This window comes from Artibeus jamaicensis, unplaced genomic scaffold (assembly GCF_021234435.1).
Source record: "Artibeus jamaicensis isolate MK-2021 breed Jamaican fruit bat unplaced genomic scaffold, CSHL_Jam_final scaffold_1689, whole genome shotgun sequence".
In the NCBI taxonomy this organism is placed as follows: Eukaryota; Metazoa; Chordata; class Mammalia; order Chiroptera; family Phyllostomidae; genus Artibeus; species Artibeus jamaicensis.
Genome location: NW_026522029.1, coordinates 12,860,603 through 12,970,441, shown reverse-complemented (window position 1 = coordinate 12,970,441; position 109,839 = coordinate 12,860,603). Strand labels below are relative to the sequence as shown.

Here is a 109,839-nt window from a genome sequence, read left to right as displayed (position 1 = left end):
AGTAAACGTGCCTACTGTTGGTGAGGCTCGGTCCCAGGCTTTGGACCCACAGTGATGAGAAAGACCCAACACACGCCTCCGCCCTGCAGACGCGAGTCCTAGTTCTTGTGATCGTGCACAGTGATGTCCTGTTCCTTGTAGGGTTGTGTTTGAACACCGAGTACGTGATAGTAATGGAATGTTCGCTGAGTTTGGGAAATAGATACGTTCCCGACGGTGAGTGGAGTCGGAGGCGTTGGGTCCCGCACGTTACATTGCACATGCGGACTTTATCTTTCGGGTAGTGGCCCTAAAGTGAGTGCCACACACACAAAAACCCCGACGTGTGAAGAATCCTAACTGAAACAAGAGATGTGAGCACATCTGCAAATACAAACCTCAGCCCTTTCCTTCAACACCGGCCTGTGGGATGGTCAGATTGTTCCGACTCTGGCTTCCTTTTCTGTGTCTGCTGGCAGCTGGAAGCCTCGCCTCCCCCTTCCCTCCTGCCCACATGGGGCAACTGCTAGGACAGCCAGAGGGCGCCCTTGTGCGGCCCCGGGAGGCAGTTCAAACTCTACAAGCCGTCAGTGTGGAATTTTTCATCACCTACCTTTTGGCTGTCGCTCCCCACCCTGCCCCCACTTCTTCAACCGAAGGAGTCACGACTTTGCTTTTTCTGTCTATTTGCTCAGCTAGATTGACCTATTCTAGGTATTTCATATTAATGGTATCATATAATATGTGACCTTTGTCACCAGCTTCCTTAACATGACATTTTCAAGGTTCATTCATGTTGCAGCATTTGCGAATACTCTAGGAGTAAAATTAGGGGGTCGTACCACGGTCCCCCAGTTTCCGGAGCCATGAGTGTTTCTGAGGGGGCCGCACCATTCTCCATTCCCACCAGCCTGTGAGAGGCTCTGACCCCCCCACCCACCCAGTCACACCTGCTGTTTTCTGCTCTTTTGTCATCAATAGCTTAGTGGCGGGCGGGTGTCTTGCTGCTGTTCGAATTGCACTTCCTGTTCTATCTTTTCACGTGCTTGTTGGCCGTTCTGTGCACTCTCTGGAGAAATGGCAGATCTTTTGTCCATTTTTAGAGCTGTGTCTTTTTATTATTGAGTTGTAAGTTATTCATATATTCTAGATCTGAATCCCTTATCCGATTATTATTTGCAAGTAGTTCTTTTCAGTTTCCGGATAGTGTGCTTTGACACACAGACGTTTTTAATTTTGACAAAGTTCAGTGTATTTAGTGTTTCCCTCGTTGCCTACGCCTTTGGCATCGTGTCTAGCAGTCCACCGCCAAGTGCAAGGTTATTCAGATGTACCCAGTGCTTTCTCCTCAGAGCCTCCATGTTCAGGTTCGGGACTTGGACCCACGTGGGGTTAGTGATGCAGGATGTGAGAGAAGGGTGGGCTTTCATCCCTTTGTGTGTGGACACCCACCTGTCCCAGTGCTGTCTGCTGGGGAGACCACCTGTGATCCTTGCAGTACGGGGACAGGTCCCTGCAGCGCCCGGCCTGGGTCTCCTGAACCGGTTGTGACGTGGGCTGCGATGGCCTTGTCAGTAACACAAAATATGATTACCGGGCACCTCAGCATCGAAATCTGTTCTGTTGTGACCACAACAAAGTAATCCACTTGCTTTTACTTAGAAGAAAGAGCAGCCCTCAAGATGATGTGCACCTTTTGTTCAACACGTGCCTTCCCAAAACACAGATCCCGTTCTGTCCCATTCCTTTCCCCCTAGAGGAGCAGTCAACTGATCAGGGAGAAGGTCCTGATGTCTCGCTTTTTAAAAACCAGGTGCAGGGCGACAGGCTGCTTTCAGAGAGAAATGGGAGCTGCCTGGATGCAGAGTCTTTCCGGCAGCAGGATTCTGATATCCTGCTCACAAACGTGGAGATAATGGTCCCGGGTGTTTAATAACAGCTCTGGATAGACGGGCGGAGTCATTGAGGTAGAATTAAGTTCTGAGCGTACTGTAAAAAGGACATAAAGGCAGTTTAGCATTTGAAGTTCTGAGCCCCGATTTCCCATCTGTGGAAAGGGGGAATTAATCTGCCAGATGTACGTTGCTGGAAAGTGTGAGAATACATTATACACAGCTGACTTAGGCTGTTCTCTCTGACTCCCCCTCCAAAAAGTATTACATTCTGCATCGGCTTTTCCCCTTGTACCCCTCCCCGCCCACACCCCAGTGCCCACCTATGAGTTCAAGCTGAGATAAAGCAGACTAATGGTCATCGTTAACAAAGGTGTATTTAAAAAAGTTTCCACGTAGAATGCGTATGTGCGACTATAAATAGACATGGACACATATGTGAGTTCCTATTTATGTACACGGGTGTGTGTGTGTGCACATGTAGTGTGTGGTGATTCTTGGAAAGACCCTGTGAATGAGAAATCGCTGGAGCAGGAATGTGGGGGCGACTTTGCCCGCAAGTCCCCCCATCTGCCACCGATGAAAGTAACACTACCAAGACATGATCTGCTTGGGGAGGAGAGGTGGCCAGTTTCTCAGAGGAAAAAGGCCAGGAGCCCCTTACTCTGGGGGCTTTTATTGGGTTGTAATACACAGGAATACAGGGCGGCAAGGGTCAAACAGTAGATGATATTTCAAAGAAATCTGAGGGCTTAGTCTGAGTCAGTGTCTGTCAGGTAAGGGGGCTGTAGAAACTTTAGGAGACATACTCATTTCCTCTTGGACCCTTATCATATGAATGAAAATACTCTTAGCAAAGCAGGTTTCACAGGATTTTTTAGGAAGTCTTTCTTATGCCAGATTTTCCCAGATCCTCTCTAGCAAGGCAAGGAGCTGCACCCCTCCACATCAGGTTTTCAGGCTTAAGTGGATCAGAGCCAGGAAGAGCTTCTCCCAGAGAACGTGGGGACTTGGGCTATGTCACATAGCTGGGGGGCAAGGGTCCATCACTCCCTCTTTGTTGCAGCCCCCCGAGTCCTTCCATGATGGCCTCCCAAGTGATTGTGTCTGGCTTAGGTTGCCCCCTTTCTGAGGGGTCTTACCTGTCATGGACTAACCCACCAAGCTTTGGGGGCAGGGGAGGAAGCTGAGGCAGCGTTTGCTACCAAGCCTTGTCTCCTGTGGCTCCCATTCCAGAGGTCGCTCTCTCATCCTTGGCCATGGGGGGCAATTACAGTTCCTGAAACCAGGCAGAGTGGTCCCCAACACAGGAAGCCAGCGGCAAGCACACTGCTTCTTACAGTCCCGCCTCCTTTTGGTGTATCACAGCTCCGCAGGGTTTGACGATGCATCATTGTTCCTCGTCATCAGGTTACTGAGCAACAAGATCCTTTCAAACAGGACAGTTGTGTGTGTGCACTCGCCAGCCTCAGCAAGTGTAACTGCTTTTTTTTCATTATTTACTGATTTTTTTGGAGAAAAAAAAACTATGCATCAATTTGTTGTTCCACTTACTGACCCATTCGTCGGCTGAATCTTGTATGTGCCCTGACTGGGCGTGGAACATGCAACCTTGACCTCTCGGGACTCTCATTACATACGTTCCAGGTCAAAACTGAGCTTCCGCAGCTCCTGCTTATACTTCTCTTAATGTAGGCCGTGGAGATTGAAGAGATTGTTTGTATTTTTTATTCTAAAACATAACAGGGTAATTTTTGGGTAAGATCAGAAGAACAATGCTTCCTCATTTTGGGGGGAGTCCTCCCGGAACGTGCAATTCAAAGAGCTCATCAGAGCTGGTTAAATGAGGCATCTGGTAATTATGCACAAAAGATGTTCTCTTTCTAGTTGAAGTATTATGATTACTGATTTTAAGATTAAATTATCACTTTTAAGTGGTACATTTGAACCTTCTGAGATTGCAAAATCATTTTGGCCTCTTTGCATGGAAAGTCCCCATTCATGCATCCATTCATGTGCTAATCCACGTACCCGGCCACTGATAGGGGTCAGACACGGCCACCTGGGCAGTGAGAACAGTATCAGTAAATGAGCTCACAGTGCCATGAAAACACCAGCCTTGTCCATAAATAATAAATACGTCTCAGTGGCCGCACCATTCATCTCTAGGGCGGCCATTGTCAAGTGCCCAAACCCAGGGGGCTTAAACAACAGAAATGTCCTGTCTCACAGTCCCGGAGGGGGGACGTCTGAGGTCAGAGTGTCGGCAGCAGCACCTTCTCTGTGGGGGCTGTAAGGGAGAGGCCCCCCTCGCCTCTCCCGGCCTCTGGTGTTGGCTGGCAGTCCCTGGTGTCCCTTGGATGGAGGAGTCACCCCGGACACGGGGCCAGCTCCTTCCTCTGCATGTTCACATCTTCTTCCTGTTGAGTGTCTGTCCCTGTGTCCAAATTTGCTCTGTGCACAGGACACCAGTCATAATGGATGAGGGCCCACCCTGAGGCCCTCATTTTAATTGGACCACCTCTGCAAAGACCCTGTTTTAGAAATAAGGGCACATTCGGAGGTGCTGGGGGTTAGGACTTCAGCATGTCCTCTCTGAGGGACACCCCCGTAACAATGCAAAACTGCAAACTGGCAAGTGTTACGATGTAGAGACCACTAAGAGAATAATGTGGAGCCTCAATGTTTTTAAATCCTCACCCAAGGATATGTTGGTTGATTTTTTAGAGAGAGAAAAGGAGGAGGGAGAGAGAGAGATAAATACTGATGTGAAACATCTGTCCGTTGTTTCCTGTATGGACCCCAACAAGGGGTCAAACCCTCACCCTAGGTGTGTGCTCTGGCCACGGATCGAACCCACTGCCTTTTGGTGAACAGGACAACGCTCCGGCCACCTTTGCCACCTGGCCAGGGATGGAGCCTTGATTTCAAGCTGAATAAACAGGAAGGACAACCAATCACCCAGGAAATAAGAAGTAACCAAATGAGCAAAGGGGGCGCTTTGGGGCTGTGTGAAACAGCACATGCAAAGGTCCTGGGGTGGGGAACAGCCTGATGCACCCAAAACGTGAAAGGCAGGTGTGGGGAGTGCAATGAAGGAGAGGGAAGGGGTCTCAAGATAAGACTTCACCAGAATTTTTTACAGAATTGTGAGCAATTAGCAGAACTCGGCTGAGAGTAGGTAGATAGTATGAGTTGCTCATACATTTTGGATAGTCACCCCTTATCAGATATGTGGTTTGCAGATAATCCCACTTGTTTATTTTTGCTTTCATCCAAAAGAAAATCATGGCCAGACCCAGTATCAGGGAACTTACCCCAGTTCTTCTTCCAGGAGTTTTAGAATTGCAGCCTTCAATCCGTTTGGAGTGGACCTTTGTGTAGGTGTACAGCAGGGTCCGATTCCGTCCTTTTGCCTGTGGCTGGCCGGCCAGTTGAAGACACTGTCCTTTCCCCGTTGTGTGTTCTTGGCTCCTTTGTCAAAAATCCATTGGCCATATGATACATGGGTTATGTCGTATCCCACGGTTCTGGAGTTCTGGTGTCTACAACTGGGAATGACACAGTCACGGTAATAATAATGATTCTTTAACTCTGCCTCCCATGCTCTTACTCTGTGCTAGTCTGAAGCAATCAGGGAGAATACGGTGATTCTGTGTGTGGAAAACTGAAAAGTTACATCTGAGTCAGCGGCTGGAGATTGAGGATATGCTGCTACGGCACAGATTAGAGATTACTGAGATTTCAACTAAAGCAGCGGCAGCAGAAATTGGAAAGAAGCTGCTAAAATGTAAGGGGGGGGACAGAATTTTGAAGGCTAAGAAAGCCAGAGATGCAGGGGAAATAAAACAAATAAAGCACATTGCTTCAGAGCTAACGTACAGGAAATGGACCTACTCCACTGGGCCGATGGGAAACCTGTGCCAACGGGAATGTATAGTTGTGCTTGGAACTCAATGGCCAGGCCCCTGCTGGACCTTCCAGGGAGACTGCAGGGGTTCGCATTTATTGGTGTACACAGCTCCCAACGAGTAAAATCAGGGACGAAGGCCAAGGGAAAGCTGGGATGGGCGGATAACTCAGCCATCCGCAGTGAGTCAGAGCCGTGGGTGGCAGAAAGGAAATCCCATTTCCCCCCGCTCCCCGGAGTCTACCACGGGGACTCGCAGACCGAACAGCTGAGTGTCCCGAGGTGTCGTCGGCTTGGTCTGAGACTTCACGCCCTGCCCAGAGCCACTCCTGCAGGGCCCACAGGTATCTTCCCCCATTATTTGTGTCTCCAAAGGTATCACTGCAGTTGCTTAATTTAGCTTTTGGAAGTTCTTCCTTCTAAAATAAGGCTTCCTTCTAAAGTGACATTGCTGTAACTCACATGTCCCCCTTTCTGTCCCCCTGATTCTCACTCGTCCTGCACCCTGGTGTTCCAAACCTCTGCACACCTCTGTCGTGCTGAAACACCTCCCAATGTAAGGGCGTTGGATTCTGACATTCCGAGAAAGGGGAAAATGGGCTTCACTCAATCCTTTCATAGAGGAAACACTTCTCTGTTTAATTATTACATCACAAAACCCCAAAGAACCCAAGGTGGCTTGATGGCATAATTGGAGTGGTTTAGTGCACTCTCATGTACTAAAATGCAGCGTGGAAGCAAAAGAACCGCAATTGTCCACTCATCAGCCTGAAGGTCGGAAAGACGGCAGCCACCTTTTCTTCTTTCTTCTCTGTGTGCGGGTCCTACGCTGTCCCTTCTCTCTGACAGGTGGGATTCCTGGAGTGTTCCTTCAGGAACCTGGGATGAATGAGAGTCATGATGAATCTCATTTAGGGCTCAGGGTTTTTTCCTCTAAGTCAAGGCTATGAATAATAGAAAACATTTTGGTAGGTAATTCCAATGAGAGAAAAAAGTTCACAACATTCTGCTACATCAAGTAAACATTATAATCTTTTTATCTGAGAAGCATAAAGTATTTTAGAGTCATAAGAGAACCCTAAAAACTGTAAGGGACCCTGGAGATCAGCTGACTCAGTCCCTGAGTTTATGAAGAAACCACGAGCTGGGGTCTCAGTTAGAACTGGCCTCACGGCCTGGGGTCTGGATGGTCCTGGGCTTCATGGGCCCGGCACTTGGTTTAATGACCTCTGTCACTGGCTTGAAGTCGATCATCTTTCAACAATAACGGCCTCAGGTGAGAATATATATATGCATACATATTGTTCAAGAGAGGGAGATAAATGAAGAAACTAATTTATCCGAATATCCTAAGAGAAGGTTTGGGGAATGACGTTAAAAAATTAGTCTCACACACGTACACCTGCATGTGTTGTATGTGGTGCGCACAGATGTGTGTGTGTGTGTGCAGGACATGCTCCTGGCATCCTGGAAGGGACCCACCCAGGTCACTTGCCTCTCTCGGTGGCACTTTCCGACTTCAACAATGACTGAAACTCACGGCTGGTGAGAGGCTGTCAGCCAGGGGGAGCAGAGCTCTGCGTTTCATGGAGATAATTTTCTAAACATGGACAGGCAGAGAGGCACAGGCCTCTGGTGCCAGTGTACCTCTAAGCAGAACTGCGCTTGCTTGGCACATAGTAGGCTCTCAGTAAATGTGTATCGGTGTGATGTCTCCATTCCTTGCTTTGGGCAAGTCTTAACCATTGTTCTTTTGGAGAAAGAAGTACACAAGGACGCATGTGCAATGTATCATTCACACACCGTAAACCCGCAGCCCTTGAAACACGCGCTGCTTTTGTTTTCACGGAACCTGCTTCAGGGAGAACAATGGTTTCCAAGGCCCTCCCCTGGCACTGACCTTCCCAGTGCGAGAGGTTTCTCCCTCGATCGACCTGAGAGGCGGCATCCTGGGGGCCACCAACCCCTCAGGTTGGTGTCTTGCTTTTTAAGTGCCGATTACATCATCCACCCAAGTGCATGTGCATTTTAAAAACGGGAGAATGAACTCGAGGCTAAAAATCACTTGCAATTTGGAAAGATTGGCTTTGATAGCTCTTAAGTGCACAATATAGAATTGATGTACACACTGAGTCATTCTTTAAAAAGCCCAGAGCCACAAGATTCCTTCACCCAGCGTCAAATGGGTCCCCGGAAGAAGGGTCAGGAGGCCTCAGGGGCCCAAGGCTGTCATTGCTACTGTTCCAAAAGCCGGAGCTTGTGAACGTTGCCAGATCACCAGCATTTCTGGTGCTTTCTGCTCAGCACTAAATTGTCTCCAACCACATGAACGACAACTTGTACCTAATTCCGGGAGAACATGTTCCGACACCTCGTCTGGGGGCTCCGCCGCTGCCCTCCTGCAGAATCAGGCAGGAGCGGGACTCAGCTACAGGGCAGATGGACCAGCTCTGGTAGAGGTTGTTGGGGAGCCGCCCTGTTCCTGAGCAGGAGGCGATCCGTCGGAGCTGGTCTGACAGATGTCTGAGATCGTGGTCTTGTTAACAGCTCTGGAAACAGCCACTGTTTCCGGACAGCCAACCCCTGGCATTAGCACACAACCTAAGCATCAACCCTGCAAGGCATCAGGGTTGGAGGATGGAGTATCTCTCCCTCTTGAACTATTTATTAGCTGTGTGTCCAGAAGCACTCTGTTCTTACAAGAGGAAGCCGGTCATTACCGGGAATGCATCGGAATGTGGCGCATCAGAAGGGAAGGGGGAGGGAAATTTCCACCATGCCAGGCAACTGTGTCATCAGCGGGGATAAGAAGCGTGGGTGTGTATTGCCAAGCAGAGCAAGGAAGAGACTGAACAACACAGCTCCCGGCGTCTCAGCTCCACCTCTGCCGAACCAATCCAGGGGCAAATTGTATCATTTTCATCTGCTTGATCCTCATCCCCAGTGGCTAACGCACCCCAGTGGCGACAAGATGTCAGATGTCTAACGAGGCCTCTGGGCTCAGGATGGGCGTGAGTGCAGGTGTTTTTCAGGCGGAAGCCGCAGCTGGTGCTGCTTGGAGTCCTGGGTTCCCAGTGCTGACACCCAGCAGTGAGTGTGAGTGGCCACTAGGAGGAGCTGTAGGCCACTCCATCCACCTGCTGGTCTCCACCCAGGATTCTGGTCCCAGGTAAGAGCCAAAGGCTTCAGGTACTAGGGCCCTAAAGAGTTCGCATCACAAAAGGTGACATTAAAGCTCTCCCCCTGGAGAGATGTGACCTGAAGTGAAATGATGGAGAAGGCCTGATTCCAAGGCTTGGCTTTTCAGTCCTGGGAAATCACTGATTCCCTCCAAGTCTGCTTTAACATCAGGATGAAAGTCAGTCCCTCTGCCCTGGACTGGGTGGAAGCAAGAACCACAGTCATCGGGAAAAAGCATTGAGCTCCATGTGTTGCTCAGTGTCAACACTGCCCCCTCAACGTCACTTACGATGACACGATTGTCCAGTCCTGGGGGGTACACAGCATCTGGGGACTCTCTTCTGAGGAGCTGGGCTTCGGGCTGAGGTGGGTGACGCCTCACCTGGGCACAGGTCCCCCTTCACAAGGAGGGCTAGCGTGGCCATTTGCAGCACCAGGGGATTTGCAGATGAACAGACTTGAGTTCAGAAGGTGAGCTGTTCATCGTCTCAGGCTGAGACGCCTCCGTCTCTCAGCCAGACGGGCCTGACTTGGACGACCAGAGAGATGGGATGTTTTGAGAAGAACCCGGCTTTGCCTTGGTTTCCTAATTCTTAAAGTAGGAATGAAAACACCTAGTTCAGGGCCTTGGGTTTTAAAATAAGCTTCGACAAATAAAGCAGCGTGTGCATGTGGCCCCTGGGGGACTGGTTCTCAGTGGATGAGCCAGGCTGCTGGGGGGGAGGGGGCACAGGGCTGCGGACAGCCCCCTGTGTGTGGGCTCCAGGGCCCAGAACTCAGCTCATCAAAGGGCAGTTCCACACACCCACCTGAATGTGACCCTCTCCCCTCCCCCTGGCGCGGACCCTTTTTCCTTCATCCATCCACGTTCATTCCCTTTCACGCCACTGGACCCAAGCCCCATGTCTACCCGCCCCGAAGTGTGAGAATGTAACTGTATTGGCTAGTGCATAGGTCTCTTCACCGCTGACGGGGAAGGGTCAACGTGGTGAAACGTGTTGCTCAGGTTCTGGAGAAGTGTGCTGTCAGGCTCGGAGGGTCGCCTGTGGACCCTTTGGGGCGGGAAAGGGCCAGGTGGGGAGGTGCCGGGCGCATCAGTGTACAGGGGCCCTGAACCACCTACACAGGGTCAAAGACAAGGTGCCATTGAGTCAGGTTTCGACACGCGAGCATTGCTGTGGTCGGCTCGTTTCAGAGTTTGGTTTCTGCGCAAGCGGAGTGCACCGTGGGGTAAAGACAAAAACAGAACAAGCCCTCTTGGCCTCTGCTGATGGATCTCAGTCGGAGGGGTTACAACAGGTGACAGCCACCTGCGGACAGCCCATGACAGCCGCCTCCGTCGGCAGGCGGAGCTAACAGTGCTGCCTCCGGAGCGTGAGGTGTTCCACTCCCCTAAACCTGGAACCTGTCCTGTACCTGCCAGGTGTCTTCTCAATCACAAAAATTATGATAAAAACTTTTAAAAAGGCAAAACGACTCAGAAGGTAAAATATTTTTGCTGACATAACAGACTGTAAAAAAGAACTTGTGATGCTATTGTGAATGGGACCTTCTAAGGTACTTCCGTGGTCGTGCCCGGGGCGGGGGCTGAATGAGGAAGATGGGAGAGGCCCCAGGTGGTCAGAATATACACTCAGCTCACGGGGCTGAATCCTCTTCCACGTAGGGGGAGTGGTCTCCAAATGCACGTTTCTCTCTCCTCACTAAACAATTACCGGGCAGATGTCTCTTGAAATGTTGGCGTGAGTGTGCAAGAACTCACGAGTTGGCCCAGTCCGTCCCCATGTCCAGGTGCGGGCCCCTGCAGGGAGCTCAGGGCGTCCCCCTGGGGAGCTGGACACCCCTTGCTTTTCTCCTCGGGTCTGAGAAGAAGGAAACCAGTTAAGGTGTCTTGTGTCGCTAATGCTGACCGTCTGTGAAAGGTGAGTGGAAATGTGTGAGCAACATCACACTCCACAGAGTTCATTTTGTTATGACACCTTCCAAAGGTGTCAGTCCATAGTCTCTAAATTTGGTGAAAATCCCTGGGTCTGCTTTGAGCAGTGTGACCACAGGCAGAAGTTTCTATCACATATCTGGTGTAATTACAGGTGGACACTGAGTAGCTACACGCGTGTGGATTCAGAGGGCGACTGGAGTGGATACTTGTGTCCAATCAGGCAGCAAGGAGGTGACATTTGGGCCAGGCTGTGACAGGTAAGAAAGACCCCCCAGGGGACGCCACACATGGACCAGAGGAGATGGCTGGTACAGGGCCCTGAGGGCAGGAGTGAACTTGACCTCTGAGTGCACTGGAACAGAAAAGCACTTCCCTCTGAGATGGCTGAACCACAAGCTTGGGTTCGGACCATGGGACTCTCTTGTGTGGTCCCCAAATATGATCCCTAAGAATCATTCTCCAGTGGCCACAGTTGGTGGTGTCCCAGCACCCCACAGAGGTAAGCACCCCTTCTCCCCAAGCAGAAAGGCCTCCAGGTCCCTGTCACTGTCAAGTTCCCCCAAACGCACAGGGAACCAGCCACCACAGAGATTGGAGTCTGCAGAAGGGAAGGCCCGAAGGCGCTAACGGCTAGAATGCTGGGAATCGAGTTTTAAATGAGCCTGCTGAATGTGTTTAGAGAAACGAGAGTGTTGCAGTCTCCTTTTGCCAACAGGCGTGTCCAGGCAGCTCAGGTCCCAGGCCCCGCCCTCCGCACAGACCCCAGACTCCTGAGAAGGACGGGGCCGCAGCCACAGGGCCTCGGCTTTCTGAGAGCCGGTGATGTGGTCCAGATCTTAAACTCAGTTGCGCGCTTCAGTACCTGTGGGGAATGTGTAAAGGGGCCCGCCTCTGAGCCAGGCTTTGGCCGAGAGTTTTCTGCCTAAACGCCACCTCTTTGATTAAAACAGAGAAGAGAATTGGGAAAGAAAAGACGGGTTCACTCTCGAAACAGAGGCGAGAATTCTGACAACAGGAAGGAGCAAAGTGGAACAGAAAATCTCTTTCTTCCTCTCTCCCTCTCTTTCCTGGGATGACCAGCTCCGGGACAATGCTGTTGAAAAATCCACGTGGCCCAACGTGGACTGAGCCTCCGCACATTCAGCTTTACCTTTGTTTCATTGAATTTGTTGGGTGACATTCGTTACATAAGTTTCAGGGGTACAATTCTATAACACATGATCTGGATATGGTGTGTGTGCTCAGCACCCCAAGTCAAGTCTCCTTTCCCCCTTTAGCCCCTTCGACCTCCCGCACCCCCTTTTTCCCTCTGCTAATCACCACACTGTTGTCTGCGTCTATTGGTATTTTTTTAAAGATTTATTTATTTATCTTTAGAGGGGAAGGGAAGGAGAGAGGGAGAGAAACATCAGTGTGTGGTTGCCTCTTGTGAGTCCCCCGCTGGGAACTGGCCTGCAACCCAGGCATGTGCCCTGACTGGGAATCAAACTGTGAGCCTTTGGTTCAAAAGCCCGCATTCAATCCACTGAGCTACACCAGCCAGGGCTCTATCGGTATTTTTTTTGTGAATCCCTCCACCTTTTTCACCAGACTCCCAGCCCACCTCCCCCCTGACAGCTGCCAGTCCACTCTCTGTATCTATGAGTCTGTTTCTATTTCCTTTGTTAGTTTATTTTGTTTATTAGATTCCACATGTAACACCTTTCTGTTTAATGTCCCCTGAACCTCTCCAGACCGTGACATACTTGTGGTTGATTAATTGTTGCTTATCATTAGTATCTCTGCGGCCCCTAAGAACGGGTGTCCTCCCGGCAGGAGCTGCAAGCTGCCACGGGCTGATTACCATTCCTCACCGATCTCCCAGTGAATGATAATAGAATTAACAAGCCTAGAGAGTAAAGTAAAATGTCAGCTTTGATTACATAGTTTTCTTCCATCTGCCGGAGTGGTTTTAAATGCCAGTTGTACGAAGAGAACACACGGCCCCGCCCCCCTGCCTCCAGCCCTCGGGTGGGCGTGTGTGTGGCTGCCTGTGGCCTGTGCGCTGTGGCCTCCTGCACTTGGGTCCGGGCACCGCGCACCGGCCTGGCGGTGGCCTCCACCATGCATGGCAGTAATCTCTGCTCCATCTGTGTTCTTCTCACCATTGGCCATTATGGTCGAACAGCTCTGTGTTCTTCGCTCATTTCTGAGTTTGGAGTCGCGGCCGTGGCATTGGCAAAAATCCCGCTTTCCCCTTTCAAGAGCCCTGCTGCCTCTTGTCTTCCACCCCAGACTGCCGGCCTCCTTGCTGTGAGCCAGCAACATGCCCTGGCGTTGGGGGTTTTGGTGAGGAATGTCTGATGAACCGCAGCCCCTTGTGAGATAGACTGCAGACCGACGCTGTCAGCCAGGTGGGAAGACCACAGAGGGGGATAAACAGTGTGCAGAGACCTGCCAACTGCCAGACTTCGTTTCTGCTGGAGGGTGGGCACTCAGGGGGAGTGGGCAGGGAGGGCCTGAGAGGCAGGCGGCGACCAGACCAGCACAGCTGGGAAGCTCACTCATGGCTTTGCCTTTACTGCCTGCCACAGCAGTGGGATTTGGGGGCATCTGTAAGCGGGGAGCATTGGCAAGAATCAGACATGTTTTAGAAAGATTGTTTGGGCTTCAGGGTGGAGAGGTCAGGTTCGGCCCAAAATGGGGCAAATTAGAGGCAGAAAGAGCAGGTGGTGGCTAAGGTGTTAATTGCAACGGCAGTGATCATGTTCAGTGACAGGGTGACCCCAGACAGCAGAAGTCTCAGCAGATGGGTTTCCAAGTGTGTCCCACCTGCCCAGCACAGGTCTCCACTGAATGTTCTGACTCAGACAAAGGAACCACGTCCACCCAGGTGTCCCCAGCCCACCCAAGCTGCCAACGTCCAAACTTCCAGGTGGGTCTGTAAGTAGGACACCTGCGTAGGTATATAGATGTGCTCATCTCAGCTAAAATTTGAGCTTTCTTGGGAGAACTGCATTTTATACTTCATTTATTTCTGTCTGGAGTTCTAGATATACAACAGATACTTGCATGAAAAACCAAGTGCAGCATGACATAAAAGGTGAAAAATAGATGAATTCGTTAGTGGAACAAGCACATCAACCGTCTCAGATATATTCTATCCAGTAATAGCCGCCCCCCGAAACGTACGGTGCTGCTTTGTATTATATTCACAGCTGAACGCCTTTATTTACCAGGAGGAGGAAATGTAACAAAGAGCGGGGTTCAGTGGATGAGGGGTGTCCCCTAAACTGATCTTCTTGGAGGAAGATAGGTGTGTGATTGTCTCCCTCGGCTACTCATCTGGTAAGAAAAACACGTGGAGCATAATTAGCTTCATCCCTTGAAGAGGGATTAACGCACGTGGAAGTAAGTGGGGCACATTTGTCACAGGAAGCACTGCAAACAGAACAGTGTCTTCTTGACCTGAGTAGGCAAATGAAACAAAGGTGCACTTGGGTCCCCAGACCTCAAGGCTTAAGGTGGCTGCATCTACAGAGATTATCGCTGTCCCCACCCTTGGCGTGAACCTGGAGCTTCCTGGGTCAGAGCCAAATGCCGGTGTGGATACAGACGTGGAAGAATACTTGTTAAAATGGCAAAGCACGCCTGTGGCATGTTAGCAAAGCAGCCTCTGTGCACACACCCCTCAGACCGGGCACCTCCGCCACCTGCCTGCAAAGGAGCAGCACTGTGCTCACGTGGTTGGAGCTGAACGTCGGCAGCGAGCGTTCTCTGCAGGAGCCGAGCGTGGCCACACAGTGGAAATTCTTGGCAAATTGAGATTATGCATCCCCCCGGAGCAGCATGACCTATGCAAAAAATTTACATATTTGCACCCGGAGCTCTTCATTTCATTTTCCTGACAGGCCTTCATAGAAGAACTGCGCTTGGTACAAGTAAATAAGAATTAAATATTTATTATATTCTTTTCTTTGTGCCCACCTAAATCCTGTCATACATAACAGAAATGCAGAAATGCAGAAAATTGCTACCGTTCCTAACAGGCTTTGATTCCCAGAGTTTCACTTGGAATATTTAAGCTCCACGAGGACAAGGATTTGGACAGTTTGGAAGTTGTTACAGACTCTCTGCACACACAGGACATGCTCCTGGAGTGAGAGAGGAATGATGGGTTAACGTCGACCTCCCTTTATTGCTTCCCAGACTGCTCTACCCCTAAAGAGCTCGTGTCATGATGCTTTCATTCCAGGGAGGACTAGGGTGATGGAGCCAACATTGTGCCTCATAATCAATAGAGCACAGCAATTATTTTAATTTTGAAATATATTAATAAAGTCAGCTACAAAAATATATTTTTGTATGGATAAATTTTTAAAATAATTTTTAGATTGTATTTATTTATTTTTAGAGAGAGTGGGAAGGAGAGAGAAAGGAAGGGAGAGAAACATCGATGTTTGACAGATACCTTGATTGGCTGCCTCTCACATGCCCCCTACTGGGGACCTGGCCCACAACCCAGGCATATGCCCTGACTGAGAATCGAACCGGGGACCTTTAGGTTCACAGGCCAATGTTCAATCTACTGCGCCACACCAGCCAGGGCTGGATGGTAAATTTTGAATAGTGCTGAAACAGTGAGTCTTCACTTGATGTTTTAAGGAAACATAGTCAAGGAAAATATGACTCATTTCTTTGTCACTGATTTATATTTTGGATATTGACAAAATAATAATCCTAACAGTCATCCTCATAGTTCAAAATGTATTTAAAACATTTTCATAGATTTTTAAAGATTACAGAGAGACTTGGGTAATAGAATCTCCTTCCCAGGGTCTGGGCTTACAAGACAATATTTACTTTTAGTGACCTGAGCGGACAGGAAGGTGGCATTTGTAGTTATGGGTATCGATTGGAGAAAAGTCCCACTTCAGCACAGATGACTCAGCATTCTAATCTGTCTGCCTAAATCTTCATCTCCCCGGCAGCTCTGCATAAGTGATTTAGTATCTAATTGGCATAAACTTTGTACCTTTCTCCTGTTTTAAGTATAAAGAAACACAAAGCTCTTAGCTATCAAAATAGCCGGTTTCCTTTGAAAATGACATGACTCCCACGGACATGACAATGACAGGAATTACTCAGAAATGACAGAGATTACTCAGAAACACAGGGAAGTGGACAGGACAGCTTGTCAGTGGAATCTGTGTGATGTGAAAGTACAGATGCCAGTAGACAGACACAGACGGGAAGCTAACATGTGACCCTTGGAATACCTAGTTAGGGTTCCGGGGAACTAGTTTTCCTTTTACCCAATTATATTTAAAATTGTTGTGGCAGTTCAGTGTGTTTTTTTAAACTGGTGAGGCAATCGGGTCAGGTATTATTTGATGTGGACACCAGTGAGCAGTGTCCCCATCATTAGGGATGAAATGAGACATTCACAGGGACGACCGAGTCGGGTGGAGGAAAAGGGACAAGATGGCTTTTCTCTCAAGGGGAGTGAAAGCCACTGCCCTGGCCCTGACCGGCCTTTATGGGTTTCTCGGCACATTAGATGATGGTCCTCATTTACTACGCACAGGTTGTTTTAGGTGATTAGCTTTTACCGAAAACAAAGGAGCCCAAGCCCCCTGAAGAGGGATATTTGCAAATGAAAAGGGAAAAGTGGTTGAACTGGTTACACTGGTCCTTGGAAGGTTTAGCATGGATTTTAGGAAGTTACTCTGCAGTAAATGTTTGCCACTGGGGGCTGGGCCCACGCCAGGCAGAATGGTCTACAATTATGATAACACTGAAAAAACATCATCCTGAAAACGTGAACACAGCTGAGGTCACCGTACGAGAATGGATATGATGTTAGGGGCCAGGGGTAGGGCCAGGGGTGGGAATTCCAATACCATTTTCTGTGTTCCTAGTATAAGCCTTACCTTCTTGGTAAGATGGGAAGAGTCTTCATTTATGTGATGACAAACTGTCAAATCCTGGCACGTGTGACTTTTAATAATTATAAACAAAAATAAACTATGGATCCCAGATATTTGGATCTGCTATAGGACTGGAATTATTGATGAAAAAGAAAGAAAAACAGTGTCAGATCTATTATCCCAAGTAACTATTGACCCGTGTTTCAAAACCATTTCAAAAATTATTCTCATCACCTTTTCATTTTAAAATCTTGCATTTTAGCACATCATCGCTCACGACATACTAATTAACTTGTGGCATGGACGTTACTCATGTTCTGTGAGGACACACCTTGAACTCATGCCTCCTGCTTTTTTTTTTTTTTGCAACAGAGGGGAAAAACAGTGGCTACATGATTCATTTCATCCGTGGAATAAACAATATTTATTGCAGTGATATTTTCTAGAATCATATGAAATAGTCATGAAGGGAAAGTAAACAGAAGCCTTCCCCAGAACAGTGACTGGGTGGTTTGTGTTCTCCTTTCTCCCCCAGCCCAACCCTGTCTCACTGAAAGCACAAGGGGGCCCAGGACTTCCACTCTTGAGAAAATCAGTGAGGGCGCCCCACCCACCAGCGCTGAAAACTTGCTCCTTCCACCCCACACCACTGTGAGAATGTCGTGCATTGAATTATCCTCGTCGGCAATGAAACAAGGGTTAAATGGTCACTTCATGGCTATATGAGAACGAGAGAGAAAAGACCATCGAGTTTGAGGCGTGACTGTTAAACCTGGAGAAAACAGGCCCTGCCGAGGGAAGCTCACTTGTGAGACACACGCGTGTACACACGCAAACAGGAGGAAGTGTTGACGTTGTTTTCATGGCCACCAGGGCGCCAGTTTTGCTCCTGTTCACTTGGCACCGAAATAACACTCTGAGCATAAAACGTTTCAAAGGGCCGAGGACCCTGGCTCTCGCAGGAGCAGTTAATAATATGGCAACTACAAGAGGCTTATTCTGGACGTCAGAGGCCAAGAAGGAGCCGTGGTCTTTCCTCCGTTAGGAGTGGGACCCAGACTTCGTCCTTCCTTGTGCCAGCACTCAGCTGTGCGTCTTAGATCTTCCCAGCAGAAGGCCTGCCGGAGCCCGGTCGGGGCCTGGCCACCTGCCAGGGATGGAAACCCTCCTCCGAAGCCCAGCGAGTGTCCCTCCCTGTTCCGAAGCCGGGCTGTCACTCACGGCCCGCCCTGGCCATCCCCGAGAGGCTAATGAGTAAAAAGCCAAAGTACACAAAAGAATCATCATCCCAGTTTAGAAGGAAAAAAAAGTAGTCTACGTCAGAAAATTAATGACCGCCTGTCGAAAGTGACCTTCCTGGGTGTTAAACAAAGCCTGTCTCGCTCCTCCCGTCCGCCAGCAGGAAGGCCTGTCCCCAGGGAGGCTGCAGTGTGTCTTTCACAGCCCTGCTCCCCTGCAGCCCCTCCGCACGTTCTCATTGCCGTTCCATTTTCGGGGAGCAGTTGAAGGCTCCGTGACGCAGATGACAGTGGGTGAGCCCACCTAGTAACAAGCGCTACAAAGGAGAGAGTCGTCTTTTCTTTTTTCCTACCTTTGCTTCTTTCTTTTTAGACCTCCTGCTGATTGATTTTTAATTGTTCTCTCATCCAGTGTCTTGTGTGGTTTTTTCCACATTAAAGAAAAAAGACAGACAGGATGCCCCCTGGAGCAAATAGAAATCAACCTTTCTGACCCTGAGGTGGGTACTTTGCAGGAAAATGCTAGAAATAAATGCATGGGCAGCCCAGCAGTGAGAGAGACCCAAGTCTGGCCTTGGAGAGCCTGTGTGACAGCTGCCACTCAGACGAGCACGTCTGTGGTGACGATGACACCTGCGTGGTGCCTGCACTGTGAGCCGACGTTGGCCTGGAGAACCGGGGCATCTTCCTAGAGAAAGTGACGATTCAACGGAAGAAGCAGCGGCAGATGCCCACTGCTTGGGCCGCCCTGTGATTATACTATTGTCCTTCTGCTCATGACGTTGTGGGTCAGGGGTTTGTGGAAGCCTCGTCTAGACAGTTCTTGCTCGGGGCGTCTGGAGTGGTTGGCCTCGGGTGTGTGGTCTGGGACTGCTCCCAGAGGGAGCAGCCCCCAGGATGCCTTCATTCAAGATGAATTTCGTAGTCGAATAGCAGTTGGTCAGTGTTGCTCTCCTGGCTCCCACACCATAATGCATTTGGTAAACAGGAAGCTCCAGGTCTGTATTATGGGAGGAAAAATTGGTATCACCTCAAAGGCTGCTTCTCAGATTCAAACAGGCCTCCTGGCTTGTTAGAAACGAACATCTCACCCACTGGCCACGCGTAGAGAAACGTTCTTCACGGTCGCATGCGAAGTCTATGAGTGTCAGGTGAGCCTGTCCCTCGGTTCGGTCAGTGCCGTCTGTTCTCAGTAACGAACGGTTAGTTTTTCTTGCTGTGATCGAAAACGCCTTCCTGGAATCCAAACTACAGAATCATCTACAGGACCAGCAGCCACTTACAAGAGTGTCGCCCTGCTGCTCCGTCTGCTTTTGAAGTTGAGTGTGGGGCATTATATGCTTTTGCAAGGCCCTGCCTCTGAGGTGGCAGATTCTTCTTCTCCTTCCTTTTTGGACCATAAACGTGGAGTGCCTGGGGAACCCCAGATGGCTGGACCAGCCCGACCTTGAAGGAGGCGCCACGTTCCTCTTTCACGTTGGACCAGGGCCCCAGCACTAGGCTGATGAAATAAAGAGGCTCAGAATAGTGGAGCTAAAGAGTGATTAGAGCCCTGGCTGAAGGTCATCCCTATACGCCAAGGTTGCAGGTTCAATCCGTGGTTAGGGCACATATAAGAATCAGCCAATGAGTGCATAAATACATGGAACAACTAATTGATCTCTCTCTATCACCCCCTCTTCCCCTCTCTCTAAAATCAATTTTAAAACATTTTAAGAAATATTAGAACCATTCAACTTAAGCCCCTGTGGTACCTCTCAGGCAGGCCATAGATGCCCAGAATATGTAAGCGATTTTCCCGAAGTCACAGTTGAATGTCCCCACACTTGGTGGCAAACAACCCCTTCTCCCCTAGGCTTCTGTCCTATAAAAATCACAGCATTTGGAAAAGTCAGCACTATACAGTGTGAAGACCACAGAACTATGAATATCATGCCCGTCTCTGCATTACTTGTAGCTCCTCACCCGAGGGCTGAACTTCCTAAGGACTTGGAGCTCCTGGGGTAAAGCTGCAGCCCAAAGCCCTCCAGACGGCGACTCTGGCTTCACTCTGCTTCCCGTTGCTGCCGAGTGAGGACTCCTTCCTCCTGGTGATGTTTAAACACCACGTGCGTAGAAGGCCTTCCTCCTGCCCTGGAAAGGGTAGCCAGCCTTTCCCCAAATGTGCGCACCCCACTCAGCAGGCTCCTTCTTTATCACCCACATCCGTGTCTCCCGAAACACATCAGCCTTTCACGTTCTAGGAGGCCAGCAGCATTAAAGAATTCACGCTCATCTCCTTTGACGTAACACAAGAGCCAGCGGTTCGATGGGACGTCTGGGACCCCATCTTTGATCAGCAACCGTCTCGCTGCCGTTACGTTGGACGCACCAACTCATGTGGATGACCGGCTGCCTTCTCGTTCTAAATTCCAGCGCTCATACGTTACTGTCATGAACTTGAATGGAATAGTTAACTCACTTTAGGACTTGAATTAATTCTGCGCGTTTTAAGGAGGCCCTCCTGTTACGTAAGAAGATGTTTGGTAATGCAAAAGCAGCACATAGCAGTTTCCTGTTTTCTTTTGTTATCATTTGACCTCCACGCCTCAGTGTTTGCCGATAAAGTTCCCAAGGTCCTTCTTAAATCCCCACCCACAAAACACTGACACTTTAAAGCATACAAGTGAGGAATCATTTCAGCCACAGCCGGGGTTTGCTGCCCCTAGATTTCCTCACTCCTTATTGACGTCTAGAAAGAATCAACACCACCTTGCAAAACGACGTAATTTTGAAAATGGATGTGTGTGATCATAGCCCTTCTGCGATGAGGTAACTTTTAATAAGAAGTGAATACAATGAGCTATTTTCCAATCAAGTCCAAGTCTGAGCCTCTAGCCAGCACTTCCTTTGACCCCCTTTGTCTAGATCAGCTGTCTGACAGATGAATTAATGTTAGTCGGGCACATTTCCCTCCGGATAGCTATTCCCCGCCCCCGCCGGAGACTGCCCACAAGGCATTTGGCTGAGTTTGTTCGCAGAACACGCCTTCAGAAACCAGCGTGTCCCGTGCACGTCTGCACTCCGTGCATCTCAGGAAGCGGCATTCCCCGCCGTGGGATTCGGAAGCTTATTGCTGTACGGCCGCAGCCGGCAGCACCGCTGACCCGGCCGGTTTCAGGGAAGGCCCTCCGAGAAGCTGAGAGCTGCTCACTGAGCACAGCTTTGCTCTTAACCATGTTCTTTTCAGCAAAATGGCAAAAAGGAGAAAGCTCGGTCATCCCTCCTCCAATCAGAACAGCATGCCCCGGGATCCACAGGCATGGGGTGAAGACTTCTGAGGAATTCCCCTTGGTCTAGGGTGGCCTCAATGGTCAGGGACAGGGGGACACAAGAGGATGTCAAAACTCATGAACCACAGGCTTGAGCTCCTGCTGCGGGGTGCCACTCTGCAGTCCTGTCCCACAGTTATGTTACTGAAATAGGTTTAGTGCCCTGCCCCCCGATTTCTCTCCTGCCCTCTGCTTTCCAGTAGGACCCCTCCTGGTCGTCCAACGACAGGGAGCAGGTCTGGAAGTGGCTCGGACCCCCAGGGTTCCAACTGAGTGGCTTGAGAAGGGCTGGTTTCACGCCCAGTCTGTGCTCCCCACTCCGTCCCCATCGTGGGCTCCTCCATCCTGTCACTGGGTACAGATGCATCTCTGTGACAGACACAGCAGACTGTCACTCCCGCTTCCATGATGTGGCTCACTGATGGGAGGTCTGCCTGACCCGGGACTGCACGCCCTCCGTGTCTCGCCTCCAGGACGAGTGGTCTTCATCCCGGGAGCATGCGCTGCCATGGGTCGGTCACTTTCGGGTTTCGAAACTATAGTTACGCCCTCTCCGGTATGTCCTTCTCCTCCTCCTCCTCCTCCATTTGCCCTCCTCCTGGCTGGAGGCAGAAGACACAGAAGTTCGAAGGGGTCCAGAACCACAGAAGAAGCCTGTTCGCCAAATCACTGTGTGAGGAAAAGCCACACCTGAGAAAAGAAAAACTGTAAAAGAAAACAGCAGCCTTCTATCCAGGTGCCCTCCTGGGCCAGTGAGACTCAGCATGGGCTCTTCGGCAGCTGGACCACATCTGTGGGATAGCAGGTGAGTTACCTGGAGTTGGGGGGATGTTGGGAAGTGGTGCGGAACCAACATATTCTTGGAAACACATCCCCAGCCACTTAATTTCTTCTTCCTGGACCCTTGCTCCCTCCCCCATCTCTCATTCACTAGGCGACTTTTCCCATACAGTTGACAAACTTGATTGCCACCTCTGAGAAGTCCTCCTGGATGCCCCAACTCCATGTCAGTGTCCCCTGCTCGCTGCTCTTCTGACAGTCCTGAGCCCGACCACGGTCTTCACCAGCCCTAGGGGTCAATGCCAGCCTCCCCATCTGCCTTTCCCACTAACAACAAACGCAAGGGAAGGAAATCCATCTTGTCCGCCGTTGCAGACCTGGTGTGTGAAACATGGATTTGCTAGTAGAGAAAGTTAGGAGGCTATGCATTTTATCTAGTCACATTCCTGAGAACACAGCGTTTTCTGGAATTGACACTAGAAACGCACAGTATAAAACAGAGAAGCGTATGGATATGCTGTGTTTATAATTAAATTAGGGATCTTCGGTTGTGGCTCTGTCATTTATACTCGGATGACATTTCGGAAGTCCACTTTGCTGAATCGTAAGCCTTTCCTGAATGAAATAGAAAAGATAATAGCCCGCCCACCTCCCAGGGGTGTTGTGAGGGTCTCCTGAGACACGTAGGCTGTATACACCCTGCCTGGGTGCTTTCGTTGGGTGGAGTATTGCCTGGTACACCAAAAACTGCAGGTTCTATCCCCAGCTGGGGCACGTACGGGATGTTTCTCTCAATCAATAAACATAGTATCCCCAGGTGAGGGTTAATTGTTTTCAAGGCTATATAAGTATTAGGTTTATTATTAGCACTCAAAAACAAGTCAGCGCCGTAAGTCAGATCACATAAAATTCACTTATGGAGATGACAAACACCCAAAACCCCCATTCCACTTGATTGCCAGCAGCGCTCTTGGTCAACTCTGCTCTGTCTGGTGTCTGAGGGCGCACAGAGAGGTTTATGGAGCCGGAGCTGGAAAGAGACATTCTCACGCCTGCATTTCGGTGCGTGTGCCGGAGGCTGGGCGCCCTCGAACACACGTCTTAGTTAAATGGTGAGAGTCACTGACACGTCTCCATTCCGTGGGCTGCAGTCTGTGTGCTGCGTTCCAACAGGAGCTTGGCCGCGTGTCTCTCCCCAGGCTCGGGGGAGGCTTTGGTAAGGTCAAGGTAAGGAATCAACCACCGTGTTGACGACGTCTCGTGTGTCTTTCTTTCCTTGTGGTGCAATATTCACTTGCTGTTGTGGCTGCTGTGACAAACGACCACAAATGCAGTGGCTGAAACAGCACGCTCATCCCTTACCCACCTGGCGGGCAGGAGAACGGGACCAGAGCTGCGCTGCTCCCGGAGGCTTCGCTGGGGAACCGGCTCCCTGATGGCGGCCCTGGGGTCGGCCTACGTGCGTCCTGTGGACTGCAGCCTGTTCCCACATCACACCCACCTCTGGCTTGGACCCTCCATCTCCTCGGACCCTTCATCCTCCCTTCCAGGGCTCTGTGATGACTGGGACCCTTTAACCTGACCTGCAGTCCTTTCATCGGGAAGATAATAAACTCACAGGTCCTGGGCGGGGACCTCTCTGGGAGGCCGCCATTCTGTGCAGGGCAACGCCCCACACCATTTTTCTTTTTGAACTTCTGCGTCTAGCAACATCAAATCCACGGGTACCCAGGGTCCGAAGTGATCAGTTACAGGTTGCACATGTATCTTGATTAGGTTGTAATAGCTGGCGTTGCTTCGACATTTGCTACTTGAACACAACAAACATTTGCTGGCCACACGGTTTCTGCACATCAGGGATTCGGGGGCAGCTTAGCCGGTGGTTCTGGCCCGGGCTCTCTCGTGAGGTCTCAGTCAAGACCTAGTCTGGGCCATGGGGGCTGCTTCCCAGGATTCGCTCTCTGCTCGCCGTCCCCTATAAAAGACAGAGAGAGGGGATAGAAAAGGGGAGGGGGCGGGGGATGAGTCTCTGTCTCATCCCGTGGAAACTAACTTTGTCATCAACAGGTGTGAGATCTTCAGAGTTGTCAGCCGCTCAGGGTTGGTGCCAGAAATACAGCTACTGGCACCACCTGCTCACGGCTCCGAAGAAAGTGTCAGGCTGGACAGCCGGGCGGATTTAGCCACAGCCATTCTCTCCCGGGCTATTTCTAGAGACCTTGCCTGCTTTGTTGAGAACAAAGTTGAGACCACATTCTCCCGGGAGCACCGTCTTTCCGGGGGGCCTCTTTTCAGGAGGCCCACTTTCCCCCTGCCCTGAGGGTGAGCTGGGAATTCTCCTCAGTCCTCTTGTTCCTTCAAGACCCTCCTCTGTCCTTTCTAAGTCCATCTATCTACCAACCGACACCCTTTTATTCCTTGGAGATGTACTACATTCTGTCACTCTGTCCACACTACGCCTGTCACAACAGTGGGTGACTGCACTATTCACTTACGTATTTTCCCAGACCCCTAAAATCTCGATGTCTTAGACTGAACCCCTCCAGTGACGCTTCCCCTCCAAACCGGCCCCGACCTTATTCCCACGGCAGCACCAGCCCTGGAATCCCTCCTAACCTCCCATCCAAGCCCCCTGGTGTCTGAACAGCGTCTCCCAGCCTTTCTGCCCCTCCCCTCAATGCTACTGCCCTGACCACCGTGTCTACCCCCTGTCAGTTAAGATCCATGGGTTCTACCAGCTTTTTACCTAGTCCCACACCCTCCTGTCCTTCTCTCAACTTACGTTGTCAGCCTTTATGCTCACGTCCTTGAATACCTGCTTACCTTTGCAGTATTTATTGGGCAAAGCCTCCGTTTTGGTGGAATCTGAATGTCTGCCTGCCTCCTCCCCCTACCTGCTCAGGCGACAATGTATGACGTCAAAACCAGCAGCCATGATGACGCTGTCACTGAGGTTCACAGGACATGCACTGGGCTCCCAATACCGCCCAGCAGGACTACTTCTGCTCCGGTCATTATCCACTTCTCCTGTACACCTTCTCCTCCCACCTCCGCTTCCCTCCCCACACCTCTCTTCTTCAACACCATTCTCGCCTTCCCAACAAAGTCACCACAGAGAATTCCCAAGCTCCCGCCACGTCTGTAGCCTCCGAATCTCCCCAGGTGATGGGGGAAGAATCGCCAGCTTCTTCCTCGTGAGCTGCCTCCATTCAACAACCTAATTTCGACCAACTCTCCTTCCAGGTCCAAGATAACAGCCACTCTCTCCCTGTTAGGTTTTCTTCATTAGCATCCAAAAACACCATCACTTCTCCCATCTTAAGAAAACCCTCTCTCGACCTGCCTTCCCCATTCAGCGGCTCCCCTGTCTCCTCCTGCCTCCTGGAAGGGCCCCGCTAAAAAGAATTATCTGCGCACAGTGTTCCCTTGTTTTGCCTGAATTCACTAAGCCCCCCCACCTCTGTGAGCCTCTTCCCGCCACCAGCTGCCCGGCCGCCATGCTCTGGGTCCAAGGTCAACTCGCAGGCCTCGGCTTCCTGGCCCACAAGTAGAAGCGGACACATCCAAAATATCTTAAAACTTTAAATCCATACTTTATTGCAATGCATTGGGAAGAAGTTCTGGCCCATTATGTTATTCACGAAATTTCAGGATTTATTTGTTTCAGCTACAGGCCATTTGATAAAGAGATAGCAATTTAATAATGAAATCACAAAAATATGCTCAGGTGAAGGTTACACATGAGGATGGGGTACGCTTTGGTCAGAGTAGAGTACCAAGATATCAGGGTTTCAGTCAAGACCAAGGGGCACTGTTCTCGGGACCTTCTGAATTATAACTCTGAGTCCATTACACAAGCTGATAGAAGTACTGGTTAAACACTTGAAAAAAGTAATGAGATATATTTTTAATTACCACAAATTGCACATTCTGGATTTATTTCACCTTCTTTTAATCTTATGCATTTACATACGATTTTTTACATCACAGCAATTACAGGGTACAATCTGCATCCTTTTTAAACCTGAAATTATAGCGCAAACATTTTCCCTGTTGCTACATAATGCACATAACCATCATTTAAATGACGGCATCATACTCTGGGTACTGGGCACGCCGTAATCCAGCCCCCCCAAATGCTGTACATTCACGAGGTTTCTGATCCCGCACAGAGAACCCTGCCACCACCATCTTTGTGATTATTAAGTGGTATGACTTCTGGAGACAGATTCATAGGCTGCTCTGGTCATGAAACGTGTTGGGAAATTGCTGGATCATGAAACGTGTTGCCAAGTCGAGTTCCGAAGGGATTCGCTCTGCCAGCAGTAATGTAAGTGCTCTCTCTCCCGTCCTTGCCAGGTTGGGCACATCAGTCTTTTTTCTGTGTTTTATAATTTAATAGCCACAGCATTCACTGTGAGTCTTCCCCTGTGGATGCCAATGATCTCCGGTGTCGGCTGGCGGAGGGAGGGAGAACCTTGCTCCGGGGCCTGCCGGCCGGTCACTGTGCCAGGAAGGGTGCTCCGAGCCTCTGCCTCCCCAGCAGGAGTCTGTCAGCAGCCGTGGCCTGGCTCCCTTCTCTTCATCCCACGACCAGTGTCTGAAGTTACGTTTACGTGCTTCTTTAGTTTACCGAGTCCTCCAATGAAGGAGAAAGCAGCCAATGCAGGGGCTATGTCTTGGCTGGGTTAGTGCTGGGCAGGCGGTGGGGCCTGGGTAAACAGCGGTGAGTGGAAATGGAATGCGAAGGATTTAATGAACGGATACGGATGTATAATAACATCTGTTCTGACCCCTGGTCATCCAGGTGGTTTGTAGATACTCGGTGCCGCCTCCTCTTTTGGGGGCACTTCCCAGGGGGTCATGTTTGGGCAGGGTCAGGCGCTGGCACGAGGCCTGGGCCAATGAAAGCTGAGCAGACACAGCACGTGTGTCTCCCGGGTGCACTGAGGCCAGGCTCACACGGCACGGTTCTCTGACGCTCCGCCAGGGTCCGCGCCGGAGCTGCAAACAGCGGCTCCTCCGCTGGCCTGCGTCTTGGTCTCAGGTGGCTATCACTAGGTCGCAGCCTGCAGGTGCCCCTTGGGGGCCATGGTGTGGGGACCAGAAACAAACAGTAAGTACTGGGGGCTCGGACGGAGGGCTGGCCCTTCCTGCTGAGAAATCAAGTGCAACCTGAGCGATGCGGAGATTGGTAGGTTTAAGTAACGCGGACTCACACCTGGCTGCCTGAGACTTCCCCTATTCCCGGGACCTGGCAATGAACAGGTGTGTGGGTTTGTTAGCACTGAGCGTATAGGCGGCGTAACCCACGCAGAGGTACTGTGGCGCGGTTCTGGGGGCCGGAACCTGCCATCCAGGGGACGGTTCCTTCTGAAGCCCATGGGGAAGCATTTGTTCTGTGCCTCTCACTCACCTTTTGCTTGCTCGCGGGGCAATTTTGGGGTGCCCAGCATGTAGAAGCCTCACCCGATCTCTGCCTGCGTCTCACATAGTGTTGTCCTTTTGTGTGGCTGTGTTCGGATCCCCCCTTTCTGTCGTGTGGGATGGGGGGGGCCTTCTACTCTAGTCACTTTACCTGCAGCTGCTCTGTCTCCGAACATGGTCACGGCGTGAGACACCTGGGGGGGGACTGCAGTGTGTTAATGTCTGGGCAACGCGACTGGACTCATTAACAACAGGAGTACAAGTGTCGGCTTGGTCTTATCGCCCCAAATGAAATTTTATCTATATATACCGTACATATATTTAACCTGAATAAAAGAGAGTTTATCTTGCTATTGCTTCTGTAAGTCTTACAACGGCCCTGAGAATTTGTTGAATTGGAAAGAGCTAGCAATGATGAGAGAAACATAGGAGCTGAGAAATGGCCATGTTACCTTTTTAAAACATATATTGTTAACGTGGACAGTGGCAGAGTCCCCATGGATGGGACGCACCCAGCTGCTATGTCCTCACATCTTCAGCATTTTGAGACCAGGGCCGAGTGTTCAGCATGAATACGAAGTCTCTGAAGCAGCATAGATGTGACCCCAGATTCTGCCACCATGTGTCTTAGGAACGTCGCTGAAAAAAAAATGCCAGGTCCCCGTCATTTGTTTTTTGCGGTATAATAGACAAGTTGATTTCGTTAACGCCAAGCACCGAATCACAAATAGAGCAAGCTGCGTCAGAGAGCCTGCAGATTCCACTGCACCGAAGTTGTGTATTCAATCGATGCAATTTATGATCGCAAAGCTTTACATTTTATTTACAATAAAACCGTGTTAAATTAACACTGAGCCATATGCTGAAACCATTCTCGAATTTTTGGACACGTCTTTGAGTTCCTGCCTGGAGATAAAACTTAGAAATCTCCTGGGTTAGGTCAGAGTTGCTCAAGAAACCGGACGGACGGAGCTAAGGAGGTCAGGGTTTATTCGCGGGAATAGGAGGGAAAGTGGAGTCAACCAAGCGAGGTTGGGACTTGCTCGGTTGTTTTTAGGTCAGGGTTTTTAAACTCAAAAACCTGTGAAGGGTATCAGAGTCTGATGGACTAGAGCGGGTCGGCTGGGCGCAGGCTCAAGTGAAAGCTGCGTCCTGTTATGCCGGACGGGCCGACCCCAGACCCCAGTCTTCACCCGTTTTTCCTGGGTGGGGTCTGCAGGCAGCTTCCCCTGGTGCCATCTCTAGCCTGGTCATTTTCCATCCCTCCCAGGCCTGCCCAGGTCTGCCACCCTGTCACAGGTGTGGTACTTTTAGTAGTGAGAAAAAAATACCTTAATTCAGGGTACGAGTACGCACAGCAAATATATACGCGTGGGGTACTTCTGATGACCAGATGTCTTTAATGTGAGGTCAGTATCGTAACAGCAAATGAGTCAAGGGAGCAGCAGGGGCACAGCTGGCACGAGCCCACGTGTTTTATTTCCCAGCAGGAAGCGGGGGCCACCGCAGTCTTGGGTGCCGTCGGTCCATCCTGAAGGGCAGGGACCGCGTCTGTCATTCTAGCCATGGGCAGGTGGCCCGGGATCCGCAGCATTTGCTGGAAGGGCTCCCCGGGCATGGGATAGACGCACCCCCCAGGGATACGTGATTCATGCCTAAAACATCTCACTATTTTAGAAAGTTTTTTCTTTCTTCTTCTTTTTTAAAAAATATCAATTTAAAACCACACTTTTTTTTCCCCTCCTGGGACGAAAAAACATGTTTCTTTTTTCTAGAAGCGGGAGCGTTTCAGTACAAAATGAAAATGGAAAGGCGTTTATAAATGCAATACTCTGAGGGCAGACAGGCCAGAGGGCGGTGTCTGCCAGGATAACCCTTGTCAGGAAGGGCATCCGTGGACGTGAACTTGGCGGTTTCGTCTGAATGCTGGAGGTGGTGGTGTGTCCACTCATCTGTAATTTGTTACCTGGAGGTCCTTGTGATTTGAAGGACCACAGATTTGAAAATGGCAGTCAACGTGAGAGTTGAGATCCCACAGCCCACGGGTGGCTCCCACGTTTGGGGTGCAGACAGCAGCTGGCTGCTTCTCCTTCTTCTCTTATTCACCCTCGACCGTGTCCCAAGACTCTGTCAGACTGGGGACCAGCTGTCTACTAACGAAAGCAGCAGGAAAGAGAATTTAAAATACTCACAATTTTTTTCTTCTTAGAGGAGAAGCATTCACTTAATATATGTAAAAAAAAGTTTTTCATTGATATTTTAAGAAAATCGTAACTCAGAAAATTCGCTGGAAAGCCCAGGCCTGGCCAATTGCGAGATCAGTGTTTGCAGGTGTGTCCAGGACCATTTGGTACCTGCCCAGGGTGACGTTTTAGAGGCGGAAACCAGGTGATTCACACCCAGGCTGGAGCCCCGGGCTGGCAGTAGGGGGCAGTGGCACCATCTGTCTACCTGCACAGTGTCCCAGGTAGTTTGCGACGGCTGTGATTTGCCCACAAGGAGACGGCCCGTGGGACGCACAGGGTCACTTGGCCGTCTGAGGAGCCTGTCTCATCTGACCACAGCGTCCCCTTCCCCGGCATCCTGTAGTCGCTGACTTTTCAAGCATCATCTGTCTCCCCCCAAGAAGGGGTTCACACATGGGGGGTGGGCTCAGACTTAGTGTTTTGACTTTAATTTTTTAATTTTTTATTTGAAAAAAACATTGCACAGTGGAGAATATTTCCTCCCCAGTGCTCCGTCACTGCTGACGGAAAGGGAGATACCGGGCTGGGGCAGAGCCTGATGAAAAAGAGGCCCCGTTGGGGTGGAAGACAAGGCCCACCTCTCTCGTAACCCAACACAGCCTTTTAGGGAATCTTAGGAGTCAGAGAAAACAGGTGCAGAATTTCCGCCGTGCAGAGGTGACAGGAAGTCTCAGGCTAACCCACCGGGCCCCCGGAAGTAGAACAGAAAGGTGTCTTCATCGGAGTGGTAATGCGTTTGCCTGCTTCGACTAGATTCTGCATGTACATGTTTACAAATTAGTATTTTCTTCAATATGTTTTCTCATTATTCTTGGAACAGAGAGAGTAATGGCTGGTAAGGGTTCTTTGCTGCCTTTTTGCTTCCTGTACGTGTCTCTTTTTATTTTCTGAAATTGCTTGATGGAGGGATCATTCACTGCACACTCTGGGGACCATGACATTGACGGATTGGAGAGGACCTTCCTGTGGCCCACCGTCCAGTCTGGGTTTCTGAGGAAGTTTCAAGCCCTGCACTGAGACCAGGTTTAGGAAGGGGACAAGATCCAACATACGAGCAAATACACAGTGAAGGCTTCCAAAAGGAAGACTTGACTAATTGGTTCCTTGGAAAACGAGTACTAGGACCGACAGAACCGACCTAACTCTGAAAGTCTCACTGGGAATCCTGCCCCCTAAGACACCCGAAGCCCCCTGTCCCGAGCATGCGCAGAGACAAATTCCCATTCCTCTTATTGCCCGAGAGTTTAAGAGGGTCCAGGCATTCCAAGCTTTTCCATGTTCTAAATTTCCACCAGAATTGAATTTGCTTTAAAGGTCTGGTATAGATAGTCATATGAAATACCCAGTTCTGGCCCCACTAAAAAAAAAGTGGTGTAACTCTACTCAGTGAGGGAAAAGGAGATGTAAGATCTGTTTTAGAGGTAATGGAAAAGTCTGTGGTTATATTTATTTTCTGATTTCTGGTGAAACTACAGAGAAGATTCAAAATTCATTTTCTGTGGTTCTGGCAAGGTCCAGAGTATCATTTTGGTCAACTAACGACAGCCCTCACAGGGCAAAGCTGTGCAGCGTATCTTTCGAGATGGCCAAGTCATTGTTCAGAAATATGTTAAGTGATTTTCTCATGGTCCCGTTCACCTTCCTGATGATTTTCACCCTTAATCCCACACGCTCAGAGTACAGTGTGACCCTCGGGGCCTCTCCTGGGGGGGCGGGGGCTCTGGGAGACGGGGGTCAGCGTGACAAGGGGGCCTCTGATTTAAGTTCCAGCCTTCCTGAAGGCCTCGCCACTACCCTTGATGTGATTTTTTTTAAACAGGAAAATAGTTCGCTGTGTTGTTGGCTGTTTGAAAGTGCTCGTTCTTACACAAAGGTAAACCACAGCACAGTTTTTGTAGCTTTATTTTGGCATTTCATTTTTTCCAATATAGGGGGCTTCCCAGGCCTCCACCGGCCTTGGAAAGGCCTCTGTGTGTCCGCCGGATGCAGCATCTGTGAGCTGCTGGGAAGGAACGCTAGTCCGGGGTCAGAAGAGGCGAAGCTGAACTTCAACTGCCTCTTCCTGGGGAAGGGGGGGCGGCTGGCCACGTGATCTGCCCCACCTTGGCTCTGGTTCTCTCATCTGTAAAAGTAAAGCCAGACTCCTAATGTTTGCCTGAGACTACTGTGCAGATGAACTGATGTAATAAATGAAAGATGCACTTTGCACAATGTAACGTACTACATAACGGGTGAAGTAAAACGAGTTAGTAAAACGAGTGAACCACATTTCTGGCATTGATAGAATTTAAAGTGCATTGCAGGGTGTGGCTCCTTTCCATTTAAATGATGTGGAAACTCGACTAGTAAAAAAAAACCTAAGTACAGAGCCTTTCTCCACACCCGAGACACAGTCACCAATGGAAAATGGCTCAGGACGCAGGTGCCCGTGATAGACTTTGTCGCTTGGACTACCCTACACACTGTCCGCGTTCGGAAACTACAAGTCAACCATCAAAGCACAATGACCAGCAACGAAAGTCCAAATAAATAGTTTTTAATTATGATACATTACTTATTACAGTAAAAATTGGCATTTTCCCCTTCAAAAGCAGAAGCACCAGTCTTAGAAGGTAGAGAATGGCATTTTAAGGGAAATTGAGCATAATACTATGTGCAACGTTATTTTAGTTTAGAACATACTTTCTAAAAGTAAAGTCATTTCACACACTGAAACCTGGCAGGATGGACATCATGTCATGCTGATAGTAAAGGAAAAACCCCCACTTCCAATGAAATAAGCCCACTTCGAACGAAACATGGGATACTGCTGAAAAGATAATGTGGAAAATTAAAAAGCATAACCAGGCCCAAATGGAGGGATTTCATGTACAAATAGGACTCGTGTAGGGGTTTCTTTTCACATGGTTTCCGTCATTCTCTGAGCAACTACAGCGGATGCTCTATTTCAGAATGAACAGGTCCACTCCGTTGTAACTGCACGCCTACTCTGTGGTGGGCACTGCTCTAGGTCATGGGGGGCGGGGTACAGAGAAAACACGGCCCTGCCTCGGAGGAGCTCACAGTCTAGTGGGGGGGACACATACATCGACACGGGTTGGAAAATCGTAAAAATTATTAGACAACTTGAGAAACTTCTTCCGCAACCAAACAAGCTTTGGGCGTTATGAATGGACGGTGAACAGGGAGGACGTCCAGTGCAGGGCGAACCCGGCGGCTTCTGTATCATGTGACTTCGGCAAAGGCGGCGATGTGGTTCTGCAAAGAGAGAGGAATTCCGGGGTCAGGATCTGGGGGAAGCGGCTTCAGCCAATACTTAGCGCTTTCAAAAACCATAGTTAGCCTAACGGCAAACCGTGGCCCGTGCAAATTTCGGGTACAAAATCACACGGCTCTGTTGAGCTAGTGCTCAGGGTCATGACATCGACGTAGCTGCTACTTGTACATTGGGTTTCATAGCCTTTTTTAAAAAGATTTTATTTATTTATCTTTAGAGGGGAAGGGAAGGAGAGAGGGAGAGAAATATCAATGTATGGTTGCCTCTTGTGTATCCCCCACTGAGAACTGGCCTGCAACCCAGGCTTGTGCCCTGACTAGGGATTATTGAACTGCAATCCTTTGGTTCGCAGGCCCGCGCTCAATCCACTGAGCTACACCAGCCAGGGCAGTTTTCACAGTCTTAATTAACCAAATAAAGGTAAGCACGTTGTACCTGCTTTCTGCACAATGAACACTGGCGTTTGGAGGAGGAAAAACAGCCGAATCTGGCACGTGAGTGTTCTGCTCAGTGCAACTGGGATGCTGGGGCTTTGCCAGCACCAGCCCCCGCGAGGCAGCCGGCTCGGGTGAGGTGGGGGCGTGATGGGGTTTGGTAACTGACCCAGTCCCATTTTTTAAGTGGGACTTTTAAGTCCCACTCAGTTTCCATGCAGGAAGCCAGACCACAGATGGTCCTGTCTGTTGTTTACCTAAACCACAGAATCCTCCGGGAAGCCTGTTTACTTCCTACTTTTTTTTTTTAAACAATAGAATTGGGTATGAAGAACCCTGTGGAGTGGCTAACGTTTACACGGGGTCAGACATGCAAGGTCCTCCCATGGCTGCTGAAGCCCTGCAGTGGAACAGGGGCAGGACACGGTGATCATGCCACACACAATGTCACGGCAAGGTCGAGGGTGAGTGACGGCCCCCAGCCGCAGGTAGCAGCAGCACCACAGAAGGGTTTCACCGTCCTGGTTCTGAATGCTCGGCCGAGCAGTTTTGTGCCGACTCTGAGTCAAAGGCATCCTACGGAATTTCATGAAATGAATGCACAACACGTGGTCTCGCCCGTGTACGGGAGCCCTTTTCCGATTAAAGTGTAAAATGTTGAATGAGCTAAAACGGTTTTGAAAGAATGTGCGCGAAGACATTAAACTTCATTTTCGCTGAAGGTAGGCATATCAGATCACCACGAGGGGAAAATCACTAATTACCGCGTAAGGCAGTCTTTTATTTTCTAGCTTTGACCCCACACAACCACAGAGCAAACCAGCATCGGTAAAAATCAGTCATGAGCAGAGCGTGCCCGCCCCTGGCTCCCGAGAGGACCTTGGGAACCTACGTTTCCCGCGGGAAACGCCTGATGAAAATGTCGGGGGCTTCAGCCGTGTATCTCGAAGCTTTCTCGTTTTTCCCTTGTCACAGTGCAGGCTTTGGGACAAAAAGGACTTGTCAGAGTCCCAGGACACACAACGATCCAATAAAAGCCCTCAGAACCGAGGACACGGTACATCACAGTCTTACTTCCACCGGCCTTGTGAGGACACGAAGCCTGCGCACTGAGAAAATGCACTGGATGCCCAGGGTTTCAACACAAATCACCCGTCGGGAAGGGGCCTGGCAGGCAGTGGCGGCTGGAGAGACGACAAGGGGTACATTGGAGAGTCGTCAGTGCGTAGCAATGGGTGGGGAGGTGAACGGTGAGGACGTGGCTACGGTAGAAAGGAAGGAAAGGAGTTAAGAAAGAAGAGGAACGAGAAAGGGGACGGTTATTGGAAGGGCTGGGAATTCGCGTTGCCTTGACCAAGACAATGACGCATCCACCGGGCTTGTTTACGTTTGCCGAAGGTGATTCTGAGCCTTGCAAAGTGGCACGGAGATGCTGAGGGACCGTAAGAAAGCAGAGAAAGGATCAAAGATGGGTCACTGGTCGTCAGCGCCAGGCAGGACAGAAGCAGAGGAAAGCGAGTGGTGCAGGAGTGACAGAGAACGGGCAGTGGGACCAAATACATCTCAATCTGGACACTCTGAGGAGGGCGGATGCAAGCAAGACACAGGGACGACTTGCTCACAGCCACACCGTCCCAAATAGGGATAAAAGGTCACCTTGGGAATAAGGCCTTGACCTCACCGGAGGACATTTTTTCATTGCTTTGTGTGTGTGTGTGTGTGGCGGGGGGGATAGAGAAAGAAACATCAGTTGGTTGCCATCTTATATGTGACCCGACCAGATACTGAACAGCAACCTGGGTGTGTTCCCTGAGTGGGAACCGAACCCACGACCCTTCAGTCTACAGGATGATGCTCCAACCCACTGAGCCACACCAGCCAGGGCTGAATGTACATGACTTTAAGTGTGTTATAGAGGCCTGTGACACACTGAGTTCAGTCTTGGCATCTAAAAATCACGGTTCGCCAATAGCTAAAGCTTCCAATCCCTGCCTGTTGCTAGGTCATTACCAAGTTCAGCTGCAGGGCGACCGTTTGTTTCCGGACTGACTGCATTTTGAGGTCCTGGGGCCCTGGGAAAACGCCTGCTTTTTTGGTGATGAGCACCATTTCTGTTACATGTCACACTTAAGCTTTAACCTCTGAGATGACTTTTCTGATTTGGCGGGAACGAGAAGAGTGCCCCTGTGCTCAGGGCTGGTCATTGAAGGTGGTCATTAGCAGGGAGAGAAACCAATGAAAGTACAATATCGAAATGACTGCGCATAGAGAAGAGAATGTTAAGAAGGAAATTTAATAATAATTTCTAAGTCCATGGAAGGAATATCCCAGACAGCCCGGGACCCATCTGTTCCCTTAATTTCACTGTCAAGGCCAAAGGACACCACACCACGGAATGCAGGCGATGGATTCTTTATCTCAGCAGGCTTTAAATCATGAGATTCGTTTTCTTCTAGCCTGGGGGGTAGCTTTCCCCAAAGGAATCAGGGGGCAGGAGGAGCTAAGGACGAAGGTCCTCACCATCTGTAAGACAATGATTCTGCAGTATAACAGTCACATTAGTGACAGGGGCGGGTACACAACCTGAAACACCAGAGAAGCCTCGTTCCTGTGCAGGGAGTCACCATATCGCTCACTCCCCACGGGCAGTTTTCTCGGGCCAATACAAAACCAGGACTGCATTGAATATCTTCAGATCACCCGTGTAGGGGAGCACACTCCCAGGCAAACTGGCAGACAAGGAGTCGCTCCTTTAGATGAAAAGTTCTTATTTTGCAACCATACGTGTTATTAGTAGATAACAGTGCAAACACGCAGTTAAGCAAACCAAAAACTCATGCATAAAAGCATCATTCAGAGTCACAAGAAAGAGTGGTCATATGTATCACTCATCAGTACAATTACGGGGGCCTCCGGCCCCAGGTCACACAGTCTGAGGCTCGGGGTGCAGACGGCAGACTCGAGCCCAGAGCCAAAGATTAGAAAGTGCCACATCTGGGGGAAAAGCGTTTATTCAAGTCCACAGCAAGTCCGTGAGCAAAATACTGAAGCTGGTCCTTGAGGGCAGGGCTCCCGAGTGAAATAAGCTCCTTTTCTGAAAAGTCACTTTAGATCCTTAAATTTGGTAAATTCTGAAATCTCTAGCATGCCAATTTGGGAAGCTCTAAGATAGACATGAAAATCTGTAGTTCACTCTTTTGCAGAAATTATGTTCTGCAGTTTTTTTAAAAAGTGACTGAGAACAAAATTGCCGTTTATTTATGACTCGAACATTGCGTGGTAACTCACCAGCAGACAGGACTCGCCACTAGCAATTTCCCTGGGAACAGCTAGGGGAACAGGTGACAAGAGCACTTCACACAGGAAAATGGGAAAAGCCAACCTAGGAAGGGCTGTGTGGTTGGGGGATGGTCACGAGTGAAAACTCGCTGAAAACATGAACTGCATTTTAAGGAGAAGTAACGACCCAGTACCAGGTCCCTTGGGAGAGTGGCAGAAACCTGCACAGAAGGACACCTTTTTCTGTATTTGCCTCTGCGTTGCAACCCAACGCCAATGCCAATGCCAGTGCGCCCAGGCGCACCTAAGTTTATTGCCTTAATCGCGGGTGTTCGCAGTGGCTTATACCCATTATCCAGCTGAACAGCCTCACGAGGCAGTCTTTGAAGGACCTCCCCTGGGAATGCTCTTCTTGGCCGCGCTCACTAGGTTGGGTTCGGGACACCTACAAAATGTATTTCATGTGTTATTTCAGTGTTTCTTCAAACACTGACTTACTGAGTTGGATGAAGGATCAGTTGGTTTCAAGTTCTGCATTTGTGACCGCAGGAGACCAAACGCTGAGGTTAAGTATCATTCCAGCATCTTTCTTTCCAGATGACTGTAAGCGGCTTTGTGTGTTATGAAGGGAGGTTGTCAGCGATCAGCTGAGGTTTTTAGCCTAAACATCAAACGGGATGAGTGCAGAACAGGTCTTTAATTCAATGATGTAGTCTTCAGATTTACCAGTAAGGAATCTGTGTGGTACAGCGGACTTTGAAGTCAGGGGTTTGAACCTGGGCCCTTAACAATGGAACTTTTCGCAAGCTATTTAACCTTTCAGAGACCCAGCTTTCTCAGCTGTGAAACGGAAATAATACCCTTTAAGTGGATTGTATTAAGATCAAATGAGATTCTATGCACAAGATTCTTTTCTTCTCAAATTCTAGTTGCCTATAAAAGCCACAGAAATAAAATAAAAAGTAAAAGAAGAAAAAGAAACCATGGAGATTCTTTGAAAAAAATAATTGGTTGGAATGTTGCAGTTCTGCAAGTTTACAATAATGCACTTTAAAACCCAAATATTTCTTGTAAGGTTGGTGCTAACTCATCGTGGGGCAAAGCCCGAACCTGGGTGGATGGGAGTGGCCTCACTGTGTGCCGTGTTCCAGTGTCTGTCCTCCTGTACAAAGCAGTGCTATGGATCCTGCTCGGGTAACAGAACACGCTGCTTTCTTTTAAAATACAAAACCTGGCCCTGGCTGGTGTGGCTCAGTGGATTGAGCACCAGCCTGTGAACCAAAAGGTTGCTGGTTTGATGTCCAGTCAGGGCACGTGCCTGGGTTTTGGACCAGGTCCCCAGTAGGGGGCGCACAAGAGGCAACTGCAAATTGATGTTTCTCTCCCTCTCTTTCTCCTTCCCTTCCCCTCTAAAAATAAATAAGTAAAATCCAAAAATAAAATACAAAATGTTTTGAGTCCTGAGAAGCATCTAGCACAAAGGATTTAGGGTAAGGACTTGTGGTCCTATAATTATTAATAAATGAGTTACAGATGCAGGTATGCCCTCATCGGAGCTAAAATGTGCTCAACCCACGTTCTTCTGGGGAAGAAAGTTTGGGGAACTATTTCTTTCTCCCCAGCACTTCTGTATCCATTCCAACTTTTAGATTAGCTTAGACTTTTGTTTCCATTAAGGGATCTTTTGGGGTCCTATGTGGGAAAAGGCACTAAGAGCTTTCTGAGAGAATTGTTTCTCCCTAGAGAAAGGTGAACTCTCCAGGTAGCTATCTCTGATAAGCTCATTAACCCAGAGGCCAGCCTGTGGACAAGGGAAGCCGGGGATGTGGGCTGTCGACCTCGAGATGTATTTCCAAGTCCTCAGGAGCCAGAGACACTGAGGGCTTCCCCCAGCAAATCCTGAGGAGCCCTGGTTCTCCCTCCTGGCTGTGCATCGGAGCCACCTGGGAACTTTAAAAAAAATTACCGATGCAACTCCTCGGACTCGCATTTAATTGGTATAGAGCATGACAGGTCAGCGGGATTTGTAAAGACTCTCCAGACCACTATACTGTGCAGCCGACATGAAAACCCACTGTTTCAGAAGCGCTGAGGGCCCAGCTGGACCAAGGCCAGCTATTGCCTCTGTACCCAGGTCGCTGGCCGTGCCTGGTGCAGTACAGACCCCGGGCCCAAGTCCAGGCCGGCTGGACCGGAACCGCTGGGTGTGTGTCCCAGAAACTCGCCCTTCTGCAAGCAACACACTCACTCCTTTTATACCAGCCTGAGAACCACTGCCCAATGGCGTAGAAGAGGTTGATTAGCATCGTCCAGTCTACAAAAACAATTCTATAACATCCTACCATTCTTTCTGATTAAAAAATGAGCATTGCCCAAAAAAGCAGTCATTCTGAATGAGTCTGAAAAAACTAAAATCTTCGCATTCAAAGACTGCCAGGAACTGCACGGCGTGTCCCTGGCTGAGAGCGTCACTGTGTGTGAAGCTCTGGAGGAAACTCGTGTTTCTCGCTCACTCTATACTTCCCAGTGGTTGACATGTCCTTCTATGGCTCCTTGGGTGCCTGCGGTACTCAGTGGTTGGGCGAATCTGTTGGAGATTATGGAGAGGCTGTGACCACTGGATGTGACCTTGAACTGGACCCAGGCAATCGGAGGCTCCTCACCCCATCCCCGTCCTTGGAATGGTTCTGCCCACCGTTCCCACAGTAGGAGCCTCTTCAGGGAGCCCTTCATTTATTTTTGCCAAGATTGGTGAAGAGTAAGTAGTAAGAACAGTATGTTCAGCATAAAGGATACGCATCAAACCAAAAGCTTCGGCCACTCATCCTGTTTTTTTCCCCCAACGTCTCCACTTTCGTTGTTTTTCATTTTATTTTTCATTTCTATTTTTAATTCAGTTCTTCATTGACATTTCAAAGGTATACCTTTGGGAGATGCTTGCCCTCAAACTGTTTTTCCCGCAGACCAGAGGGAGTGGAAGGCTCTACTCGCCTCACCAAGGTGGCGGTGAGTTTGCGGGGACTCAAACTTTTCCAAGGGATGTCGAAGAGTGTGCAGCAGAGGGCTAGGAACCGCAGCTCGGACGTGATGACCGTGGAGCATGTCTGGAAATGCACGTGGGCAACGGAGCATTCGGTTCCCTGGTCTTGTGTCAGAACACGGACCAGTCGTGTGGCCTAGGGTACGTCCCCTAACCTACATCACCATCTCTTCCAACAGAAAGAAGACGCTCATCGAATTCCTGTAAAAACTAAAACGATACTTTATGTGCGAAGTTCTTTGCGTACTTCCAGGCACGTATTAAGCTCTCATTGAAGATGAGCTTTCACAGGCAGGGATGCGTGACCACGTCTGAGAAATCCTGCCGAGTGAGCAAGAGCAGGCTCCCAGAAGAACCCGGCAGGCCCTGGGCCCCCAGGAGGTCCCTTGACATCACGGGCCCTCAGGGCTCATGGGAGGAGTCTCTGCAACTGCTGTGGTCCGTGACCCAGATTTCCAAACTGTAAACAATAGGCACAAATTGCTGGTTGCTGCCTTACTGAAAACAACAACAAAAATGTGGTTGTTTCACGAGATTGTGGCTGAGTCATTGTTCATGTTCCTTGTTTCAGTCAGCTAAATTGTGACATTTTCTCTACAAAAAAAATGTTCATTGTGTCCTGGAGCTCCAGATCGGTTAGGAAGGCCTCACGTGTGTTTCTAGGACCCTGTATGGAAACAAACCTGAGCGTGGAAGGGGGTAGATGGCGAGAGGCTCCCCCATGTGACTACCTGGGTGTGCGTGGAAATGATGTTCCAACCCATCACTGTCTTATTGTCCCCTTAACCGAGGGGCAGGAATGGCAGTGTGGGAATATGCAGTCTCCAACACTGCATGTGTTCACTCCGATGAGAGGGGAAAAATGTGTTTATGCTCAATGGCAATTTACTGAAAATATGCTTTCATAAAAATCCTGCTAGGTAACTGAAAAAAATCTGGCTTTTATTTTTTTGCATAGTACAATTTACGAACAGTGTGGAGAAATAAATACTGAATATTTGGGAGCACAAATAGGAAGAAGAACACATGGAAAATAAGAACAGCATGTGCTCGTTTCTCTACCCTGAAATGTTGGTGTCTGTTGCAGTTTTTAAGCTTCCATTTTCCATGGACTCCTTTTAAGCTTAAATTTGACAAATGAGAACAGAGCACAGCATGTAAACATTGGTTTACTTCGGATACTTTTCATAAGTGCACCGAGCTCAGAGTGAAGGAAAATGCCTAAAATATGAATACACTTAGTTCCACTGTTCCAATCTCCGATCGCTAATAAAGCTGTTTCGGCGAGATCCTATGTAACATTTACATCGCAATCCAGCAGCTCCGTAAAACAAAGATTTGCATTATAGAAAAGCAAACGAATCTTTAATAGCTTGCCATACTTATTCATGTCAACATTCGTAAACCTCAAAGGAACTTTTCCTGGGGAGCACCAAAATGCATAATCATATTTGTCTTGGCGGAGAACCACAGGGCTGTGTTGCGGTTGCCATGACGGTAACGTACCATCGCGTTTTACGCGTTTCTGCATAAGCTCTGTGTTTCATAGACACTCTGTGTGAACCTTTAATTCCACAAAATACTTCTATCGGGGTACCCTAGTCGGAAATAAAATGAAAATCCTGTTATAGAAATCATTAGTCTTGCAGGAGAGAACTACCTTGAGCGAAGCACCTACTGTGTGCCGAGAAGTTTATTTGTGATCTGGTCATTCAAAGGATGACCCTAGAAGGCAGCCGTGGCTGTATCAATCTTGAGGTAGGAAAAGGAGGAGGGGCTTGTGTTATCCTGCCAGTCCTCACGTAGCCAAGCCAGGCTTCCAACCCGGGACCACCTGCAACAGCAAAAGCCTGCCTCTGCCCCACACTCGGTGCCCCTCTGCCTAATTTCCAGTACAACCTTCACTCAGGCCCCTGAGACTGGATAATCTGCAGAACAGTCGATGCATTTGCTTGTCTGGGTCCTCGAGACTTCCCCTTACCCATCCCTACACTGTCCTCTGCGGTTGCCATGGGAATGGATGCTGGTCATTTCCACCTGTGATTGTAAGCACTCACTGCCATTACTAGACGTGCAGAATGTCCTCGCTGCTCTCCGCTTTCCTCCAGGTGGCGCTGCTGTTCGTCTCGGAGTCCCTTCACATGCAGAACTGCTGGGGTGGGTGCAAAGCCCCTGTCGGGGCACCAAACTGCGGTCTTGCCAGTTAGTCCTGGCATTGCCTCCCCTTTCTCGTCATTCGGAAGGGGGCTTCCCTTTGCCTCAACTCATTAGATCACACACACCTAAGAAAACTGTGGCACTGAGGTTTAGGTGGGGAAAAATATTTTCAAGAAAAGCACTTTCTATACCAATAATTTAGCTCTACGAGTTACACCGATGTAAGGGGGAGAGATGCCATGTACCCACCGTGCGTTGGTCACGGGCCAGAGAACCCTCGGAAGGGAAGACAGGTAGACACGGGGGGTGACAGGGCAGCGTGTTTCTTGGGGCGGCGATGGGGCTGGTCTCCTGAGTGACGCGGGGCTAGCAGGGTGGATCCTGGAGCCAGTTCCGGTAACCCCAGCATGTCCGAATGGGCACATCCCCCAGAATCAGGCATTGCGACCTAATCCCCAATGTGACCGGGTTAGGAGGCGGGGCCTCTGGAAGGTGATCAGGTCATGAGGATGGAGTCCCCGAGAGTGGGATTAGTGACTTTAGAAAAGAGGCCCCAGAGAGCTGCCTCCGCGTCTGCCTATGAAGACACAGCGAGAAGACGGCCCCTGGGATGCAGACGCTGAATGTACCAGCACCGTGATCCTGGACTTCGCAGCCTCCAGACCCATGGGAAACACGTCTGTGGTGTTTATAAGCCACCCGGTCTCTGGCCTTTTGTTGTCACGGCCGATGGGCCAAGATAGCTCCTCTGATGAGATTCAGCACCTGATTGAAGACAGACTTGGCCAAATGAAGGCTGGCCGGTCAAAGCTGCGTGACACCGCTGTCCGGAGATGGAGGCCCTGTCATCTTTGTCGGTGACCCGGGTTTTTGCTTTGTTTTGCGTCAGAACGGCTCCTCTTCATTTATCCTCCATCCTGAACAGGATGCCCCTTTGCTTCCTTCAACGGCTCCCCAGGGTGAGAGCAGCCTCATCATCGCATGAAGGCCCTGCGTGGATTTCCCTCCGGTGACGGACTCCTCTTCCCTGTACCTAACTTCCCGTTTGCACTTGACATCTAAGGACTTGCCTGTTCCTAACCTTTTCCCTTTTTTTTATATATATAACGCTCGATGTGTTTGCTTCTCTGGGTCCTCCGGATGTCTATTACCCATCATACATTTCCTTTGCTGTTGCCATGGGAATGGATCCTGGTCATATGCGTGCATATGTGTGTGTCTGTGTGTATATATATGTCATATATATGATATATATATATAGATATAGATATAGATATAGATAGATAGATAGATATAGATATATAAACAATGGATGGTCCGAAAACTCCATCCATTGTTAATATAATGAGAATGGTTTGCGCAACATCAGTGCAACCTGGCATTCGAGGAGAGTGCACAGAAATGCGCATGTGCGAACAATGATGACTTCACTGTACTGGTCAGTGGGGGTGGTAGACACCATTGAATGAGCTTGTGTACTGTGTGGCCATCACATTCAAAATGAGAGAGTAGAGTAACGGATCTGCATCAGATTTTGTGTTAAGCTCAAACACTCTGCAGAAACTATTCCAATGATTCAGAGGCCACAGCTGTGGGAAACCGGTGATTGGCAGCTTCATCAGGACAACATGCCTGTTCATGCATCATGTCTCATGCACAGTTTTTTGATGAAATTCAAACCACCCAAGGGACTCAGCCCCCTTACATCCCAGATTTAGTGCCCTGCGACTTCTGTCTTTTCCCAAAACTCGAATCACTTTTGAAAGGGAAGAGATTTCAGACCATTGATGAAATTCAGGAAAATACAATGGGGGCAGCTGATGGCAATTGGGAGAACTGTGTGAGGTCCCAAGATGCCTGCTTTGAAGGGGACTGAGGCATCATTGTCCTGTGTACAATGTAGCCTCTTCAATAAATGTCTATTTTTCACATCACGTGGCTGAATCCCTCCTGGACAGACCTTGTGTATTACAGACATTTTATGTATTACGGGTATCAACCTTTGACAACAGTGTTGTTTGTGCTGTACACAGTCATTGGCCTTTTATAAATTGTTTTACACTTCTTTTGATAACTGTTATTTTTTAAAATGCCTGCGCCTCTATTTTTCTAGTTGGCAATGCCAAGGATGAAACAGTGATACTGAGTCTCTCCTTTATGACATCTGGGAATGACCACACATTGACCCTGTTGTTTGTATGATCAACGGCTCGTCTCATTTTGCCATTGCTCTATTGTTGCAACTCTTCTCTTTCAACGGATATTCTCATGTTGCACTGTTTCTGTTACTGTGTTTACCACAGTCAGTTCTAATTAATTCTGTATTTAAATGGTTTCCATTCTTTCTGCCAGTTCCTTCAGATCTTGACTTTTCCCAGTGTGAGAGCTGAACTCCTGGTGTGTTGCTCAGTGAGCAGGTCAACACTTCTGAAACCTTTTGTAAGTAGTATAATTCCTGAATTCTTATATATAGGGTATTTCACGATTATCTGAATACTTCCACAACCTTTTGGGCGGGAATAGAATTCTTGTGTCACACGCTATTTTTTCCCCTTAAGTTCCGTTCCCTTCTGGTGTTTAGTGTTGTGGGGGGAGGAGCCTGAGGCCGGATGCTGCTGTAACGGCTCCTGTGTGCGCTGTGTGTGTGTTAGCTCTCCCTGGGCATATACGTTCCTACCTCAAAAGCTCAGCGGCTTCCGGCAAAGAAAACGTGTCCTTCCCTCATCCTGCCCGTTGGTGGTCAGGTCCTGTGCATCTTCTAGGGGTGATGGGGGGACACCTGGTTCTGGGGCCCGGGCTCGGGGAGAGGCCCTCGCTCCCCAGAACATGGCCTTGCCTTGGAACAAGCCCCAGAGCACTGAGGTTGGCAGAAAGTCACGGTGGCTCCATAGGTTTCTGATTGACAGGGCAGAGACCAAGTTCAAAAGGACAGGACCAGAGAAGACACTCTGCCTAAGGAAGGGGGTAGCTCACAATCAGGAACAGTAATACCACCTTCTCCAACTTTTATAGGGTTCTTTCTCCAGCACTGAAATCGGAAAATCTCACCGAGACATATCTAACTTTGGGAATATACTTTAATTTTACCTTGCATCCAGTCGACCTGGCCGGCCTAAAGACTCAGATGTTCATTCAGAAGAAAGGCTTCCTTCAAGTGCGTCTGAATAGTGCTATAGCTCCACGCGCTCTCTCCGTAGGCTCTGCAGTGATTGGTGTGCCAGCCTTCTGGTGCATCCTCACCTGTGGTTTCTCTTCTCAGGTGGCGATGTTAGTCTCCTGTGCATTTACCGCACACGCCGAACGAAGCCTGTCCCCCACATAGTGGACTGGGCTGTCTGCAATGTGGATGCCGTACTCTGAGGTCTCCAGGACTCACTGGTTTGCATCCTGCTGGGATGTCACTTGATTAAACAACAACTTCCTATTGGACCGCCATGCCAGCGACCTCATCTCTCATTGCACCTACTTTTAAAAATTGCCTCCACAGCGGGTAGGAGCTGCTCTCCTCCATAAATGTAATTGAATTTCTTGTCCTTCACGCTTTTATTTCCAGAAACAGACTCTACCTCGTATTGAACTTTCATAGCAATCATTCTAGGAATGAGAAAACTGAGCCACAGAGCACGTAAGTCAGTGGCCCCAGGTCAGGACTGTCCAGAATCCCCGCCCAGTGGAAGGACGACCACAGCATCAGGCGCTGGGCCCCTCAGCCGAGCCCATAACTCACCACTGGCACGCAGTGATGTGCTATTATGAACCGCTGTGATGACGCTTCCTTCTGGTGACAGACATTTAGGGGACAACGGGATGCGACGGGCTGGTTTCCACAGATGGATCTGCTCATAAAACCAGCCGTAATGAACGCTCAGACTCAGTGTTCAGGGAAATCAGGACTCTTCCCCATAAACTGCGGCCATTAGCGTGTGACAAACGCCCGTGATTAAGGGATACATCGCTGACATAATAATAAAGACTGCCGGCACACTGCAATTACTCTGTACCTTCCTGTGGACCAAACATGCGCTTTGAACACACGAGGTTACATAAGCACTTAGGGCTGCGGGGAAACCCTTTTCGTTCTCCACCCAAAACTGACAACCAGAAAATGACCGCGTGGTGTAAAAATGCTGAGTGCTCGGCCAGGCGAGGCCGCAGACCTGACCGTCCCCCGGCTCCCTCCTCTCCTCCGAGGACCAGCTGCAGGGTCTCCAGCTATCAGTTTCGAAGATAAAACCACAGGAGGAGTTTTGCGTTGCCTTGTTTCCCGCTGTGAACTGTGATGAAAAGCAATCCATTTCCTCCAAATACTCCTTAGTCTTCCTTCTTGTGAAAGGAAGGAAATGCTGTTGCAGGCTTCCCTGGAGGGGTGGCCAGCGAGGGCGGGAGGGGCAGTGAGCACAGTCCTATGTCCTTCAGCTACCCCCCCACCCCGACAGAGCACCCGGAGAGGCCCGGCATGGGTCTCCAGCGAGGAGCACGGCTCTTACAGGCCGGGGTGCCGCTGAGAGTGCGGGGAGCGGGCCACCCGCCATGCAGGCTGGGTTCTGCCCAGAGGCTGGGAGGACAAGCCAGAGTCCAGCTCAGTAGGGTGTGCTGGGGGGGGGGGCGGGGAGGGGGAGAATTCCACCATTTTATTTCCCAGCTACCAGAGTAAAACCAAGGGCATAAATGTGTCATAAACAATGAAATTAAGGAGGAAGTCAATAAACACCAATCTCCTGCAATCTCAAGATTCCAATAGAATCTCTTTTTGCTTTCACCACCTCCTATTCTATTTGTTTATTTTTTATTGATTTCAGAGGGAGAGAGAAACATCGATTTGTCGTTCCACTCATTTATGCATTCACTGGTTGATTCTAGTATGTGCCCTGCCCGGGGATTGAACCTGCAACCTTGGTGCATCTGGACAATGCTCTAGACAACTGATCTACCCAGCCGGTCAGCATCTACTATTTTATTTTATTTTTTTCAATGATTTTTAACATGCATACCTTTTTGAATTTTTAAACTTAATCTTTATTTTTTTACGTTACTTTTTAGTCCTCTTAGATGCCCCCCTCCCCCCAGCAACCACCACACTGTTGTCCATGTCCACGGGTCCTTTTTCCTTTTTGCTCAATCCTTCCTCCCGGTAACCTCCCCCACCCTCTATTTTAAAACTCACTGTAAATAAAAATGCACTAACATAAATTCAGCAAAAAGAGTTGCTAAATCATTTAATGTATAGAATGACAGAATTGTATATAAGTATTTGGCAATGCTCTAGCAAGTGTTTAGTAGGGGCTGCTAAAGACCCTTATGCAAATAAATACGTTCAAAAGCAGAGGACTGTGATTGTTCAAGTTAATTTCAAAGATGTGAAATTAACCATTTCCTTCGAAATAATGTTTAAGACCTCCTCCTAAATTCTACTGCTTTCTACCTTTATTTGACGGTTGAGAAGATCTACTTTTATGCATATTATTCACTTTTAAAATATATTTTATGCCATCAGCATGTACCTTGAAATATTACACGGAAAACGTTCTTTGCTATTGATCAGCAACGTAGACTTTTGTGAACTGCTTGCCCATGTGGAAGTTCAGACTCCTAACCTGCACCGTGGGGACATTTCCTGTCACGGGGCATCAGCAAAGCCACTGCAGAAACGAGGAGGGAGCCCCCAGTGGCTCAGAGACGAGAGGGTTCATTTCCTTCTCAGAACCACCTAGTACGTGGGCCACTCCGTGAGCTCCAGGCTGTGAGGCAAACAGTCACGTTGAAGATTACAGGCCACTCCAGTTGTTACCCTCTCTGTCTGCTGAGAAGGGAAGATCTGGGACAAGCTCTCCAAAGAGACTCCCCTCTGTGTACAAGTCCCCGGTCTGAACTCAGTTGCAGGGGCACATTTAAGTGCGGGGGACATGGTGGGGGAGTAGGCTGCAGCCGGGTGGCCGTGGGGCAGCTGACATGGGACTGCGGATTCGACTGCTAAAAGGAAGAAGAGGAGAGAGGACTGGTGGACTATTAGCAGTCTGTGCCCCTCTAGGGTACTCAGCTTTAAAACTTGTGGTAAGAAAGCACACTGTAGGCCTTGGCCAGGTAGCTCAGTTGGTTGGAGCCTTGTCCCTAGACATCAATCAAGGTTGTGAGTTCAATCCCTGGTCAGGCCATATACAAGAATCAACCAATGCGTAAATAAGTGGAACAAAAATCAACATCCCTCTCTCCCTCTAGAATCAATCATTTCTTTTAAAAAGAAATGAAATTATTCTTGTGGAGCACGGAAGTATTTTTGTGGAATTTCACAAGCCATCGGGGTAGTGCTGGGCACATACCGAGTGATCCTTAAACAGTGGTTACCATCATCTTCATCGTCACCATTGCCACCTTTGGGCACGTCCTCTCACCCCAGCGCTTGCGTTCCCTCCGTGGTCTCACGAATACCGGTGACAGGTGGCTCTTCCAGAATCTTCGCAGGAAGTTTCTTTGCTTGTGAGGCAGCCACTCCATTTTCAGCAAGTTTTCTCCTCTTCCCACACGTTATTCATCTTCTTACACTTTCTTCTCTCTCACCTTCACTGTGACCTCTGAGGCCCCGCGTCCCTCTGCCACATGAGGGTCCTTCTGACACTGACAGGAAGTTGCTGCTGCTCCGTGAGTTTCTTGTTCTCTGATCGTGGTGTGTCCCTTCCACAGCCTCTCAAAATCCGTGACTCTGGGTCCACCTGTCATCCAGGACACACCTGTTCGCTCACTTAACACTTATTTCTCGAGTGCTAACTATTCTATTTGGTAAATGTCCATCTGAAATTACGTCACCACGGGCTTGCACAGTATTGCACATGGGTCTGACTTAATGTCCTGAGTGGATTTTGCATTTATGGACTCTCCGCGGCCGTGTCTCCTGTGCACACGCACTGGATGGTCCCTTTCTGTGGGTGCAGTTCACCTGGATGTATTCCCCCTGCACGAAGGTTTTACAAATCCTTTTACACAACACACCCTTTGTTTCTAGTGAACTAACTGTAATCTTACAGTAATCTCTGGTAACAGGGTGCAGCCAAGGGGGGGGGCAAATAGTGATTTAGAATGGGGTCCAGAACTCAGGGTGTTCAGGAAATATTAGAGAAAAATATATATAGGATGTCCTCACCCCCACCAGTCTGACCTGGGGGATGGGACACATGGAGCAGGGCCATTGAGAGCTGTTTTGCATAGCAACAGCTTTGCAGCTAATCTCTGGTGTGGTCATTTAACACATCTATAACCTTTAACTGGCTGCATAGATATGTTAAATAGCTGTGGCCATGCTCTGAGCCAGGGGGATGGAAGGGACTTCTACCCAAGACGTAACTGGGAGGCAGCTCCCCCTGGTTACAGCGCCTCTGTGGGAGCTTGGAGATGATTGGCTCCACGCCATGGGGCCACACCTGCCCAGACTTACAATGGCAGCACAGTAAAGCCGGAAGAATGTGGGAATGCTGGCAGGTGTACCCAATTGTGGGAGGAGTCGGAAATGGGGCTGCAGAGAAGGACTGGCGCAGGGATTTAAACCCAGACTCTGCAGTTTTGGTGGGGAGTGAACAGCTCGGATTTGGCAGAGTGGGGACCATGTGGCTTTGGGGTGCTCCATTTTGCCACATGGCTTAGGAAGCAAAGAGAGACTTTGGCTGGAAGAAAAGGGGTGAAAGGCCTCTTGCTGCTGGGCCATGAGAAGGTGCCACATGGCTTTGGATTAACTGGAGATCCTGGCAGCAACATAGCTGGTGGCGCCAGGACCCCGAATCACGGAGGACTTCTGCTTCTTTTCCTTGAGACGCGGTACCCAGATTAGGGCAGAGGGAGGAGGAAGCACTGTGGGCGTCTGTGGGTACCCTAAAGGACTTTGATATTTTAATGAAGACATTGGGTCACTACTTGAAGTCTGTATAGCTTTAAATAAACATTTCCTTTCCTTTTCACAAACCTCTGGCATTGAGAGACGCCTTTCCTCTGGCGGCAGACAAGCGAATCTAGTGGGGAGTCTTTCCGGTAACAGTGTATCATACCCGCCTTGGGCCTGTTCTGCAACACTCTCAAGAGCTTTTATTCTTTCGTCCAGTGTATTAATCATCCCACAGAGTCACACCATCAAAACCCCCGATGAGCATGCAGGTGATGATTCACCTGAGACAGTGAGCACTTCACCAGTTACAAAGGTGAAGAACTGTCAGGTCATTTAAGAAATAGGCGGCTCTCAGAGGTCTCAAGAACAGTTTTTGGTGAAATACATGGTTTCTGTGCTCATTGTCCTGCCGAAGGAGGCCTTGGCCGCCTCTCAAAGTGCTCCCTGGTTTGGCTCCACCCAGACCCACCAGACCCTCCCCTTCCCTGCCCTGGGCTTGAGAACCGGTGTTTTCCTGCTGGGGGCCTGTCTGTACCGAGATTCTACAAATGTTTACTAAGCCCCAATTCTGTGCCAGGCATGACATGAAAGCAGTTTCTCTTAAACAGCTGACCCTTGAACAACATGGGGGTTAGGCAAGAATGCACCAACCCCGTGCAGGTGAGAATGCACAGGTAACTTTAGACTCCCCAGGAACTTAACTACCAACAGCCTGCTGTGGACCAGAAGCCTCCCCAGTCACATGACCTCTGATGAACACCTACACCGCGTGCTGTATATATTATACACTCTACTCTTACAATACAGGAAGCTAGAGAAAAGAAGGTGCTGCTGAGAGAATCACAGGAAGAGAAAATACATTGACCGTATTCATTGGAAAAATCTGCTTATAAATAGACCCGCACAACTGAAACCCGTCATGTTCGAGGGCCAGCTGTCAATGGAGCCTGGAAGAAATGGAACGTAGGTTATGAAAAGAACACATACATTCTCGAGCAAAACTATTGTATTGCCTTGCTTTTGCATAAGACCATTCATGGCACAGCACGTAGAAGGATGGCACTCCTTATAGAGGCTACGGAGCAGTACAGAACATACCCCAGCATAGGCACTCAGCCTTCCCTGTGCAATTCAAAGATGCAGTTCACGTGTGAGCTACCTTTGCTAAGACGATGTCACTGGTGAACTAAGTGCTTGCTAAACACAACTCAGACCGGCTGGTTTCAGTGCTTTGAAAATGATGATGCAAGTGAACCTGGAAAAGACACCAGAGTTCAGGCTGCCTGTCACTACCAAACCCAATAAGCAATGACAGCCATTGAATTTTTATGGGCACTTTATTCAGGCAGCCAGTGATCTGAGAAGATGGTGGGTTCATACCCTAACAGACCATCTTGTCCTTTCTCGCCAGGCCAAGGTTTTTATAGCAGGGAATAAACAAGGTGCGGTGAGGGGTACTGAGATTCGGGGCGGGTCGGGTAGAAGAAACTGCAACATCTTTGTCCTGGGTGGTCAGCTGTTCCCAGGGGCAGGTGGTCGTTTGCCCCTCCCTGAAACACAATGGCCTGGATGCCTCCACTTGCCCCCAGCTGGTCATCTTTAGCATTGCCCCCGGAGGTCCGCTATTTTCCCAGGAGGCAGGATGGCCCTTATCTATCTGTAGTTTCTGAAACAAAAGCTTTTAACATACACATCACTTGCTAGGCTTATAACTAATTACCTTAAACTAAAATTTTCCAATTCTTAAGCCCCCATCCCAAGGGCGATCAGGAAGAATCCATTCCTCATTTGCTCTGGGTACCGATCACATTTTAGAGTTTAAATTATGCATCACCTGTGCGGATGTTACCTTTTCCAAGGGACTTTCCACGCGAGGAATGCTGACCATCGGCGTGTGAGCCAGGCTGGTCACGTGTAGGTGCCCCTGCTCGGGCTGCCTCCCTTTGAAGTTATTTACCACGCACACGACCTGGAATTTTGGGGAAAAAGTACAGTGTAAAGCAAAGCCCTGCTCTCCATGACCACGATCTTTCTGAGTAGCTCAATAAATGGAACAATAAGAAAGCATTCAAATTATTTAAATGTTAAATGGATATAACTGGACACCCAGATTTATCTTGTATAAATGTTGAGGGTAGGTACCCCAGTGCATATATGTTCCGGAAAATTCATCCATTAATAAGTAGCTCAGCTCATGATGACAATTTTATTATTCCAAAATGTTCATTAAATGAGGTAATAGTCGGTGCTCAAATATATCCAAAAATAACATCATAACCTTATGAAAATTCATAGCAAGGTAACCTTACCCCAATGTGGCTTAACCTACAACTTAATTTGAATGCTAATTATTTCCCATTGCTTCAAGATCATCATTGAATTCATAATAAACCCACCACAAGGGCACCCTCTAATTAGTAACTTCCTCTTAATTAACACAGGTCATTGTCTCTCGTTGTACACCATATATAACTTGGCATTTCAACAATAGCTCACCAGGGCTATTCCTGAAGTAGAAGGCCTTTTACAAGAAGGGAATTGACCCTGTTCCATTTGATGATGCCCCAGAGAGACAGAACTTGAACTACACCAGAGTGTGTCCTTGGCCAGCGTGTGTGCAAATAAAGTTCTGGCGCTCTTAGGAGTGAGTGCACATTCCCAAGGCCTCCCCTCCGGGTCAGAGGTTTGTAGCTGAAGGGTGGGGCTGAAGAGTTAGCCCTTTTCCTTTTGTTTTTCTTCTTTGCTTAATCCCTTTGCCGCATTCTCCCTGAGCCTACAGCCTTCCACTCCGACAGCTGTCATCTCTTCTCTGTAATTTGTGACTCACTTTCCACTTTGCTAGTTTATTTTGTTCATTAGATTCCACACAGGAGCGAGATATTTCTCCTTCTCTGACTGCCTTATTTTGCTTAGCATAATTGTCTCCAGGTCCATCCACACAGCTGCAAAAAGTAAGATTCCCTTCTTTTTTTTAGAGCTGAGTACTATTCTATCAAGTACCCAGTCACAGGCACTTGGCTTACTTCCAAATCTTGGCTATTGTGGACGATGCTGCAGTGAACACAGGGGTACATGTATCTTCTCAAATTAGTGTTTTGGGATTCTTCAGGTATAGTCCCAGAACTGGGGTAGCTGAGTCACGAGGCAGTTACATTTTTAATTTTTTTGAGGTATAACAGTTGGTACTTTTAATATGCATTCTAGAAGCTTCTGATGCAGGTGGGTCATACCTTGAGAAATAGTCAATTAAACAGCACAGGACAATTAATTATCTATGATTATCTCCTTATATTAACTAAGGTTAAGATAGTCTTGAGCCCTCTTCTTCTGGGTTTTATGGTAGTCCCTCACCTGGACTTTCGCCCTCCAGCAAACCTATTTTCTAAAAGGGACAGGAGGGAAATGGTCGTTTAGGGAACTCAGGCCCACCCTCCTGGGGCCCATTCACTGCACACACGCCATTTCCTCTGAGCTGCATAAATCCTCACCAGGACCCTCTCGGGAGGCCGCTCCCCACCTCGTCTACGGAGGACGGAACCAGGCTCAGGAAGGTCCAACTGTTCAGTGGTAAAAACTGGGCACAAGAAGCTGGGGCCAACCCAGGCTGTTGTTCCATTTCAACTCAGTTAAACCCTGCCAGGGGCTCCTGAAGTACCTCAGTTTATCAACAAAAGCCCAGAATATTCTCTCGACACCTGGGCCATCCCAGGGATTCCCCCTGTGCTTCTCCATGCCCCACCGCCTGCGTCTGCTGTCCCTCGGGGTGGATGACAGGCACCCCTGCAGGACACCCGCCCCCCAGAACACAGCAGGTGCTGCACCCAAGCTTACTGCAGGGGGCGTTCCACTCCCCTCTGTGCACTGCACTCCCCCTCATCCTCACACCCCAGCCTAGACCTGCCAGCTGCACAAACTCTTCAAGTTCATGCATTGCCTCCTCTTTCTGGTTGGCCGCTCATCCCCGCAGACGGGATCTCGTGACTGCGTGTACCTGCCATTCCGTTGAACCCTCTGTAAAACCTGTGTCTCCCTTGCTGCAATATTGTGATTTATAAGGAAAATGTATTGGGTCCCTTAGATCAACCATGCATTTCTCGTATTTATTGGGTCTTCATCCCTGTTTCTGACGCAGAGCCGCCCAAGCTCGGATTTCCCGTACTGAGAGCAATACAGGTGTGTCTCGTTATGATAACGAGGAGGCATTTGGACCTGAAGGGCTTGGGCTGGTTGCCAGGAGACTCAACCACGAGATTCCGTTGGACCCGAGAAGGAACCAGGGCGGCTGGAGACTGCATCTGCGGCCAGTGGCCGATGACTTAGCCCATCTGTAAAAACCCCAAAAGAGAAGCTGCCAAGAGCTTCCGGGTTGGTGAGCACCTGGAGGGGGCGTGAAAGACCCTCCCCTTCCCCACGCCTCGCCCTGTGGCCTGTGCATCTCTTCCGTCTGGCAGGTCCTGAGTTCCTCTTCTAACACACAGGTCACCTGGTGGACGAGGACAAGGATGTAGTCACCACTTACACTGGAGCTTCTAGAAGAAGAACCTCTTGAAAAATGCCCAGCACATAGATGTGCTCGAACCTTCGGGAGCTGGAGTTTTTGCTCACGGGTGTTGGGTAGTGAAGGCAGCAGAAGAAGCAATGCTGACATGAGGAGCAATTTAAATAAAACCGAAAGGGAGCTGAAATGTGTCTTATACTGTGTCGATGCAAAAGGATGTTTCGATATACAGTCTAGACAGCTTCTTGCCTGGGTAGAATGATCCACACACTCAAACTTACGATGGCCCAGTTCATTCTAAAGCCAGGATAAAGGGCATCTTCCCGCCTCCCAAATCTGTAGAAATGTGCGAAGGGGGTTTTAAAACAGAAGTTGAGGCGGCACGTGTCCTTCATCAGAAGTCACCGCTGTGCTTTTGCCACATGGCCGCACCTGCCAGGAGGTGGCGCTGTCTCCGGAGCAGTGGGTCCTCAGTTCCTGGAGGGAACCAGGTCACATCAGGAGGGAGGGCTCCTGGTTGGCGAGCTCTGTGGCTGGGACAGGTAGCCCGTGGATGGCACCCTGCCGAGGTACTCGAGTTCTCTGGGGGTCTCCAGCTGCTCCACCTTGATGCAAAGCACCCTGCAGGATATTTTAAAAAATATCCAAGCACCCCAGTCCTATATACTATCCAGGGAGAAGTGAGTGTTTTTAGCTCTGCACCATTTTATGTGAAAATTTATTTTCACCACCACACCTGACTTTAGGCAGAAAAATGAGGGAAGTGGAGGAAATAAATGACTTCACAGGGGCGTCCACACTCTAGGCATCTCTGGGCCACACCAAACACATTGTGACACGTAATTACTAAAAAAAATTTTTCAGTAAATTCACGACTTTGTGTTGGGCTGCATTCACAGCCGTCCTGAGCCGCCTGTAGCCTGTGGGCCTCAGGTTGGACCCCCCTGATAGAATATTAAGTGATCACTTGATATACCGCATTTGGGCAAACCCAGGTGGCTCACACATGCATTTTCCTACAGGCGGTTCGTGAAAACCCCGGTGCCATCTCCGGAAACGCGTACTCACCAGGAACACGGCTATAGAGATGCCCACCAGGAAGCCCGCTATCACGTCCGACCAGTGGTTCCGGTACTCCGCCACCCTGTTGAGCCCGGTCAGGAAGGCCAGGCACATCAAGCCCAGGCACAGGACCGGCTTGGCGAGTCTCGTGCCCTTGGCTTTGATGGTGTTGGTGATGTACATCTGAAACGACAAACGTGACTTTTCGCGAGGGCACTGCCTTGGTAGGTGCCTTGGAGACATGTCACGCACACACAGTTACAATGATGTATTGACAGGTGTGTTCCGCCCACAGGGTTCCGGGAGCAACTGCCTTGTATTCATTGCCTGAGAAAGTTTCTTAAGAGCAGAATGGGAGTGCGGTGAGTGACTATTTAATTTTACTTACCTGAAATTTGCTAAGGGTCTGCTCTCATTATTAATCATGTAGGAGCACCGGGCACAGCCACTGCAAGTGACCGTTGATGAAACACCTGGTGTCCTTGGTTGATAGGAATTCACGTTTCAGATCCACATGGCGACGGGGGAACACTGATGAAGATGTGTTCTGTTCTGCGTGACCACAGTGTACATGCCCTTGGACGGGGTGCAGACTTGATAGAATCAGAACGTGTGCTTACAAGGCATGAAGCTGGTTTTTTTACTAAGCAATGCCACAGTTTGTTTTTATGTTGCCGCCTGGAGTTGCGAAATGAACTAAACTTTGATCGGCTGTGGTTAGGACAACATAAACACTTAATTACAAGCAGGCAGGAAATACCAGCTAAGAATGGAACAAACCAAGGAACAGACACATGCAGTTTTGGTAGCTCGCACATGCAAACAGGACAATACAAGTGAGCTGATGGCATTGGAGTGTCTTCAAGTTGGGACACTATGCTCCAGAATAGCTCGGTCCTCCCCCCGGTCTGACTCAGCCTGGAGCTCAGTCGCTTAATATTTAAATCCTAGTACTACATAAGCAAATTGGCTGACTGCAAAAAGCAAGAACTGTCTGCTATTATTTCAAGTCATTAACAAAGTGATTCTAAAAGAGATGGCTTGGACAATATGTTTTTACAGTATTAGTGTTAGTACGTATCTGATGCTGATAATATATATTCAGAACCATGGTTAGAGATGTTTAAAACCACTTGCCTATTGTCTGAGTTGAATAAAAAATACATTTTTGGCCCTGGCCAGGTAGCTCAGTTGGTTAGAGCATCATTCTGACACACGAAGTTTGAGGGTTTGATTCACAGTCAGGGCACATACGAGAATCAACCAATGAACGCATCAATAAGTAGAACAAAAAATCAATGTCTCTGGCTCTCCCTCCCTCCCTCCCTCTCCAGATATATATAATCAATAAAATTTAAAATTTTTGCCTAAGAGAGTAAACCAAAGTCCATGCTTAAGTTTTTAATTCATAGCAGCCATTTTAGAATGCTATGAAATTCAGTGATTATCTTCTCTGTTTTTTTTCTTTTTCTCCCTGCTGGGCAAAGCTTGAAGCCCTGTTTGCTGCCAAAGAGGCTGTGTGAATATTTAAACGGCCCACGTGACACGAAGCTTCTAGCTAGCCAAGTTCCAGCCAATCTATCCCAGGTCCCAATGCTCTAGGGAAAAACAAAGAACCAGCTGCCTTGTCTGCACCTGGGCCCGTGGCCTTGGCCGCACGGCCTGGGCGCGGCGGAGCCTGCGCTGGGAAGAGCAGAACATTTCAGTTCTGGAGGGTCTGCGTGGGGGAGACAGCCACAGAGAGAGGTGAGGAAGGGAAACGAGGCGTTTGCCATGCAGAGGGACAGTGTTTGGAGCTCTTCTGCCCACACGGATAACAAGGTGAGGGTATCACACCATTTCAGGTTTCCTGGGTGCATCGGATACCGGGACTTGGCTAGTGCTCAGGAGCAGGGCGTGAAAGTGGGTATGCCTGTGAGATTTCCTGTCACACGGCTGCACGGCGGACTTGTGATTTCCCACATCCGTCAGAAGGCTAGAAGCATCCTATCCTTATTAAGGCAAAATAAGTAGGAACTGATAACGGAATAATGCTCATACTGCTAATACTCATTAGCACTGTGCCTTAATGAATGACCGCTGCTGAAGGCCGTGTTCTAAGCATGCTACACTAATAATCCGATGACGTTCTCAACATAACTGTTACCTTCATCGTGTAGACATAAAACAAAATCGAGACAGAGTTTATTGTGAAGAATGCAGAAACTGACTTTGGGCTGCAACGTTGAGACAAGAGGGACGTAGAAGGGAAGGAGAGAAAGCTCTTGGGTACCATGGCCTTTCCTCCCTCTTTCTTCTCTGATTTCTGGCCTGGAGGACGTGGCCAATGAACGTAAGCTGAGCATCCGCAGATGCACAGGCGCTGAAAGGGGGGAGGAGAACCAGGGCTGCCATGGTAACGCGGGGCAGGGCGCCATCCACGCTGCGCGGCTGCTGCGCAGTAGGGAGTGGTCTTTGCAGCTTTGGCGCATCTGCCTTGCCCTTCACCCCCAAAGGCTGTCTCGGATGCACCCAGGCCCTCACCTTTGAACTGGGTCCGGCCCGCAGTCATCTGCAGGCTTGGGGACGACCTTCCGAAGTTTCTCCTGAATGTGGAGTTCGCTCCTAAATGGATCTAAGGAGGCGAGCATTGTTTATAAGGATCCAAAAGCAGTCTGGCCATAGTACATATGCGTGTGAAAGCTTGTGTGACCGGGACAGCCTGCTTTTGGCTCTTCCGCCACCAGACCTCACTTCCTGCCCAGAGCTGGAGCGGAGGAAGACTGAATTTTAAGGGTTATGGGAGAAGGGTGACCTTTATTCAAGTAATTCGACTTTAAGGTGGATCACAGCAGCATTTAATAATGCACAATATTTTTTTCTGGAACATAGTGAGTTGGCATGATGTCACAGAAAAATCGCAAGTTTTTCCTTCTACTGGGCAGCTCTGCGGAACTTTATGTGTCTTTAAACCACTCCGTCTCCCTTATACAACGCCCGTTTATCCCTCATTTGCAGAAGAGGGAATGACGGCATAAGAGTCTATTAGCGAGTTGGATGTAGGACAGGAATTGAGTATTTATGCTCTCCTGGTTTTTAATTCACTATGGAATCACCTAGGTTAACTAGATGTCAAAATGTAGCTAAAAGAAAACCCGAACAGCAGGGGGTCTGATTTGAGTGGGTGGTGCCCACGCAGCACCTCACGGGCCTGGCCCACCCGTATAACTAGCCCCTGCTCTCTGTCTTCCTCCATCCATCCTGCGGATACCTACTAGCAGGCCGATGCACAAGGCCGAAGCCGTGTGCCGCTGCTCACAGCCTGGTGTGTACTCTAATCCTTGCTTCCAGCTGTATACAATCACTGACACGCGTGCAGACCGGGTTTTACTTCCTCATTTGCTTTGACTAAAATGTATCCACCGTGCCCACATTATTCAGCAATGTGAACTGACTCACTCCTGCTGATAAACACCCATCTGCTGGCTAAGTTGGGAACACACTGTGCAATTTGAAAACAATACAATGTTATAAATAACTAAAAATAAAAACGCACAAATGGTGTTTGTTCAGCACTTACTGCACCCCCGAACCTGTTTATTTGGGGCTCCCCGCAAGGGGAAAGGGAAGTGGGGGCGAGGAAGGGGTCCTGATGTGTGTTCTCCACACACCTGGCTTGTTCTCTTTCAGAACGCTTACAACGATGTATGGTTTTAATTCCTTTTAACGGTTTCCTTCACTGCAGTGAGGACACAGAAGCCGAATCTGAGTCTTTTGTTCTAAAGCCTGCACTGTGTCCCACTTGGCCTGACACAGGGTAAGCACCCAGTGAAGACGTACTAGGCTGTGCAATTAAAGAGCAAATCAAGGCAAAGGTCCAGGGGAAAGAGGACGGAGCATTTTCTTCACAGTACCGGTCGCCGTCCAAAGTCACCTACTCCATTTCTGGGTGCCCATGTTGACCGGTTCCCGAGGCTGGAATACCCGTTAGAACGGAGCCCTGCGTCCACTCACTGACGCACAGGGGGCACTTCCCCCAGCAGGCGCTCACAGGTGGCAGAGTGAGTGGCAGGCGTGTGCCCCGCCTGGGAGGGAGCCCTGTTGAGCTCTTAGCCGTCTCTGAGTGCCCACCAGCCGCTGACACGGTCTTCTCGCCTCTGTGTCTGTTTACCTGCTCTCGTCTTTCTCCTCGTCTGTCTCGTGCTTCCCAGAGTGGCACCTGTCCCCGGGTGGGCCCTGCCACAGGACGGGTGGGGACCCTCTCGGCTGCAGTCAGAGAGACGGTTGAAGATACCAGGCTGCTGCCGCTGCCACGTCCTCCCGAGGGACACAGTGGGGCTGACACCTTGGTTTTCACCTACAGAGGCCTGGGTTGGACTGCAGACCCGGGCAGCTCTAAGATAATGGACTCGGGCTGTCGTGAGTCACTGGGTTCATGACCAGTGGTCACGGTGTCAGAAGAAAACTATCCTACATCCAATCACTATCTGCTTAACATGTGAGTGAATGAATGAATGAACACATGGATGAATGAGTGCATGTACTGGAATTCACGAAAATGACCCAGAGGAGGAGGTGATGGTGGTGTCATGATCACAGCACCTACTTTGGATCCAGTAAAATCTCGGTTTGAGACCTGGCTCTGCCACTCACCGAGACAAGCCATCCACCCCCGTCCGGGCCTTGGTCTCCTGGTATGTAACGTGCAAAATGGCGGTGATACTATCCCCACCCAGGGCTGAAAGGACTAGTGGCATGACCCAGGTGATCTTCCAGGCAGGGTCTGGCCTGCAGTGAGTCCTTGCTGACAGCAGGGGGTGAGCCAGGGCCTGGACACTGGTGCTGACACCCCCGGTGGGACCCTTATGAACATCTGTGGGGACCATGTTAGTTCTCTTTCTCCAGCTTCTCGTTCGCCCCACACTGATCACCAGCCACAGCCCGGCAGCTCCCAGGCTAGAAGCCCCCAGCCGGCTGCACACAGCTCCTGCGAATCGCTGCAGAGACCCCAAACAAAACTGAGGGGTTCGTTAGCAAGCCAGGCGGGCAGTGTCCCGAAAGCCAACGGCTGTATGCATCTCACTCACGTCCATCAGTTTCCCAAATGCTGATGAGAAGGTGTCTGGGGGGCGGCAGAACTGTGACGGGAGGTAATGCCCAGGTGGGAAGACCACGGGCCTTGTACTGGACACGTCTGGGCTGTAGAAGAAAGCGCACGGCTGCTTTATCTGTCCTAACCCATCTCAGCTTGGCCGTGAGTGAGCATCCTGCTCTAAACAGCAAGGGAACCGGGCAGGAAGGAACGAGGAACAAAGGCTTGGGCTCCTCTTTTCTCACTCTTCCCTTCCTGGCAAACCGGCCCTGGGGCCCCTGTGAGGCTGCAAGACCACATGGCTGGGCAGGGAGGCAGCCTGGGGCCACCGAGGGGCTGCGTGGCCTCCGCCTTCCTTGGTCTCCCTGGGCCCCGGGCACTGGTGCCTGCTGGCCTCCACTGCCAGATGCCCTCGTGGCCCCACGCTGGCTTGGTCCTCCCAGGCTCCCACACTGGGAAGACCCCAGGCCTCCGGCCCACCTTCCTTCTCGCCCAGGTGGGCTGTCTGCCCTCTGGGCTCTGCCGCCTGGCCACCAGCCGCCAGGTGCACCGAGGTGGAGTTCTCCCAGTTTCAAGGCAGAAATGAGGACAAGCCTGTCCACCTTCTGCTTTCTCTTCCACCTCCCTGGCAGCCGGCTTCCTCTCGGGGTTCCTGGCCCAACAGGGACGGGGTTGGGGGGGTGCAGCTACCCACACACTCACATCTGCCACACTCACCTCCTCTCCAACCCTCCCACCTGCTAGGCCCGGAAAGGCTGCAAATTCAGAAAACTTGCAATCATTAATGAGTTTATACTGATATGTGTTGAAAGGATACTATTTTGGATATATTCCGTGAAATCAAAGGAATTCTTAAAATTAGTTTCACCCTTTCAAAACTTTTTAATGCACCTAGTAGAAAATTAAAAACCATATAATGTGGCTCATTTCCTATTTCCATTGGGTAATGAGCTTCCCAGCTGTGTGGGCGATGCCGGCCCAGACAAGAGCGTCCTCGCTGGGCGGAAATGAAAACTCGATCAGCTGGTGTCCTAAAAGGGTTGCACCCGTCTTGGCATTTGTTGCTATTTTTTTTTTAATGAAAACCATTTTAGGACCCTTGTGCTTTTTCAAACAATACTTATCTGTATCTTTTCTCTATATGTGTATCTGTTATATCTATTAACATATCACTGTCTCAACAGCACATACTGTGAATGAAATGATATGAAATTACTTTGAATTTTCAGCTGTTAGTCGATTTTTTTCAGGTGCTGGTTATCGACAGTTGCTTTTTTCTATTTCATCAGAGTTCATCAGTTGCGTGTGTGTGTGTGTGTGTGTTTATAGGACCCTCTAGGTTCTTGAGAGATTCAGATTCAGTCCCTGTAATCCAGGATGAAAAGCTCGGCTATAGGAGTTTACTAATCTGGGTTAAAATGCCAGCCTACCACTGATGAGTTCTGTGGCCTCAGACAAATGACGGAGTTTCTTAGCATCTTAGTTAATATCATTGGTAAAATGAAAATGACAACCGTAGTTTGTGGGATTCAGCTCAGGAACCTCACAAGGGGTGTCAGTTTTATTGCTGCCATGTCTGTTTGCTGGGAGACTCGAACAAACCCTAAAGGAGTCAAGTTACGTCTTTCAATGGCAGCTTTACACTTGCTGGGAGAAATGCTAAACCCAGCGGCCTAACTCGGGAGCGTGGGAATAAAGGTCCTTACACATGTTGCGTTTGCAAATCAAGAGCGACCATCCACTTCCTTTCCAATGCCCTTCATGGGCCCCTAACAGAAGATGACAGAATCTATCATGTAGCTGATGTCCGTGAATGGGCGACAGACACTCGGGAGTCGCAAATGTGAGGCTGGGAACAACCACTGCAGTGTTCGGGACCAGCTGCTGCCTGCAGTTAAGACCAGAACGTGCTCAGTGACTCGGCTGTCCCCAGGACAGTGGCCGATTGATGGCTGGGTGCTGAAGAACAGATCCTTTATCACCGACACACCGACCTTACCCCTGACCTGCAGAGTGGCTGATTCTACAAGGGGACCATTTCTAGCCGGTATGAACCCCCTTGCCCCCTAATATCTCGTACAGGTGGCACTTTGTCTATCAATGAGCCAGAAGAGCCAAAACTCTTTTATTGGACACTTTGTCACCTCTAATGCTGAAAGCCACACATTGTCACCGTTTAACATCCACTTTCCATACACCAAGTAGAAAGTAAGAACATATTTAGCTAAATAAGGCTGTTGTCTCGTTTCTGACTGCGATACAAGGAAGTGAAAACCGTGTGACCTGAAGCACGACATGCAAGCAAAAGATGCTTGAACCCTACAACTTTAACGACTCCATCATCCCAAAGACCTAGCGTCTGCCGACCAGCAAGTAAGGAGCTGAAATTATTGGGTAAAAAAAACCATCTGGAGTTTTTAAATCCTATAGCATGTGGGCCAGACTGTTAGACGGATTTAGGAATTCATTACAGTTTAATCTAAGGGCCAGTAAAGAAAGTAGACCCTGCACAACCATTCAAATATGCCAGTTAAACACTCCAGTTTAAGACCAGGGACAAGAAGTTCGTGGTAACATGTAAGGACACATCTCAGTGTGACTGTTTAGGGGGCCCTGTGAGGACACGGCGGCAAGAGGGTGGGCATACCCTGCCCAAGGCGAGGCCTCCCAGACAGCGACCATGGAGGCACCCTGACCTTGGACTTCCAGCCTCCCAACCTGGGACACCATACGTAGTTCCTGCTGTATTAGCCCCAGGGTCTGCCATATTTTATGTCTGCAGCCAGGATGATTTACACGCCCTCCCCCCACCCCATCTGAATGTAAGGTCTCAGTTGGGCCACCCTGAGATCGGGGTGACCCTCAGGACATCATAGGTCCTTAATTATTGCATATTACAGTGACTAATAAAAAAACTGAATCAATTATTATTGTCCATATTTTGGAACTGAACCCACTTACAACTATTTGATTTTTAAAATCTGTATTCTTTAAATTGTGGTACAAGGGCTATAAAACGGTACAACATAGAGTGACTCAAGATGCTTATGTTTTGAGCCCATTTAAACACTTCTTATTGGACAAGACACGTGATGGAGCTAAAAGTTACTGGAAAACCTAATCTAGACCCGTGATTTTAAAGGAAGAGGTAAGGGTTGCTGCTGTAGAAAAACCTCTGGAACCGCGCATGCGCCGGGTCAAGGCGAGGGAACCTTGAAGCGCGTGAGGGACAACCAAACACGGGAACCCAGAGCGGTCTGGGTTCCATCCGCACCGGATTGGTTTTTAATGTGTGTGTAAGTAACAGCTCTCCAGTGCTCCTTAATAATTACCCTTGGGAAGCGCTTTATGGTCACGGGGTCATGGAATTTAGATTTATGGGGTTTAGAATTATAGGATTTAGAAGAAAAAAGCTGACAGAAAACTCAACTTACTTATTTTTAGAGAGATGGGGAAACAGGGAGAGAAACATCTACCCGTGGTTGCCTCTTGCACGCCCCCTACTGGGGACCTGTGCCACGACTGGGAATCGAACTAGCAGCACCTTTGGTTCACAGGCCCTCGCTCAACCCCCTGAGCCACACCAGCTGGGGATATGTAAGGCAGCTAAACGAACACACGAGCACGCTGGGGCCATTAGGAGCCCTTCCATATAGGAAATACGCCTGATTCGTGGGCGGTGGCTTCAGTTCCCCTTCCTGACCAGCGAGGGCGCTGTGATTTCTGGCTCCCTCTGAGAAGCCGACAGGACTGGATCACAGCGCCAAGCCACCGCCACGTGAGCCCCAAGGACCTGCGGGGAGTCAGAGCTCCTCTAGGGGAGTCGCAGCGGCATGAGCGCGCAGCGCGGAGGGCCGGGCGGGGGCCTGGAACGCCGCAGTGCGGGCTCCCAGCGTGCGCAAAGGTGTTGTGGTGCGGGCGCCTGGGGACCTTCGGGGTTCAGGTCCCGGCTCCAGCGCACACTGGTTGTGCGACTCCAGTGAGTGAGCACTTTTCTCTGCAAACTGCAGTACCTGCGACACCCGTTTGAGGGCGAACGAGAGAATCTGTGTCCAGCCCTCGCACGTGCTGGCCCACACAGTAAAAGGTCCTTATTTTTAGTCCGCCATTCGCACAAATACAGTGGACCGGTTTTAGGGAAAACTAATAGTCAAAGGGTCTTCGGTTGCAGGGCTTTTTAGGCTGTAGAGAAGTATTCTCAAGTTGAATGCTGGAGGGATGCTGTGCAGGATGCTGAGGACGTGGCCAGGGGCAGCCACGGAGCCCGCCCGCATGCAGACCTCTGAATGAACAACCTTCCGGATGACCCCACGCCCCAGATGTCAGGACCTCCTTCCAGGCGGAGACAAGAGAGCCACGCGGTGCCTTTCAAATATGGGACCCGCCGAATCTGGGAGCTCAGGGAGCTGTTTTGTGCCAAGTTTGGGGTGGTCTGTTCTGGATGGGTGGTCATGGGGCACTGGTCCAAGTTCAAACCATGGCTACAGTGCCTGTTGGGTGTTCACGGTTATCTGTAAGCCTCAAGTCAGCACATTTTTGTTATATAATCTCTAATAAATACTGTATTGTGCATGGAACTTAATTTGCAGAATGCCCAGCTATACATTCATTCCATTTCCAGCATATGCACTCAGCTATACCTATTGTCTAGAGAATTAAATTTGTAAAGGTCAAGTTCACTTTGGCCACAGAGTGTCTCCAGCCCCTACTGTGCTACATTTAAAAAGTAGATTGGTGAGAACACATACACAATAGCATACTAATTATCAAGACTAAGAACAGAACTTGAGTTCTGAGTTTCTACCAATTCTACCAATAGGTGTGTCTACTTGGAGTTCCTAGGTTTAACTTAATGAAACAATGCAATAAAACAATGAGATATTTCATTACAAGGAAACAATGAAATAACATAAATGCAGAGTGTTTTTTTTGGCTAAGTGCAAACTTCAGTTCACACGTGAAATACGGTACTGGGTTTTTATGTCTTTTAAATTAAAATATATTTCTATCTGTTTACTTTAAAATGAAAAATGAATCAATAATGCTTATTACTATTACCGCATAACTACCACTGAAACTAACTTTCTCGTAGAAAGGAAGGGATGCAAAAAATGATTTGCTTTGCTTGTCAAACCTGCTTGGTGCCCTGCTTGGTGATCACTGGGGAGATTCACTTCAATTAAAAAAAAATGAGACAAACTTCAAAAAGGAGACGAACCTTGATCTAGGTCCTAGAGGTAAGGAGTTTTTTTGGTTGTTGTTCACGACAGAGCCTCGGAACTCCCTTCTTGGGAGCAAGGAATCCCCCACCATCTCCCTTGTAGATGGAGAGGAGATGTCCTGTCCCGCCACCAAAGCCAGAAAGAGCTGGACAGCAGTCTCCTGAAAGCCCAGCACACCAACTTCATCGCAGGACCCGTCCCCAGCCAATCACACACGCCCACACAGGATGCAAAGAAGCAGGATGCAAGACACCGAGCCACTGTCAACCGCGGGGGCAGCTGGGCTGGGCCAGAGGTCCCTCGGCTGTGGTCCTTGCCACTCCTTCCTCGGGTCTGCTTCCGGCCACGGCTCCAGCCACTCAGGTTCCCTCCGTTCCTATTCATCCCTGGACCTAGTTTTCCAGCCTGTCCTTTCTCTTCCTTTTGTCTTCTGCACCCTGACTCACTTTCTGTCCTTGGGAGTAAATAAAATGATGACCCATCCATAAAAGGTGATCTGGACTTTGACCAGGTGAATATGCAGGTAGGAGGTACTAGGGATATTACAGGCAGAGAGAAGAGCGAAAGATAAAGTATTAGAGAAAAATATTGGGGTTAGTAACTGGGAATAGTCTCGTGTAAACTGAGTTCGAGCTCCTGTGAGCCAAGGACTGAACTATGAAAGAGGACATTAGGAAGGGAGGTGGCTAGTCCACTCAGGTGCCAAGAACACCAGACGTTTATCATCTCGCAGTTCTGGATGCCGGAAGTCTGAGATCAGGGGCCGGCACAGGCAGATCCTGGTGTGAGTGTCTCCGGGGCTGGCAGATGGCTGTGTTGACACACGAATAAGAGACAAAACACGCTCTGGTGTCTCGTCTTAGAAGGACACGAATCCCAAGGTGAGGGCCTCACCCTCACGACCTCATCTAAACCTCATTACATCCCCAAAACCACACCCCCAAAGTCTCATGAGGGACATGACCCAGTCCGCAGCAGAAGGAAAGACAAGTTTCAGCCAGGACCAAGAGGGCCTCATATGCCCTGAGTAGCTGTACGACCCCTGAAGGGTGGGGGAGGGCGGGCTAAAAGGAAAGCTTCATGCAGAGAGACTTGCTAACCACCAGTCTTCAGGTGTGTTTTGGAGGGGCAGAGTGTGGAACTGTCCTAGGAAGCTGGACTGGGAGGCTCCGGCAATGAGGTCATGGTAAGTGATGTGAAGGAGCCCAGGTCACGTGGAAGGGTCCGGGCAGGTGGAGAAGAGGCGGAGCCTGGGTGTGAGAGGGATTCCACCTGGAGCCAATAGAAGGAATCAGGCCTCTGGATGCGCAGGTGTGGGTGTGGGCGGGGCTGGAATGACTCAGCGGTTCAGGCTCCGGGAACTGGAGGGCAGGGGTGCCAGCAATCCAGTCGGAAGAGACAGAAAGCAGGAGCTAGTTGGGAGCCGTGGCGAGATCATGAGTTTGGTTTTTGAAACACCGAGTTTAAGCAGCTGGTTCAGCGCTGAACCACGGAGACAGGATAAGGCTGGGAATGAAGTCTGGCCTTCGGGAGAGAGGTTCAGGCCAGGGCGGGAGTTGTGGGGTTCACTGGGAAAGAGGTGGGCGTGGCCCCGAATGAAACGCCCCCCTGGGGAGGGCTAGCCAATGGCAGAAGGTCAAGGACAGAATCCTGGTAAACGCTGGTGGACGGATTTCTGACATCACAATGAATCATTTAATGAGGATAAGAGCAACTCTGGGACGTGGAATGTTCTCCCAGCCCTAGAAAGAGAAAAGCTCAGATAGGAGCAGGTGGTCCCGATCTCTGTGCTACTGAGACGACTCTCGAGGATGAACCCCCTGCTGGGCGAGATCCAGGCGGGGGGCGGGGGGATCATTTTAGAGAGTTTGTGTGGGGGGAGGGGACAAAACCCATGTTGTGTCAAGCTCATAAGGTAAGGAAACATAAACTAGCCTTTCTAGCAGTTTCTTTCAGAAATGGATGATAGCGCCAATCAATGGAAGATTTTTCAAGTGGTTCTTTTTTGTTTTTCGATGGTGGACATTTTCGCATGCCTAAGGACATCATTTTGCTACATTGTTCGGAAGCTAATGGTACACTCGTGTTTATGGAACGATGCCCAATTCATGTTTGGCAAAGGGGAGAAAGCAATAAATATCCTCTCTAGGAAGTGCTTAGCATGGTGAGCACTCAATAATAATAGCTGTCACTTTTTTCCTCTGAGTTTCTGCATTATTACGGAGGGATGTCTGCTTGTTATCTGAGGTCCTTTGTCCCCCTTCCAAGATTTTCTTCAAAGGGTGAAACAACAAATGACTCAAAGCAGACCGAGTTCTTGGTAGAAAGCCACCTCTTTTTGTAACAGAGTGAACCAGATCTTAAACTTAGATCTTAGACTTTGAACTATAGCCTCAATTTAGCCGGAGTCAGATGACCAGAATTACAGTGCAGTAATGTTTTGCACTACAAGCGAAGGCACTAAAAATGCAAATCTGTTAGACGCAGAAGGTGTTTCTCAAGGGACGCCGCCTGGCACCATCCCCCCCAGCTATGCCTCAGCTCCTTCGGCCCTGAGCCAGAACTAGGGGTGCAGTGTGGCGGCCACCGAGGCCCGGTGCCTCGGCCTCCCTCCAGGAGAAAGGTGGAGCCACCCGGCTGTGAGGAGACCGCGGAGCTGAGTGCCCACCTGCCACATTCTCTGTAGTGTCTTGCCAGAGGCCACCATCCTCTTGGCCAGCCCCCGGCCAGGGACTGAGCACAGAAGGGCTCTGAAGTTTGGGCCACGTACACCTAATTTGGGGATGCTCTAAGGAGCGATCTCTGCTCCAGGCTGGCTGAGGCTGAGTTACCGGCGTCACGGGAGGAGCCTGTACCCTCCCAGCCCTGCTTCTTGCCTCCATATTTTGTAAGAACCACGCCCCTCTGACCCTCCACCACCAAAGATCTGACATTCCTGACTCTCCCAGCCTCAGCCCCTTGGACGATCCTGACAACAGGCACCAGGGGGCAGTCTAAGAGAGTAGGCGTCAAGATGGGGTTCGGGAACATGTCCTGGCCAGGAACGAGAGCCCTGTCCCGGATGACAGGTGAGGCGGATCAGTCCCCCAGGTAACAGTCCAAGTGCTCAAACACACCCCCAGTAGTGACTTGGGAGAATGTTCTGGTGGGGACAGGTAGCCAACTCTTGCTGCCTTGCATGAACCTTTCCTAATTTTAGCCCTGAAAAGTCCGTAGTCACCCCAGGGTGGGCGCAGGGCGAGGAACAGCCCCACCAGGCCAGTGACACAGGCTGTGGCCATTGCTCCAGGGAAGCAATGCCGGGAGGGAGGGCGAACCTGGCTGAGCCCTAGGAAGCCTGTCCCTGCCCCACAGAGGGAAACAGACCGTGGCAAGCGGCAGCTGAGCACGAGGGCCAGAGGGCCTCTTCGGTAACTTAAAAGGGCCTTCTGTTGTGCAGCGTGAGAAAAAGAAAAAGCTGAAGGCCATGCTTCTGACTCCCCAGGTACGAGGAGCCAGGGTCCCCCAAGGTGATCGCGTGCTGAGGGAAGGCAGGTCCATGACGCCAAGGTCAAGAACCTGCTGAGGAAAATCTAAGACCTCGACACAAGGCAGGGGACATCGGGGTGGATGCACCCGAAGATTCTGGCTCCCAGGACTCTCCCCACACCAGGAGACCTCCTCCTGTCTCACCTCCAACCAGTCAGGACCCAGCACAACCCGAGCCCATAACCCACGGGGTCTTGGGATTTCACTGTATGGAATCTGTCACCCATTTGCAACCAGGAGTCGAGCTTCTGATCGTTAGCTTCCGTTCCCCCAGGGGGCGCCATTCCTAGTAAAACAGCCCACATCCCCACTGCAGTTCCCAATGGCCTGCGCTTGACTGTGCCAGCGCCCCCAGGGGGCAGGGGCAGGGTTCGAAGATACCCCTTGGGTGGCCGGGTCCAGCCACGCTCCGGTGCTGGGGGGAGTGAGCACTGGAATGCGCGGTGTGCGGGTTTCCTCGTGGCTCCTACAATTCGGGAGCCAGGCCAGGCCGCCTGTGGCACAAAATGGTCTCTCTTTTGAAAAATGGACTTGGACACGTGACTGGGCCTGGCGGAGAGGGAGTGTTTGATTGACCCCGGCACTGACCACCCCTCAGAGCTGCCCATTCCAATCTGCGATGTGACTGGGGAGCAAGACATCATTATAAATCAGTATGACGGCCAAGGATAGAAGAACACAGGCAACAGCACGGGAAAGATGCGGAGTATCCCCATGCCTTCGGTCACGCACTGCTTCCTGCGTGATTACTGTGTGTGCAGTTTAAACAATTGTACTTGTGCGGTTTCAAAGCAGCATGATCGCAGCTGTAGTGGGGCGTAAAGTCTGGGCCTCAGTTGGGCTGAGGAAGCATTAACATGTCAGGTAGGAGGTTTAAAAACATGGAGTTCAGAGGCGCGGGGGGAGGGGAAGGGGGTCGACTATGAGACAGCGGTCCGAGGTAGTGAACTGTGGGGTCCAATGGGCCTTTTGTGCACGCTCCCCGCCCCCCACAGCCTTAGCTGCAGGCTGCAGGACACATGTCAGCCACTCGCGACAGCACGGCAGCACCAGCAGCCTTAGTGACAGCGCAGCAATCGCGCAGCAATCGCACGGGCGCTCAGTAAATACTCCCGGCGCGTTACCCGGTACACACCAATCGCTCCCTTGGGATCGAGCGCGCAGGCAGCTTGCGCGTGTCAGCACCAAAGGGAAGTTGGAGGACCGGCTTGCGGATGGTGGCGGGGTCTCCGTAGCAGTTGAAGGCGACAGACCAAGGTGGCGCTGTTCTTATCCGCCCGTATCCTGCTCCTGCAGCTCAGTCTCTGGGGGTCTCATGAATCAAGTGCAGGCGTTTCCCAAACCCCTGCGCCCTGGGACTGGGGGCCTGCAACTGGGTGGAAGGCCATTAAAGGAGGCCCACGGCCACCAGCGGGCTGTGGACTCACCCCAGGCCCTGGCAGCCGAGAGCGTCACTGCTGAGCATGGCCCTTGTGCAGTTACAGAGGCTGCTGTGGGGACTGAGAACAGCCCCCGCGGAGGAGGAAGAGAGAGAAGCGATCTTTTTAGACCTTTTCGCTTATATTCCGGGGAGAGACTGCAGCCCGCTGTTTAATGTCCACAAAATCATCCCATCCCAGTGTATTCAGGACTTTGCTCTGCCTCCCACTTGTGGGAGGGGTCGACACTATCCCTGCCCCCACCCACGTGGGCGGCCTTGAGATTCGCGTGGATCCAAGGATCCAGCAATGGGGATGATGGACAGGCTGTGGGCTGTGCCCTCCTGGAAGGCAGCTCTGTGACCCCGTTGGGAGAACGACATGCTCACAGGCCTCCTAAGGACCAGGGAGGTGGACTGCAGCCCTGGAGAGAGGCGAGAGTCCGTCCCTGGGAAAACCAGGTCGCCTCCCCCTGCACACCCTCCCCCATCCCTGGAACCCAGATGCCTTGGGCTCAGCTTCAGGGTGGTTTCTTACATAGCAATGGTTAAGGGAGAAGGGCTGAGGAATGTAGCTGACCCTTCCTTTTTTTCCTCTTTTTTAAAAAGTTTTCAGAAAATCTAAGGTCAGAAGTAGGAGTGACCCAAAGAGATCATTTTATTTGTTTCAATCATAGATAACATTAACCATTGGAAAGTCACCAAACATTATTCCTGGTTCTCAACTTTGATGTTTACCTTACTTTAATTAAGGGTGGAAAAAAACTTTACTCATTTTATCTGAAAAAGAAATACCAAAAGCTAAATTTAATTATTATTCTAATGCAACTCACACTGAATTATAAATATAATGGTTAAGGGTTAAATAACCTTTGGAATGTTTTCCCTGGAAAACCAATAGTTCTTGCAAAAACAGGCACAGGGATATTTTTTCCCCTAAACATTCTCAGTAGAAGAGAACAACTCTGATGAAATTATCCTCAAACCTTTAATTAAAGCCAGATGCTAAGGGAAAGTTCGAGTTCCTGAATTTTATTTACTAATCCACAAAGAGAAAAGCATCTGAAAAAAATATCCTTCTGTTCTTATTCGCACACTTCACAACAGGGCTCATTCATTGTTATTTATGTGTTTACAGGTGTCTGCAACACCCACACCGCATTGAGCAAACATATCTCTACCTAAATTCAGCAGTACACCTGCTTCCCCAGAGAGTACGGTGGTATGGAACTCTGCCCCGTTTACCTGCTTATCAAAATCCCAGCAAGCATTTCATGAGGCCTTGGAGGTTTGAGACACCCCAACGTTTCTATTAGAAAGTTTTCCCAAGGTGTCCCTGGTGAGGCCGGGAAGAAATGCGTGTGTATCTAGGTTCGCACATCCGAGCGCCCCCTGCGTGGAGGGCGTGCATTTGCAGCGGAGCGCTACCGAGTTGCCATGGCAGCCACCCACACTCACAGACTCACAGGGTGGCGGAGAAGAGAAAAGCAGTTAGCACGGAACAGAATCTATTGTTACAAAGACAGCAGTTCCGTCCATGTAATTACAGGCAGGAAGCCTGCCTCGTCGTCTCACCGCGGCCTAATGACAGACAGTTTCTGGGCGTTGGAGTGTTCCTGAGTGTTTCTTCTCTGAACACAGCTGTGAGCGGAACCTTGGGCTTTGACCTTTAGGGACACTGAGGTTGGGCGGGAGCAGGAAGGAATCCACTTGACCACGCACGTGCTGGGGCTGATTGATGTAATGAGCCCTTCTCTGGAACGTTCGAAATCACTGTGGCCAGGGCGATTTGTGATTCTATGGGTCTGGGTGTGGCAACAGGACCTACTTCAAGGAGCTGTTACAACTCATTGAGTTGGTACAAATAATAAATTATTATGAAAATAATAAAGCAAGAATAAATTTTAACAATTCATAAATAAGAAGCAGTACTATGTAAATTAGCAACAGGGCAGATGTACTGCCTGACACATAGTTAATGCTCAGTAAGTGTCACTATGATTTGTTATTACAAACATCTCCAAGTCTGGATGACAGACTAGAATGGTGTGGTTTATAAAGGGGATGTTCCTCAAATAAGTGCCAGCAAGTAAGCTGCCGGAACAAATGCTGGCAGACCAGAAGCAAGACAAGTTATTAAGCCCTGGCTGGTGTGGTTCAGTGGGTTGAGCTCCAGCCTGCAAACCACAGGGTCGCTGGTTGGATTCCCAGTCGGGGCACATGCCTGGGTTGTGGGCCAGGTCCCCAGTAGGGGGTGTGCAAGAGGCAGCCACACATGGATGTTTCTCTCTTTCTCCCTCCCCTGCCTGCTCTCTAAAAATAAATAAAATCTTTTTTTAAAAAGGGAAGATGTTAAGGTTTTTCCAGGGCAGAAAAGGCTGCCTCCCTCTCCCACAGCGATGCCTTTGAAAGCACCCTTTTGGCAGAATGAAAGGACCAGGCTTCCACGGCAGCGGCACACTCACCACCGCTGGCAAAGCTGGCCACACAGCGAGGTCTGTCACCTCCAGAGCTAAGGGAAGCATGTAACCATTCGAGAGGTGGAGAGTATTCGGGAGTCTGTCTCAAGCCATTGGCTCGATCCCATAGGTGTATGTAAATCCCTTTGCCATTCATACCCACACACGAATATGAACATTAGGGTGAGATGTGAGGACGATGAATGAAAAGCGTTTAGGGTTTTTGATTCCCTGAAGCTGTAAGTCTTCACTGGAGGACTGAGCGGTCCTTCCATTCCAGGGGAGGCAGAACACAGAGTCCAGCCGTGGAGTGGACAGGAGAGAGCCTGCCTGGACCCCAGGTTTCACGTGCAGTCTCACCGTGTAAAGCAGAGAGCAGAGCTGATGGCTGGAGAAACATTGGGGGCTGGAGGGACAGGGATGGGGGGGCACCCAAGACCAGAGCCTGCGGGAGAGAGGGTGGACCGGGAGGGGTTTGACCCTCCGATCTCTACAGATGTCCTTATTCTACTTGCATGTGGTCTTTTATTTTTTCAAGTTTATTCAACGCATTGGGGGACATTAATAGAACGTAGCGTTCAGGGGTGCAATTCTATAACACATCACGTGCAGATTGGGTTGTGTGTGCACCGCCCAAAGTCAAGTCTCTTTCCACCCCCATATATCTGGCCCCCTTTGCCCTCCTCGTCCCCCCTAGCCCCCATTTCTTGTGTTTTTTAAAAAGTCCAGGCAGTGAGGCATAGAATTAGTTTGGCTTAAAAACCGTTAGCATGTTAAAATGCACATACGTCTGACCTCTAAAGGTACCGGCGGTTATGAACGTGACATGCAATGCTACCTGCACCCTCCTAAGTGGTCCCCTGTTGAGGAATCTGGGCTCCCAGCCTCGGGCAGAGGGGTCACGGGTGTAACCTCTCTGCTCGGAGAGGTCGCCTGACGTGACGGCAGTGGGAACATCAGAAACATTCCCATCCTCCAACGGCTTTTGGAGGGCAAGAATAATTCATGAGAAATGCATCGAATTTGGTTTCAGATCAGTCCTGAGACCTCTTGTCCACAAGCGCAAAGCAGCAGGAAGGAGCTCGTGGCGCCGTCGGAGAGGAGAGCCCCCAAGACACCGAAATGCTCCGAACTTCGCACTGAGCTTTGGAAAGGCCCACAGAGCTCGTGTCAGGACGCGGCCCCAGAGCTTCAAGGCGGGCAGACCCTGGTGGCACAGGGACAGGCAGAAGACACCAATGCCGGGGTCGAGAGCTGCCTGCCAAGGCCCTCCTCCTCAGCCTGCAGACCAGCGAGGCACTTTCCTGCGACCCCCCACTTCTGCACGCGGGTGCTGAGACAACTGCCCTGGGGCCTCTCACTGACCTGATGGCAACTACTCAGGAGTCCAGGAAAAAACATGACACAGAAGGACATTTTGGTTAGGTCTACAAGAAAATATGACAACATGGCCACCGTATCATGATATAGTTACCAATCACAAGAGATCTTGCTAGGAAAACAGTGGCCCTTTCTCAGCCCCAGGCAGAGAATATCAGAGCATGCACAAGCAGCGCAGAGGCCTGGGTGAGTCTCCTAATGGTGCTATTACCAGTTTATGGGGGCTGCGTCCAGACAAATTTGTTCCCAGCCAGCCCTCCTTCATATTAAGACCAACATATTCTCAAATAGCAATGCTAACGGCTGTATTTTTTAATACAACCAACTACCCACACATAACCTCCTGAAAGTCAAGCGGCTTCATTGTATTCAAAGCACAAACAGCTATTATTCAGCCTAACTCGAACGGCCTACAGGAAGCGGCTAATGGGACTGCCACCCCCGGAGAGTGGCGGGCGGGCGAGGAGCAGCCGCAGGTGGGCCTTACCGTCAGGTACATGGCCGCGTAGACACTGAGGGCCGCCTCCTTGGAGGGGAAGGTCTTCCGGGCCCTGGTGATGAGGTCGGGGTTGCCAGTGCAGGCCTCTGCCCCGCTGATGAACTGCGTCAGCTGTTGGCAGCCCAGGGCCGTGTAGTTGGGCTTGCACAGGGCCAGGAAGTGCGGGGCCAGGTTCCCGGTCACCACCTGCCCTGCGTTCACGAAGATGTCGGTGGCAAACAGTCCGAAGGTGTAGATTCCTGGAAGAGAGCACACTGTTTGTTTGCACGCTCTGGTGTCTTGGACTTCAGTTCACGGTGAACCAATGGGGAAATATTCCGAGAACTGTGACACGGTCATTCCCCCCTCCCCGCCCCGTGCATGTAGGGCGCCTTTGTCCCATCCCTGTCTAGAGCCTGCCCTGGCTCTCCCGAGTGTGCTGGGGGTGTCTCATTATTCAGTGTGACCGGCTGTCTGCCACAGGCCACATGCCTATTTGTGGCAGGTATATAAGACTCGAGATAAAAGAAGATATATTCTAAGCCAGTGTTTGGGGAATGCAGTTTTTTAACTGGAGCCAGGTTCTCTCCAGAGGCATCAGTCTACCCCCTTCTGCTAATGTGGACAGTCTTTATTTTCCCCCATTTAAAAAATATTCTTTAATGCCACCGATGTACAGCAAAGCAGTGGCCTCCCTTCAATAGCGCCTCTCAAACCCGCTCGGGATGAAATTATCCCTGTGGCCGTGCCCAGGAGCAGGGAAGCCCAGTGCTGAGAGTCTTCATTCGAATATCACGCAAAACCTTGCCTTCAGAAACACGCTTTTAAATCCCAGCAAGCCCTGGCTGGTGTAGCTCAGTGGATTGAGCGCGGGCCTGCGAACCAGACAATCGCGGTTCGATTCCCAGTCAGGGCACATGTCTGGGTTGCAGACTGGTTCCCTGCAGGCCAGTTCCCAGCAGGGGGCGCATGAAAGGCAACCATACATTGATATTTCTCTCCCTCTCTCCTTCCCTTCCCCTCTAAAGATAAATAAAATAAAATACTTCTTTATAAAAAAAAAAAAAAAATCCCAGCAACTTCCTGCCACCGTATCTTCTATGAACTGTAATTTAAGTTATCCAATTTGGGGCAATTTAGTAAGCAATAGGGCAATCAAAATGATGTTTGCAGTGATCATCACAGTAAATTAAAATTTACTTTCTTTAGTTACCTAACAATACAAAGTGAAGTATGTGGATTTTCCCCCCTCCCTTTTCTAAGGAACTCACTAGTGTACTCAAACACAAAAAAACATTTTCTAAACGCAATGTCATTGCTCATTGCTGTCAAAACCTGCCTTTCTACTTAGGTAGGGTACATAAATTAAATTCTCTGTCACCCTTTTCAGTTAAACTCAGATATATAACCTTCAAAGATGTGGTAACCAATGTAAAGAAATCCATTCTTTCATAACTTGGGGAAACGCAATAACATTCATCAGGACATTTTAAAACTACACCAAAATAATACTTCCTAAGCAACTGGTTTATTAAAAAGTCATATGATTCTATTATAATAATTTAGAGGCTTTTCTTCTTAGTTGTATATTTCTGGCTTGCTTATTTCCTAAGTCTGTACATAATCACTGGCTATTGTGTAAGAAATCACCAGGAAAGTTGCTCAGGGTTCAATAATCTTCTGGTATCAGATGCATGGCCGTCCTTTTAACTTTCAAAATATCATTTAAGAGGATGGAATCCTCATGCACACAAACCAGTACATAGCAAACTTCTGAGAATAAAATGACAATGAAACAAAGACCCGAGTTCTCTCTTTATCTGAAAAGTGGAAACGGAAATAATTAAAGCCCTTTTTTTATATCTTACCAGCCTTCCATGAGTCACACAAGTGAATGTTAACAAAAGCAGACATTTAGAAGAGGCAGGAAAACGAAAGAGAAGAACGCCAATAAACCGTGTGTGTACACCGGATCTCCTCCTCCCAAACACCGTGGCCTCGGCCAGAACCTACGTGACGAGGCTCCACATGGAGGCCAAGATGTCCTCGTTCTCTTTAGCCAAATCTTTCTCTTAATCTGGTGTCACATGTTTTTCTGTTTACAGAGAGGTGCGGGCGTCCAGAACACGGAACCATGAGGAGCGGTGTCCAGCCACGCACTGTGTCCCGCCTATAAGCTTCCTGTTTTATGACGACACACTAGGAAACCATGTCACGGTGGCAAGAGAACAAGAAACAAAGGAAGTGCCCCTTGACAGTTCAAAAAGTCACGTAGGTAAGAAACACAGGGAGAATCGGAAACCCACAAAATGCGTGCCATGTCTCATTAGAAATACGGGTGCAGATGCAGGAAAAGCATTTTTACTGACCGAGCTATAATCTGGTTTAGCTGACAGAGTCTAGGAAAGTGTGGACTCCATCATTCTCAGTGTCAAGGGTACTACTGCTTCTTTTCTAATTAAACGACTCTTCTGCAATGATGAGCCAAGAATGCAGGGCTGTTGCACGTGAAAAAAAAACCTTTTCAAAGTTTCACATGAAAGTTCTCCTTTTAACCGCATCAACGATGGCTTTGGAGATATGTAATTGATGGCAAGAAAAAGAGCATTCTGAGATGAGAAGGCCTTTCATCTTCAGAGAGATTTAAAGGCACAGGACATTTGATTAGTCTTTAAGTGGGTTTATATACAGATTAGGCGATCTATGCACAAGAATGAAAAGTCTTCATCTTGATCCCACTAAGAAGGAGACATAGACTGAAGAGGGACGGTCTCCTGAATCTTAACGCTGATCAGAATTTATATTAAATACATATAAAGAGAAACATACTTCTATCTGCTAACTCCAGGAAATAATAATTTAATTAACTTTATTGTGCCCATTTAAAAAATTTGTCTTGGACAAGTTTCTGCTGAATTGAGATGATTTTCAATAATCCGTCGGTGTTCCCATGCACTAGTCCAAATCTGAGACCGAAAGGTGAAGTATCAGTGAATCCTGTCCTCGAATAAAATCACCACTACAGGCCCTGGCTGGCATAGTTCAGTGGATTGAGCTCGGGCCTTCGAACCACACGATCGCGGTTCAATTCCCAGTTCAGGGCACATGCCTGGGTTGCAGGCCACTTCCCAGCAGGGGACTATGAGAGGTAACCACACACTGATTTCTCCCCTTTTCTCCTTCCCTTCCTCTCTAAAGATAAATAAATAAAATCTTTTAAAAAATCACCGGTACATTCTGGTGGATTTAAAATAAAAAGACAAAAAAACAACTCAGAAGTTGTGTGTGGAGTACAACATACGGTGATTAACGATTCCTTCTCTCATTTGCCAAGCTATTTTCCCATGCTTCGTAATCTCCAACAAGCTAACAAGATTACAGCTTCTCCCCACCAACCCAGTAAATCATTTCTTTTAATTACCTTTTAAATTTTAATTGTCTTTAAAATTTCTAGTTTCTTAAAAAACATTTAACGTCCAAGTGTGGTGTTCTTTTTTCCCTAAAATGATGTGAGAATGGCAACTGAAATAGAATTTCACATCAGTTGGAGAAATTAGTATGCCATGTTTATTTTTAAAACTAAATTGAGACAGCTCAAAGAAAATGTAACCTAATATCCGCATGCGGTGAAAATGCTGGCCATTTGCAAAGTTCGCTTCTGCACGGACATGGTGCCAAAAAGGACACAGACAATTCAGGGAACACGTACCAAGAAATCTCACAGTTCTCCGCACCAGTGGGTTTATGTAGCAACAGTCTCCGGTGAAAATAGTTTTCTCCTGGTTTTCAAAATCCCTTGTGGCCAGTTGCAGGCAAAACACAGCAGTCTCTCCAACTATTATCTTGCAAGACAATAAAAGGTTAAAGAACATTAGAATTGAACCAATGTAAAGGCAGGATATTTCATTTTTTTTAAAAAAGGGAGGTTCTTCAAGGGTAACAATCTCAGTGTTACACTGAACTACATTTGTTACCCAAACCCTGTTATTGTAACCTTACCCCCTGTATGTAATCCATGTTTCTCTCAATGCAAGGGAGTACGAAACTGGTAAGTTATGAATACAAGCGAACCATCACCCTTTCTTTTTGTAAAAGGCCCTTAAAAATGAAATCGACAAAGGGTTTCTGCTTTAAGGAAGCTCTCACTTGTCCTTGGGGTGTAACTGCACCCTCTGTTTTATTTTTAAGTGATTGTATCTTGCTTAAATTTGATTCTGCCATAGAAATCAGAACACTTTTCTAGAATAGCAGAAGCTAAGTTCAAGTTCAGAGCTACTCTGACAACAGCCTCTGCCTGGGAGCTTGTAAGCTTGAACCTGACTCTTCCAGGTCCAGCCAGGTGAGCCTCCGGTACCCCCTGGTCTTCACCACCTCCTGGCAGTCCTAGAGTTTTGAGGGGACGGTGTTGGGGCACAGAGCACACCCTAAGGACCTTTGCATCTCCTGGGGCCCCCAGGTCTTAGAAAACTGAGCGGGGACAAAGACCGCCCTGACGCTTGGGCGCACCCTCCAGCCTTCCTTCCTTCCAACAAAGACCGAAAGCTCCTCTCATCACCCTTTCTGATTCCGCGGCGTTTTCTCTCTGATCCTGGTTTCCATGAAATGTCTTCCTGTACCTCTGCAGACTCGGGTTCTCATGGGGCCTGGAAAGCCTGGTGACTTGGTCATTTTGGCCTCAGTATGAGGAAGAGGTTCTTAATCTGGAGTCACCAGACGCCACTGCCCTGGGAGTTGCAAAGCCGCCCTTGGAGGGGCACGTAGTGGGTTCGCTTCCTCCCCTGGGAGTGGGGCAGGCTGGCCGGAGGGGGGGGGGAAGCCGCAGCACAGAGCACAGGAGCCAGCCATGGGGAGGCCAAGGGCTCTGCACCTCGCAGTTTTCCTCGGTAAAATTCCCTGTCTTCTGCAAACTGATAAATAGAAGCCGTTTCCAGAGAGCTGAGGTGATGGCAGTGGTACCTGAACTTTCCTGAGGCGCCCCCCCCCCGCTCCCCCACCCCCAGTCCTGGCACAGTCTGCTGTCCACACGGTGGAGGGAGGTGTGGGAAGGACCCTGTGGCCAGCAGGGAGACGGGAGACTTAGCGGCTTCCTGCAGGAAGATGGGGAAGGGCGCTCCTCCCCACCACAGCAAGACTCTCCACTCCCGGGGCTTCAGAGAAAAAGTGGGGTGAAGGGAGATTCCACTAGGCGGGGGGAAGCGCAGGGCTGACCACGTTCTGTGCACATCCCAATCCCTTCGCCCGGGCTCACGAACCTTGCCCCAGCCTTGGGCTCTGCCGTGGGAGGAGGCCCTGCCGGCCCCGGTTCCACAGGAAGCCCTCACACCGCCCCTGAGGATGGCCGCTGTCTATCCAGTTTCCGTAACAAACCAGCGGTGTGGACAGCGGTGAGACACCCACCCCCCGAGATTGCCCCTGCCTGGCCTGAGCTGCGTAGGAGCAGCGGCGCTTCCTGGGGTCCCTGCTGCAACCAGACAGTCTTCGATCTTGGAGGCGAGAGCCCGGCTCCCGAAGCTCCGTCAGCCTGATAAGTGGAAGCCCCACGTTCCACAGCCCCCCAAACTGGGGCCCCTGTCCCCTACCACATGCCAGCTTCTCGCCGAGCCTCACCGCAGTATGTTCCACGGAACTCCGGGTTGACACTGTGAAGCCCCTCGAGCCCTCACTTGCTCACCAGGCTGGACCGCCCCCCCTTTCCCTTCCCAAATGCCCTCCAGCCTCCCTCCCATCTCTGAGGACAGGTGTGGCAGGCGGTCCCAAGTCTTATCCTGTCACTCCGTTTGGCAGTGAGCACAGGCCCCGTCCTAGCAGGTGGACACCCTGGGTCCCCGAGTGTAAATGTATCCAGTTGATCTCAGACCCCACGTCTCAGAGCCTGACCCTGCGGCCTCTATGTTCCTTCATGACAAAGTTACAAAGCACGTTTTCCCAGGAAGGGAAAATCACTGTGGACTTTCATCAAATGTCCACCCCAAAGAGCTTTGTTTTCTCTGATAGACACCCAATTCAACATTCCTCTCCCCGCCGGCTGGTGGTGACCCAGAGACACCCATGCATCCCTGATTTGACATGGGCCCGAGAAAACCACTTCAGACGGGCCGCCGTGGTGGACATCGCTGGCTGGGGGAAGCTCCGAGCCATACGAAGAGGCGAAACGTCACATTGGGTACAGTCTCCCTGGCTTTGCGCCACCATACAGAGAATGGAAGGCTGGCTGCTTCTGCGCATGGCTGGATTTCAGATAAGGAAAGGCAGCTTTGAGGCGGCAGCCCTGGGAGCACAGTATTGCTGTTGACATCCAGTGGCAGAGGAAGAAAATAAAGCGCAGATGATGTGGAGGGCCCAGGGGCGGGGAGAGAGTGAGGAACCCGTGTCTGAACCCGAGGCAGCCCACCTCTGGAACCCACGCTCTTGACCTTGCCCTGTGACTAGCAGAGATTAAGACTGTGGGGGTGTGGCAACCAGGGGGCCCCACGTGACCAGGAGAGGACAGTGTTAGTGAAGCAATGGCGTAAAAATGACAACCAGGCTACAAGGATATGAGGCTGAGAACTGGATTTGTTTCTCTGAGTGAAAGTCTGCAGAGTTGGAAAGATTCTTGTTAAACGAGGCTCGCAGGGGAGAAAAACCCCGTGAAACTGCCACACCAACTACTGGGTGGGGCAAGCTCACTGAATCATTTTTCAATCAGGAAGGGAGTGGGCCCATTTTTCAAAAAGATTTTATTTATTTGCAGAGAGATAGAGAGGAAGGGAGAGAGAAAGAGAGGGAGAGAAACATCAATGTGTGGTTGCCTCTTGAGCGCCCCCTACGGGGGACCTGGCCTGCCACCCAGGCATGTGCCCTGACTAGGAACTGAACTGGTGACCCTTTGGTTCACAGGCCGGTGCTCAATCCACTGAGCCACACGAGCCAGGGCTGTATGTCCAATTTGAAGGTGCTCTGCTGGCCACAGTTCTCAGATGTGGTCCCCAGACTGACAACCTCAGCAGCACCTGGGAGCTCGAAGGACATACAAATTCTTGGAGCTCGTTCCAGACCTACCAATGCACAAACCCTGGGCCTGGGGTCTATCCACCTGCGTCACTGAGCCCTCCCAGCTCTCTGCGGGATGTTTCCTGGAGTTCAGCACGGCTGACTCAAACGATTTAAATTTGTCAGGAATTTTTAAAAGAGGTTTCTGGACATTTATTTGAACAAATAATTATCGAATAATTGTACCATGCAAAGAGCTACCTAGGCACTGTAGTGAAGGGTGACAATACAGGAGAGGCTAAATAGAACCTAAAAATAAAAAGCAATCCAATACGCTCACTTTCCAGATGTTTTCTTTTTAATCTTCACTGGGGGATATTTTTAGTGATTTAGAGAGAGGAAGGGGGAGAGAAAGAGAGAGCGAGAAAGATCAGTGTGAGAAACATTGATGAGTTGCCTCCCTCCCACGTCCCTACTGGGGATTGAACCTGCACCTATTGGTATAGGGAATGGCACTCCAGTCAGCTGAGCCAGCTGGCCAAGGCTCCAGATGTTTGAAGTGAGACTTGGAGGAAAGAAGGGCCCTAATGAGCTACCTGATGCTTTGCACCTGGCAGCTCCCACCTGTCTTCAGACTCAGCATCCACTTCTCTTCTCACTGCAGCTGAGACGCAAGAGACCATGAGGGATACTTACAACGTCCTTGCCATCACTGCACAGATATTCCCAGTGAATGAATACAGAGGGCGTGAGATTAGGAGTGAGGGCTGACTGGGGACCAAGGATGCACGTGACCAAACACGGTGTTCCCTTCTGCCACTCTCGCAGAGGAGGATTGTCCCCTTCAGCCTGGACTCAGCAGGGTGGTTGGTCAGGGTTGACACTGCGCACCCTATGCCCAGTGAGCACAGGATGGAGCAGTACCACCTGGTGCATTTGCTCCAAGCCCTGGAGGGGGGCAAACTGAGAGGGTGACGTCTGGAACCTGGCGGAGAAGGTCGCATCTGGGCTTCACCTCTTACTAGCTGAGTGACCTTAGCTAAGACACGACTTCTCTCTGCCTCTGTGTCCTCGTCTATAAAGTAATGATATTAGAAGTGATGCCGTCATGGGCTGTTGTAGGGATTCAGGGCGTTGACTGTTCTTTGAGAGCAGTAGAGAGGAAGCACTGTGCACGTATTGGCCACTATTACATGGCCTCGAAGGGTCTGCCCATCTCAGATCTGCGATGGGTTAGTACTTGTGGTAAGGGAATCCGGGGTGCCTGGGATACGGTAGGAAGTAGTTTGTGGAGGGCGGGGACACAGAAAAAGGAAGTGTGGTCTGTCTCACAACAAAGCAGCTTTGCAAGCAACGGGCATTCTTTTCTCTTCTTTTAATAATGAGAAGGTTGTGGCAATGATTTTAAAACTTCTTTCCTAATGAAAATAAATGCTGCTCATTAAACTTTACATGACTGTTATCCTTCCCCCAGCCATTCACATAAATGCAGTGAGCCTAAGCTGCAAGAAAAATGGGTTGAAGAACACTGTAATACAAACTCATTTCGCCGGCTTGCAGGGTTTTAAAAAAATTTAATACGTAAGATCAAACGCTCCATGTTCATAAATCTCCTGTAGGGCAGAAATGTTATAATGTCCTCGTCATTCCTCAAGAGAGCTAACTCATAATTAATAAAAGCTTAATAATTAATAAAAGTATACAGGCTATTAGCTCACTTTCCAGCTCTTCTAAAATACATGTTCAAATTGATTTTTTTCTCCTGTTCTTTATCAACAATAATACAGCGGTTTGAGCCCTGGCCAGGTGGCTCAGTTGGCTGGAGCACCACCAACCAAAAGGTTATAGGTTTGAACCTCAGTCAGGGCATAGACCTAGGTTTCGGGTTCGATCCTCGATCAGGGTGTGTACAGGAGGCAACCGATCTATGTTTCTCTCCCCCCTCTCTCTTTTCTTCCCTTCCTCTCTCTCTAAAATCAGCAAAGCTATCCTCAGGTGAAGATTTGGAAAAAAGGCAGCATGATTAGATTTAAACATTCCTCATGACGTTGAAATCATGGAGATTTTAGCAACGAGTCTTTGAAGCACAAGCGATAATTAAACGTCCCTGTGTCAACAGGGTAAGTGTTGGGTTCCCCACCCCCCAGGGGCTGAGGGTGGGAAGGTGATCACTGGTCAAAGAAAAAATCAGCTCAAAATGACAAATTCTAAACCTTCTCAGAGAGTCACATTAGCACATCAACATTCGTCATTTCTCGCTGCCCTGTAATGGCGTTATTTTGCTGTCTGTGCTTCACAGGCAAGTACACAAAGGACAGAGACACTGTGTAACTTATTTAAGGCCATTCAGCCAATAATTCTTAAAGCCAGGACTCCAATCCATGCCACCCCATTCGACTGTTCAACCTGACATGGTAATGCTGTATTCTTTCGCTTTATTTCAGGAAGGCAAGTCTGGCAGTTAAAAGCTTTCTTGTGTGAACTGCCGCAGGCACGTAGGAGTGTGATTTCCTCCCAGTTGGCTTGCCCGCGTGGCCAGAGGCATGACAATCCATTAAAAAAAAAACCGTTATCTTGTCTGCCAGTGCCTCCTAAACTTACCTGACCTAGGATTCTGTGTTGCAGGGACAGTCCTAAATATGCAGCGGACCTTGTATTCCGGAAACTCTAGGGACAGTAAGTTAAAGCCAAAGTCTTCTTGTTTTGTAGAGCAGAGAAATTCAGGAAGGACTAAGCTAGTAGAGCTTCTTATGATAATTGCATACAAGAACCAGGACTCCTCAAAACGAAAAGGAAAGCTGAGCAAGGGTTAATGCAATCAAGTTGTCACCCCTACCCTGGTTGTGAGGAAGAGGAGAGAGGGTGTTTAAACCCAAAGAGAACAAGGATTCACTCACACAGGGAACAGAGAGGCTCAGACTCTGAGAAGCGTCACAGGTGAGAAAGTAAAGGGCATTTAAGCAAAGCCCGGAGCTGACACCGTGGCCGTGGGAGGGCGGTGGGGTTTGCCTGGCCTTCCTGCTCTGTAGCCGAGAGAGAGCGTTGCTCTACAGACGACCCAGACTTCCCACGAGGGACCTCCGGGGGTATCTGCCCGCCACCGATCTCAGGAGAACCATCCAGTGACCCCTGCCTCGCGGCACAGCTCACCACCATCATCTTGTAGCAGACAGGAATTTTTATCTCTTTAATTTTCTCATTTCCAAAATCTGTGTTGCGGTGTGATTGAGATTTTTTCTGTACCCAAATAGGAGGTCGTGTTGGACACCAGGCCTGAGTTATTCTGGCCACCTCCAAGAGCCCCACCTGCCTCAGGGGGAATGCACATTGAATAGGCTCCATCTGTGATACTCAGGCCAACGCTGTCCTTGTTGAGAAAATAGGCTTTTGATGTGGCAGAATGCCCGGGGAAGTGGAAGGTGTGTTCCCTACAAATGCAAACCCATCACCCAGGTCTTTCCCCGGGGGGCCACCTCCTTCCGGTTCCCTCCGCTTCCATTTCTCTCAACTTTAAGCAGACTGCCACAGCAAATGTCTTTTAAGGCCATTCCTTTTCTCCCGGAAGGAAAAAAAAAAGACTAGACATTTGAAGGACTTTATTTTTAAAACACTTTCCCGGGAAGAGTAAACGTTGATTGCGAGGAAATCCTTCCATTTTACCGAGTCATTAAAAATGTTGGATGAACATGCACAAGGACAAGCACGATGGGGACCCAAAAATAAATGAAGGAGCTGAGTCTCGGAGCAGGAACTCGTTTTGCAGTCTGGCCTCATTTACACTGGGTGTGAATGCGGCTTCCCAGCTCACAGCTCACAGGGTGTTAGGAAAAGGTACAATTACAGTTTCGGTGTGAAACCTTACCGGTTCGACTCGGTGCATTTATTAAGCAAGCCAATTTAAGGGTCTCCTCTACAGAATGGCAAATATACCTAGAGAACTGAGTACTTACTTTCCCAAATGCCTTTAGTTTACGCTTATGATAAATGCCTATTTATTCTATAAATTCATAAATATGTTTCCTTTGTTGTCATTTTTAAAAGTGACACACACCAATTAGCACGGCCAGCTACTGTTCTATACACCTGCATATTCTAATTTGACTGGGTCCTGGCAACCATCCTGCAAGGTCGGTATTATTATCTCTTTTTATGGATGAGGAAACGAGGACAGATGGGTCATTTTCCCAAGTTCACAGCGAGTCAATGGCAGCCCCAGATTCCAGTGTGAATATTATATTCATTCATCATCGAAGACTGCTGCAGGAACAGAGTCAAAGCGCTTTATAAAATGCATATTAATGGCTTTGTTGCTCACTGTCAAACCTGGCGTTATAATATTTTATTATTTTGCTTTGGTTTAGGAAGAAGAGTCTAGCAGTTAAAGCTTTTTCATCTGAACTTCTGCACTTAGGAATAGAATTTCCCCAGTTCGCTTTTCGGCGTGAAGCACATGAACAGGAGAGTCTGTTCATCCTTGTTTAAAAAAGCCAGACGACCGAGGCTCACAGATCAGATGCTGTAACGAACAACTAGTTACTCAAAGGAAGAGCAGAGGGCAGAGCCTGCGTGGATGTAGGGCTCACCTTCAAATACAAACACTAACGTCTGTGATGTCTCCCCGCCTTATTTTTAGAATCAGCCTGTTACCCCAAAATGTCACTGGTGTTGAGGCAGTTTGGTGGCCGTTTCAAGTATATTAACAGGACGTTCAGTTTTATAAAAATTAATAAGATAGCCCTGGCTGGTATGGCTCAGTGGACTGAGTGCCAGCCTATGAATCAAAGGGTCGCCAGTTCAATTCCCAGTCAGGGCATATGCCTGGCTTTCAGGCAAGTCCCCAGTAGAGGGCACATGAGAGAGGAACCAATTCTTTATATTTCTCTCCCTCTCTCTCTCCATACTCCTCTCTCTAAAGATAAATAAACAAATAAAATCTTTTTAAAAATTAAAAGATAAAACTTTGAAGACAAGTTAGTTATAAATTTATATTATTTTTCAAAAGAATACTGATGAAATAGTGATTTGCATAATTTCAATAGTAGAAGCCTATGGTATCGACATGAAAGCCTTTCTGTGGATTTGACTCACCCACGGAAAAAGGAAATGACTTTGAAGTCCACTATTTCTTCCACATGTAATTTACGGAGTTTCTATGCCATTTTCCCACCACTGTTCCCTGTAAGATTTGGATTAATGCTATTATTGTTGTTGCTGTTTAGAGAGAGGGAAAGGCAGGGGGAAGAGAGGAAGACAAACATCGATGCGAGAGAGAAACATCTTTTGACCACCTTCCGTAGGCACCCTGGCCAGGGACTGAACCCGCAACCAGGGCACGTGTCCCGACTAGGGGTCAAACCCGCAACTCTCGCTTTGTGGGACGGTGCCCAACCCACTGAGCCACACGGGCCTGGGCTGGATTAACTCTTAATGTACTTGACCACCATGTAGAAAACTGCCCTCAGATAAGAATCCTCGATGTTTTTACTCGGAAGGAATTCAATTTGATCCCTTCCTTCAGAAAATGTGTTCTCATCTGCGTTCCACAGACAATCCTCGATTCTGCTTCTCCTTGCATCCTGTTTAGCGGGCTGTCAAAATATTTAGAGTCCTCACATCTCAGTTAGCGAGCGTGGTGCTGGAGACCAAAATGCCCGCTGCGAGCCCTCCGAGGGTCAGGACTGAGCAGCGATTAGCAAGGAAGGGTTCAGAAGCTGCCTTCCTTGGCTCTGTTCTTTCTGTTTCATTCAGAAATTGGGTGTCTCTCTCCTCCTTTTTATTACCTGCTCCTTCTCCTGTGGGCCCTGGGGTGCTGGGCCCCCCAGGGTCTCGCTGCTGGACCCACCCTTTGTTGCAGACCGCACTTCAGGAGGGGGAGCCAGTCTTCACAGGCAGCGCCCAGCACTAACTGAGGCTCCCAGTGCCCTGGCTTCTGCCTCTGACTTCCCGCAAAGGATCATGGGAGCTGCTCAGCCTGACCGGACACTGGGAGGGAAGGAAGGGGGTCCTCTCACTGGCATGAGAGAAGAAGACCACCCAGGGGGCAGTCTCTTTTTCCAAGCTCCCCTGAGTGCTATATAGCACAGTTCAAAATCGCAACCTTTTGACTTACAGCTTATTGTATTTCACAATCGGCAGACATTTTGAGAATTCTGCAGTTTAGTAGCAAAGGGTGCATGTATAATAGATCATTGAAATCCTATGAACATTTGCGTCCTATGACTATAGGACTGGATGAATCCAGCAGTGGATGACTATAGGAACTCAAACACTTGAAAAAAGATTTTCCTTCCAAAAGCAACAAGAAAAACAATTCTGCTTAATGAGCAATTCTGAGTACAGTTTGCTGGCCAGCAGTTTTAGATTTCTATTAAAATCTCAATCAAGTACTCTTTCAAAATCTTAATTATAATCTCCCCGTATGAGCCGCAGCAAAATAGTATTGAAATGAACCTGTTATGGGCAGTACCGATCACTTTAAAGGTTGAGTTAAATATCAGTACAGTCACACCTTGGTACATGTCAGCTTCAGATCTCCTCAAACCCAGTACTCACTCGTTACATGTTGACAAGAAAAAAAACATTTCAGCACTCGGCACGTGCTCAGAACTCGTCGGTTTTGGCACTTGTCACGAGTTCCGGAACAAATTCACAAGTACCTCGAGGGACCACTCTATTTATCATTCATGACATAATTAGAATATTCAAATGAATTACAATTCTTCAGTCCTGGAATAAAACTAAACCCCTGTTTAATACACACTGATCGAACCCCAACTTACAGGCAGCAGACACTGTGGTTTGCCTGGTCCATGTTAACCATCTCGCTCACAGAGCCTTGGACATGTTCAGTTACTGACCTCTGCGGCTGTGATCTTAAGGGGAGTCGGGGCTGGCCTCATCCTCCAAGGATGCAAGGTTCATCAAGTCATGACAGCCTCGTGCACGAGCAACGTAGGCTTGGGCATGTGATAACTTTCTGTCCGGGGAAGACTGAGGAGACTTTTACTGGGGAATGGGTGCTTCGAAAGAGGAGCTCCTGCTTTTGAAAAGAGACTCGCAGCAGAGGTCAGCTGCTAGACATCATCCTGTTTGCACGTGATTTCTAGAACAAGTGGGCCACTGTGCCGTCAGGAGGGGAGCCAGCCAAGAGCGCAGAGACACGTGGGTCACGGGAACCTGCTTCTTTCCCGTGTCCCCAGACCTGGAGCTCAGCCCTGGCTGATCTCTGAAAATCCTTAGCTTGGACACATTCCCACAGCCAGGCCAGCTCTGCAGTTCAGCACCACGGCTCAGTGGCCAGCATGGCTCAGCGGCCAGCCCGGCTTGGACAGGGAGACGTGCACAGTGCATTCCTGAAACGCAGTTCCGCTCTGTGCCTCGTCTCTGCCAGCTGGTCCCTGTCCCTGAGTCCCTGCTTTGCTCATCCATTTAGCACCCCAGTCCCTCTAAGAACCAGAGTGTCGGGTCCATTTGCCTTCCAGGCACTGGAGTTCTGTTGGCTCGAGGTGGTGCCTGCGGCCCTACTGAGCCTCGGATCATCCTAACGCCCAGCAGCTCCCTGGTACCTGGGCTGTGCTCCGCCCAGAACCAGGACGTGCCTCCCAGAGGCTGACTTGCCCAGAACACCTGCGCCCTGAGACACCACCAGGTCCAGCCCACGCTCTGCTGCAACTGCCGCCTGGAGCCCCTGGGGGCAGCTTCCGCTCCTGTGTCCACGCCCAGCTCTACTCCTTCGGTCATCAGGTAGATCTCTGCCTGCCCTGTCCATCCTGACCCTTCCCCCAGGGTTTCCGACCCAACCTCATCCCTGCAGAGAGCATCCAGGCAGGCGGAGGCACAGGTCCCCAGAAATGGAAGCGAGCAGAGTCTGCTCTGTCTCCTCTGTTAATTGCTAAGCATTTACTAGGCCTGCACGTTGGACAGATTTCCTAAGGCAGAGACACGACGTCTCACCCAAGGGGAGCTTGAGAAATCTCTCCCTGTGTCTTTCTTAGGGTGCCTTGGTCTTTGGAGGTCAAAGGCTCTATGAGGGACACTCCCGCAAACAGCTGAGCGGAAGTGCGTCTGTGGACGCAGTGAATGAGCACACAGCAAACTCAGGGGTGGGGCAGGGGCGTTTTAGGGAGATTTAGGGACAGGGAAGAGAGCTTGGCTGGGTGGATTCTCAAACTGAGAAGCGGCCCTCCGAGGGAGTGGAGTGAGCTGTGACAAATGCAGAAGCTCACGGGGACGCAGAGCCATGCCTCCCCACGCTCACATACCTCTGCGTGGGTCAGCATTTGGGCCGCTGCCAACTTATTCCTATATCAAAAACTTCATTCCTGTTCCACATCCTGGCACAGAACAGCCTCCTCCTTTACAGCCCAATGAGAATCCGCAAGCCCTGGAATTTCCCTCATCTCCTCTCTCCTTATCTGGGGTCTTACCTCGACGGAGAATGATTTGGGAAAAGCAGCAGCGGCAAAAGGAGATAGGACGAGACTGTAAAACGCGAATGAATCCCACATATTGCTCTGGGAAGGAACTCACGCCCAGCTTTCCTTTCCCCTCCCTCCTGTTTAACGTTCTTGCTGGTCTAGCTGTTTTCTCCTCCGTGGGAACGCCCCCAAGACATAAATTCTTCAGGTTGTTTATTCCCACTCAATAGCGTCTTGGTTCACCAGTTGGGTATGTTGACAGCATCACACCTGCCTCACTGGGCTTGGGTGTCGAGGTTCCATTTTCCTCGGGCCCCTCAGCAACTTGACTTCATAGGGAATTTCCATCCCAGCCCATGAACCAGTTCTCTCTCTCTCCGGCTTGCTTCCATCACACATTAGTTACAGCGCCCCGCCTCGCCTGCTCCTAACTCTTTGGCACCTGTGTGAATTCCCTGACACAGCAGAGAGACGCGGTGAACGGCACACGGTCCTTCTTTTCCAAACCCCGGGTCCCCTGGCCAGGTCCCTGTGTGTCAGCAGGGCACAAGGCAGCGTAGAAAGATTGGGTCTGGGAGCCAGGAAGACCCCTGGTTTCAAACTACTCAACCTCATGCAAGTCAGTTAACCTTTGTTGAGGCTCAGCTTCTTCTTTTGCAAAAGGGGGGTGATAATACCAAATGATGGAACTGGTGTGAAAATGAGCTGAGCCACCCCTCCCCCCTCCCCCCTGCATTATTAGTCTGTTCAAAGCACTGGCTTCTATGCGATCAGCATCTGCTACGAGGAAACTGAGGATGGGTGAGGTCCAGGAACCAGCCCCCCACCATGCTAATTAGCAGCAGATCTGGGGTCCACACTGGAGAAGTCTGATTCCGAATCCACCTCAACACGTAGTTCTCTTTCTCTTCCAAGCAAGTCCAAACACACCCGCCCCTCACGGAAGCCCCCCCCCCCCGGCCCTGAGCCTCGCTCTCCGGGACACCCCCTCTATTGCCTGCGTTCACCCTGGTTAGTCTCTTCACGGGGCTACCCAGCACCTCGCTCCATCCTCACCAACTCGGCACCTGGTGAGAGGGGGTCTGCCAAGCCCCGGCACCTTTTAGGGCCGGGGTGGGTTTCCAAGGCATCCGCGTTATTTCTGCACGAGGCTGGACCCCCGAGGCCAGCAGAGCCCTGCTCACGCATCTTCACACTGGTGGCAAAGGCCTTCGCAAGCAGGGGTTTAAAAGGCCAGGTTCAGGCCCAAACCCGAGTTCCACCCTCCGCCCTGCCTGTGTTCTGGCCACAAGACTGTGAGCGAATCGCCTTTTACTGAGCCCGCGCTTTGTCATGTGTGAGTGACCATACCACCTGTGCCACCTGACTGGTGAGCAGTTCTGCAGGTGACAGAGCTTTACACAGCTGCCGGGGAGCCTGCGGCTCTGTGGTTGGCGTCTGCCGTCCGGTCTTTGTTGTTTGATGGACGGGCGCAGGAATAGGCGTCTGGCAGGGCACTGCGGCTGGAGTGGGAAGTCGGGTTCCAAATCCGGGCTTGATCCTGTTCCCTCCCATCTGCTGGTCCGACTCTGCCCGGCACCCGCTCCAGCCCCGGACCGACGCCTGCTGGGAAGGCCTGGCCTGGGCTGCTGGGGAGGGGACGCTGTGGTGGACACGCCCTGCTCTGCCCCTCTGTCCCCACACAGCCCGCTGGGCCTTCCTCAGGGCGCGCCTCCTTCCACGTTGCCACTTCTGTGCTTCCTTCTCTGCTCTGTGTCCCCATTCCCGGCCGCCCTGCTCTGTGTCCCCATTCCCGACCGTGACCCTGGCTCGGCGCCGGTCTCTGATGGCCAAGTGACAGTGTATTTGAGCTGTGTGCCAGACGCCTGCCTGCCCACACTCCAGACTGCCATCCTCACTTGGCCTTATCTGTCTTAAATACCCCACCAGCGCCCCAGTCTCTGGGATCCAAGCCACGCCAGGTGGCAGGGCTGCTCCAGGTCCCTTTTTTGCGGGGAAAACAAAAACCCACAAGTTGTGGTGTCTCTGAGTCTCCCACCTCTCTCTCCCAAGCCCCGCTTTTCCACACCTGGCCGGCGTATGCGTTGCCAAAGCCTCGGCTGCCTTAGCGTCCGTGGTTCCTTCTTGCCGCCCCGTTGGCCCGACTGCTGGCACTCACTTCCTTTGCAACCCGTGATGTGTTTTCTCCCTCGAATCTTCTTAAGGTCTCTCGGCCGTGTGATGGAAGCCAAGGCAGGAGCACATTCCCGTCATAAAATGTATGCAAATCTAATTAATCCAACCAAAGCCTGTTTGTATAAAAGCCTGTCTTATGTACTCTTTAAAGTCATTTCCCATGAATGGAAATCTTAATTAGAGGGCTAAATTTAGAACGCCAGAGCCTCTTGCAAGAAAACCAAGCACATTTAATCCTTAATACCATAAACTGGAAAACTGGAGTCTCACCCGCCGAGAATAGCACTTTCTGCTTCGTGAACATTTCAATCCACACTTTCTGAAAGCAGTATCATGTCCCCAGATCTAGGGCAACATACAGATGCATTTCCCTTTCATTTCCAATGTATAACGAGGACACTGAAGACATTAATTACACAGGTGAGCACACCTGTTATGCTAACTAGAAAATGCAAGTCAAGCCCTGGCTGGGTGGCTCAGTTGGTTGGAGCGTCACCCCATGAACCAAAAGATCACTGGTTTGATCCTCAGTCAGAGCATGTACTTGGGCTGTGGGTTCGATCCCCAGCAAGGGTGCATATAGGAGGCAGCCGATGGCGTTTCTCTCTCACCCTGATGTTCCTTTCTCTCTCCATCTCTCTCTCTCTCTTTCTCTCTCTCCCTCTCTCTCTTCCCCATGCCTAAAATTAAAAAAAAACCGTCCTAGAGTAAGGATTACAAACAGAAATAAAATGCAAGTCAAGACGACCTAATTGTAGAAGGAAAACATAGCAAGAATAACAAAAATATCCTTGCCAATTTGAATCTCAATGGTGTGCCGTGAACTTTCATAACTGAATAAATATTGACCTTTTAGCATTGCTCATGTTGGAAATAATGATTTAAAATCATACATGTCACCGGATTAACTTCTTAGTAACTCTCTAATTGAAAGTTGGTTTCACGGTGATGTTTTCATTCTAAAAAATGTAAGTTCTCCGGAACACACTTAGCAGCGACCCCTCATGAAGAAGACTAGTAGGTGCCTGAAGACTCAACAAGATTCCAACAGGTTCCTTTAGCTCACTGACTTAGAATCAGTCTCAGCGATGGGGTTGCTTTTGCAAGCCAAGGACATGTTGATACCCCACTCTGCGGACAGAGAAAGCGAGGCTCAGAAGTTAGACCATGTCACTCAGGTTCCCCTCCACGTGCTGGGAAGGGAACTCCCACTTCCACCCAGGAGGTGTAGTGGATTTTCTGCGAAACTGCCTTATGTTCTGAACCTAATTACTTCTGCGCTGTCCACCACCCCATTCTAGACATTCCAGGAGGTTCGTCAACCCAGGACGGGGTCTTTTTGCTTGGCACACCTTCCCTGGCTTCCCTGACTAGCCAGCATCACCTCCTCTCAGGAACCTTCTTCTCTCCCTCATCCCTTCTTCCACCCTCCTCACCTCTTGCCAATGCTGGTTCCGTGCACCTCTGTCAGGGTGTGTACATTTGAGTTCCGTGGGGGGGGGGGATCCTTTCTCTCCTCTTGGAACATGAAGGACCTATCACACAAACGAAGCCCTGTCCAGGGTGGGCAATTTAATTCACACCCATTTTCTACGGTGAGGTGCTAACGTGCACCTGTTTGCTGGTTCGCCCCCATCGGGAAATCCAGAAGGTCAATGAACGGTGTCCATGCACAATAAAACCCTGGCTGCGTTTTCGCAGTTCCTCCCGAAGTTGACTGCAATTGTAAGGGATCTGCCCACCCCAGCAGCCCCGAGTCGTCCTTGACTCATTAATGTCATTCAGTAAAGCACCACTAATTCTGATCGCTCTCTGAGGACGGAAACTCTTCTCAAAAATAGTTCCATGCACTGACTCAAACGTTTCAACTCTCAGGCTCAGATTACTAATGAGAAGGTTCGGAGCGTGATTCAGAGACCCCGAGTAGCAACCAAGTCGTGATTCATCTCGTTTAGCGACGCCGCCAGCCCTCAGTCCTCCGCCAGGACACCGAGTAAGTTTTCTGACTTACCGCCTACCCAAATTTCAGATGTGACATGGATGGGCAGTTGGACTTACAGTGCAGAAAGGAAAATGCTGTGCTTTAAATCGCCTGGCATGTTGGAAAAAATAGTAATGAAATTTAGAAAATGTCTGGGGAAATAGTGGTTATAAAGGGAAAATATGATGTTTTTAAAGGTTTTCAAAACAAAATGATAGGTGTCTGAAATATGGTCCATTTGAAGTAGATACGCTTTTTAAAAATATTTTATTTATTTATCGTTAGAGGGGAAGGGAAGGAGAGAGGGAGAGAAACATCAGTGTGTGGTTGCCTCTCATGGGTCCCCTGCTGGGGACTGGCCTGCAACCCAGGCATGTGCCCTGACCGGGAATGGAACCGCAATCCTCTGGTTCACAGGCCTGCGCTCAACCCACTGAGCTACACCAGCCAGGGCGATACACTTTATTTTGAAGTACATTTTATATACCTTTAATTAAATAAAACACTAAGTGGGTGCACCCAGGGAAACTATTTGAAATCGGGGATAACTGGGAAATAAGCAAAACATTAAAGACTTGGGTTTTTGAAAAACAATTTGGACTTACTTTATAACCTAAGTATCTGTGAATGGGCAATCTACCTAAATATATTCTACCATGAAAAATAACATGTACTCCTATGCCTGGGAAATTAATAACCATCTCAAAGAACAAAAAAGAGTAGCCCAACTCACCTTACCTTCTCTAATTCTATTCTCTTAAAACATACAGAGAGTTACTTATATCTACCACTTAAAAGGCACGTATTAGACACTAAGTGGAAGCGAGAAGCAAAGATGTGTGAACCACAATGGCTGGTCTATAGGAATGTGTAATATTTGAAAGGCCATAACACCCGTATGTGATCAACGACCACACATCACCATGTGGCACACCAGTTGCAAACGCTGAAATAATAACCCGATTGCAAGATGGCAAATCCCACTAGAAGAGGTTGCTTAGAGTTTGGTCTTCAGGACCGAAAGCCCCATCCGCTTCAGTGGGAAGACAATGCCACAATCTCTTAGCAAGGGCTGCTGGGTCATGGGAGGGGACAGTGCAGGTCACTGTGCCGTGTCTTGTCTACTTGAAAAAAAATTGACCTACTCCCTGTATAGATGGTGGCTTTCCCCCAACTCCAAGGCTAATGCATTAAGGAAAAACAAAACCACGGTATGCAAAATTCCTGCTCCAGTCGCCAGGGGTGAGGACACCCGAAACGCACCGCCGTTGGCACCCCGCCGTACGCACACAGCACGTCTCTGATGAAGTCGGATATGCGCAGCCTGCCCGGTGGCCGGGGCCAAACCCACGCCACATGAACACGGAGACTCTAAGACTCAAGAGAGGAAGAAGCAGAGAACTGAAAAACAACCCCGTATGTTGGGAAACCATCCAGGTGGTTCCCTGTGGCTTCGAAAGGTGAGATGGGCGCGTGAGCACGGAGTCGGAGAGACTGTAGTTCACTGCCAGGCACAGCATCCAAACATGAGGGGCTGCTGTGACAGTCTCTGGCCTGGGTTGGAATGAGTCCGAGCCCTCCAGGACCATAAAGCCCCTGGACTTTCTCTGGCTCTTGAGGGTAAGTAAGCATCAGAGCGAGGTGGGAAGCCGTGGTCACCTGTTTGCCAGGCCCCCAATTGGCTGTCCCTTTTATTCGTTTGCTTTAATGTCAGGTCACCATGAAATCCGCAGAGACGACATTTACTTCCAGTCCTCTACGCTATTTCCACAAAACAGTGCGTTTTAGGGCTGCCTTTCCTTCTCTGTGTCTGGCTTGCTCGCTAGCTCCCCAGCCTACACCTGTGGCGACTTTCTCTTCATGGTGAGTACCTGGGCCAAGGGGAAAAGACACTTATTCAGAAGGGGGTCTACAGGAAAGCCAGGTCCCGGTAGCGTAGAAGCGCCAGGGAAGAGTTACGGGAGAGGCGAGAGTGGAGGCCTGCGTTAATGGAGGGGGAGTGTCTGAACAGACAGAGCAGGGAGCGGAGCCCCCCTCTCTGCAGCCCCCCAGGAAACGCCTCACAGGATCACACGAGCACTTTGGCTATCAATTTCAGAGTATCCCTAAGTCCCTTAAAAAAAGACGTTAAAATATCAATGTATTGTCAATACGTAAACGCCTATGCTTTCCTCTTAAGTGTATTGTGTATTTACATCACTAAAGACTTCTTTCGTGCCTCCAGCCAGTTGCCAGCCCTTGAAGAAATGACCATGGGCTGGGTACCGCAGACAGGCTGTCTGTTGGTTACACGCAGCGTTATGGCAAAGATGTGATGCTGGAAACATCTAAGGCATCGCAAAGCCAGACGATTCGGGAGTTCGAGGCTCTTGGTTGCTCAGCAGCTACTACCAGTTCACGATCACAAAGTTCACTGTAGATCCAGCGTCCAGTACAATCTTTCCGGTGTACAGTCTAAAGTCACAAGTAAAGACCACCCAGAACCACACCGTCTTCATCTCCCTCTCCGAATGCAGACAGAGCCCTTGTGGGCCGTCTTGACACCCCCCCTCCATGGTTAAGAGCACCCTGGAGCCATCCCAGGAGGCCTGCTGCTCTCTTCCCGGGCTCGGTGTCCTGTCTGTGAACAGAGACACCAATAGTGCCTCCCTCCAAAGTTGTCGTGAGGGTTAAATGAATTAATACGAGTGAAACAGTGTTAAAACGCCTGGCCTTGACCAAGCGCCCACCTACAGTAACTGACTCTGTGTGGTCTCTCATTAGCCGGTCTTGGCCGGGTCGCTTAACCTCTGTGGCCACTGGTTTGAGACGTAAGCGGTAAAGTGAAGGATTCCTAGGGTCTCTGAAGGGCCGGCCAGGCCCAGCCACAGAGCAGCTCGTTCTCTCTCCCATCGAATTCACAAATCTCTTTCGAGAAGGCAGTGGCAGGAGCCCCACAGCGCGGCTTGAAGACAATGTCTCCTGGCCTCCTGTGTCCGTATTCTGGACTTACCCCAGACAAGGGAGGGGGCCCCCAAGTCATTGTGTGAGGACGGGACGGAGAGAAGAGGGATGAAGGTCTCTGTGTCAAAGACCAAACGGTTGTCACGTTGTTCTGGCTCTTCCTTCATGTCAGGAACCGCGCAAACCCAGTGCGGTCAAAGCGCACGTGAAGGAAGAGGTCATTGTCACCGAACCGAAGACACTGCTTCGTTCCTTCGCTGGAGAGGTCAGGAGTTCTCTTTAAATCTCAGGGCGAGGCCCCCAACATACTCTCTCCATCCAGGACGCTCATTTTGGGGGCTGGGAGAACCCAGAGTTGTGCTTTGAAGGGGTCTCCGGACACGTGAGCTGCTTCTCGGCGTGGAAAGGGCTTCTGGACGCCCCAGGGTGACAAAGAGCCAAATCTGAAATTTCAATTTAAAAAAATCGATGCACAATGGCCGTTTCGGTGGCACTACCTAAATCACCCTTAAGGGCTGGGATCGTGACAGTAGAAACACAACACACAATTTACTAAGCGTGGTGGTCTCATTGTAGCAGCTCTGCGACCCTGCCTTCTGGAGGGCGGACACGCCCCGGGTGGGAGGACCAGGTGTGTCAGGACCAGGCCTCACTCGGCCGCCCTGTGACGTCACAAGCTTTTGGTTTCCTGGTGCCACTTTGGAAGATCTGGAGAAGAGTGAGGTTGGAGGAGGAGAAGAGAGGCTTCCATCCTGGTTTGGGGAAGAGTAACCGCCTTTATCCTTATCTGCACGGAAGGCGTTGGGAATGAGGAATGTGGGGAGGGAGTCGGGGCAGTCCTGGCATCTCATCAGGAAGGGCCCGCGGCAGAGAGGCCGCCCCCCATCTCGGCTCTCTGGATGTTAATTAACAACTGATATAATTAGCATTGTGGAGATTCAAAAATGATTTTTTTTATCGATGAGAGTAGTGACTTTTAATTAGCATGATGAACGCTAAAAATGGACACTGTTGGTACAATTAAAGATTTTCAGGCCACGTGGGTTGATTGGAAGAGTTTCCCACCCGTGAGAGAACCAGGCCTCGGCCTGCCTGAGGCCTGTCACCGTCACCTTGGTGGCTTGTTCTCAGGGGACCTGGGGGACCACCGCTGGTTTAGGCATGAGACCTGTCAGCCTGAGGACACAGAACCTGTGGTGCTGGCTGACCCTCTCACACAGGGTGACACACGCTTGCGGAACTGAGCACTCGAGACCAGACACCCGGTGGCCTGGCCGGCTTTAAGGAACAGTTATGACGTAACCATATGCTCATTATCACAAACTTCAACTGGTGTCCGGAAGACTTATCTACCAAAAATACCCAAAGGACTGCATGTGACCGCATGGGCTTGAGTCATATGACAGCACCCTGACCTTGAGACGCTCCAAGGTCATCTGTTGGGGGAAACGTGAATGGAAACAAACGCCCTACAAAGCCCAACGCAAGGTTATTTCAAAGCCACAGTTGGCGAAAGAGACAAAGGCATCGTGGAGGAGAATGAAGTTATTTCATCTGGTCTGATCAAAGGAGATGGCACCAAGTCTGGAAGGATACGGAAGAATGTTCCAGAAAGTTCTGTGTAGTTTGGGTGGGGCATTCTAGATGTTAGAAGCAAGGGACGTAAAAATGTATCTATACAAAAATAGTGAATTTATTTTATATATATATATATATACACATACACACAACACAAACACAACACACCCATGTTCTCGAAATGTCTACCAAAAGACAATGGTCTGAGCTTTCATTATACCTGGTCTGGGAAAAAATCTGGATGATTCTGATTCTACAAAAAAAAAAAAAAAAGAGGTGATTTTACTGACAATGATTCTCAAACCACATCTGTCATAATATGACTAAAAAAGTAAGCAGCCTGCTGAGTGAAAACTGGCATTCTCAGAAATAGTCTAAATAGGACTGAATATAGAACTTCTTCACATATTTTAAAATATCTCCCATCAGAATGATATTCCTTATAGAGTTCCCATAGTCTGTTAAAAGGACCCTCCTAACTCCAGGTTCAGACCCTCGCTCACATCAGAACGTGCCTTCTCAACCCACAAGGACGGCACCGTTGACCCAGGAAGGTCAAGTTCTGCTGGCTATTCCACTGGTCTAGGAACAAGGCAGGTTTTGCCTTTGGACACAGATTCTAAATGCCTCTTTTCCTGTCTCAGTGGAACTGCATCTGAACATTAGCAAACATGCTGCCCCTGTAGAGAGCACACTGATAGACCGTCAGTCGCTTTAACCCGCCCCCCCCCATCTTCTAAGAATGCCACCATTTATGCTGTGAGTCAGATTAGTGGGTACCTGCCTGGAGCCAGCAGGGCACTGGACCTGAAGTAGCAGGTTCAGACCCTGGGTGTGTTAGGCGCCAACTGGAGCAAAGCGCTGACACTCCCTGGACCGGTTTCCTACCTCAGAGACTGTCGGAGAGGGTGGGTGTGACCAGTAAATGACTCCCTCGCTCATTCAACAAAGGTGATAAACATACCTAATGTCCTTTCCCTGTGCACAGTCGATAATTACTATCGGCATTGGTGCTAGAAGAACAGCCATCACCTACCGAGAACTTTGCACATGCTTACACCGAATTCTCGTAAGGTATGATGTTATCCTCTCTCAGCTTACAAGAAAACGGGGGCTCGGAGATGGAATTTCACGCATACTGTCTGACCTCGTGACACAGCCCAAGTAATGGCAGGTCCCTCATACACAGAAGATGCATACTCATCATTTGAAAACGTTTGCAAGTAATGTCTTTTGGGCACAGTGCGAAGTTAACAATTAATTTTATACAATCCATAAGTAACAGGTGGCATGGACACTGTCCCCTGGAAACATTATTTCTCTCCAATGAATGGGATGATTCTTTATCAGCATCTTGACAACCCTCCGAGCTTCCTGGAATACTGGGAAAACCAGCATTGGGGACTGGCGCAAACTCTCTGTCCTAATCAGTTAGGAGACCCTTCCTTCCGGCTGGCTTTTCAGTTCATTTATTTTTGCTATTCTTTGGCCAGGAAACTCTGGGAAGCGGTATAAAGATCACATGCATTTTCCTGCACCGCGGAGCGAGCATTCAGACAGGCCACGCCCTGTTCCAAGCAGCCCTCTCCACCTCCAGTGCCCAGGTGACAACGGGACCATGTCACAGGCCCATATTACGTTTCCCTCCTAGGTACGAAGTGACTACCTATCTCCAAAATGCATTCTCACCCTTCTGATGCTCAGAGCAACAGCTCATAAAAAGCTCAAATGAAATATGTCAACATTTTTGCAGATGCGGTAACTGGCTCAGCGAGGCCACTGGGATAAGCAGTGGGTCAGAGGATAAGCAGTGGGTCCGATGGCAGAGAAACAGGGATGAGGGGTGGGGGGAGCGGGCTGGTTTTCAGAGCCCCGAGTCTTTGCTCTCTCCTCTGGCCACTGTTGGGGACCGTTCTGCCTGGTTTCAGGAATTGTAACCGCCCCCCATGGCTAAGGATGAGTGAGCAACCTCCGGAATGCGAGCCACAGAAAACAAAGCTTGTCTCTGGTAGCAAACGCTGCCTCAGTTTCCTCCCCTGCCCTCAAAGCTTGGTCAGAAGTCAACGACGGGTGAGACTCCTCACAGCAGAGGGCAACCTAAGCCAGACATGATCACTTGGGAGGCCATCCTGGAAGGACTCAGGGGGCTGCAACAAAGAGTGAGCAATGGACCCTTGTCCCCTGGCTATGTGACATAGCCCAAGTCCCCATGTTCTCTGGGAGAAGCGCTTCCTGGCTCTAATCCACTTAAGCCTGAAAACCTGATGGGGAGGGTGCAGCTCCTTGCCTTGCTGGAGCGGATCCAGGAAAATCTGGCATAAGAAAGACTTCCTAAAAAATCTTGTGAAACCTGCTTTGCTAAGAGTGCTTTCGTTCATATGTTAAGGGTCCGAGCAGGAAATGAGTATGTCTCCCAAAGTTTCTACAACCCCCTTTCCTGACAGACTCTGACTCAGACTAAGCCCTCAGATTTCTTTGAAATGTTATCCACTGTTTGATCCTTGCCACCTGTATTCCTGTATATTACAACCCAATAAAAGCCCCTGGAGGAAGGGGCTCCAGGCCTTTTTCCCCTGAGAAACTGGCCACCTCTCCTCCCCAAGCAGATCATGTCTTGGTAGTGTTTATTTCATTTGTGGCAGATGGGGAACTTGAGGGCAAAGTCGCCCCCACAGACCACCACCTCCGTGTCAGCTTGCCAAGGGCTGGGATACATGGAAGATAAGAAACCGGAAGGAAAGGAGACTATGAATGAGTAACTATGAATGAGAATGTCTTACAAAGCAAGGTCCTCAGAAACATAGGAAGAGCTGAAACAGATCCATGGACCCTCGAGGAGGAGTTCCGGACTTGCAGGTGACCTTGGGCATCTCTGCCAATCTGCTAAGGCCCAGACACTCTGACTAGAAAACTGCAGCATTGCCTACACAGTTGCAGTGTGTCTGCTGTGTCCCCACCCAGTGCTGGGTCCCACTGTAGACGTGTGCTCAGAACGAGAGGCCCCTCGGCACCCCGGGCACCGTGTCCACAGGCCTGGAACCCGAGGGTGGCTCCTCGTAATCACAGGTGCGCGGTGTGCGTGCCACACAGATGGGAACCGTGGCTGCGGGGACAGGAACAGCTCAGCGCCCCTCCCACTGCCTGCCGCCTCTCCACGGCATTTCCACAGAGAACAAACCACGCACTTCCCTACGCCACGCCCTGAACCATTATCCACGCGGGCACCCAAGCTTCCTCTCAAACCAGAAACACTGAAACGAAGGATGAACGGCTCGATAAAGTGCTGAGTCTTCTGGGATTGAGTGAGCACGGCTAACAATCTTTGAAGACTCACTAACGGGTCAGAACAAAGCTGTGTAACGAAAGAGCCACAGGCATGGGTGGTGCTGGCCCTGCGTCACGGTCACCGCGGGGCTGCAGACTGGCCAGCTCATCTCCTCAAGTCTCCTGCCTAAGTTTACTGGGAAGATTAATTATCTTAATGGGTTTTAGGAATTTGATGCAGGTCTGGCATTTAATCTCACTAAGCATCTCACCGACGCAGTGGATTTAACGACAGCACCGATGTTTAGAGAAAGTCCCACCAGGCCGAGCATTACGGGAAGCAGCACCGTGGATGAAGGTGGCACAGGGTCAGGCGCCTGGGGAACCTTAGCCGGCCTTAGCTCTGGTGAAGGGGCGCAGGCGCCTCAGAGCCAGGGCTCACTGGCCGGACTCTGAGAACAGGGTTCCGACTGAGCTCTCCGATGCTCGCTGGTCAGGCTCCCCGGTTTTTGTTGGGGAGTGGACTGAGCTCGGTGGCTTCTGTCCAGCGCTGATACTTCCCCAGCCCTGGAATCCACCAGCAAACCAAGACTTTCTCTAGGCACTTTCAACAGGCCATCCACAGTGGTCTTCACAACCCTGGGGGCGCTTCACGGGGGCCACACACACTGTAGAGCTGGGCACCACTTGGACACTTACGTGTATTAGCCCATTTCCCACTCACACTAATACCCGCAGGATCTCCCTTCTACAGCGGAAGAAACTGAGGGAGTGGAGGACTGGCTTCAGGTCACTCGGCTGGAGCGTCTGGCTGCCCCCAGAATCTGTAGACGGAACCTCTACAGGCACCGTCTCTTAAGAGGTAGAGTGTTTTGCCTCCCACTTATGAATGAGAACATTCAGCCCAAGGTCCTATGGACGGTAAGCGAGAGAACCCAGGAGAAGAATCCAGACTCGCCCGGCTCCCATGGCTGTGCTCCCGGTCCTGGCCCGCACCCAGGAGTGTGTTCCAGGGGCTGCCTGAGGAGCCAGCAGCCAGCTCCCAGGCGCAGGGGTCTGGGGAGAGCCTTAGGCACCCGGATCTACTGAGACAGAGCTCAGGACACAGGATGTCCTTCTGTCATCACCAGCCTCTGCTACATCAAGTGACACCACACCCTTGGGACAGCAACGGGAGCTCTGTCCCTCAGCCTCTAGGTCCAGAGGGAGTTTCCTGGGTATGTTGGCCTCAAGGATCAGAGCTGTCCTGGTGCTCAGAGCAGGCTTCCTGTCTTGCTTCTGGACCTATGAGGGGGGATGGTCCAGCTCTAATGCCTTCAAGTCATCGGGGTGCTGGGAGGTCTAAGAGCCACTGCGTCCAAGTTCAGGCAGCGGAAACCACTGCCTCCCCCAGTTCTTGAACTCAGTGGACGCCAAAGACCACTAACTGACTTCTTTAAATTCTGTACGTGCATGGCGCTTTGGCAAAGGCTACCCAGGTCCCACTGAACCGTCCCGGTTCTCAGAGAGTTCATGAGCCATATCATTTTTGTAAATGAGCCCAAATTACAGGTGTTCTCTGAAAACACGATTAAAAGTCGTATTTCCCAACACCAAATAGACTTGGGAATAAAGAGTTTAAAACCATCTGCTGGATATTCTGATAATAGAAGAGCCCTACACTACTGCTCCCCAAATGTCCTAAAACATCACCCACCAGGCAATGTCCCTGTGTGACTCAGTCCCTCACAGACCGAGGGAACCGCAGCCTGGCCTTGGCACCCCAGGACGCATCCCCGAGGACCCAAGGCTGCCCCGGCTGAACCCCACTCCCACAGCCTGCACAGACCACTGCCAGCTCAAGAGCACAGCCCGCTGGTTTCATGACCAAGTGGTCACTCGTGTAGCTGCCTCTGGGACATCCTGACTCAAGTCCACATCAGCCTCTCCTTCCACTCCCATCACAAATGCCACCATGTTCTACAGGAAGCTTTCCCTCGCCCCTCCGAAGAAAAATGGTCTCGTCATCCGCCAAACCCCTCGCGTCTCTGTGTTGCGTGTGTGCATATACATGTATGGAGGTCCACAGCAACACTTCCGCTGCGATGACCTGTTGTGACCTGCGGCACGTTCATCTAATTGGGCTGTAAATGCCTTAGGATCACGCAGCCTGGTGTGGTGTTCACAACACAGGAACTTGATAAACGGTTACCAAATTATGACCATATGAATGATGCTAATGAGACAGTGATTCTCATGGGAGTACCAAGTACGGGCCAAGGATGGTCTTTAGGCATTAAAGCTAATTTAATGCTCAAAATCCTGTGACTTAGGAAATGGAGGCTTAACGAGCTTAAGCCACTGATTCAAGGTCACGAAGCAAGTCCAGTTCCCCACTGTTCACAAAGCAGCCGGACAGGCTTTGGGTCTGAGTCCAAGTTTGTTAGATTCCAACCTGGTCCCCAAGTCACCACGAGATAAAGGCGATAAAATTGAAAACATACGTTGCTTCCAGTGTTGAAATACGTTTATAAAACATAAAACAAACCTTACTTGGTGGTAGTGAGAAGGGCTACTTTTTGAAATTAATCTAAAGCATTAGAAACGAGTCTTGAAGGTTAAGAACTATATATGATGAAGAACCTTTACCACTGTAGTCCAGCAAATGTGTGTGATGGAGAGAGAAACTGATACACGAATTGAGAAGAATTATTTACAGCTAAACCCAGAAAGCATATTATAACAGAGAAGGTGACGGTTCGGAGTGCGGCAGAGCAGGTTCAAATTCTGGGCATAGCACGTTTAGCCCTGGTCCTTGGACATGACACCTGATCCTTCTAAGTCTCAGTTTTCCCAAATGACAGGTGACAATAGTACTCATTGCTTTCAGAGATAATGTAAATACCGGACAGGTGTGAGATACCTAACTCAACAAATGACGGCACCATGGCCGTTCTTAGTAACGACAGCACTTTCACGTAAGTGGCCGTGCGAAGCCGGGGTCCTTCAGAGGCACAGAGCTGCAACTGCTGGCCCTACGGTTTCCCTCGGAGACCGTACACCCTGCAGAGAAGAAGGGGACCAGAGGCCAGTGTGCAGTGATCCCTCAAAACCCAACCTCCCCTCCTCTGCCCACTGACCCCCCAGTTCTTTCTCAGGAACCTAAAGAACTGAATATCAAACATGTAAACCAAGTTGGCGCCTCCCTTGAGGCCTGCCCATCAGCCATCTCGGCCCTTCCTTCCCGAGCCATGGCATCTGGTGCCAGTCTCATGGTCAATAAACATCACAACTGCCACCTTGGCTCTCAGATGCTTCTAGTTTATTATCTGGTCCTCAGGGTCCTCAAGGGTCACTCTCCTAGGAGGTACACATGGCTCTCGCCCACAGAGCTTGACCCAGGGCAGGCACTCTGGACACATGGACTGATTCCCACTCCCCTTCTCAGTTCCCCTGAAGGGGGGAGGAATCGAAATCTGTGGACCACTGTGTTAGTGTCTCTGACTGGCACCCGCCACTGTGGATGGCGGTTAGGATCCAAAAAGTGCCACCTCATTTAAATAACACGCAGAACAGCTATGACCAAGGGATGGGTTGCAGACACTGTTGATTATGGTGGCAAACGAAAGCGGTGTTCTGATGGTGGCGGGCTTTTTTCAAAAACAAACAAACAACACCTTAAAAAATCCCTGAGCTATTTGACTCCTGGAAACCATGTGCCTGGGAACCCAACATCTGCAGACACGGCCTCAAGAAAACCACTTCTTTTCCTGTTCCCACTATTCCCATGGTGGCAAGAGAGCACAAACATGAAGCTGGATTTGGGATTTCCGACACATGTTCGCGAATGACAGTGAAAACAAAACAAACCGTTTCTGCGTGCGAGGTGCAGCGCTTCTCAAACCGGTGAGCTGGAGCTGACGGAAGTCAGCCCCGAGGCACACCCCTGCCAGACAAAGTTTCCGGGAGGTGAGCGAGAAGCTCCTTGGCTCGTTCCTAGAATTCCGTGATGGGTGCTAGGCACTGTTCATTCTTTTGTAAATTATTAAAGGGTCTCCCCCTGAAGTCATAGGAAAGACCCAAACCTCACAGATACCACAGATGTTCTTAACACTCCTCGCTGCGATTCGCAGATGCAGCCAATGGAAACAGCGCTTGCCTCTTCATGTTTAATTTCCTACCGGTTATCTGTGGTCTGTCCAGGGAGGGAGGGGGGAGAAAGCAGGGACAGGGGGAGGCATCTCAGCAAGGGGACCACCAGTACTTGGACAACATCACAGGAACCCAAACGCTTCCTGAGCAAACACCACCAGTTCTTTCACCAAGGACTCCGCATCCTAGGCACATATTAAATGATGATCATCCTAATAATCACACATGTACATGCGCACACAGGTGTGTCCGCACAGACACACACAGTCCACACACCGGAGGCGTCCTCTGAGAGGCTATCACAGCTGGAGCCGCGCTGCCCAGAGAGGGGAGCAGCCCCAGGAGAAGTGCTGGCCTCGTGACCGGCTCCTGCCAGTCCCCAGCGGAGCCCTCCATGGGGGAGTTCTCTGTTCTTTGACAGCTGTGGTCAGCTGAGTCCCTTTGGCACTGGCACTGACCCGGCAGGAGGGGGGGAAACGGCGCCCTGACCACCGAGCGGGAGTCCCTTTCACCCCCTAGAAGAAGGTCCCCTGCCCCTGTCGCTGACCCCGCTGGGGCTCATCTTCCCCTGGCCATGTGGGAGCAAGGCCACCACCCAGCAGGTGAAGTCAATATGCACCTCAGCGGCTTACCGCGCCTGACCCCAACCCAACACCTCCGACAGTCCCTCCGCTCCCCTCCCCCCTCCATCACCAACGCTGCAGCTGCCGCAGGGGTGCGGGGTGGCGCGCGGGGGAGACGGATGGGGGTGTCCTCCGCACCCACCCTGGCGCGCCCTAGCAGATGTCCGCTGGGGAAGGGGCTGCCCGCGAGTTGGAGGAACTCACTGGGCCGAGGCCGGGGCGCCCCAGACTCGGCGGGGCCTCCACCCGGGAGGAAGGGGGTGGGCGCGGGCAGGCGCGGGGCTTACCACGAGCACGGGGACCCCGGCGGCCAGCGAGTAGAGGAGCGCGGGCGGCACGGCGCTGCTGTCCTCCGGGCCCGGGTAGGGCTTGCGGTAGGCGCTGTCGTGGCAGAAGAAGCCCTGCACGTTCACGGCGAAGGTGTCCGTGTACTCGAAGTAGTACGCCAGCATCACCGTCCCTGCCATGATCACCATCTGGAAATAGAGCATGCTGCTGCGGAGCGCGGCGGCCGGCGGGGGCATGCAGCCTCCCGTCGCCGAGGAGCCGCGGGGCGCGGGCGGGGGCGGCCGCCGCGAGGAGGTGGCGCTGGCGAGGCCGGGCCGGGCTGCGAGGCGCCGCGGGCGGCGGCGGAGGCGGAGGCGGCTACCCCCGGACGGGCCCCCGCTCCCCTCCCCGCCCCCGACCCTCCGAAAGCGCCGCCCGCCCGGGCGCGAGGTCGCGCGGGAGGGCGGGGAGTCCCGGGCGCGGGTGCATCCGCGGGCGGCGGCGCCGGGTCAAGCCCCCAGGCCCGCGCGGAGGCGGCGGCGTCGGCGCGGACAGCGGCACCTGCGCCCCTCGGAGGGCGGCCGCGGCGGAGCTCCCGGCTGGGGTGAAACCCCGGAACGGGGGGGAGGGGAGGCGGCGGAGAGGGAGCTGCTAGAAACTCCCTTCCGAGGCGGCAGCTGGGCGGTTGAGGAAACCCGCACCGCGCCGGGGGTGCGTGCACGCGTCTTCGGAGCGCCAACGCCGCCAAAGCGCCGGGTGGCGGCGACTGGCAGCCCGCGCCCCCCGGGCTTCCCGCGCCCCGCGCAGGACACACGCCCAGCGCTGGCTTCCGGGCGCAGTTGGGAAAATCATCTCAAAGGACCGGAGGCGCGGGGTCTCTGCCTCCCCGCCAGCTTCCCAGGCTCCGCGCGTGAAAGCGCAGAGACCCTAGCTCGCTGTCTCTGCTACAACGGCCCCTCCCTCGGTCCTCTCTTCTCCTCCAGCTCCTCTTCCGTCTCCCATTATTAGCTGCTCGGGATTCGTGGCACTGCAGATTCCCGGGACCCAGCGAGGGGCCGCCACCAGGGGAAAAGGAGGGTTTGCCTCCGCTCGCTCGCTGTTCCCGGAGTCCTCGGGAACAGCCCTGGTCCCCAGAGGCCGGAGACAAGGCGGGCGCACACCACCTGCGTGCAGAACGGGCAGGCAGAACGCACCCTGTGTGGGCGGACACGCGTGTGCGCGGGCGGGGAAGTCGCTGTGGAACCTCTTCGTGAGGCCATGTGGGTCCCCCTGCCATGTGTGACAAGTTTAGGCAGCGGACATTTCGAGGGGGGGCGCAGTTTGGGGGGTGGTGGTTAGTCCCAGACCTGACACTGCTCACTGCCCCGCCCCCACTCCAGGGGTCAGGTAAGGAGGCCTGTGTATGTAGCAGGCAAGATGAGAGCTATGCCTTTCTTAGAACGTGGAACTGCCTTCCGGGTTTCTGGAATGTTCACTCATTTCAGTGGATTGTAGCCCAATAGCCTTGTCGTCAGGAAAAAGCGACACCGTAAGGCTAAAAAGGCCGTTTAAATTGGGCCAGTGATTGGAAGTTTGGGGACACTCTTCTAACAGCAGAGTGAATTTATTCAGCGTCGCTTGCGTGCCCTCCAGGTCATTACAGACATAGTTTTACTAATAATGACTTAGCGTTTACCGGGTAGGTGACCCGAACACCGAGTGTAAGAAGCAATTTTGGGCGATGGAGGCGAACTCTTCCCAAGTGGCCAGGAGCGGCTCACCGTATTTTGGTGACGTTATGCCATATAGATGGTGTGACTACTACACAGTTAGATGGTCTACCGCTCCATTCAGAAAATCATTCTAGGACTATGTTTCAACTGCTCCTCTGGGTCTAAATAGGATCCACCTAACGGAATTTTTGGAACAATGGTGCTAATTTTTAAGTGCAGTTCTTGAGGATACCTTTGGATTAAGGAGCGTCTAACGTAGGTGGTGTATGCAAGCTAATGAAAGCATGCATAATTTTCGAAATTGAAATGCACTGTAATGCATTGTTAAGATGTTCAGCAGCTCTGCAAACCTGAGCGACAACCTTGACCTCTTCCTGCCTGAGCTTCGTCGCCTCCACAAGGCTGATAGGAGAACCGATCACACTCAGTGGACGACGTCCGGCACTCAATGAACACCTTTACTGTGTTTACATTCTACGACATTTAACTTCTAGACATAAATGTGTCTGTCCTCTCCTCAACTCAGGCCGTTGTAGCATCCATCACTGGTCACTTCCTTCTCATTGTATTGCTTCCGGAATGATTTGGGGTGTGTCCATGCTTTCGTAGGCGGATACATTTTTCTATAGCTTTGGGCACATTCTGCTTTCTCTTTCAGATGCTATTCCACACAGGAATAAAGTATTATTCCCCTTCAAATTTCTGAATATTCATCATTCATTAGCATGAAGTGGTCAAACATGTTGAATGAGCCGTGGTTGACAAACGACCCATTGCTGAAATGGAACTTAATAGT

At 50.1% G+C, this 109,839-nt stretch overlaps 1 protein-coding gene across 2 annotated transcripts; it reads right to left on the bottom strand.

The window, feature by feature from the left end:
• Nucleotides 1-32,394: 32,394 nt before the first annotated feature.
• Nucleotides 32,395-107,588, bottom strand: PLPPR5 (phospholipid phosphatase related 5). Of its 2 annotated transcripts, none has more exons than XM_053655975.1 (6): nt 107,352-107,588; nt 78,690-78,822; nt 74,990-75,240; nt 55,432-55,608; nt 51,700-51,834; nt 32,395-33,069 (listed from the first exon to the last, which is right to left on the bottom strand). In XM_053655975.1, exons 1-6 carry the CDS (start codon nt 107,586-107,588, stop codon nt 33,037-33,039), a joined length of 966 nt encoding a protein of 321 aa, XP_053511950.1. In that variant the 3' UTR covers nt 32,395-33,036. The 2 variants fall into 2 exon arrangements, with proteins under 2 accessions (XP_053511950.1, XP_053511949.1); XM_053655974.1 differs by lacking the exon at nt 32,395-33,069 and adding an exon at nt 51,085-51,543 and having other exon boundaries at nt 51,715-51,834.
• Nucleotides 107,589-109,839: the final 2,251 nt, after the last annotated feature.

Coding starts and splice junctions, on each gene's coding strand:
- PLPPR5 (XM_053655974.1), bottom strand. CDS start 107,588: ATGCCCCCGCCGGCCGCCGCGCTCCGCAGCAGCATGCTCTATTTCCAG. Junction 75,241..78,689: donor GAGAACTGTGAGATTTCTTG/GTACGTGTTCCC, acceptor GCTCTCTTCCAG/GAATCTACACCTTCGGACTG. Junction 55,609..74,989: donor ACGCGGCCATGTACCTGACG/GTAAGGCCCACC, acceptor TTGTCGTTTCAG/ATGTACATCACCAACACCAT.